This window comes from Drosophila nasuta, chromosome 3 (assembly GCF_023558535.2).
Source record: "Drosophila nasuta strain 15112-1781.00 chromosome 3, ASM2355853v1, whole genome shotgun sequence".
Classification (NCBI taxonomy): Eukaryota; Metazoa; Arthropoda; class Insecta; order Diptera; family Drosophilidae; genus Drosophila; species Drosophila nasuta.
The window spans coordinates 8,863,377-9,006,188 of NC_083457.1; the positions used below are offsets into that span (position 1 = coordinate 8,863,377).

The 142,812-nt window shown below is 36.6% G+C and overlaps 11 protein-coding genes and 1 long non-coding RNA gene across 48 annotated transcripts in view; 4 read left to right on the forward strand and 8 right to left on the reverse strand.

Moving 5' to 3' along the window:
* Nucleotides 1–19,815: 19,815 nt before the first annotated feature.
* Nucleotides 19,816–22,059, reverse strand: LOC132789812 (mpv17-like protein). Of its 3 annotated transcripts, XM_060798088.1 has the most exons (5): nt 22,012–22,059; nt 21,770–21,946; nt 21,581–21,672; nt 20,802–20,914; nt 19,818–20,260 (listed from the first exon to the last, which is right to left on the reverse strand). In XM_060798088.1, exons 2-5 carry the CDS (start codon nt 21,899–21,901, stop codon nt 19,959–19,961), a joined length of 639 nt encoding a protein of 212 aa, XP_060654071.1. In that variant the 5' UTR covers nt 21,902–21,946; nt 22,012–22,059; the 3' UTR covers nt 19,818–19,958. The 3 variants fall into 3 exon arrangements, with proteins under 3 accessions (XP_060654073.1, XP_060654072.1, XP_060654071.1); XM_060798090.1 differs by lacking the exons at nt 21,770–21,946; nt 22,012–22,059 and adding an exon at nt 21,185–21,279 and having other exon boundaries at nt 19,816–20,260; XM_060798089.1 differs by lacking the exons at nt 21,770–21,946; nt 22,012–22,059 and adding an exon at nt 21,185–21,282 and having other exon boundaries at nt 19,816–20,260.
* A 1,577-nt stretch (nt 22,060–23,636) lies between these two features.
* On the forward strand, nt 23,637–25,485 carry LOC132793077 (uncharacterized). Its single transcript, XM_060802735.1, has 2 exons — nt 23,637–24,267; nt 24,808–25,485. Exons 1-2 carry the CDS (start codon nt 23,759–23,761, stop codon nt 25,334–25,336), a joined length of 1,038 nt encoding a protein of 345 aa, XP_060658718.1. The 5' UTR covers nt 23,637–23,758; the 3' UTR covers nt 25,337–25,485.
* Nucleotides 25,486–26,649: 1,164 nt separating this feature from the next.
* LOC132790744 (putative ATP-dependent RNA helicase BoYb) lies at nt 26,650–32,374 on the reverse strand. Its single transcript, XM_060799426.1, has 4 exons — nt 32,100–32,374; nt 28,729–29,541; nt 28,200–28,670; nt 26,650–27,505 (listed from the first exon to the last, which is right to left on the reverse strand). Exons 2-4 carry the CDS (start codon nt 29,539–29,541, stop codon nt 26,882–26,884), a joined length of 1,908 nt encoding a protein of 635 aa, XP_060655409.1. The 5' UTR covers nt 32,100–32,374; the 3' UTR covers nt 26,650–26,881.
* LOC132790743 (chromatin assembly factor 1 subunit B) lies at nt 29,551–32,160 on the reverse strand. Its single transcript, XM_060799425.1, has 2 exons — nt 31,467–32,160; nt 29,551–31,400 (listed from the first exon to the last, which is right to left on the reverse strand). The coding sequence occupies exons 1-2, from the start codon at nt 32,072–32,074 to the stop codon at nt 29,663–29,665; spliced, it is 2,346 nt and encodes a 781-aa protein (XP_060655408.1). The 5' UTR covers nt 32,075–32,160; the 3' UTR covers nt 29,551–29,662.
* On the forward strand, nt 32,231–33,276 carry LOC132790748 (peptidyl-prolyl cis-trans isomerase-like 3). The gene is made up of 3 exons (XM_060799432.1): nt 32,231–32,311; nt 32,374–32,610; nt 32,667–33,276. Exons 1-3 carry the CDS (start codon nt 32,309–32,311, stop codon nt 32,910–32,912), a joined length of 486 nt encoding a protein of 161 aa, XP_060655415.1. The 5' UTR covers nt 32,231–32,308; the 3' UTR covers nt 32,913–33,276.
* LOC132790742 (carnitine O-palmitoyltransferase 1, liver isoform) lies at nt 32,931–41,848 on the reverse strand. Of its 5 annotated transcripts, none has more exons than XM_060799423.1 (8): nt 41,612–41,847; nt 36,668–36,832; nt 35,662–36,599; nt 34,976–35,314; nt 34,581–34,640; nt 33,907–34,288; nt 33,490–33,849; nt 32,931–33,434 (listed from the first exon to the last, which is right to left on the reverse strand). In XM_060799423.1, exons 2-8 carry the CDS (start codon nt 36,806–36,808, stop codon nt 33,312–33,314), a joined length of 2,343 nt encoding a protein of 780 aa, XP_060655406.1. In that variant the 5' UTR covers nt 36,809–36,832; nt 41,612–41,847; the 3' UTR covers nt 32,931–33,311. The 5 variants fall into 5 exon arrangements, with proteins under 5 accessions (XP_060655406.1, XP_060655403.1, XP_060655404.1 ...); XM_060799420.1 differs by lacking the exon at nt 34,581–34,640 and adding an exon at nt 34,802–34,867; XM_060799421.1 differs by lacking the exon at nt 34,581–34,640 and adding an exon at nt 34,802–34,867 and having other exon boundaries at nt 41,608–41,847.
* A 152-nt stretch (nt 41,849–42,000) lies between these two features.
* LOC132790746 (translin) lies at nt 42,001–43,171 on the reverse strand. The gene is made up of 5 exons (XM_060799430.1): nt 43,036–43,171; nt 42,886–42,973; nt 42,733–42,829; nt 42,551–42,666; nt 42,001–42,476 (listed from the first exon to the last, which is right to left on the reverse strand). Exons 1-5 carry the CDS (start codon nt 43,108–43,110, stop codon nt 42,142–42,144), a joined length of 711 nt encoding a protein of 236 aa, XP_060655413.1. The 5' UTR covers nt 43,111–43,171; the 3' UTR covers nt 42,001–42,141.
* Nucleotides 43,172–43,251: 80 nt separating this feature from the next.
* On the forward strand, nt 43,252–44,568 carry LOC132790747 (peflin). Its single transcript, XM_060799431.1, has 4 exons — nt 43,252–43,364; nt 43,435–43,654; nt 43,852–43,995; nt 44,063–44,568. Exons 1-4 carry the CDS (start codon nt 43,356–43,358, stop codon nt 44,287–44,289), a joined length of 600 nt encoding a protein of 199 aa, XP_060655414.1. The 5' UTR covers nt 43,252–43,355; the 3' UTR covers nt 44,290–44,568.
* A 328-nt stretch (nt 44,569–44,896) lies between these two features.
* LOC132790740 (longitudinals lacking protein, isoforms F/I/K/T-like) lies at nt 44,897–120,750 on the reverse strand. Of its 29 annotated transcripts, none has more exons than XM_060799414.1 (8): nt 118,128–118,505; nt 108,166–108,640; nt 107,675–108,095; nt 106,917–107,597; nt 106,763–106,846; nt 58,522–58,592; nt 54,794–54,886; nt 54,646–54,744 (listed from the first exon to the last, which is right to left on the reverse strand). In XM_060799414.1, the coding sequence occupies exons 2-8, from the start codon at nt 108,337–108,339 to the stop codon at nt 54,661–54,663; spliced, it is 1,608 nt and encodes a 535-aa protein (XP_060655397.1). In that variant the 5' UTR covers nt 108,340–108,640; nt 118,128–118,505; the 3' UTR covers nt 54,646–54,660. The 29 variants fall into 29 exon arrangements, with proteins under 29 accessions (XP_060655374.1, XP_060655386.1, XP_060655392.1 ...); XM_060799416.1 differs by having other exon boundaries at nt 54,646–54,702; nt 118,128–118,504; XM_060799417.1 differs by lacking the exon at nt 54,794–54,886 and having other exon boundaries at nt 54,646–54,702; nt 118,128–118,503.
* LOC132790749 (uncharacterized) lies at nt 59,187–62,767 on the reverse strand. Its single transcript, XR_009632823.1, has 2 exons — nt 62,677–62,767; nt 59,187–62,572 (listed from the first exon to the last, which is right to left on the reverse strand). It is a non-coding gene; the product is annotated as an uncharacterized LOC132790749 (long non-coding RNA).
* Nucleotides 67,742–70,094, reverse strand: LOC132790745 (longitudinals lacking protein, isoforms J/P/Q/S/Z-like). The gene has a single exon (XM_060799427.1). The coding sequence runs from the start codon at nt 69,900–69,902 to the stop codon at nt 68,565–68,567; it is 1,338 nt and encodes a 445-aa protein (XP_060655410.1). The 5' UTR covers nt 69,903–70,094; the 3' UTR covers nt 67,742–68,564.
* Nucleotides 120,751–132,724: 11,974 nt separating the features above from the next.
* LOC132791884 (alpha-protein kinase 1) overlaps nt 132,725–142,812 on the forward strand; it is a 61,952-nt gene continuing 51,864 nt past the window's right edge. For 2 of the 3 annotated variants that reach the window (XM_060800993.1, XM_060800995.1), the window contains exons 1-3: nt 132,726–133,599; nt 137,543–137,903; nt 137,964–138,128. In XM_060800993.1, the coding sequence (XP_060656976.1) occupies nt 137,754–137,903; nt 137,964–138,128 (315 nt within the window). In that variant the 5' untranslated portion in view covers nt 132,726–133,599; nt 137,543–137,753. Of the gene's footprint in view, nt 133,600–137,542; nt 137,904–137,963; nt 138,129–142,812 lie in introns of all 3 variants that reach the window. The other variant, XM_060800994.1, reaches the window with a different exon arrangement.

The window sequence follows — 142,812 nt, forward strand, 5'->3', positions numbered from 1 at the left end:
TATGGCATGGCCTTCATTAGAGCAACAACAACAACAGCAACAAGAACAATTACGAAACCAATTGACAGTCACATGCCACAAACAAAACCAGTAACATCACACACACACACACACACATACATTCGCACACACAAATGGTATTACAAAACTGAGACGAAAACTTGGCTAACCACAGCAGAAAAGTTCATGAGAGAGCATTGTTTAAATATTGAAAATACGCGTTTAGCAGCAGTAAAAATGATTACATGCCATCTCACTTACACACACATACTCTATCTCCCCCTCTCTTTTGCTCTTCTATGCAAATGCATTTGCAGCCAAAAACAATGAACAAAAATGAACTTTGTCAATTAATTGCTCAGCTTTTCTATCGAATACCGAATATCGAAATGCGAATTTCGACCACCAAATGCAACGAGCCACACAAACACACACATACACACGTACTCTCTGCATATGTGTGTGCGTAAATTAGCAATGTAAATATACCAATTTAAAATGCCGTACAATAAATATGAATACAAAAGCAGCGCACAAAAAACAAACGACGATATCAGCAGCAAATAATTGAATTTACCCACACAGCACTTACAACGACACGGCCAAAGCGAAAGACAGAGACGGAAAGAGAGGGTGAGACAGAGATGGCAACTGCCCGCAGCTACACACATACACACTCACACACACAAACACAGACTGTCAGACAGACGGACAAATAGACAAACCGACATATTGTGTGCCTTTGTACGAATCTAATAAACCGAATCATGTATACATACGAGTGCGAGTATATGCAAAAATAACTTCAACTTCTCTACGTACGTGTGTGTATGTGTGTGTGTTTGTTGCTGCCTTTGTGTGTGCGTATTTGCATATGTATGCGTGCCTTTCACTCACATAAAAAACACTATGCTACCAGCTTGCAGCCACATCAGCCCTGAAGCTCTTTTTTAATAAATAATAAATACGCATAGCAAATACATATTTATTCAATGCATTCAAACATAGTTTTTGCATTTTTCAAAAATAAAACATTATTTTTGTAATATTTTACATTTTTTATGTTATTTTTAGAATTCACACAGTAAAATTTTATGTAGTTTACAATTAACACTATGTTGCATTTATAGTAGCACAATATTTCGATAAGAAATTGATATATAAATGAATAATATTTTATTATATATTTAAACCATTATTAAAAGTAAAGAATTCTTAAAAAATAATAATATTTTAGTTATCATTCATTATTTTTAACTATGTTAATGTATTATAATAATATTATTAACTTTGATATTCTCTAGATATTGAGAATAATGTGAATGTACATCTATAATTATTGTTATTATTGTTTCTATAATTTATTACAATCATAAAATTAGTCAGATTGAAATTAATAGCTAAAATTGCAATAACCTTTAAATTGCTAGTATTGTTTTTTAAGAGCTAACAGATTACTTCTTAATAATTATTATTATAATAATATTTTCAGAAATTTTTATTTACAATTCTAAACATCAAAAAACATTAATGTGGAATGACTTTCTGTTGCAACTATTAAAGTCAGTCCTTCAAATATTATATTTGGCAGAATATTATAAACAATTAATATTTTAACATATTCACATTAATATTCTTTTCATATAAATATATAAAAGTTGTTTAACTGGAATCACTTCCAAACACTATCTGCTTTTTTTATAGGTTCAGAATACTAATAATACTAATTACTAATTCTTATTCAAAAAGTATACCTAAAATTTTGACTTTTATTACTATTGTTTAAATTTTATACTTATGTAGGATATGTTGCACTATTTTCTTGATAATTCTAAGCACTTGAGTATTTGAAAATGTGTCTCGTAGCGTAGTGTAATATTTGAGGGGTGTTTGATTATGCCAGCCAGAGAGCCAATACTCATGAAATATTGAAAAGCTGCGGGTCCGACGAGGAGGCGACGCGAGGTGATGCTTGTGGCAGGCGGGCAGGCAGGTATGGTGTCTGGGAGGGAGGAGGGAGTGCGGGGCGTGGCCCGTAAAAGGGGCGTAAGTGTAGGTGTGTGCGTGTCACGCGGCATACACGAATGATGAAATATGCATGAAATTGACTTTTGTGCCAAGCCAAAATCACGGCATCTGCATAGAGAGGTTGCCAACCCCTCGACCTATGCTTCCCCCCTCCCCTATCCACCGATTCACTGTTGTTATTACTGTTTTTGGGGTTATGTAACTTTAATTGAAATGTAAACTGAAAGCCGCACGCGACTTAAATGAGAAAAGCGACATTTTAATGTGTCAAACAATGGAACCTCCAATACCTATTATACTAAATATGTATGGATGGATATTCATACCCTAAAAACCTGCCTTGATATATGTTTTGTAGTCGCTTTAGCCAAATGTGGAAAATATTTTCGCTTTGCATGTTGGCGCATTTTAATTGCGTCAAAAAGCTAAATGAGTACGAGAGTTCAACAAGGGCCGTGCGCCGATTGGCGATTGGGGCGAGGCCTTTACATATATGAATGTGTTTATGGCCGTGTTTAGGCCCATGAATAATGCATATCAAATCAGGCTGTGAAAATGTCATGTGACGATTGTCGGGGGCCAGTTATTCGTGAAACAATTTTATCAAATCGTTTTGAGCAGCAAAACAGTAATTGTTTTTGGCAACTCCAAGAATAATAGCAATTATTATGAGTTCCCCTAGAATTAGCAATTAAGCTGCACACTATGGCAAAACGTGAGACTTGGAAAATAAAGAAAACGATTGCAATTTTAATTAATATAAATTGTTGTGTGATATTTAAAACCTTTTAACAAGCACACTTTTTAATTAATTCTTTTTATTATAGGTAACTTTTCATAAGTGTAAATTGAATAAGCTTTCTATTCAATATTTATAAGTTTTTGATAATAGATAAATCAGGCATCGTAAATTAAAATATATAAAATAAAGAATATTTTGTGAACAACAACATTTTTTACTAAACTTTTAAAGATGTTCATTTCAGCAAAAAATATTTTGCTTCATTTTTAAAAATGTTTCCCACCTAAAGTTTATCTTGATTCAGAATAAATATTGGAATTTAATTTTAGCCAAGTATATTTTATTTTATATCGTCAGTTTTTTTCAAATTTAGTATAAATTATTTGCTTTAACTGTAAATACCAAACATTTTTAACCAAAAGTTAAATTAATATTGCAATCCGCTTCTCAAACTTTGAACCATTTTTGAAAACCTCATTAAAGTCTTTGAAAAAGAGTGCAACAAAAAAGTGTAGCATACATTTGTGGGCAAACACATTTGCATGCATTAGCTGAACGAAACAATAATAGTAAAAACAGCCAAAGCAACAAACGACTTTAAGCCAACAAACAAAACAAAACAAAACAACAACAACAACAACGACAACGATTAAACTTGTTATTTAGGCATAGAAAGAAAAATACGAGTAAGGATACTGTGAAGTAAATGTGGCAAAGTTTGCATATGAAAATGAGCAAAACCTTTGGAGTGAACAAAGTATATCTGCATGTATAGTATATGAATGCATATACTTAAGCACATATTGCAACAACGGACTGCTAAAACATACATATATACAGTTACATAAGGCGGAATGGAAAGTTGCAAGCCGCTTTTTCGCACTGCCAGAACAATGTCGGTTGTGTCGTTGTCCTTGTCGTTGTCGTCGCCGCTAGATAATAAATGACCGGCCATTAAATTGCAATTAAAAGCTCATATGTGCGCATAAACTTTGCGCCAGACAGACAGACAGACAGACAGACAGACGGATGGACATGCACATACTCCTCCCCTCCCCTCCCCCTCGGGGTCACGCCCATACTTACACACAAAAATTGTTGCCTATAGGCAACGGGGGGGGAGGCGTTGCATAATAATGGAAGGCAGAAGTAGTAGTGTGTAGTAGCATTTCGCTGGCAGGATAATAGCCCGTATAATAGTAAATTTAACAGTTGGCTTGGCTTGGCCATTTTCCACTGCAAGAGCTCAATAGTCACCAACCTACCAGCCAGTCAGTCCGGTGGTAAACAAATTACGCGCCAGCTCAGGCGCTCGAAAAGTGCAATGCCAAATGGCCAGGCGCTGCCACTCGGCCACTTTTCTTACATAATTGACAAAACGTATACGTAATATGCAGCTCACATAACTTGGGAGTGAGCGCTTTATATGCGTGCATGCATGAGTGCGTGAATGTGTGGGTGTGTGCGTGCTCATGTGTCTGTGTGTGTGTGTGTGTGTGTGTGTGTGTATAGTCAATTAGAAAATGTGCATTGTACATAATTAAGATTTATACACACATTGGACAACAGTCAATACGAACACTTTTCGTACAACGAATCGGCAAAGTGGCCAAGGCAGCACTTGGAAATCGGCTTCAACGAACAGAGAATGCCCTTTAAAAACTCAAATTACTAACATCAAGATCTCAAAAGTTCTCAGTATAACAAAAAATCGTATAATAAATTAAACTAAAATCTTAAACTAATAATAGTAATAATAAGAACAATTTATGGGAATAAAATTCCAAGTGAACTTGTTTTAAACAAAACAAATCAAAAAGTAAAGTAAGTAAGTACTAGCTTAGATTTGTAGAAATAAAAGGGACAGAATAATAGATTTGTAAGAATAAAAAGTATTTCCAAGAATATCATAAAATTTATATTGAAAGCACATAAAAATATATATTGAACCAGTTTTACATTTTAAGCAAATGCCAAAAAATAATGTATGGATCATAGTACAATATTTGTTAAAAGGTTTCACTTTACACTTCAAAAAATATATATGGATGATTCTCTGATGGAATTTTACGATAAAATATATAGTAAATTCGTTCATTTTTTGTTTGTGTACGAATTCATTCATTTTTGCAGTTCTCTTAAAACAAAAGTTATTTTTAGCTCTAATTAAAGTGCTAAGTAAAAGCATAATTAAGATATAAGATTCATTTTTACTCAAAATAAAAAAATGTTTATTATAGGTTGTTATTACCTTTATTACTTCAAATATTTTCAAATATTGTGCAGATGTCAGAAAATAATGTAAGAAACAATATGGGACTTTGTAGTAAAAAAGTGTTACGAAAAACTTTATTAAAATTGTGTTCAAAACTCACCGAAATATTACTCAAAATATTATTTAATAATGAGCACAAGAAAGCCTTAATATTTATAAGTCTGATTGCAAATTGTATATAAATAAAAAAAAAATAATTTTAAAACTCAACATTTTTAAAATGATTGTACATTCTTAATAAACAAAATAGAGAGTTATTGTAAAATAATACAATTTTTACAATTAAGTAAAGAGCTGAAATACCATATTAAACACCAATTTCTTATAATGATAAACAAGCAACTAGAAAATGAATTCTAATAATCTAGTCCTTGCAATCGGTTATCGGTTCATTCTCTATTAATTATGATGCTCTCAACTAATAAATAACTTAATTTCCAAGGCAACTTGGTGCATTGCAGCTCATACAGCGTGCACTGCAACTGGCTCGAAAAAGTTTTCGAGAGCAGCGGCAAGGAGAGAGTAAAAAAGTGGAGAACGCTTAGCGCATTTTGTGGACGCCGCCAACTGGATGCAAATTTCCATTAGCCATGCAAACGCAAAACTAGCCGCCATTTATCTGTCTAACTGTGGCGATATGCATAGAGAGCAGCGGACAAGAAGAGGAGCAGAGGTATAGTCATCGGCCTGGCAATAGTTAAAATTTACTGCCCAGTTACCAACCAACCAGCGACGAGTAGCTGTGGTAGCTACAGCAGCAGAAGCAGCAACACCAGCAACAGCAAGTTGCAAGTTGGCAATATGCATACGCATTTTATGCGATGCAGCAAACGGGGCACCCAGAGCAGCGAGGCGAGAAAGAGGAGAACAAGAGGGGTGCGGAGAATGGGGCCATTTTAATGGAAATTTTTATTGAAAGCCAACAAAGCGCTCAATGGCCCAGCTAATGGCGTTAGTTGGCGAAATGGAGGAACGACACTAAAGTAGCTTAAAACTTAAATGAAAACAGCAGCCACATCCTCTCCAGCATCACTTTGTATCTCTCCGCCCCTCTCCCTCTATCGCTCTATCTCTCTTTCACTCTTTCATCTCGTGTCTATCTCTCTTTTGTTCGCTTCATTTTTAGCCTTTGATAGCTTGCTTGCCGCAAGCATCGTAACGGAACTGCAATAATTTTCATTCAATATGTAAAAAAAAATTATGCCTTGTGACAAAACTTCGAGCAGCAGCAGCTTTTTAATATTATTATCGATTGCACGACGAAAAAAATAAAGAAAGATATGAGCGGGAAAATATAAAAAATGCAATTAAAATTAAAACGTTAAACAAGCAAGTGAAATAGAAAAAATATAAAAAAAATCATTAGTAAATTAACAACTATATTCATAATAAGTGAACCATTCGCAACCAAAGTCTTTTACTCAAAAACTGAATTCATTCCAATTACAATTAAAAAGTAAAATAAGTTAATGAAATACACAATAATTTAAATTTAATGTATCAGATTGATATGTAGATAAATCAAGAACACTTTCTCAAATGACAAAATTATGGACCACACACTAAAATTTAAACTTTATAATATATGTATATAATAAGTGAACTGAAGAGTTATAACTCAAAAACCATATTTAAACCATATTTAAACCTTGCTAATAATTTTTAATTTCATTATTGAATGCTAAACAAAAAAATAAATTGAAAATTTTTAAAAAAGAATTGAGCTATGAAAATATTAAATTAACATATAAACAATTAGAAAAACTTGAAATGATAAGAAATAAATATTGAATATTACTATATATTAATAAGAAGTAAAAAAACATATATTAAATTTTAAATTTAAGCAATAAAAATATCAATATATAAAATTTAAACATAATATATATATAATATTATAATATAATAATGTGTTAAATATTATTATTTATAATGAGTAAACCCTTCACAATTCAAGTTTATAACTCCCTTGAAATCCGCTTGTTGCAAGCATCTTGCAAGCTGGAAATTGTTACTTAAAGATTGTTATTGAAACTATTATTCGATGAACTGCAAAGCGGTGGCTGCAAAATAACTTCAAAGTTAAAAGAATTCCCCAGCCTCGGTCTTATTTTTCTCTCGCAAGAGTTTCTTGGCGAATTTCTCCAATGTATTTATTAATAACGCCTTTGACTTTGTGCCTTTTCCGCCTGCCTGCGAGCAACGACGAGGCAAAAGGACAGCAGGGACAAAGGACAAAAAAGGAATGCAGCCAATAACTTGGCGTTTAATTTTTGCACAATTCACCGCCAAAGGCCAAACAAATAACTTGAGCATCGGCAGCGGCATCGACATCGGCATCGACATGGGCGTAGGGCCAAAAGTATTTGCTGCACATAATTACATGAAATGCGCACGCATTAAAAATTAATAACTAACTGCCGCTGGCCCCTTTTACTTACAAGCAGAAAGGGGAGGGTGAGGATGGGAGGGAAAGAACAAATAAAAGCCAGATTTAATAAAGTGCAATATCATGGCAGAACAATCAAAAGGGCATTTGGTATAGTTGAGAGAAATGCCAACAAAGAATTATTAAGTATACGCAGTGCTTACTGCCCGGGAAGAATGCGTCAGATAAAATAATGAAAAATTAAGCAAACATTACACAATTACAGAACAACAAAAGGCAAAATATTCTCCTGCTACTGCAAGTCCATTAAATAAATTTCTTGGAATGAAAGTTAAGTGTAAAATATTTGACTTTTAACATTTATTTATTTACAATTCAAATAAAACAATTTTTATTGAATATGTATTTCATTAAATACATAAACATATTTAGAAAGTATACAATTAAAATTTTCAATTGTGGCTTGAATACTAAATTACTAAATTTTAAGTGTATATTTGAAAAGATGCCTTTTCATCTTTATTTTTATACAATTAAAATGGAACAATTTTGTAAATTAATATGTATTTTTTTAGTGTATTAATTTTTAACACTTAGTGCATAAATTAATACGAAGGTATTAAAATATTTTTCAATTATAACTGTACAACTTTTAAGAAGTAAATAAGTAAAGGAAAAATGTTGCTGATGCAAGTGTCTTGAAGACTTTTTTTAGCTACCTGTTTATTGTTAAGCATTTTTAACACAATGATGCCTTTTAATATTTACATATATACAATTAAAATAAAAAAAAGTTGTAATTTAATATCCATTTATTTAAGTATACAAATATATTTATTAAAATATACAACTTTAACTTTTTCTTGTGTTACTTTATAACTATAGAAAATGAATAAATTTATTGAACTTGTTATAATATTAAAGTATTACAATATTTTTTATATGTTTTCAATTATAACTCTACAACTTTTAAGGTCATTTTAATATGTTTGTTTTAATCTGTTAACTGGAATTAAAGATAAAAAAGAATAAATTGCACAGCCTATACTCTGAGGGCAGCAACAAACCGAGAGCCAACAATTCAACGGCAAACAAAACTAACAAAAAAAAAAAAAAAAAAAAAAAAAAGAATAAGCGCCTCCTATTGAAAATATTGCACAATTTCCATAAATCGAAGAGAGAGAGGCGGCTGACGCAAAAACTCTCTACATCGATGAGCAAAGGCAGCAGAAAATGCAAAAGCAAAAGCAAAAGCCTCACCAATAACAAAAGGCAGGCAAACTGCTGTTAAACTGTTGTTTAAACGTATTGGCAGCGAGATTGTGTGGAGGAGAACAGAACGGGGTATGGAGGAGGAGAAAATACTCGAATTGGAGGAGTTTTGTGGCCCATTGTGAGATGGCGCCCCTGGAACCGCAAGCCGCACACCCACAACGCAACAGCAACAGCAGCAGCAGCAGAACTCAGGCCACAGCAACCACACTCACACACATACACAGTCACTTACTCACACACACACACACATACGAGAAAGTATTGGGTATTGTAAAATCCCTTTGATTTTTTGCCGCACCGTTGCAAACAGCAATTTGGCAAATCCTTTCACAATCAAAATCAACCGCAGATGAAATTTTACCCAAAAATTGCTAGGCAAAAGGGCGTGTGAGTTCCACACTCGCCCATAACTATGCCTTCTATGCTGACTCGCAAAAAAAAATAAAGAAAAAAGTGCACAAATAAATAGAAGAACTTGGTTTCCTTTTTTTTTAGCTACGTGCAAAAATCATTCGACAGTAAAACGGCAAATTAGCGTTAAGTGTAGAGCAAGCACCCTGTCGTTCATTTCACCTGTAGTAACAGCAGGTGCTTAAGTATTTTACGAGCAACTGTATTCAATTGGGCTGCAGTTCGTTGGCTGCCTTCGCTCTGCCTCTCAGCCGTCGACATTACGCATACGCCGCGTGTGTTAACTGCGCTCAAAAGTCAAGCCAATAAGTTGCAGCTTGTAAATTGCCTCGTTTCGTTGACTTGTTTTTGTTGCAATTGCTATTCGCTACTCTTCATGTTGTTGCTGTTGTTATTGTTGCTTCCCTTACTTACTGTTGCTGTTTGTGTAATGAAAACTTTTACAACGCCATATGCAGGCTATTAAATAACACACACACACACACACACACACATGCGCGCCTTGGAATATGCAATCAAGCTCATTTATACTCATTAAGCGCTTATGTGCAAAGCGCAGAAGAGAAGAACAGAATTAACATGGCAGGATGAGCATGGAAGGACGAGCATAGGATGAGCATGAGCATGAGAATGACGATGACGATGACGATGAGAATGAGAATGCGAATCGCCAAAGGGACAGTGAACACTCTGAAGCGGAAATTTCCCTTTGCAACTGCTACCAAATGGGGCACAATTATCAATAAAATAATTGAAAGAAAAAGTTCCCTTTTCATATTTAAATTGCGTGAAATACAAATGTGAAAAAAGTTTAAAGCAAGAAAATAAAACAAAGCTTAAAATTTTAGATCAGAGAATTTATTACGCTCTCTAAAATTTATTCATCATTTTTTAACTAAGGAAGAATATAAAAAACTGACAGTTTTAGAAAGAATATTAATATTATTTCAAGATTTTATTGTAATAAATAACTATGTTGACTGATTATTTATAAAAAATAGAATAAATATAACTGACTGGTTACAATTTTTGTTATAGTTAGATAATTCTTAAAAAAAAATCAATTAATGTTTTAGATCATAACCAAATTATGAAATATATACAGAAATGAATATAACTTAATTTTTGCATAAAGGAAAAATTTAAAATAAAACTTAGGGATTTTGAGAAACGATGTACTTCACTTGAAAATTTATGTAAAAAAATTCTGTTTTATTTTAACAAAATTTATATTCTTGTAAAAATGTTAGTAAATGAAAAATACAAAATATAAAATAATATTTTAGCGTGATAATGCAAAAGAAGCAAATCATTATTATTAAAATAAAAAATAATATGTTATCTATATATAAGCTAAATTTTGAAAATAGAATATTCATTCAAGAATATATTTCGGTATAAAAAATTACTGCTGTTCGATAACTTAAGACGCATTTACGTGAAGTGAAGCGCGCCTGTTCTTTGTCGATGCGTATGTGGCATCCAAGTTTGTTGCTGGCTGCTTAACTTGCCTGCTAATATGTTTCTGATGTCTTTCGGGAGGCAGAAGGCAACAGAGCAGGGAGGGAATCGGCTCGTCTGAACGTAGGCAACACTTTTTTTACTTAATGGCAAGCGTCTCCAGCTCCAGCTCCAGCTCCAGCATCGTCTCGAATCTCGTTCGTTCTCCTTTTCTCTACTTCTCTCTGTCTCAGTCTTTGCTGAGACTCTCTGCCACAGTCTTGGGTAGCTTGGTCGCTCTATATGCTGATTACTTTGCTCTGCTGTAGCTATTTGGTTTATGAATTTACTGCCGCTTGCTGCAACGGCAGCTTAAGTAATTAACAAATTAAAATATGTATAGAGCGCAAAATAGAGAGAAAATGTTCAGCTTCGCTCCGTTCCGTTTCGTTCTGTTCTATTCTGTTCTTTGCGTTGTGCAGCGCGCTGGTTGACAGGAAAAAAGCGAGGAAGCGACTTTTGCAACGCAAAAAGAAAAAAACGAAGAATTAAAAGCATGCTTCTTGGCGTTGCCATGAAAATGTTATGTATACGCACTGTGCTCCTAATGGAAAACTAGCTAAAGGATATCGCTGTAGTTCACGATTGCAGTGGAAACATTTAAGCTAAGCATCGCTTATTCAAAACTGTAATGTTCATGCTCACAATGTCTGTGTAAAATTAAGTTAAGTACTCGGTAAAAGCAAAATAACGCGGCGTCGCTTTGAGACTCATTTGTCTATGGAAAAAAGGAATATTTAATGGGTTGCCTGTTATTATAAATAGAAATAAATTTAACCTTTTTTTATAGTACTCATATTAAGCAACAACTATTGAGTTTAATCGAAAGCGACAAGTTATTTATCTGCAAGCATTGTCCAACCAAATTCAGTTTAAATGCATTCGCCAAGCATTTATCGACAGCTGTTGTTCACACCACAAACCTTCCTTTCTTCTCTCTTTGCCTTGATCCCCAAAATGCTAAAACCCTTTTTGCGTAACCAGACGTTGGCCAAAAAGCTGTCGCATCAAATGAGCACCATAAATAATTTCATTTTCATTTCTATTTCCATCGCCATCGCCATCGCCATTTCCATCCAAATAGCAATGCCACATTTGACAAGCGGACAACATCGAGGCGAGGCGAGGTGAATGGCGAACGCTTTTCCAATTTACGAGTGCCAACTGTTGCAAAATGCAGACAACCCTCTTGTTGAGGAGGGGTCACTTCTCTCTCTCTCTCTTTCTCTGGGAGAAATAATAGTATGTAGTTACAGTGCGGCAACAAATCGCATAAATCATACGCCTAGTTGTACACGAAGCACTTTTCGGCGTTAATTGTAAATAAATAACATATTAAAATTTCCAGTCAATAAGTTTAAGCCGTAATTAAAAGTAATAATGTGCACAGCTAACGAAAATTGTTGTTGGTCCTCGCTGACTTGAATCCTTCCCTGCCCTTTCCTTTCCCTTCCCCGTCCTCGTCCTTGTCGTGTACTTCAGTACCTGCTGGCAGGATGCCGAACAACAGTCAGCGCGCAGGATGTAAGGATGTAAGGCTGCCTGCTGCTATGGCTGCCAACGGCAGGCGTCGCAAACTTTTGCGAAAAGGTCAATTAAACTGCATTAAGTTTAATAACTTTTGTGCAAACGAACGAAACGAAACAAAACGAAACGAACAGTTACCAAAAATGTCTGCAGACCCTAAAGCCGCAAGCATACTATTAAAGCAGCGCAAAAGGCTTTTGGCTAGCGGATTATGTACAAAACAGACATGCATGGGGGCCAAACACGTTATAATGCAACATATTGTGCTGCTGGCCACATGCAGCGACAGCAACACTTTCATATGACTGCGATCCAGCTGAGAATGTTCAGCTATAAGACACCCTGGATATAAATTAATTAATCTAGAAAGCTAAAAGTTATAAAGAATCTTGTGTAAACTTATTTAACAGAGAAATGAAGTCAAGAAAACATAAATTTAAAAACTTACAACTAAGCTAAATTTTCATTCTCATGTTGTAAAAATACCTTGACAAAAAAGATAATTTAAAAACCTAAAACTAAACTAACTCATGTTGTCAAGACATTTTTCTCTATTATAAAAGAAATTAATAGTTGTTATATTTATAATATAACTGCTATATGAAAACATTACTTTTTAGTATATTTATGTTTTTTTTTTATTAAGTGAAAAAGCTTTGCAAACAACGAAAAAAACAAAATGTACTCATCATGAAAATGTAACATCACAGTTAAAGATGATAAAAGTCAAGTTAAAGCTAACTTCAAATTGTATTTTGAAGTAGCACATTCAAGATAATAAACATTAATGAAGAATTGTATTTTAAAAATTACTTTAAATTAAATTCTATAATAAGTGTAAAAAAAAAGTCTCCAACATTTTTTGTAATCATAAAATTTTTTAGTGAGATGCTTACAAAAGTATGATAAAACAAATGTACCATATATTCAATAATCCAGTATTATGAATTAGTAATAAACTTAATAATAAATGCAATAGGAAAAGAAAGAGTATCTAAAAGAAAGAGTGCCTAAAATAACTGTACAATTAATCAATTCCAGATCATTATGTAATTGGTGTTGCAATATGTTCAAATCAGCAAAACACATTTGAAAGTATCAATTTCATATGGTAATCGGAGCACAGATAAATTTCCGACATAAAAAATAATAAATTAAAAAAAGCATATTATAGGATCAAGGATGCCTTGTTGCGACACACACACACACACACATACACAAACACACAAGCACACACATCCATTTGGCTCAACTTTATTATACCCCTTTGAACCCGAAAGTTGTTGGCTGGGTATAACAACAACACAGGTAGCAACACCTGTTTATGGTTTTTCGGCACAACATTTTACAACTGCCAGAAGGTTACACACACACACACCGCACGCACACACAGATAGTAAGAGAGAGAGAGAGGAAGAAAGAGCGAGAGAATGGTCGTCTGTTGTGTCGTTTGGTCGAGGCCAAAAGTTTTCGTAGCCAACTAATTTTTCCTGTCAAATGCACAGACGACAACAAAAAAAGTAACGACAACAGCGACGTCGTCGGCGTCTTGGCGGGAAACTCGCCAACAACAGCAACAGCAAGAGCAACAAAAAAGCTGAAGGTGAAATTAAATGTAAGCAGCGCCAGGATATGCGAAGGATGTGCGTGCGTATGTGCGTCTGTGTGTGTTTGGTGCCTTTTGCTTACGCCTGATTATGCGTTTGCATGCACATAAAGGCAAAAGTCAAACAGGAGACAAACTTCCTTGCCAGACCAACAGAGCCGCAGCAAACAGCAGCAACAACAACAACAACAATGAGGAAACGCTTCGCTTTGGCTACCTTTTTTTATTATTATTATTTTTATTTTTTATTTATTTACGTGCGCTTTTTGATAGGGTTGACAGCAGGTGTTTACTTTTGTGTGTGTGCGTGCAAAAATTTGATGGCATTTTATGCTGCTGCAGATCAGCCCAAAAGTGCCGACCCCGCAACTCTAACCCACACACACACAACACAAAGGACGTGTGACACTGTGTGTGCGTATGTGTGTGTGTGTGTTTGAGTCAATAGGTGTGCGTCCTGTGCGTGCCATAAAAATAATATCATCTTGTTGTGACCTTCTCAGAGTATTTTCTATTCACAGCAAAACCGACTTCCGAAATATTGTTTTGTTTTGCGATTTTGAAAAACAATTTATAAGATAATTTAGTAATAAAATTAAGCACATTAAATGAATCAATTATTTGATAAAGATATTTACTTACACCGTTATTTCATCTTTTAGTTAATATTAGACACAAAAACGTTATTTAATCTGAGTTATTTCAATGCATACACAAATTGCATTTCTTTTATTTGCATGTTTGATAAACGTTGCGAAAAAAATTCATTACGTTTACTTAATATTATTCACAAGAACATTATTTAGTCTTACTTATTCTATTTTTTGTATATACAGAAATTTTATGTATTTCACTTGCAATTATGAAGAGAATGTATAAGGCAATGTGTTAATAAAACTAATGCATTAAACGTATACTTAATATTCACAGATAAAGTATTTGATCTAAGTTTATTTATTAATATTTCACATTGAAATGTAATTTAATTTGCCATTGATAACCTTTCAAAAATTTCATAATTTCGTACTTTGATATTGTAGATTTTAGAATACTATCTTTATTTGTTTAATTTAATGTTGCAAAATGATCGAAATGAAAGCATAACTTCGTATATCCTAGGTATTTTATATAATGCATAGAAGTTATTACATGAATTTATGTATTTTCTAAACTTGTAGTGATGAAGAAGTCACTACTTAATTTGATATATTTTCTAAAATTGGCAAGACAATCCTATTAAGTCGGACAATGTTTAATTATAAAAAGATGTAGGCAAACTAATAAGAACCAAGACGGTTTTCCACGAACATATTTATGGCAATGTCTGAGCTGTTTTTAGTGAATTGTATTTTCTTAATGCCTTTCGCTTGAAAAATTCATTTTAATCGCGCAGCTTGGCGGGACGCTTAAAATTGTTTTATTGGCAGCCGAGCATAAAATATGTGTAGGTTAATATGCCAAAGCAAAGAACGCTTTTAAAAACAGAATATTGGAGTCGTTGTCATTGCCACTTGTGCACGACCCTGAAGCACTAAATGTCATGCCATTATTCGCTATCTGTAGTGGAGAGCGAGTCTTATGCATTTATAGGTGCCATGCCAACTGTTATCCGCTCTTATTTGGTTGTTATTCCTTTGTTTTCGCCTCGTCTTTCTTTAATTATAAAACTCCTCAATCTCTCGTTTGCGTTTTCGCTTCGTTCTCGTTCTCGTTCTATATCCAAGCGTATTCCCCAATGGCATCAAATTGTCTGTATGGCAAGGTAACAGAGTATTAAAAATTTCAGCACCAGCAGCAAAGTTTTTTTTTCTGCTGTTTTTTGACCGTGCCACGCCCACTGGATGGAGCCTCCATGGTAACGCAAGCCGCTTAACGCAGCCAACTGCCAAATGTAAATATACTCCAAGCCCCTCCACAGTGGTAACAACAACAAAAAAATATATAAAACTTTCTTAATAATATAAAAAAAAAAGCGACAGAGAATAAGTTCATTCAAGGCGCAGCAGAGCCGCCAGCGGAATGCGCATTGTTTTCAGCTTTTCAGCGCCGAAACAACAACAACAACAGCAATAGCAACACCAGAAGAAAAGATGGTGAGCAAGGGGGACAAGAACGGAACTGAAAGAGCGCGGGAAAAGGCGACGCGGCGTGAGGAACTTAAAAACTTTGGCCATATCCCGCAGCTATGAACAACAGCAATCAATTTTCACATGCCGGCGAACAAATGTGCCGCACCGGGGTGTCCGCGTTGCGGATGGTTATACGATGACTAAAGAAGAGGTGGGGAAGAGGGGAGCGGGGTGCGAGGACTGGAGTCAGCAATGTCCTGTACGATTCCCAGTGGGTAGTTTAAAATTATAATGCGGCAACGCGCGTGTGAAAGTACCGTCATGACCATCAAACTGCGCAAACATTGGACAACAGTCGCCATCGTCGTCGCCATCGACGTTGGCACTCCGGGCATATTTACCAAGCGCTTCACATTACGTCCGGTTCCATCAAATCCGTGATATCGCCACGCCCACACCATCAGCACGCCCCGCCGCCTTGGTGTCGCTCCGCTGATTAATTTCTCGTTTTTGCGCCATTTTCTATTTGTCTTAGTCTCGGTAATTACAACAAGTTCTTCGCTCTGCTCGTGCTTCGTGCCGCATGAAGCATGCCGCGTGGCACAAGATAAACAAAGTCTCTTGCTATCGCTGATGCTTGATTCCAAAAAGTGAGGTTCTCAGCTGGCTGAATGCTTCCGGTAATTGAATCAAATGAAGCAGCATTAGTAAGTATTAGCTTCTTATGGTCGACGGTTTTCTTCAGCTCTTCAGTTTCCTTTTTGCCTGCCCTTTCCAGCATAACTCTGTTTATTTTTGTAAATTAATTTTTAATTTAATATACGTGCGGGCGAACGGAGCGGGAGTCGAAGGGGGCTGCAAGGGCATGACTTGGGGTCAGAGGTCAGTAGTTTCGCGCCCCAGACACAATAGCATTGTGTCTCGTCTCGTTTGCGGCACAGTGGCAAACAGCGCAAAAATAATATGAAAATAGCAGGCGAAAAGAAAAAAAAATAAATAAAAGTAATTTAAGCATTTAAATACCAAAGTTTGGAAAGTTGACTTTGCAATGCCCTTGCGGGCAACTGCTGACAATTAATTGGCTATGAATGTGAGAAATAAATATATATTATATTTAACTTTAATAAAGTGTTGTAATAAGCGCACAAAACTTACACAATTTTCCGCAAAAGCGTAATAAAAAAAACATTGCATACTTGTAGGGGCAAAATTGGCTTCCATATAAGTTTAAATGCTTATTCTTTTTTCAAGTGCAATGAATATTAATGTACAATTTATTGAGAAATGAGTAATATATATTTGATTTTAAAAATGTGTAGTAATAAGCTTATAATATAATATCCATAAAATCGTCATATAAAACATTGCATACTTTTAGGGGCACGCTTTGCTTCTAAATAAATTTTAATGTGCATTTACTTTTCAACTGCATTGAGTGTTATTCACAAAACAAAACTGATTTATAACGGTTACCGAATGCAAAATACTAATAATAATCAATAATATTCACTTAAATTGGTTTAACAAAACTACTTTATTTCAAAAATTGTTTAGTATTCATCTTGAACAATTTAAATTCAATAATTATTGAGCAATAAATAATATAAAAATACAATTCAGTTGGGAAAAGTTGTATTACTTCATTATTTTATTTTATTATTTATTTTTCTATTATTTAATTGTGTTTGTGTATTATGTTTGTCAATAAGTTATATTCAGTTGAGATAAGTTGTGTTATTTTATTACTTTATTTTATTATATATTTTTGTATTAGTATGTGCATTTATTATATTTCTCAGATAAAAAAAAATAGATCAAAGCAAAATACTACTTAAATCATTTTAATTTGTAATTCGTTTACAAATTTTACATTCTTAACAACATTTCATACTTTTGGACATTTCTATAAGCAAACAAAGCTCAATAATTTCTAAAACATGTTCATCAATTAGTCTGCGGCGTATTATTAAATTCTTTTTTAAATCACATAAAATTTGAATAATATATTCTCGTAAAATTAAGAATAATTATCGGCCTATGCAAACACAGGAAGTCTAATACCTCTTAAGCCATGTGATAAAGTTGACAAAAATATTATAATACCCCAATTCTATGCTAGACGCCCAACTGAAAAGTGGCCAAAACGAGCCCGCAAGACTATGGAAGTACATAAATAGCGGCCACAAAAAAAAGAAGACGAAAAAACCAAAAAAATAAAAATGAAGAAAAATAGAAAAGCAAAAAAAAGGCAATTTCAGCTGGTCAGCAGGTTTTGTAGTTCTCGCAGTTCAGAGCGAAAGCCTGTCGAAAATAAAAGTAAAGCAGGCAACACAAAGCGAAACAGTGGCTGGGAGGAGGGAAGGGAAAGAAAGCGAGCGACGACGACGACGAAATACTTTTTCAAGATAAACGGAAACAAGCCAAGATGGAATTAATTTTCCGCTTTGAACAAACAAGCGGATGTAAATAAAAAGTACCAGCGAACGTTTTCTACGTCAAAGTCGCACAGGGAGCGGGCTTGAGCATAGAGAAGACAGTCCGGGGAATGGGGCAAGGGGGGAGCTTGCAAAAAGGAGCCGGGCAGCCGCAACTGCTTAGACTTTATCCCCCAACCTCCGCCTGCTGTTGTTTTTGTGTTTGTGTCCGGGAAGAGAGAGAGAGAGACCAAAGCCTAGAAAAAGGGGAGGCAGCAAAATGGAAGTGGGCGCTACGTCTGCCAAGTTTAGGTCTAAGAACAGACTGGTCCAAGTTATGTGCTGTTAATGACTGTACAAGAAGTTTAATTGTATGCCTTCCCTCGACAAAGACAGCGCAACGGGCTGAGAAAGAGACAGCGATAAGGGGAGACGCAATGTGGTTTGGTGGGCGTGCGGTAAAACAGCGGCACACAAACACATACGCATATTGACAAATTGCAATTTAAATAGACAGCAATAAGTTAAACAGACGCACATGGACACATAACTAAAAGCAGAGAAAGAGAGAGGTAGAACAAGAGCGGGAAGGAGAGTAAGGCAGGCATAAACACGCAATGTCTAATTAGTTTAACACAGCAAGGGGAGCTGAAATTCCTCTACTTATAGAGATGAACATAACTTCGACTATCGAAAGCGAAAAGTCAAGAAGCTGAAGAAGTTTTACAACCAAAAGCTAGAGATGAACAGCTGAGAAATCGAAAGAAAATAAAAACAACATTTATGTAAATGAAAAGCATATTAAACAAAATATAAAACACGAATCTTAGAAGAAAATTCTAATGGGAGAAGTTTTGATGAAAGCAAAAAAGTTGATTAATTGTGTTTAATTTTAATAATAATAATTTGAATATTCTTAGATCAAAATTAATTTACTTTTTTGTGAATAATCTGTTTAATGAAATTTTGTATACCAGATTCGAACTTTAAGTTATTATAAAATTTAATTTTAATGTGAAATTATATAAAACTTACACGATATAAAAAATCTGTTCATAAAAATGATTTTTTATTTTTGAAAGATATTTCTTGATAGAAGTCATCTAAAGTAATTCTGTATACCAAATATAAATTTGAACTGGAAATTGTTAAATTATAGCTACTTCAATTTTTTTAATCATAACACCAAGTTGAACTAATCTTCTCGATAGTTGTGTTTGCCTCATCTCTAAAAGCTAAACACATTAGGCCATTTTTCTGGCTAACTTACCATATATTATAGTACAATAGTTGCCATCTCTCAGAGTTGATGTTGTTGTTTGTGGACCAAATATTGATGAAACATTTACGCACACACGCACACAATTAAACACGTTTACTCACGCAGCACACAAAGTGACTCACACACACACACGCATAGACCCACACACAATCGCAATCGCAATCGCACTCACACACAGACACACATTCAGACACAGACACAGACAGCATATATAAGTAGTAATTGATGGGTTTCCTTTTATAACAACATCAATCATACGCACTGTGTTGCCCCGTATTTTGTGCCCAGGTTAAATTATACACACATTCGTATGTTTGGCTGTGTATGCTAGCTTGCTTGCTTATATCCAGTATCTGAAATGTATTTATTTGGCGAAAAGCTTCTTTGCACTATATCAAATATACATATGCATGTATGTGTTAAGCTACTACCTAATTTAATCACGCCTTGACATTACTGATTGCCGTTGTTGTTGTTGTTGTTGTGTTGGTTGTTTGAGTTGTCATTGTTGCAGTTTCAGTGGTTGTCTCTGTGCTCAGACTCTGTCGCTTTATCCAGCACAATATGTTGACCCAGATCATGCCACAGAATCCCATATAGATAATACGAAAACGTGGCGCTATAAACAAAAAGTTCAAGGCTTGTGCCGGCAGCCAGAAGACACAAGAACGCTGGAAAGTGGGCATAAATTTTTCACGCAGTTCTTGAAAAATGTCATCAGAGCCTTCCATGAGCGACATGCCTGCCATGCAGAGAAAGAGAGTTTTCATTATTGGAGAATGTTATGCAAATTTTAAAATAAGGATCAATAAATTAGACTAAGGTTTACTGCAAAATTTTTACTTTTTTTAAATGGACTTAAATAAAAATATATGTTTATACTTCCATGATACTTACATATATAATATATCAGTAAGTTTCTTTTTTATTTGTATTTTTTAAGTTTTAGGAAAACTTAACTGATATATACTATCAAGCGTAAGAATTAATTATTGCTTTTAATCTTAATTAATTAAAATTAATTCAAATAAAAATGTACCTAACCATATATTTTTTATTAACTTTTTGAATTAATTCTATTATTTAATTTGTAATACATTATTGTATCTTTGTATTATATTTTTCTTTTCATAGACAACAACATTTTTAAAATATTAAAAACATCGTGGAGAATAAAATAAATCCATTTATTGTGTTTAATTTTTGTTTAAAATAAATATTAAATAAATACCTATTTTGAATATCTTTTTAAAATATCCTAATAAGTATTTTTGCATTCTTACCCGTGTAGAATAAAGTAAGGCAGTAAGGTGTCAATATAAACTGATCCAACAGCAGCTTTTTGACAATAGTCTTCTTGAGTGTACCCGGAAAAGTTCCATCTAGCCACTTATACCTGAGATTGAAGAAATAACAAAGATTAATTAAAAGAAGAACTCATAGAAAGTGCAACAATTAGAATGGGATGAGAAGCAGACACATGAAGCTTTTGTGAGTTGTGCAAAGAGTGCATAGAGTAAAGATTAGTGTAACTTTGTATTCTACATATTCGCCGTTATCATTCTCGATTACTGTGTAGCATTATAGCATTTGTTATCGACTGTTGTGTGCTGTGTTTAGAGTGCTTTTGCTTTTGCTTTTTCTGTTGCGTTTATCCGACACTTACATATCTGATAAGTTAACGTGCACATATGCCTCATTTCATGGTGCGTAGCGTGCTTGGTTCGAGCTTAAAAGCTCTCTTATGCTTAAATGCCGGTGCTGCTAAAGAGAGAAAGAGAGAGAGAGAGCGTAATGTGTGTGATTTGTGTGCTAAGAGAGCGAGCATAAGCGTGCTCTTAAGTGACGGACACGTGCTGAGCAGCTTTTGGCAAATGGTAAACAAATTGATAAAGAAACCCAAACGAAAAGAGGCAACAAAACAAAAACGAAAACATGCGACATTTACAAATTGAATGAAAAATTGAGTTTTTGAGTGTGTGTGTGTGTGTGCAAGAGGTAAGTACGTGTGTAAGTGTGTGTAGATATGTATCAATTAAGTATATATGTTTTATGTGTGTACCAAGCGTAGAGTGTTGGGGCATAGATGGCGGTGCCCATTACCGCATATCGTCCAACTGTTGTATAATCGATATCCTCACGCTGCTCTGGCGTCTGCAAGACACATAAATCTAATTACAATGTTCTCTCACATCTCCGCCCCCAAGTGAAAGCCATGAGATAAACTGACACAAACTGCTTCACTACTCACCGCCAGCCAGCGCTTGGAGACATATTGCTGTGAGAACTCCGCACCCACATAGAGGCTGCCATAGATGGCGCTGTTGGTCACAAAGGGATGGCGCTTGAACAGGCCTCGGGCGCCGGCAATTAGGCGTGACATCGTCTCACAATCACACACAGCACAACAGAAAGCAACAACGCAACGCTGCACAGCAACAATAACAACTTTGATTTATATTTATTAACTGCAAGTGTAGCAATTGAGCTTACGATTTTACACAGAGCGAGACAAACTGTCAGCCCAACGCCGTCAAAGCTTCGCAGCCGAATGAAACTTGCTCGTTCTCAGCTGTTCCAAAAGCTGCTGCAGCTGGTTTGGTGTAGATTATCAATTGGTCACCGTGGGAGAGAGAGAGAGAGAGCGAGAGAGAGCGCACTTTAGATATGTCTTTTATTTCCTGGTTGAGCTTGTTAAACTTTATGAATACGCTACAGCGTACAATCAAATTGATTAGGGTTTTTTGGGGGCTATAAATCATAGATTCCCCTATTGCACTTGGCAAAACACTATCTTTATTTTATACCAGGCACTTTAGCTCTTAATACAGATAAGAGTTGTTAATTGAAAGTGCAATTCACTTATTGATACATTGCTACATACCTATTGAGGTAGACGCCAACTATGGCAACAAAAGCTCGAACGGAACTCGCTAATATTGATAAGCAGATAAGCACTTGGTGGGGCATTGTTTTAATATTTATATCTTTAATGAATTTGATAACAAACACAAATTAATTAGAAGCCGTAACATAATATTATTTGTAGTGAATGTAGATAGTGCAATATCTAATAAATTCTTTATTAATTGTAAAATAAATATTTTAATAAATTTTAAACGAAGCTGAAAAGTTTGCACATAATACGTTTATTTTGTAGCAAATTTAGATACTATAATATCTAACCAAAAAAATTATTTTCTATGTTGTTTTCTGCTTAAGTTCATTCAAAAAGATTCACAAGGCTAATGAATAATAGAGTCAAAGGTAAAAATTCACTTCTCCAATTCCGTTTCGGTATTAAAAATATCAACTAAAAGGTATATAAACTTAACTCACTTCTATTAAAATATGTTTAAAAGTATTATTTTATATTTATATTTTATAATTTATAGTAGCTTATTTAGTAAGTTACCTTTGTAACAGCTACACGAATAAATACTCTATTAAATTTTTGAACAACAATTATATAGCTTTTCTCTTATTTATAAATAAAATAAAATAAAGATGAAGACATGATTGTTTACGTAATAAAATACCTTTACCCTTTTAATGCAGAAATTTTAATTAATAGTTTCACATTCTTTGCGATATATTTTTGAAGGCTTTGTAAGAAATACCTCTAATCGATACACTTGTCTGTAAATTCCTCCTACTAACATATCTCATGAATTCCGTTGATAACACCCTTGGAACGATATATCTTATCTGATTATTTCGACACTCTATCTTTGACTCAATCAGTGCTGCACTCATGCCTTTGCCACACCAATCAGGGATACACTCTAAGGCGCACGAAAAAGTTGAAGACATAAAAATGCAATAAGTGTAGAGACCCTTTGCTAATGGCACTTTACGCACGACTAACAAGCGCAGCAGAAGAGAAGACGATGCGACGATGAGTTGCGAGGAGGCCGAAAACATGCGAAAGTCGCATTGGGGAAAACTTTGATTGAGTGGCAAAGAAACTGTTGGGCAAAGGTGTGAAAAACTGAAACCAATTTAAAAAGTTGGCTAACCATATGGAGAGTGCTGCTGAGGAATGCAAACAGAAGACTGAGAGACACACAGAAAACAGAGAAAACTGCAAACACAAAACAGATGTGGCAGGAGGCGACGCAGTCAAAGCTGACAGCACACAACACGACAAACAAACAAGGAAACAAACAAACAAACAAAGCGAAGAAACTTTTCACACACAACAAACACGACCATCGTTGAACACTTGACAGGACCAAGGATGAACTTGGGCGCGCTTGCCAGATCCCTGAGCAACAGTCTGAGATTTGGTGTGGGCTCCAAAAAGCAACTGGAGACACCATCCCAAGCAAACGAAGCCGCATCGACGTCATCGAGTCGAAAGACTGAGCTCTCCAAAAGTTGTGACAATAATTTAAGACTTATTGCACCATCATCCGATGAATGCAGTCATCGACAACAGCCATTTAATCAGACGGTATCGCAAATCCTGCAAAAAGTCTGTGAACTCGAGCACACGCTCTACGAGGATCAGCAACTAGAATTCAAGCTGCGCATGGCTTTGGAGCGTCAAACGGAGAGAGTGCATGAGCTCAACTTCTCACTGGATACGGAAAAAGATCGAAATGAACGTTTGGTGCAATTGCTACACCACGCAGACACCGATTCCTGCAGCGATAGTGAGCCGGAAGCGGAGGGATTGAATGCCTTGGTACTGCATTCCAAGGGAAATCTCTTTGAATCGATCAGTCCATTGCTTATGCAGCAACGGTGGGTAGAGTGCACATTAAACTGCGTTAGACCCTTTAGATAATAGTTATTAGATCTTAGTTATATTAAGCTTAGTGTTCATTAATAATAAGATAATCTACTATCTTAAATATTTTTCAAGCAGCAACGGTTTAGATACATGATACATGACTTTACATGACAATTTCAGACTCAGAATTAATTTTAAATAGGTTAGAGCTCATAAATTATGCATCCGAAATTAGACTCAACTAATTTTAATAGGACTCATGCTGCAACTGTAAGTGAAGTGCACAGTAGACTTCGTTAGACCCTTTCAATTATAGCTTTTAAATATTAGTTTTCCTAAATTATAAGACAATACTCTATTTTCAATGTTGTTCAAGCACCAAAGGACATTTACACATTAATTATAAAGCTGAAATTGCTCTTTACTAATTTTAAGTACACAGTGAAGTCTACTGTTAGTTAGACTCTTTTAATTCAAATTCTATACCAAAATTATGGTGTTTTCAGATAGGATTTATCTTAATTTATTTAATTTCACTTGATATCTTGCAGCTACGATGAACTCTCTGCTTCCCACCGACAAATCCATCGTCTGCTGGCCAAGAAGGACAAAGCTATGACGTTACTGAAATGCGATTTAGAAGAGCTGCGTTGCAAATATGATGCTGTAGTGAATGATCAACGAAATGAGGAAAGGAGACTGGAAGCACTATGGACACGATTTCAACATATGCAACAGAAGAAGAAGCAACAGATCTGCATACTCAAAGAGACTCTGGGCTCTGCCAGTGAATGCATTTTACATGCTCAGCTGGCCATCGAAAGCTGCAAGCCACGCAGCGCCATAGATGAGAAAAATTTGAGAAAATTCAATTTGAGTTTACAGTTCTTCATGAGTGAACTGCGCAATTGTTGCTGTCAACGCAAATTACAAGAGCTGCAGCAACAACAAGGTCGGGGTATCGATGTAGATGAGGAGCTGCTGCAGCAAAAACAGAAAAGTTGCCCCGTGGCGCCATCTCGCAGCGACAGCTCGAAGCATAACTCAAAGCGAAGCCAGCGCACGCGTCACAAGCATTGAAAATTTAAATTGAACTATTCAAATTAACTGATTTATGTCTTGACGTTAGGTTTATTCAATAGTTGAGCAATTTATAAACAAAAAATTAAATTGAAAAGCAAAAAATAGTTGCGCTAGCGCGAAAATAAATAAATTTATTGTTAAAGTGATTTATTCAATCAATTAATTATCGTGGAATTATTGCAGGAAACTTATACAGATTCGATATTTTGAAAAATACCACAATATTTTGGTAGCGGGTAACTCACAGTCGAGCACACTCGACTGTAGCTTTCTTACTTGTTATACGTACTATTTCTTATATTGATCGAAACAGAGCTTTTTGGCATTCTATCTGTTAAGTGCAAAATTTATGGTCCGAAATTTGAGAAACCTTACGTTTCTTGGGGCGGACACATGCTCCGGTGGTCCATTCACAAAGTACGGGTATTATATATAATTAAATAGTTGTTCAAATTATATAAAAACTATGAGCATATTATTTCTTCATATAAAACAAGTAAGAAAGTTGCAGTCGAGTGTGCTTGACTGTGAGATACCCGCTACCTATTTTTAATAAAGGCAAAATATTGCGGTATTATTTTCAAAATATACCGAAAATACTACAAATATACCAAATGGTATGTTTGATATATCGATATAGTACACCATTCAAAGTATACCATAGACGGCACTTGTACCCGATTGTCGGCCAAAGCAACTAAGAGCCCTAGTAAGTAGGCGTTTTTGCCCATACCATAACCAAATTTTCAAGAATCATAACCACTATAGTAATTATTGTATATATTACCAAAATTCGAAACTCTAGCTTTAAAATTGGCGAAAATAAATCAGCAGCAAGCGATTGCTTTGAAAACCAGTTTAGTAGTAGTTGTTGTAATTATTCAGTCGCATACTTTGAGGGTGCTTCATTACTGACGATAGATGGCGCTACTAATTACACTTGCTATATTTCTGCCTACTGATGATTTATGTTCGCCTGGTATTTCCTCTGGTGGGCTGGAACTTTTAATTCTGTCCGCTCTGTCCGCTATGTCCGCTATGTCCGCTCTGTCCGCTATGTCCGCTCTGTCCGCTATGTCAGCTATGTCCGCTCTGTCCGCTATGTCCGCTATGTCCGCTCTGTCTGAATGTTTAATGTTTCTTGCAGTTACATCACGACCAGATATAGCATATGAGGTCAATTCAACTCATCAAACCAAATCTCCTCGCCATTGTAGGGCACAACACCAGAAAGACGTGTTTGTCTGTCGAATGATTCGAAGTTGTGCTTAAAACAGAATTTTATAAAATGAATTATTGTTCTAGCTGGATTTCGCGAATTGCGTTTATGTTATTTATTTATGTATATTCTAATTCAAATCTTAATAATTCAAACAAAGCATTTCTAACATATTTTTGGTTTCATTCGGGATCTGATCTTTCTGACGCTGAAGTGGTCACTAAAAATTATTTTCACTTATTCCAATTATGTCAATCAGGCGATGTAAAGTCAATTGAAGATTTTCACTTCCTTTATCGGACTACTTTTGCCCACAATAGTAATTAGCCTTCCTTATCATGGATTAGTTCGCTCAAACGCTTTTTTACAGATTCATCTAGCAATCCAAGCTGTCTGATCTGTAGCTGCTCTGCATAGTCCTGCGCATTCAGTTGCAGACAACTCACAAATATGGTCTGCGATAAAGCGTAGTCGACATGAACTTCGTAGATGCCACCCGGGTGCAGTAAATCCGAGATGAGAACATTGTCTGAACTCTGCCAAATCTCCTCGCCATTGTAGGGCACAACACCAGAAAGACGCACATCCAATGCCAATGGTTGCACTTGCTGTAATTCCAAGGGACAGATAAATAGCTCTGAGAGTTTTGCATGGTGGATGACAGTGCTCAGATCTAAATGTTTGACGCGTACAGTTGTGTCCGGGGCACTTGAGTTGGGCACAAAGGTAATGCAGACACGCTCAAAGCTGTCTGTCATTCGACGAACACAAATCTGTTGCAGTTGCACATCACTAACTGCCACACGATGCTCGGTAGTGGCAAAGTGACTACGCAATTGCTGCTGCAGTTCCGCATAGCGTTGTTGCATAGATAACGATTGCCAGTGGCACTTAGTGGTTGCTCGCTGTGACACTAAACGTGCTGCAAAGTGCGAAGGCGTGCAGATCTATAAGGAGAAAGAGAGAAATAAATAAATAAAATAGTAAGAAAGCAAAGTCGAGGGTGCTCGACTGTGAGATACTCGCTACCCATTTTGAATACGAGAGAAAGAGTGGTATTATTGTTAAAATATACCAAAAAAAAAAAAGCAAAAATTCTAAAACTATACCAACGGCTATATCTGGTATATTAGTATAGTACTCCATTCAAAATATACCATATAGTGCACAAAATAACAGATTGTTAGCAGAAGCAACTAAGACCCGTAACAAATAGGCCCATGCCCATGCATAAGTATTACTTCAACAACTTCTACAATTTTTGTGTGATTTGATTTGATTGCAAATTTTCAGGAATCATAAAAAATTATAGTTATTATATTAGCTTCAAATTTACGATTATCGATTTGAGAAGGCAGAAGTCGACGAGGCAAACAAATTACATGACTATCTCTTATAGTTCAAACTGACGGACAGACAGATGGGCATGTCTAACATATATTGCCTCTATATTGTTGACGGTGATCATGAATATATGTATATACTTTATAGAGTCGGAGATGCCTCCTTCTGCATAGATATATTTCCTAGAGGCACAAATTTATAATTTCCTTTTACCCTATGGGTAGCGGGTATAAAACAATTCCTTAGAATAGTAAAAATATATGGCAATATTTTATGAGGGTAAAAAGCAGTTCTCACTTTGAGCAATTGAAACCGTATAAGGCCTCCACTAGGTACAGTTGCGCAGTTTCTATCGATATCCGACAGCAAATGGCGATATTGACAGGTAGACAAAATGCGGCAGCTACCATAAAGCAACATCACAGGACACAGCACAGCCTGGCGTGCCATCAAGGACTCCTCGCGGCTTGTCAGCAGCTGTGAGTGTGCCTTGGCAAGCTGTTCGTCTATCGGTTGACTATGATGTTGCATAAACTCAAGCAGTTGTGGCAACGATTGTTGGTGCTGTCTATCGAGCAACACAAGCGATCTCAGCTGCTGATCGGACTCAGTTTGCAGCAAGGCATTGCGTATTTCTCCCTTGTAGACTGCAAAACGCTTACGAAACTGACTCCAAGTGGGTGGCATGTTAAAGTGCACAACACTCTGGGCGTTCTCCACTTGCAACTCGGGTGCATGCGCCTGCAGCAATAATATTTTACCAGCGTGCTGTAAAAAGCCAGGATAATATTAGGTTTCATTTAGTTGAAGAGTTTTGCTTGCTGACCTTCCGCTGCCACTGCTCAATGCGTTGTTTACCCTGGCGACCGCGATGCAGCAAAACGTCGTAACTGGACAATTGCTTCTTTAATTTCAAGAAGTCTTCATGTCGGGCACAATAAATCAAAGTGCGCTGTTGCTGAGGTGAATGTGTTTGCAAGTATGCCAACAATTGCTGCAGCAGCTCCTCGAAGCTGGTGCCCATTTGCACTTGCCACGAGCAACCACCATAAGCTGCAGCTTCCAAAAGATCCTTGAACAGCAACAATGGCTGCTTGGCGTGCCGCAAAAGCTGCTCCATTTCCTCCGCTAACCAAAGTCGAGTGGTAACCACGATTTGCGTCGATGGACACAGTTTATAAAGCGTCAATTTGAGTGCTTGAAAGAAGCTGCCGCCATAGGCAAGCAGCCTCTCCAGTTCATCGAAGACCAAGCATCCAATGGGAGCTGATCTGAATAGCTGCTCTGACTGCATTGCGCTCAGCTGCTTTGTGGTAGTCAAAAGCAATCCATGTCCTCTGGCTAGCATCTCAGTTGCCTGTTGATTTGTTGTGCAGCAAGTTGCAAATTCTCGACTGTCCAGCTCAACTGAAACTTGATGTTGCAGCTCTAGCAATCGCTTGCGAGTCGCCACGAGTAGAATTGTAATGAATTGATTTCCCTTTTCTCTTACGTGCTGACAAAGCGGCTGCACATAATCATCCAAATTACGCTTGGCGGAGTCAATTAAGAGTACTGAATCTCCTCCGATTATTTGTGAGCTTAGCACATCGTGCTCTGACTCCTTGGCTGGCTGTTGGCGATGCACAAGGCAATCCATCTGGAAGGCAACAAGTTAATCCTTCTGTGTAAATGTGCGTTTTATTCGTATATAAAAATTTAATGTTGATTTTGTTAAGACTAAGGCTACATCTCCCGCTTCAGTTTCTATAAGCTAATTTCTAGTCTAACAGTTTCTTTTTCGACTTGGGAGTCGAAATAGTTCGCAACGAGACGCGACGCGGCGTCTTTGCGTTTGGCGTTGTCGGTTTTGGCGAAGCACCAACTGAAGTTGCAGTTGCAGCTGCTGTTGCAGTTGCTGTGATTGTGGGTGCTGCTTTAACTGGCGTGCCCTCTTGTGTGTCCTCATAAACCAAGCGAATGTCCTCAGTGCGTTCGCAAGTCGCCTCGTTAATAGTCAACTGCGGCTCCTCTGAGGATTTTGTTTCCTTTTTGCTTGGCGCTGCCTCATTCTCATCAGGCAAAGGTGTCACATCCTCCTCCAATGGCCAGGCATCCATGGCTTCTTCAACGACGACGGGCGCATTTACTGCAGGTCCATCGACGAGCACACGTGGCGTCCGGCGCACAGCAATGGGTGTGGCATGTCGGGCGGGCAGTGATTTGGGCGTTAACGTATTGCTATTGCTGCTCCCGGGCGTGCGCGGCTGGCGACGCACCTGAATGGGCGTCACTGGCCTGGACTGTTTCTCCGGCAGCTCGAATTTCTCATCGGAGCTGATGATCTGTCTGTCGAGCACCGCCTCAATGGGTTTGGGCAGGAGGCCATACTGCAGCTTGGGCTTGCTTTGCACTGGCTCCACTGAGTCGCTGATTTCGCTGGCCTTGCGCTTGATCGCAATGGGCTTTGCCTCGCTCACAGAGGGCGTGGAATCGGCAACTTTACGCGGCGAACGGCGTGTTTGAATCGGCGTTGGTTCGGCGACTTTACGCGGCGATCGGCGTGTTGCAATCGGCTGCGGCTCCGCGACTTTACGCGGCGACCGTCTAAAGGCAATGGGCGTGGGTTTCACCTTCTTTTCAGTTGATTCAGCTGGCTTGGGGCTGTTCGCGGAGGTGGCAGAGCTGCTGCTTTGCAAGGACGAATCATTGTCGGCATCCAGATCAGTTTCAGCGCTCTCCTTGTCCTTAAGCGGGCTGCTCTCCAGTTTGCTATCAATGATATTGGGCTTGCCCTTCTCCTGCAACGGTCGACGTACAGTTGACTCATCTGTGGACGGCTTTCGCCTTTGCTTCTTGATCTTGCGACTGCGTTGTGGTGCATTATCTATCGACATGGTGACAGCGCACAGCACTGCATCCATATCCTCATAGCGTTCGCCCAGCTCAGTCTCGTCAAAGCTGATCAGCGAACAGAAGCCATCAGTGCTGGACACAATCAAGGTGTTGCCATCATTTGACCATGTCAAATCCGTCAGTCGTGTATAATGAATGTTGGACACAATGGCAAACGGCACCGGTTGCTGTGTGTCGAAGAAGAACACCGAATTCTTGGTGGCCACCGCATAAATCATGCGATACGGCAGCGTTATAATTGGCAAATTCTTCTCGGCATTGAAGGGACGCAAGCGATACAGCACAGGCGAACAACGCACGGCGACAGTGTACTCATTGGGGAAAGGCAGCACAAAGGCAGGCTTGCTCAGATCGTAGCGGCTGTAGCCATAGGTGGTATGCGAGGGCTTCAGCACGCCATCGTAGTCGGTGACACCGGCAGGCGTCAGCAGCAGTTTGGCATCGGGTGTGAAGCAAATGCGCCGAAAGAACGTCTGCAGTGTGCCATCGTGATAGAGACGCACATTGCGGCCATGTAATTCATGTCCCTCCTTCACAGGGAGCGTAGTCTTACTCACACGATGCAGACAGCGTCTTGTTGTTACATCGAAGATGCGGAGATTTCTGCAAATGCATATGAAATTGTCAAAAAAAACAAATAACAATTGTAAGCATAAAAATCAACTTTACCTATCTGTGCTCATGGTGGCCAAGTACTGATTTGCCGGATCCCAAGCCACACCCTGCACATATCCCTTGTGATCGTCCAGTATGGCTAGCGACTTGCCCTTGTGGACATCCCACAACATGGCCGTGTTGTCCACCGATCCTGTCAGCAAAAATTGCGAGTTTGGCGCCCAGCACAAGTCGTAAACATCCTCGCGATGACCCCGCAATACCTTTTGTGGCCTCCACATCTCGCGGTTCAGTTCGCTATTACCTTCGGAGTCGATAAAATTTGGCACATCGTTTTCCGCCTTCTGCACCCATAAGAAGATCACACTGTCGTCATCACCAGAAGCTAAGAGTTCGCCATTGGGTGACCATCGCACAGTGTTCACAGCTCGCTGATGCTTCGTCAAATCCGCCGCCAATTCCAATACCATGTCCTCACCTCCGCTTCCACCCTCGCCCTCCACAGTACGGTTCAAATACCAAATGAGAACATGGGTGTCGGTGCCACCGGACGCAAGACGACACATTGCGTTAGGTGGCAAGGAGCCGGATTTGGGTTGTATATCCACACTTAACACTGGGTCGCGGTTATGCCACGAAATTTCGGGTATTTTGCACTTCATTCTGGGACTATTACAATTAACTTACTATATTTTATTTCGCCGAGAGAATGCCGACTTCGCGCCCAAAACTCAGACAGCGATGTGAGCTATTTAATAGCTATCGGCGATATTTCGCAAACGTAGCTATCGATTATTTATGTTGCTGCTTGCAACACTGGTTTTTATACATCGCGTAATAGTTAACGCAGCCAACTTACTGTTTTCGAACTCGAAATTCACTGTTCGGCTGTCAAAATGGTAAACAAACACACTGCGCTCTGCTATTCTTGTGCATTTTAATTAAATTTGTTTTATTTTAGTCAGTAACACTGCATACCGACGTGGGCGACATTAAAATCGAATTGTTTGTCGAGTCGTGCCCCAAGGCATGCGAAAACTTTCTGGCCTTGTGCGCAAGTGACTATTACAGTGGTTGTTGTTTTATCAGGAACATCAAGGGATTCATAGTGCAAACCGGCGATCCCACAAACACAGGCAAAAATGGACAATCTATTTGGGGTACAAAGTTCGATGACGAGTTTAAGGAGACAATAAAGGTAAGTAACAAAAGTTAAACATTTAAATCAATTCAAATAAACGTTTCCCATTATAGCACACAGATCGCGGAATGGTCTCTATGGCGAACAATGGACCCAATGCAAATGCCAGCCAGTTCTTCATCACCTACGCGGCGCAGCCAAATCTGGACTTGAAATACACACTCTTTGGTCGTGTAATCGATGGCTTTGATGCACTAGATGAACTTGAAAAGTTGCCCGTTAATCCCAAAAACTATCGTCCGCATGTAGACAAGAAGATCAATGGAGTTACGATTCATGCGAATCCTTTGGCTGCGTGATAAATAACAAATATTCAATTTGATGCTGTATACATACTATATATTTCTTTTTCTACTACTTAAGTTTACATAAACATTGTTGTTTTTTGTATCATTTACATACTAATTAATTGAGAAACAGCAAATTGTGCAAAAGTTGCTAAAACTAGGTCTTACAATCAGCAAAGTTGTCAATCATTTAGTTTAGTTTAGTTATGTATATAAAATTGCATTGCTTGGTTTCGCATGAATTTTGATTTAGCATTTACAACTTCTTCTTCGAACACTTTTGCACTTAAATGGAGAACCTTAAGAGTAGAGAATATGCATGATGATTTTTGTAAAAACGAATAACTAGAAAAGTAAAAACAAATGCTAACACGAATCTCGCAAGAGTTTCACTACAAATAGGACTATGGATTATGTGGATTTGCCATTTGTGATTGTCTTGGCGGGCTTCGGATGATCCTTCATGTGCTGCTCAAATATCGAACGAATATCGGCCAAAGCCTTGCAAATGTGTTCCGAAAATCGATGGACATCCTGTAATGAATACAAAATTAGCTCACGTCGCTTTATAGACCAATGATGGACTTACGGTTTGCGGACACGTGGTCTTCGCAGAGATATGGAAGAAAATTAGATTTTCACCAGCAATGATGTAGGAAACACCATAACCATCATCAGCAACAGGGCCAAAACCGCCGCCAGCACTGATGCAATTCGGATGCTTCTTCAAATCCATTTTAGGCGTTTGGCCGTGAGGTGTTTGACTAGTGGACAGACGCCAGGGCTCACTGAGCACCTCGTTGAGGAAGGGCGAGTCGACTTCCAGGTACTTGGACACCACATACAAACAGAACAGATGGCGATCGATGCCGTTACCACACATGGCATCCTGATAGCCCAACTGATGGCGGTCGCAGGCATCCTGCAGCAACTTCACACGATGATCATTCTGCAATGTCAAAGGGAATTAATAAACATATTTACCGCCATATTTGATTGTACTCACCGTTGTGTTGGGGTCTTGCATAGCCTTAACCCATGCAGATGACTCAATGGTGCAGGGACGGACTGTTTCAGTGCGTCCTTCGCGGAACAGACGTGTCATGGAGGCTTCATACGTTAGCGAGAAGCGGCCAGCATCGCGATAGTAGGCCAACTGCAGAGCCATCTGAATGTAAGCATCTGGCGATAGACGGCACTTCTTCATGAATCCCTTGCCGTACTCTTGATGCACCAAGATGCGCAGATCGACCTCGTTGCACAGCTTCGTGGCACAGATGGTTGCCTCCTCGATCTGTGGCAGACATGGTTTCAGATCCCAGTTAAGACGCGTAGGCGTTGGGGGCTGGAACTCTGGTGTACCTTTTGTATTGCCCGTCTCGTCATATCTAACAGAAGAAGAGTGGCAGATAAAAGCGCGATTAATAGAGCGTTATGTGCAAATGTTTGGAACACAGAGAAGCAATGTTAGTTGGTTGGTTAGTTTAAACTTTAAAGTAAGTTGTGTTAGTCATGAAATGAATTTAGAAATTTAGTTAATAACAAACACAGCAGTGCACAGTTCTATAATTTGTAGTTGTCATGGCAATTTACGAAATCAATTATACCATGACACTGTGAAGTAAGGGTTTATAGAACTGCTTCATAAGTTTAGTGCTTTTAGTTGGAATTTAGTTTTACCCATCAATATCATCACCAAATATATATTCCCATAGATGTCCCATAACCGGAGCGTCCGCCCTAAAATAAAATGTACAAATTATTGCATAAATTATTGCCACAACCAAGCTTAAATTTAAATTATAAATACAAATTATAAGTTAAATATAAATGCCGTTTATAGAACAAATGCCTGGAGCCTCACACCATCAAAAAATGCTAGATATATGTTTGCAATTTACCCTTCGGATACAAGATCGTCAACGATCAGATTCTCCCACATGTGTGAGGCGATGGCAGCATCAGACCTTAACAATACACATTATATTTTATAGAGTTTGAATAGCGAAACTTTTTGCTAACTGCTGGCAGCTGGAAAAACGTTGTGCGTAATTAAACATAAGCTAAACACTTACCACGTGTGCTCGGCATTGAAACCGACACGTCCATTGGTGCCCACGCAGACGGTGAAGCACTTGTCGAACCAACGATTGTAGCCATTGCCATGGAGCAGCTTCTTGCCAAACGAATCCAGCAGCTCGGGACGCTTCAGATCAAACTCGAAGGGTTCATCATCGAGAGAGAGCACAAAGGCAGCAGATTCAATGGTGCGCAATGAGACGTGATTTACGCCACGCGAGAAGAACGTGTTGCGTGTCTCGGCCCACTTGGAGCGATTCCAGGCAGTCAAAGCAGCCAAATGCTCCTCACCTTCCACTGGCGTGGCCTTGGCCTTCAGTATGTCCTCAATTTGACTGTACAAAAATGTAGATATAGATGTAGATTTAATAATAAGTAGTTATATAATAATAAGATTAAACTAGCAAAACTTTTCAGCTATTAACAAATGACAATAAAGCCGATTTTAAGCATGAACTCGAACTGTTTTCTCTAGGTTAATGAACCGCAGATTACTACAGTTTAATAAGTAATGTGTTTGCATGACAAAACAATCATTAACGAGGGAAAACCTTTTTAAAACCAATAGTAGCTCTTAACTTACTACTTAGAAAGATTTATGTATGCTCAGATCTGAACTTCTCTTTTTTTAGGCTATTCATTCATAAATCCCTCACACAGAAGACGTTTCTTTACAACTTACACTTGCAGCTCACAGGGGCGCAGAATGCGGCCCTTGTAGTAGATGAGCATCTTGTAATAGCAGCCCTTGTGTAGCACCACAATGTAGTTGGAATCCCTGTAGTGCACAATGCGATCCGTTTCGAGTCCTGGAATGCGTGCCGTGTTGAAAGTACGCTCATATTGCCACGAACACAAGGGAATCATGCCCTGCACCATGATGGGCTGCAACTCCTGATGCTCAATCAGACGTCTGAAGTTGAGCAGCAACGAGATGACATTGGCGGCACGTGCCGACTGGACGCTGGTGAGATTCATGAAGATGGCATCGGTGCCATAGAAATTGCTGTTGACACAAAGAGGACTGCGACCGCGCAGATAGACGTACTCCTCCCACCAATCAGAGACGTAATTTGTGGACCACCAGCTCTTGAGGATAAGATACCATTGCAGTTTCTTGCCAATCGTTTGCTCAAACTCCTTGGCCAATCCCTCCATGCGCTTGTAATTGTCATCGTCGAGCAGCGGACGCACCGAGCGCAGATAACGCGTCATCGTATTGTGCACGGAGGGCAATGGCAGGCGTGGCAACGAGCCCTGAAAACTGTACAGTCCTGGCTTATTCCAGCTGGAGAGCACACGCACCACCGCCACCCAGAGCATGGTGGGCAAGGATACACGACTGCCAGGCGCTCGCGACTCATACATCCAGCCCTTGTAGATAAGCAGCAGCTTCAGCGTGTAACGCATCGTAAAGCAGATGGACAGCCAGATGACGAGCGCGGCCAAAAAGCAGGCGGTGATCTGCCAATTCATTGTGTTGCTGGGCAGATGAACGAGCAGTCTGTTGGTCAGATTAAACGGCGCCTGATAGCCGGCAAAGTGCAGACCCAACGCAATTGCTGTGATCAGCCAAAGACTTTGAATGTGCGCCGGATACACGCCATTCCGGATGCCATTCTAAAAAGGAAGAAGTTCGATTAACATTCATTTCAATGTGTTGTGAAATGGGTGAACTTAGAACTTACCCTGGCGCGTGCCATGCGCTTCTTCCAGGAACGCACACCGGAGTTCCACACGAGATTGAGCACCTCATGGTCATAGTTGATGTCGAAGCCCTCGTGCGTGATCGCAAACGAGAAGGCGACGGCGGAATGGGCTTCAGCCATACCGAGATTAAGTAGTTAATCACGCTGCAAATATAAATCATCGAAAAAAGATATTGTTGGGGGATTAGATTAGATACGTGTTATAATCACAAAAATTACTTGTATCTACATCCAGCAGATCCATTATGCAGTCATTAACTTTGCTTAGGGCTTTACGCGGGGGTCTTAATTAATAAAACTGATAAGCAAAAATTGCGGTTTGATTATTCGATACATGCTGACAGTTAAATGCGGCTCAGGTAACAACGATATGGTCGGGAATGTTTGAGGGTGAGATACACAAAACATATAGATAATATTTCAACTGTAATTAAATTTTCATAAATTATTTAAAGTGTGATTAATATTGGGACGAATCATTAAACCTGACTGGGCCCATTGATTGATAGGTTGAATAACATATTTAAGTTACGTCGAACTTAAATATTGTTATCACTAGCTATTAAATTCCTTAATCCCTTTTAACTTTACATTACACTAAGTTATAATACTTTTCACCTCTGCAGGTACCGAGTATAATTAGCACATTAATATCGCTTGTAATCCGAAGCTTCTACTCTTTCTACATGCGTCGTAATAATGTGCTTTTTGAACTTTGATATTGATCGCAGCTTGCACATCTCGCTCATTGTGTTTTATTGTTTAATTGTATGCGAGCGTGTGCTTACACTCGCGATGTCATAACACAGAATTCTCGGGCTATTGACGTCACCAAATACTTCGCGCATTGTCTGCGAGATAACCCCTCATAAGGATCATTATATATTACCAGATTGCTGCAAGCTCAGATGACTGACTGACTGGCTGGCTGGCAACCATTAGCCAATGATTATGTCTCATTCTCTCTGTCTGGGAGTAGCTCTTTGTTTGGCTTGTTTGTTCGCAATTCCATTAACATTTGATTGGAGCAATCACAACAACAAGTTCGAGTACTCTCGATACGTAGTTAAGATTGATTTATCTAGTGTTTTTTATTGACAGCGAGAGAGAGAGAGATACAGAGCGTCAAGAATCGTGAATTGATGGCAATTTGCATTGTTTAGTATGCATACTAATTGTTAATAACAAATATGAGTGGGCTATCTTATTTGTTGTATTTGCTTGTTTTGCTACGCGTAAACTTGAAATGTTGTTTTCTGTCTAACCATAAACCTTGGTTCACTTGAACTCCAGGCAAAGAGCTCGACTTCAGCTGAAGGCCAAGCAACAACCGCAACACAAACAACAGACAATCGACAATAAACAAAAAACAAAACCAAGCTCAAGCAAACGAATGCAAGACAACAGTTTTATTTTCGTTTGACCTACTTTTCAGGTAGTGGCCACGCTGCGTATGCGTAATGTGCGTTTTCTAGACGATCGCTACCGGCTTTTGAATACACATTCATCTATGTATTTGCGTGTCTACATATTTATTTATTCGTTTGTATTGGAGACAGAGCAAAGCAAGAGCAACAACATTCAAGCGAACTGCTGCTGTTGATGTTGTTATTTTATTTTATTAATGTGATTTATTTTGCGCTTAGCACGAAGGTTCAAAGTCCAATCATATATTATTTCTTTGCCATATTCCTCATCTTGTATTTTTGTTGTTGTCGGCAAACGGCTTCATAAATTTGAAATGCTTGTTGTTGTTTACTTAAGAGCTTTGTCGAAAACCGAAGCATCTAGAGGCAGTGCAGCCTTCTTTCTTTTTATATAATAACCAAAAACAAAAACTAGACAAATCTCTTTAAAAAAAATAGTCACTGATAAGAGACGTAAGCGTTCTTATCTGCTTATCAGCACGGTCCCAATTCAAATTGAAGTAAATACTCAAAAATCGAGTATTGTGCGGCATTAGTATAAGTAGGACAATGAGGGAAAGTCAAATAAACAAGAGCAAAGCAAATTAAACGTGAGCCATGAGAAATTGCAATGCAATGCAGAAAATTTTTTTACTGTTTCTGTTTTTGTGACCTTCAATTATTCGAGGTGAAAAAGAATAACAAAGTGTGCAAAACAAACCTTTCAATATAGTCGTCTTTTTTATTTGTATGCAAATCACTCAATTACTTATTGATTAAATTGATATTAATACGAGAGTGTAATTAGTTAAATGTCACAAATGCAATATCGAAATTTCCGTAAATAGTCTTGATTATTTGTGAGCACAGAAAACGTTATGAAATTAGGCAAGCAAAACAACTTGATCGCTTGAACGACGAGCGTTAACTGATTCAACTGTGCTGCGGTGTTGAGGCGCATGGGGTCTCGTCGCCGGCTACAGATACACATACAGTTGTACAGCTACAGCAACAATTACATACATAACTGAGCATGTGTGAGTGCCCGAGTGTGTGCAGATAAGATACGTTTGGGTGTCTGCCTTTTGGCTGCGTCACACGCAAAGAGAACCAGAGTGAGAGAGAGAGTGAGGCAATGCAAGAAGGGGGGCTCGCTTTGCATTGCAGAGAGCACGGGTAAGAGGGAGACAAAGAAGCTGATGGACCATTGCCGGTCGTTGTCATCGTGTCGTTCTTCATAGTTCGCCATAGAGAACACACTGACACACGTGCAGACACTCACACACACACTTTTATCGTATTGTTTGTGTAAGTTTTGCCATGTGCATTTTTGCTCGATCCACGCCCCCTTCTGGGGGCCAGGACTGTGTCATTTATCTCTCCCGAGGCGCAACTATAAAAATAGCAATATATATGGGGATCACCAGATAAATGGAACTCAATTGTCGACCAGCAAACTTATAATCGGACAGACATATAGAAATATGAAAATTTATTATGCTCGTGTCAAGCATATTTATACACAAACTGATAAAAAAAAAAACTAGACAAATAAAAGCACATTTCATTATTGCACTTTGAACCGTGGCGTAGACATATCTGGAACAAGTTCCACTCACAGAACACTTAAAACAAAAAAAGGTAATAAGCTAATATTTATGCAATTGAAGTGCTTAAAGTGTTTTTCCAGTGAAACGACCGCAAACACCCTTGCAGGGGGGTCCACAGAAGCTCTTCAACTGATAATGTTTTATCAATAGTTCGCAATTCGTTGTTTCTTTTTTTTCTTTTTTCAATTTTTGCATTTGCTTAAGTTCATTTATGATACGATCTGCGAACATCAAAAATAGTTATTTAAGAGCAGTGATAAGATATTATTTATAATATAATTCCTTCGCTTTCTTTTTCTGTGTTTTATCGCGAATTATCTCAAATTCAAAGTTCAATTGTACTGTGGGGTCGTCTAATAAAGTAGAACGCAATTTAACGGGGGGACGGACCCTTATCAATCAGGTCGATAAGAAAAATTGGCACGCGGCTTGTACGCGTAATTCTCAAGTATTGCCAAATTTTTACTACGAAGTAACAGTATAACAATTAATGACGCATTGAAGCCGTCTGGTTGGCATTTTCATTTTTTGTATATATTTTTGGTACAGACAACAAAAAGTCGGTTATCAGACAAATTAACCGAAAGCTTCTTATCATAAAATTCTGAAGAGTCTAGGGGATGTTGATAAAACCAAAAAAATTCCCAAGTATTTCATGCCAAAAAAAAGGGGGCAATATTTGTTGAACCCCTCGTTAACAACCTTGACAGATCATAAGCTTCCATATCGGCTTTTATAACTGAGCCACATCCACATACTATATATGTGCACACTAAAGTATAAATAACAATCATGCGCGTGGACTTTGAACTGTAAGCAAACTTGAAATACAAAATGTGAGCGAAATCCTCAGATCGCGTCGCAGTCGTGACTCTAACGACGACTCTGAAGAGAGAGGGAGCGGGAGTTAATTTTCGTATTCGGATGTGATCTGCGCTGTTAAATCATTCACAGCGGGTTGAATGAACAAACTTATGAAATCAGTTTAAGATATTTCAATGTAAAAGTAGAATAATTTCGACAACTGTTTTAGAGTAACTAAAGTTTCGTAAAGTATTTAAGTTGGTTATTCGTGCATGATATTTTCTTAAGGTTTCGTCATTTGTTGTTGTCTTTTTCAATTAGTTCGTGCCTCTCACACGCACACTCTTGCTTTGACTTGCTCCCACACAATTGCACCTGTCTGCGTTCGCTTGTGTATTTGTGTGTGTGTGTGCTGCGTCTCTTTCTCAGATGTGTTTACAATGCAAAACAGTAATGCTTGTTGTTATTGCTGCTGCTGTAGCTGCTGCTGTCTGTCTGAGAGCTTTCGCTCACCCACTCAACTGAGAGAGAGAGAGAGAGAGAGACAGAGAAAAAGAGCGCACAACGAACTTGTTGTGGACTTTGAACCTCGCTGTTCGAGTGTGTGAAGAAGAGAAAAAAATTTAAAAACAAACCAACAGCAGCAAGCAATAAAAACAATCTCAACGACAGCAGCAGCAGCAGCATAAGCAACGAACAGCGCAGCGGCAGCAAACTGTGTGGTAATAGTTGTTTTTTTTTTATATATGTACATACATATGTATATACATAGATATGTACATAGGTATGTATTCATGGCTGTTTCCCGCAACGAGTTTCCAAGCCGTTGGCTACTGCATGCGAGTGGAAAATGGAAAAAGAGGGGCTTGCTTGTGACCCAAATATCCGAAACAGGTTAAAGTTGTTTTTGTTAGTTAGCAGTATTAAGCAATGCAACGCTGAGTGGGTTGCTGGGCCAACTAATTCGACAGGTAAGCGTAACTAAGCATTAGTTAGGACCTTAGGTTAATGCACAGCGCCTGCGTGAGATAAGGCGCCTTTTTTTTACCCCATCTATACATAAACAAAAGTGAACAGCAACAAACCCTCCTTCACTTACGTACACAAATTCTCGTACACACTTTCGTTGCGGCCAGAACTCGTTTTAATTGCAAGCAAATTAATGGCGTTTGTTAGCTTAATCCAAATGCGCTTAACGCTTACAATGTCTGTAAAAGCAAAACGAAGAAAACACTCAGAAGACGAAAATCAACACAAAAGCAACAACAAACAGCGACAGCGACTACGTTGACGCGCGCGCAATGTTGTAAACGGTGCAACGGAACGAAAGAGACTGAACTTAAAAATGAGCAGCACCATCGACTTGAGCCTGCAAACTGTAAAAACATTGGCGAGAGTGGAGCAACAACAACACAGCCATGCGCAACTCGAATGTTCGAACATATGATCGAAGCTAGCGCAACGCATGGGTTGGCCACAAAACAGGGTGATTCAAATTAGAAATGCAATTTCATGTTTTATTTTCATTTCGTTTCATTTCCACATTTCATATGCGTATATAAACTTGGAGTTTTGTCTTTCAATTTTTGAGCTTAACCTATGCACAACTTATTTGTAGTATGTACCGCAAAACTTATTCAACAGGCTCGGCCTTTGGCTGTTCCTTGCTCTCGGCGGGTGGTGGATTGGATAATCCGCGGATGCTCACATCGTATACAACTTCTTCGATCTTTTTCACATCGTATTTCAAAGCATCAAATCGTTTGCGCAATCCATCATTTTTCATATTTAGCAAACGGAATCCTGTGTTCAAGTCGCCAATGAAATGAGAAATATTGAGGGGACGCTCGTAGTCGCCCATTGTGACGGAATTTGTAGCGAAACGTGACAATTCGGAGGCAAGCAACAGTATGCCCAACAAATAGTCTTCAATATCCAAGTGGAAGCCATCCGAATGTTTAGTTTTTACTGTTAATATCAATTATTATTAAACATGTATGCAATGCATATACAATATAGATTTGCTTATTGTCTCTACTTACATCCAAGCATTTCAGCTGCCGTTTCGCGGGTTACCAAAAATCCCGCCTCCAGATAAATAACCAAAGCAATCAGAAATATCAAACGTTGAGTAATGTATGTCCAATGATCGGAGTAGCTGTATGTACAGTAAAAAGTAAAACATTAAACGCCTACAACTATATTTTCTTAAGCTCTCTCTTACCGGTAATATTGTCCACCCGGCACCAAAGCGGCCAACTTTTGATATTTTTCAGCGCAGGCTTCGATTTGCTGACGTGCCAAACCGCAAGCACTGCTGACTATTGAAATAAATGTAGTCGTTAATAGATGTGATTAATAATAATAATTGACTTACCTTTGCTTAAATCTGAGTGTATGATCTGCAATTGAATGGTTGCATCCTTGGCCAAGTGCTCAATCTCCCGCACTACAATACGAATGTTCTGCGCAAAGTTTGAATAATACAGTTTGTCATTCTGCAATAATGTCACCGATTCTCGCTTACCTCGCGTATTTCCTGTTCATTATCTATGTACTTTTGATAGTTTGAAAAAACCTCCATATTCACAAAGTGCGACATTTTGTTTTTGCCAAAAAACTTGCTTGTTTACGCCGGTCTCTGCCTCTTATTACAAACACAAAGCGAAACGAAACGATAGACGCACGAATAAATCGAATATGACAGAGTTGATATGCCTGCGATATATCGATAAAAGCTTACGCACAGAAAAGTAATCAATTAATTCACAGCTGAGCTATCACTTGTGTGTGTCGTGTGTATTCCGTCTTAATTGAAGTAAATTAAATTATATTGCATTAAACAAAATGTCCTACGTAAGTTAATATCTCATATAATTAAGAAGTTAAATATTCTTCAATGTTTTTTCTTGCATGTGCATTGTAGGGCGGAGGCTACAATCCCTACGCTCAGCCTGGCGGTGGCTATGCTGCTCCCCCTGGAGCATTTCCCCCACAAAATGCACAGGTGTCGCCACAAGCTCAGCAATGGTTTGCTATGGTGGACAGAGATCGATCGGGCAAGATCAATTCCAAAGAGCTCCAGGCAGCCCTGATTAATGGGCGTGGACAGCAGTTTTCGGACAACGCATGCAAACTCATGATAAGTAAGTCGAATCATGCAAATCCGTAGAGGGTTTCCTATGAGTCAGTCTGAGGTAGCTTTCTCAAGTAATGTGTACATAAACAAAGGAATTGGCCATGTGCTTCTATGGAATTCTCTGGTGTTGCCTAAGCATTTGATGATTGTTTACTTAAAGTTTTTATGTGTGTTTATTTGACTTTAAAATGTTTTATTTTGTAGGCATGTTCGACAACGACGCCAGTGGCACCATCGATATCTATGAGTTTGAGAAGCTCTACAACTATATTAATCAATGGCTGCAGGTCTTTAAGACCTACGATCAAGATGGATCCGGTCATATCGAGGAGGGCGAACTGACGCAAGGTAAACGTGAAAGATATCTTTACGATAGCAGCTTTAGATAACTTTTGTTTTATGTATTTTCATGTAGCCTTCACTCAAATGGGTTTTCGCTTTACGCCGGAATTTATCAATTTCCTGGTGAAAAAGAGTGATCCTAATAACCATAAAGAGGTCTCGGTGGATCAGTTCATTGTGCTGTGCGTGCAGGTTCAGCGCTTCACGGAGGCATTTAGACAACGGGACACACAACAGAATGGCACCATTACCATTGGCTTCGAGGACTTCTTGACCGTTGCCATTGGCTGTTCATACTGAAAACAGTTCCAGGACTCGTTGACGATCAACTTGTAAATCTGAAATACGCCGCACACACTCAACCAAGAGCCTTTACAGATGCAAATCTTATTCCGTGTTTTGTTTTTTAAATGTGCAATTTTGTATTTTTTAGTGGTGTATGTTTCGACTTGTTATCTCCTCCTCAACTCGCCAATCACTTTTGTAATCTCCTCTGAAACACATCTAGTATTGTTGTTATTGCAGTTTAAAACACAATAAGTACAAAAGAATCACAATAAAAGTAATGCATACATAATATTTATATTTGTAAACGTAAAATAAATGTGTGTTTTATTTAAAATGTGAACAAGTTGAGTACATACATAGATTTAAAAGATATCGTAATACATGTCTTAATGTTGTTTGTTTCGTAATTTGAATGTTTCTCAGACAGTTCCACTGCCAATAAATCATTCCAGAAAATGTCTTCGCCTTTTTTGTGGCGTGTAATTGGAAATAAATCGTTCGATTTCAGTTCGAAAATGGCGTTTGCAAAATCTTAATGCTAATTTAAGAGATAAAAGTACATTTGGATATGAATATAGTTTTGATTTTTGGTTTGGGAATTATGTTTTGTCTTGTATTCTTCTTTTTTTTTTTTTTTTTTTTGGTTTTAAGTATACAATTGTAAAATAAAAATTCTAAATATACATATTTGCTTTCAGTCTTAAAAGTCAATATTACGTTGCTAAAATTAATAAATTTGTTGGATCCACAATCGATTCGCAAATACTATCAGCTAGCTAGCTCAAAAATCAGTCAAAATGTTCAATAAAAATAAATACCTAATATGGCATAAATCGCGGAGATCGCTTTGGACAGTAGTCAAAGGGCAAGGCAAAAGTTGTTAAGGTTAAATAAATACGTTGAGAGATCTTTGGATATGATCGTTATTTGTGGAAGATCGGGCTTGGGATGTGCCCATTGGTATGTGTATTAAAGGGTTAAGTAAAACTCTAATAATTTTGATATTTTTATTATTATGGATATGTGTTGTTCAAAATGTTCAGGGACGCGTGCAATAAAGATCGCCCAAAGAAATACTTAGCTTAATAAAAATCCATATATAAAAATAGCGAATAAAATATCGTTTCGCAAAATATCATAATCAATTGCCTCATATCATCGACAAAATTCGACAAATCTGTTAAAATTGTGGTAAATAATACGATAATAATACGTTGCCTTTTCAATTAAACAATGATGATGATGATGAGGCCTTAATACTAATTGGTTTCGCTTGATTTTTTTTTGATTGTTTTGTTTTGATTATATGCTTGATTAGAATGGTTTGCACTGCTTAAAATAAAAGTAAATTGATAAATTATAATATTACAAATTAAACATAAAAAAATTGTTTTTGTTTTTTTGGATGACACATAAAATGACAAGAAATAATTCAATCGATTTGTAGACACACAAAATCAAAAGATACAAAAGACACACAATTCATGTAGTACGTATAATTAATGATGTGTTAAAAATGATGAAATGGAAGTTTTCATTAGTTTTCCCCGCCCTTGAATCCCAAACCTTTATCTCTTCTCTTCTCTCTCTCTCGGTTGTGATTATTGTATTTGGTATAGTATGCAAAATAAGTTCCAAGTCAAGTTCACTTATTGCAGTCAATGATCAGTTTACCCTGCGAATCATCGGACATCGAACCACTCAGACTTATTCCCCCGCCATCCATTTTCATGGAGTACTTGGAGCGACGCTTGCTGGGCAACTGAGGGAGATCCGTGTGATGCTTGCGCACATGGACACCGAGATTGCCGCGCTGCTTGGATTTGTATGGACAGTAGGGACACTGATGCGATGGCTCCTTGCCACCGCACTCGACATTCTCGTGGCGACGCAAGGTCGACTTCCAGCGATACTTCTTGCCACAGTGGCGACACTCGTAGACGGGTTCGCCATCCAATCCAAGGCCATTGGGACTGGTGATGCTCCCGTTGCTGCTGCTGCCGCCATAGTCGCTCAGCGTGAACTCCAGCTGGCGAAAGGCCTGAGCCTGGGCATCCTTGATCGATCCCGCCGAGCTGTTTGCCGTGGCCGTGGTGGCGAACATGCTCATCGAATAGTTGCCAAACTTGCCACCAGCCATGCCACCCGACTGTTCCATCAGCTGTATGTCGTCGAAGGCATGATAGCGTGCATCGTCTTCATCGTCTTCGGTGGAGGAGCCGGGTTCATTCTCGCACTCCGAGTGGCGCATGCTGCGCTGCTGTTGCTTGCGCAACAGATTCTCCAATATCTTGGTGGGCGTCACCTCATCGCCGTTCATCTCATGATCCCCGTTGTGCTCCTCGTGCAGACGACGATGTGGCGTCTGCTGGCGCAAGATCTCCTGGGCACGCAACTGCTGCTGGAAGCTGTGCAATCCGTTGCGCATCAATGCCTCAGCGATGGCAGCAGCCGGTGGCTTGGGTGCCGCATTGTTGGCCACCAACACCGAGGTGGGAATGGCGGTAACGCTGCCCACAGCTGTATCCATTGGCTCCACTGCCGCTGTCTTGGTTATTTGTGTATGCTTGGGGCGTGGATGAAATGGGCCAGCTGGAGCGGCAGCTCCCAGTTGCTCCGTTTCTTGTTGTTGTTGTTGCATTTCATCAGCCATCGAGTTTTTTGAAGCCGTCTCAGAGGCAGCGCCGTACACGGCGATCGCGGCAATGCTCGAAGGTTCGAGAGTCTCTCCGGATGTGGGCGACACCTGGCCGGGTCCGTACTCACCCGAAGACGACTCCTGTTGCTTGGGTGCCTTAGCCGATTTGCTCTTGTAGAACTCGAAGAGCATGTCGGACACCTCGGAGACGGACAAACGCTTGCGACGCGAACCGGGTAATTGCAATTTCTGCTCATCGCGCTTCACATTGAGAATGCTGCGCTGGAGACCGCGTTGGATCTCGGCGGTGGCCAGCGAGGGGGGCGGAGCTGTGTTCTCCTTGCGACTCAAATCTGCGAATGGAAACATTTGACGATTAGTTTTGAACTTTCTTCAATGCGTGCAATGATCGAAATGTGCTGGAAGCTATGAAATATTTCACAAATGAAAAAGCAAAATGATTAACACCCTGGACTGCTGGGTTTTCTGTTGGTTGTGGCAAGTGTTAGAGATGGGAGTTAGTATTAGTGGCATGCAAAAATAAACAAATAAAGTATGGTTTATGCAACATTCTACGAATTCAATTATCACAAATATATAAATTAGACATAAAACTTGGTTTTAAATAAAGCAAAGTACACAGAAATGAATATTTTGTTTTTTTTTCCTTTTTTTATTAACACACTCAATGAAAATGATAATGAAAATGCTGAAAAATCACTGGCACTCATGTTTTTCTTTGTTTTTAGCAAATGAAAATGAAAATGTTGTTTGGTGTTATGCAATGTGCTGCTGTTGTTGTTGTTGTTGTAATGATGTTGATGTTGATGTTGATGGTGGTTGATGCAGTTACCGAAACCAAAATAATTAAATTCTTTACCTGCCGCACAATCTAAAAAAACAGAGAAAATAGGTTAGTAGTGATTCTGTCAATTTCAAGCAACAATTAATCCAAAGTGCGCGCAGTCAATCCTGAAAAATATAAATAAAATGTTGATTAATATTTAAATAATTTATAAACAATGAAAGTCTAGTGCAGTTGCGTTGTTGCTATGGAATGTATTAAGCTTTTTCTTGAACTTGGACAAAGTTTGTTTTAAATAAAAACATCACTTGTAGCTTAAATTTAAAGCTTGACTTTTGCAAAGTGTTCGAGAGTCGCCCACGCAGAAGCGCAAGCGCTCGCTGGAAAAGCGTCCACACCGCAACACAAACGAAACTGCACTAGACCTGGACAAAGGCAAGGGAGAGGGCAGCTTAACAATTTTCCAAGCAAAGCAGCGCAAAGCAAAGCAAACGCATCCTCAAATCCCTCTGCTGCTGCAGCTGCAACTAAACGATGGCGGCAGGCAACAACAACAACATTCGGAAAATATCTCATTTCGTTTCGTATTCGTATTCGGCCTGCTGATGTGTGTGTGTGTGTGTGTGTGTGTGAGTTGTAAATGTATCTGTATTTGTATCTGTATCTGTTGCTGCACGCACAGCAAGTGTACCCAAGGCTTAAGGCCTGCTTGAGCCGGGTCCTTGATTTATTTATACTACGCTTGCATTCTTTGCTCATTTTCCGTTTTTCTACCTAACTCGCATTCCTTCTCTTCGCTTCTGTTGCTTCCAATTTCTATTTCTGGCATATTCCAGGCACAAAACTTTCTCCTCGCTCTAGAGTGAGAGTGTGTGGGCTGCGCAGACAGAGCGAGAGCGTGCGAGAGAGAGTGAGAAAGCGAGAACGTTCCATGGAAAGCATTTGCGCAGGCGCGCATTCGCTTTGTATGCGTGTGTGTGTGTGTGTGTGCGTTCGTTAATTTTGTATCTGCGCGTGTTTACGAGCAGCTTCCGGTGGTGTTTCGGGTGTTTTTCACGCTACAGCTGTTGGCAAATGCTCAGATATAGATTTCAAGGTCAACATATGAAAACTTAAGGGAGGACGTGATAAGCAAAATGATTACTGGAATTTTGCAATAACCTTTAAATTATTGCATCAACTTAAAAGATAAATGAAATGCAATCAAAAGCAGAACATTCATGGAAAACAAAAAAGTTGAAACGAATTCCTTTCCTTTGCTTTTATCTTTGTTATTGCTATTGAAACTTTACAATATCTAAAAGAACTTCATTTTATTTTATTATATTCCTTCGTTCAGAAAAGTGCAAAAGCTGAAATAACTTTAATAAAATACTAGTTACAGTTATTCTGTATGAAAATAACAATTATTATTTTTATATACACCTGGCCCTCGCTTAACTCGGACTCTTTTAGCACGAACTCGGTCTTACACGGTTACAAATTTGCTCCCATCCCCCTTTTAACACGCTAAAAACCTCGTTCTTACACGATTTTTTGATAAGGGGCCACCAAAATGAAAAAAAAAAGTTGAAGCATACTGGCTTAAGTTATAAATGCCACCAAATGCATTTCAAACTTGATAAGAATAGAAACATATGATCTCCTTACTTTTTAGCATTTTTAAATTTCTATAAAGATTAACCTGTTAAATTATTATATAAAGCAACTTTTTTAACTAAATACCAGCTTTTAGTTTTGAAAATATGAACGTTATGCATTTATTAAAGGCATATGCATAATAACTTTTGGTTAATTTTGAACAAATGTATGAAACTTTAATAAAAACAGACAAAATTTGATGTTGACAATTATCAAATGCATCTTCATTTAAAAGGCACATCCATTATAATAACTGAGATATCTGACTTTTTGGATGGCAAAGTACTGTCAACATTAATGGAAATTATTAAAATTACTATCCGTAAAATTTGCTTTTTGGCTTTCAAAGTTTTTCTCAAGCGAGACTTTATCTCACATACCTTACCATTAAAATCAGCTAAAAACTTACTAAACTTCGATTATCTAGCATTATATATTTATTATTATTATTTTATTATATAGCTTCCAAAAAAAACTTGTCAATCATCTCATCAACTTTCCCGTTATTAAAACTAAACTATTTCTGAAATTATACTAAATTGTAAGTATTACTCAAACTTTTACATCTCAATTCCCAGGTCAAATGAAACAGTCTGGTAATTAGTTAAAGTGAAAAAGGGAAAAAATTATCCACGCTTATCGCAGAAACATGTCGAACGCTTCCAGGAATATCGATTTTGAAATAGAAATAGCTTGTGAAATAATTGAACAGGCAGATCCTTGGAACTTGCCTGTCTGCCTGCATGCAGTCCTCTTTGTTTAGTGGACTTTGCGAAGGCAAAGCCCAAAAGGGAGACGTGGAAAATGCCAAACAACAGGCACGTCTGCGCATTGCCAAATGGAAATATGGGAAAACTGCTGGAAATGTTGCGCCGTGGGAAGCACAAAAGCAAAAGCAAAAAGCCGTTCGACAGGCAAACGAAAATAAAACGCACACACACACAATGAGTGGGACAGAGCGACAGCGAGCGAGGGAGTGAGAGTGAGAGAAATAGTGAAAACTTATTTTTAGACAAAAACTCGGCTCTCGCTCGCTACGTGATTTATCTGTGCAACAAATGTTTTTATCCCAAATTCCTTTTGCTTTTGTGTGGGCGAAAAACACACTCAGAGAGAGAGAGAGAGTGAGCGAAAGAGATTTGAGATCTCTCGCTGCAGATAAGGACTCTCTCTCTCTCGCTCTCTCCCTGTCGAGTACAGTCCAGTTAGTTATGCTTTGTGGTTGGCCAATTTTTGTGCCGTTTTCAAATAGTTTTTCAAGGGCAAATCACAAATACCGAAACCCACCCTCAATCTGAAACCTGTTTGGGTTAAAGGATTATCATCTTTTGTATTGAAATGCGAAGCGAAATGGAATAACCTTGGCATACATACAAAAAGGATTATGAATATTTACCTGTATATCATATTTTCCACATAGCTGTCAAATAATGATACAAAACTGAAATTAAAGGAAAATAAAAAGAAAATTAGAAAAAAGTAAAACAAAAGTAAAAATCAAAAATGATAAATACAGACCAAATAACTATGTTGAATGTCGTGTCGAAAAAACATGAACTGATTTTTTGAAATAAAATAAAAATGATACACAACTGAAATAAAAAAAGAAAAATAAAAGAACATTAGAAAAATGTAAAAGAAAAGTAAATATAAAAAAATCAAAAATACAGACCAAATAATTAGATTGAATGTCGTGTCGTAAAAACATGAAAAAATATCTGAAATAAAATTAATTAATAAAAAAATAGTAATAGAAAAATGTTTTAAAATTCATTCTTTTTTCAGATAAACTAATAGTATTTTTTCTTAGCGCAAGTGCTTTGTAATTTCGTTTTATTAGCAACAAGTATAAAAAAGCTTAAGATTGGTCCTCATTTAAATGTAGTTTACTGATTATTTTAGTGGCTAACGAAACAAAAAGATGAAAATGCTTGGAAAACTTGCTTGTGAAACGCTTTTCCAAAATACATTCAGTTGTAATGCTAAGCGAGTTTTGGCCGTTGCTTAACTACTACAATATATTAGAATAAAGACTAACGATTAGTTATGAACTAATTACAATGTAGAATATACCTTCGATTATGTAATTTTTGGTCTCAATTTGGTAAATATTTTCAATTAGCTTGGAATCCAATGAACATTGTTATCATTATTGTTTGTTTTTTTGTTTTTCTGCTTTAAATCAGCCTTAGCTCCGTTGTTTAAAACATGCAAAACCTCAACTTAGTAAACTAACAAGATTAAAAATAAATATTTGCAAACACTAGCGTTCACTTGTCTGATTTACGATTATGTTTCATATATATAGATTCTATATCAATATGATTTATAAATTTGTGTTTCATATATAGATTCTATATCAAGACCGAGTGCTCCTTTCGCATATGCTCATTGAGGAAAGCCTGAGAGCGATAGACGCGAGCGCAGAGTGGACAACGATTCGATTCGTATGGCGGCGTTCTCTTGGAGCTCTGACGGGGCAACTTGCGACCCGGCACCAGGCTGCTCGTATCGATGTGCAGATTCTGTGGCAAGTGTGGCACGAGATGTTGCAACGAACGTGCTGTCGATATGGAGGCCAATTGCTGGAGTGCGATCAAGGCATCGGCATTATTCACCAACGGTTTTTTTCCATTATTATTATTACTATTGCCACTGCTGTTGTTGTTGTTGTTCTTTGTGGTTGGCTCCTCGTTCTCAGTGGAGTCTTTGCTGCCTTTAGGCAACTGCTTGGAGGTGCTGGCCAGCGACGTCTCCTGACCGCGTAGATTGTACTTTTTAACCGTGCTGACTGCAATGAGAAGAGCAAACAAAACATAGAAAACATAAATAACGAAATAAAAAAATGTTAAGTAACCAAAAATAACTTAATAACAGCATTTCTTGCTGCTGACTTGCTTGTTTTACCTAAACCAAAATTGAATTAATTATTTATGCATTAAATTAAACAGGCGTACAAGACATACAAGCGCTTATTTACACGCACAAATTAGGTTAAAAAATAGAGAGTAGAGAAAAAGAAATGCATTTTAATTCAGATGCGATTCTCTTTTACTTCATTTTATTTACACACATGTTTGCTTATAGAATACACTATATAAAAATTACGAAACTTGGCATTAACGAGAACTTGGCTAAATAATTATTAATACATTCAATTGCAACTTGCTGACAACTCTTAACTAACTTAATTCCCAAAATCAGCTTCATTCGCCACTCGCAGATTGGTTGGATTCAAATCCATGGGATCGAATGCACTCGACACACTCGAAGTGCGGCTCTTTTTGGCTTTTGTTTTTCTTGTGGTTGGAGTTGCATTGGTTTTATTGCTTTGCCATTGCTTCGAGTTCGTGTGCAGCTTCTTGTGGCGATTCACATGGGAGCGACGCTTGAACCATTTGAGGCAAATGTCGCATTGATAGCGCCTCAAGTCCTCGCATTCATCCTGCTGATGCAACCGCAAGCGACTCTCCGTATGATAATAGCGTCCACATTGGCAGAACAATTGATTCTTGCCGCCATGTCGTATAAACTCTGATTAAATGATAGAAGCAACAAAATGACAAATGACAAATTTGTGTGATATACTCTCTATATAGTATGTACTAAGTTATACAAAGATGTGAACGAGTGTGTATGTGTGTGAGTGTGTGTGGCATTATGATCCCCGTTGATGAACACAAATTCATTTTGGTTTCATTTTTACGTTTCATTTTTATTGGAATGTGAGAGCGCAAAATGTTTAGCTACTACAACTACAAGTATGTTTAGAGTCAAGACCTTATTTTCACCGTGTTTCCAAACATCCACATCAAGCGTCAAGCGGCAACAAATTGTGGCAAGTACAGCAAAGCAGCAGCGCCTAGAAAAAAGAGATTCATATTAATGATAATGGCAATTAAAAGAGCGAAGTAATTAAAAGTTGAATCAAGTAAATGCACATAAATAAATTGTAAACATTTATTTATTTAGTTCATATACAGAAAAGGGAAAGGTTAGTTTCACATTGATTTAAAATTACTAACGATTACATTACGAATGCGTATGTAGTTGTGTGTGTGTGTGTGTTTACTTACACTTGGACTGCAGTTGAGCAACAATTGAAAAACGCTCAACGTACATTTTACATTGGTGTTTTTCTTTTTGGCTTATGAAATTCGCTTTAAAATCTTACTTTAACTAACTTGCAAATTGAGATCTTTTCTTTGGCTAATTTACACGAATCAAAAGTCGCACTTATACATATATAAAGTGTTGTACGTATTATTAACTATTAATATGACTATAACAAATGCCAACACACATACTCTCTCTATCTCTCTCTCTTTTTAATTGCTCAAAAGCAACGCATCACCAGATTCCGAATGCTTTTGGTTCATGTGCTTGCGCAGATCGGATTTGTATTTGCATTTGTGGGGACAATGCGGACACTTAAGCGTTGGCTCCACGCCACATTCGTAGTTCTTGTGCCGCTTGAGAGAACCTTTTATTTTGTACGTTTTGCCACACACATTGCACGCATATTTGGCATCATCGATGGCCAAATCGTTGACCTGTTGCAACGACATTGTCGTATGCACTCCACTCAGTCCATTCACATATAGCTTCTCCTGTTGATGCTGCTGCTGTTGTTGTTGTTGTTGTTGCTCCTCCACACAGGGCAACTTATCCACCACATAATCCTCCTCATCATCATCATCGGCCAGCAAATCCTCATGCTGATCGTTCTTGATGACAGCCAACTCGAGTTCACGTTCCGCTTCATCTGCATCCGTCAGCAACAGTTCGGATTCGTGTGCAGTCACCACATGTGTGGTGGTGACCACATCGTTGGCATTGCTCGGAGCCATCGAGATGCTGGTGGCACCATATTGCATCACATCACGGAGCAGCATTTTATCCTCTAGCCGAGAAGTGTCTATTTTGATATATTCCTGCCTCGTTTGCTGTCGTACATCCAAGCATTGCTGCAACGAAATTTGCTGTCGCTGATGCTGATGTTGTTGGTGATGTTGCTGTTGTTGCTGATGATGTTGCTGCTGTTGTTGAGTATGTTGCTGCTTTACTATTTGTATGGTCGTGGCCTGTGGCTTGTGCAGCAGACTCGTCGTGTTTGTGTTCGTGGTGGCATTCTTGGTCAGCGCAGGTATCGTATACTGAATGTTGCCCACCGGATTGCCCAGATCATCGGGCGGCAACTCAACCACAACTGTGGCACCCGACAGCAAACTCGTCGCATTCCCCGAGCTCAGCGATTGCGCTGTGCTCAGCGTTTGATTGTGACTCGTCGTCGCGTTGGCTATCGAATAGGGAACAGTCTCCAAAATGGTCCAGTAGCCATCTGCAAATAGAGATCAAAGCGAGTGCCAAGCAAAATATTATTCTAGGGTATCGCTAGTTTTGTTTTTGTGATTATTTATGCATATAATTACTTGTGGCATTAACATAACAAATTGTGGCAGCTGTTCATCCAATTGTTTTATTGTGCTTTGTTTGCTTTGTGTTTGTGTGTGTGTCTGTTTGGTCTAAAATAAAAAGAAGTCAACAATAAACAAGGAAAAACAATAATAATAATGAAGTGTGTGAAAATGGGCAAATCGATTGTCAGTATTAATAAGTTTGCTTTATTCTTAAACGCTTTACAAATATATTTCATATATAAAGTATAAAAATATACACAAATTGTTTGTTTATAACACCCAAAAACAAATACAAACAGCGCTTAAATGTATTTCATAACTGAGGAATATAAATATATATCCGTTGAAATATATATTTCATATGTATTGGCAAATAATGGCGTCTTAAGTCTTTGTTTGCTTTACATGCTTTCTTCATTGTTTTTTTTTATGTTTTCTTTTTTTGGGAACTGATGTTGGCAAGATAATTTAGATAGATATATTTATGTATATAGAGAGAGTTTCAGAACACCGAGCCCACAACACATGTGTTTTTTTCCTTTTTTTGGGCTAGAATTAGTTATGTTTGGTCTTGGACCGATTTGATTGCTTACAAAAAACTAAAGGATAGGCACACGCGTACAACAAAACTTAAATGTATCCAAGTACAAAAAAAACAAAAACAAAAAATGTACATTTAAGAAATAAGATTAAACAAAATCATATAAAAAAAACGGAATGCGGTCGGAGATAATCAAGCTGCGATTACACGTGTCTCATGAAAATGTAGAGAAGTTATTCAATTTATGAAGTAAATTTTGTAGTTACTTTTTCGATAATATATGGAAGTGAATTTTTGAAAATGAAATCATTAGATATTAAAAGAAAATTCAAAGATTACTCTCATATATTAAAAATATTTGAAAATAGTTTTCAATATTTCAAACTAAATTAAATAAGGGGTACTTTTATATTAAAGATATATGATTGAATGGTTTTTAAAAATATCGAAGTTTTGTATACTTTGCTGTATAGTTGAAGTGCCTAGCTACAAAGACGGACAATAAAATTGTCCGTTGAGCTTAGTTTTACTTACTACAAAGGAATAAATCTTTAAAAAACTTGTTCTTCAAATAAAATGAAAAATATCAAGGATGAATTTATTGGATTGAAACTATCAATTTAGCTGAGCAACTTTTCTGGTCTTTTCTGGTCTAATTATAGGAAATTAAAAAAGGTAATTAAAAACTTTCTGTCAAAATATTAAAAAATATTAAGCAATTAAAAAGACCTTTTAAACTTTTTCTTGAAAAAATATGAAAATATCTAGGATACATTTAAAGGATATTAATTGTCGATTGAGCTGATTTTTAATTATAAGAAATTAAAAGGACTTTTTCTAAAAAAAATATTAAAAAATCTAATAAAAGTAAAAATAACCTCTCACTTTAAACTATACAAATAAAAACAAATTTTGAAATTTTCTGCAAAAATATGAAAGTTTCTAACAATAGGAAATTGTTCCTGACAAAGTGGGGAAATTAAAAAAAATTCGAAATTTTTCTGACAAAATATTAAGATATTAAAAAGGACATTTAAACTTTTTCTTCGAAAAATATGAATATCTAGTATATCGAGATGAGTTTTAAATTTAAGAAATTACAAAAGAGATTTAAGACTTTAAAAAAAAAATATATATATGAATACCTAGTGAAATATCTAGTGTAAATTTAAAGGATTTAAAGTGTCGTTTTTATTTTAAAAAATTTAAAAGGATTTTTTGTGCAAAATAAATTGAAAAATTAAAAAAAAAAAATTTTAAGCTTTTTCTTCGAAAAATAGAAAAATATCTGGGAACAATTTAATGGACACGTGTAAACAAAGCATTTCTAGACTTTAAGTGCTAATAAAATTCTACAGATTTTGAAAATTTGATTTTGTTTCATTTGTTTTAAGTAATTTGTGCGTTGTGCGCAGGAATGTGACATGTTTGAGTTTGCCACAAGAACTGGCTAAGATTATAATTGATAATAGTATTGTAGTATATATGTATATGTAGGTATGGGTAATATATGGAGGTATAGTTCTAGCTATGGGTAGTAAATAAATGGATATATATACGAAAAAAGCTATGTATTCGCTGCAGTTGTGCACACTCAGACACACACGTACACACACACACAGACACGCACACACACACTTTTGGAGGTAGTTGTAACTAGACGCTGAGCAGTTTGTCAGAACTAATGTGTATTCATTTGGTAAACATTTCAAAAAAGATTACGCCTCTCGGACACGCACACACACACACACACACAGTCAGAGATACACACACACACACACACACACACAGAGAGAGAGATGTTTAGGCATCCTCATCGAAGTCATCATCATCCTCGTCGCTCTCCTGCAGCATGGGCACAGCCGTAATAGTTAAATCGCGACCAGCGAAATCGAAATTGATTTCACACAACGCAGCAGCCACATCGCTATCGATGCCGCCACCCTCATGATCCTCCTGATCGTGATCGTTATCACCATCCACTTCATTCTCATGCTCATTCTCATTCTCATGCTCGTTATCATCGTTGCTCAAATCATCCTCGTTGCGTATGAGATACAAGCTGTCCTCATCGTTGCGCAATCGCTCATAGAGCATGCAATGCTTGCGCTTGGCATGACGCAACACGTGATCCTTGCGACGCGATCGATACTCGCAGGACACGCATTTGTATTTCTTCTGCTTGAGACAGTATTTGCGCACATGTTCCTGCAATTTCTGCGGTGATTTGTAGTAGCGATTGCAGTGTTTGCACTGCATAAACGAATCACGTGAAAGACTGCTGCTCGCGTGTCCCGCTTGCAATTGATGGCTGCTGTTGTTGGTTGCAACCACATTGCTGTTGTTGTTGTTGTTATTACTGTTGCTACTAGAGTTGTTGTTGTTGTTGTTGTTGAGATAGCCGTAGTAGTCGCTGATGGCGGTGTCGTGGCTGCTGCTTTGCTGAGGCGTCGAGGTGTCCACGCCCAGCAGACTGCCCAAGATGGGATAGATGTCTGCTTTGTAGTGGGTTGTGTTGTTGTTGGTTGTTGTGGTTGGTACGATGGAAAAAAAAACAAGAACAAAAAACATAACAATCAACAAATTAATAAGGCAAAAACAAACACTAAAAAGAAATACAAATGTGTAACTAAAGATTATCTAAAAAAACAAATTATACAAATAAAAATAAATAGTATAAAATATATTCAAAGAGTACTTAGTGTTATGTCAATTGTTGTTGTTGTGGTTGTTGTATGGATATTTGTTTATAACAATGACTAGCTCCCAAGGCGTTGATGAGCACTGATCTTGATGATGATGAAGCTGAAGATGATGATGATGATGAAGTTGTAGATGTTTGATGATTATTACAAGCACAAATGTACTCCGGCATATGCATTAAAAATCACTTTGCCCAAGAAGCGCGATACAAATTTAAAAAAAAAGAACCACTAAAAACTAAAAATAAACATTGGCATTAAATATATGTACAATAACAATTTCAAATAGTTACTCAATTATGAGTGTTTGTGTGTGTGTGTGTTGTTCTTGTTGTGTTGCGGTGCTTTCAATAACTACAACAATACAGCAATAAATACATAGGTTTATCAATATATATTTAGGTACTATCGATATTTCATTTCATATTTTTCATTTCTCAACAAAAGTACAATAGAAACACAATTTATGTTTTTGATTTTGCTGGCAAGCTTCTCACATTATAGTTATATATATGTATGTATATAGTATCCGCCGATCTTCTCCAGCTTTCTTCGTCTTCTGCAGCATCTAGAAAAAGAGAAAAACTCATGTTAGTTTTGGTTTCAGATAAAAGTTCGTGAAAGCTGTAAGTAAATAATAATAATATAATTTTAAATAAAAGCAAAGTCTTGAATTTTTGTTTTTTTTGTTGTTGTTTTTTTTTGTTTTTCATTTAATATAATATATTTTTAAATGTAGTTTTTTTTCCTGTTTTACTTATAACAATTAAATCGTTTACTCGTTTTACATTTTTTCACATTTTTTTTATACCTTTTATTTATTATACATAATAATAAAATTGTTTCACAAAAATTGTTTAAGGCGTTTTTCGGCTCTATACACATACATATACATATATGTAGATTTATATATTTAATTATTTGTTGCTAATCGTTCGGTTTTCTTTTTATTGGTTTTTTTTTTATTTCCTTTTTCTTTTTCTTTTTGCAATTTTACATTTATTGTTTAATTAATTTTTTAAGCACACTTTACGAAAATATTCCGACAACTGAACATTTTGAATGTCCACGTTTGTCGTCAGATATTATTTTCAGTTTCCTATAATTTTAGAGTTTTGCTTTAGAAATTCTGTTAAACTTCTTACCAAACTATGAAGCCAAATTTGGTTTGTTTTTTTTTTTTAGAGGTTTTTCATTGTTTTGTAAATTTTGTTATAAGCGCAAACTAAGCTATATATAATATGATTTTTTATTTTTTTGTTTATTTAGAATTTGCTATTTTCTTTGTTTTTTATAGGCAAATGACTCTTGAGTTCTCTGTGGGTGTGTATTGGTGTGTATCTGTGTATCTGTGTGTGTTTATCGTGCGTGAACAGCAATTAACATTTAGAATATACAATTACATATGTTTGTTTGTTGATTGGTTGAAGTGTATCTTATGGCTAATTACTAGATTTTTGTTGTTGTTTAGTGTGAATAAAAACCCATGTTGTAAATATGCTATTATAGTATGATCTGTATTAGTTCATATAGAGAAAAGATAAACAAGGAAGAAAGTAAACTTAAAGTTGTGTATATATGTATTATGTATCTGTATCTGTATCTGTGTGGGTGTGTGTGTGTGTGTAAAGAAAAGCCCTTTTCAATGTATCTCCAAAACCTATTGCCCCACTTGCCTATGCCGTTCATATATCGATTCACATTAACAACAGTTTCGTTTATCATTTTGTTTCCTTAACAATCACAATTGATCACATTGATTTCGCTTCTTTTTTTTGTGTTTTTCGTTTTTGTATCTTTATGTACATATATAAGATATATATATATTTTTTTTTAATATATAATTTTATACATTCACAGCTCCTTGTTTACAACGTTGTGTATGTGTATGTGTGTGTTGTTGATGTGTGTGTGTAAAGTAGTTATAGTTGTTAAAGTAGTTGTAGTAGTAGTTGGTAATCTTTAATAGTTATAGTTAAAACTCTTTCGTTCCATAATATGTATGTGTATGTGTTTCTGTTTCTGTTTGTTGTGTGAGTTTGTTTCATAGATACATTCATTCATTTCATTTACGCTTATACCAAAAAGAAAAAGATACAGATATTTGCTGTTTTTGTTGTTAGTACAATTTCTCAAAAAATATGTTTTGTTGTTGCTTATTATGTTGTTTGTTTGTTTCGCATCTACAAAATGATTTGTTGTATCTAGCAAATTTGTTAATTATACATATACATATACACATATATATATATGTAGATATAGATGCACTACTTAAATTAATTACAGTGTACGCGTGTGTGTATTGTATTGTGTTATGTTGTTTGTTAGTAAGTTGCTTGTTAATCAAAATTATATTGAATTTATCACATGCTCTTCATTTATTTCCATTTCCATTTCATTTTCATTTAGATTTCTTTTAGTTTTTAACTATACGACTCGAAAGTGTGTCTCAAAATTCATTTGCTGGGCATGTCTTGAATTTGAATTTCACCCAAATACATCGAAAAATTCACGACAAACTTGCGAGTCTCATCACATGCGCTGTTGATAAATTAAAATGTTGCTTGGTTTTTTTTTTTTGTTTTCTCTTCTCTTCTTTTGTTTTGTATTGTTTTCGTTTCGTTTTGTTTTGTTTTGTTTTTGCTTAGAAAAGTAGTAAAAAAATGATTTAGTTGTATAAATAAGAACCACAACCTTAATAGACAAAGTTAAATAATTGCATTAGATTATAATTGTTTACAAAAAGGATACAAAGTTGCATCATGTAGATTGTGAAACTATTCTTTCTCCTCTGCTGCTCTTCTTCCTCCTACATCCTTCTCTCTCTCTATTGCATTCTCTTCCATATAAATGTTTAAACAATTAAGTATAACGAAAAAAAATGTAAGGCAAAGCTAATTCACGTAACTGACTAGCGCTAAAGCAATGCCAAGTTTCATTTGTATTTGTTTGAAACAAATTTTGTAATTTATATTAAAGTAATTAATAAATGGTGATTAAAATTAAAGTCAATTTGAATTTGAATGCCAATTTGAAAGTGAACCGAAAGCACTAAAATAATAACAATCTAAATACAAATTTTGTTTGTTTGTTTGTTGTTTTTCCTCACGTAATTCGAATACTGACCGACAAGAATTTTGTTTTTCTTTCATTTTTCACAATTTACATAATTTTTTTTTTTAACTTTTTTTGTTTAATATTCGCATGTTTTTTCTTGTGTGTGTGTGTGTGTGTGTGTGTGTTTTATAATTATTTGTAATATTATTAATTTTTGTTTTTTTGTTTCAATTTGTTTGCTAGAATTTGTGCCAATTTTGTTTTGTTTTGTCTGTTGTACAAATGAATTTGTTATCACATATTTTGTGGCACAAACTGCTAACGAACATTTACATTGCGCCCCTATGTGTTAATGTGTGTGTTGGGTGTGTATGTGTGTGGGTTATCTTTATGATTATTATGTATAATTATATAATTTTTAAAGTACCTAAGCAACGAGTTTTTTTTTTGTGTTAAGCTCATCATTTTTATAACCCTTTTGTTTAGTTACATTTTCATACATTTCTAGATAGTTTTAACAATTAATAAATTTCCGTTTTCTCATATAATTTGTTTTTAGCGTTTTACGATCTAACTGTTATTCAGCTTATAACATAATTAAAATAACGGGTTTCTCCCTTATTCTTCCTCTTCGTTTTATAACAAGTTTTGCTGCAACATTATGTGATTTTTCTCTCGCGTTGACAAAATTTGGAAAATATGCATTAAATAAATAAAATTATCTTTTAGTGTATGTTTGTGTAGTTGCGTGTGGGTGTGTGTGTGTTTGTGTTTATAACAACAAGAAAAATTAATAATATTATATTAATTAGAATGAGGACTATATTCTTTATATCACATACCAATTATTTCTCATTTACTTGACTCTGACTCCCAACTCTCGACTCTCGACCTTGATCTCATCTTCTCATCTCTTTTGACTTCGTCTCTCTGACTGTGACTCGATGCGAGTTTTGTCCCTAACTCTTTTTTTCTTTTCTTTACAATGCCAATTCGTTTACTCCAACTTGTACATGTTGCTTGTTTTCACTTTTATCATCATCTTCATTATCGTAATCGTAATTATAATCGTAATAACTGATTCAATTGCTTGCACGCGCCTTTAACCAGAGCCACAAGCCAAATGTTTATGAATCATATATATTAATATTTGAATAATTCATCTTTATATCTATTCTTTTTTTACATCGTTTTTTTTTTTTTTTTTGTTTTTTGGTTCAACTAAAATTGCCGCCTATCACATTTCGTGTTCGTTCATAAAATAAATAAAATAATAAACAAATTAAACGAATAATTTTCTTCTTTCTTTCTTTTTCTTTTCTTTTCTTTCATGGAATGAGCACAAGATAAATTAATAAAATTTATAAATTTGTTGTTGTTTGTATTTGTGTTTTTGAAAAGTTCTTTAGAGATCGTTGCGTTGCACTAACAATAAATTTTTTTTGTGTATTTTTCGTTTTTTTTTTTAAATGTGGCTTTGGTGGCGCGCAGCTAACAAGAAATAAAAAGAATAATTAATAATGAAAAACAAAATTTTTGAAAACTTGATTGTGCGCTAAAAAAAAAATACGTTTAAAACAGAAAATGAAACTTACGAGTTTGTTTTGTTTTTCTCCTGGTTTTCTTTCGGTTTTTCCTATTTTTTTTTTTTTTTTTGGGATCTTCGACTATTACACAAGTTTTTTTTTGTTTGTTTGTTGCCTGTTTTTTTTTGTTTGTTGCCGTCTGTGTGTTCAGCTTATTGCACATGTCCATCGTTTAAATTTAGTTAAATTTGTTTAAGTTTTACTTGTTAGGTTTAGTTTTTGCTTTCAAGCTTAAACTCTAACTTAGACTCTAACTGTTTTTTTGTTTTTTGTTTTGTTTGACTGACTAAGCGATTGACTCTTGCTATTCTCCACATACATACATATATACACAAAAGTATAAATTGTATATGCTGTGTGTGTGTGTGTGTGTGTGTGTGATTAAGCTTATTAAGTTTAACTATTGCCCCAGAAACGATTATTTATGTTTATTACAGAAATTAAAAAAAAAAGATATCATTATTATCATTATCATTATCATTATCAAGTTGCAAGCGCGTGAGAGTGCAAATTTAATTCTGCATCGGAGACTGTTTTGTTTTTTGTTTTGTTTTTGTTGTTCTTTGTTCTCGTTTCGTTTATAACAATAAATAAAATTAGACGCTTAAAAATTTCAACACTAAAATTAATGTGAATGTTTTGCGTTTTGCTGCATTCTTCTTTAACTACATCATCATCATCATTATCATTATCTTCTTTTCTGCTTTTCTTTATATAAAAAAAACAAATGCATTTGATTTTTCTTCTTGTTTTCTCTCGACTGTTTTTTTTTTTTTTTTTGACACCGCAATAAAGAAAAATTCATTGAGATCATTGAGTTTTCTAAGGATGTTTAACACACATACATATTTTGTTATCAACAACTACATCTTCATCATCATCTAACAATAACGACAACAACATCGACGACAACAACAACAATGTCAATAACAACAACAACAACAAAGTTGCAACCAACGCGATTCGCACTCTCACGCCTTTAGACTTTACACTTTACAACAAAAAAAAAAAAAGAAAGGGTGATTGGAAAATATATAAAATAAAGAAAGAAAATATGATGCATATATGTGTGTATATAGTATTAGAACTAAAGATTAGAATTTGTTAATATTTTCACATTGACGGCATGATCTAGATGTGTGTGTGTGAGTGTGTGTAATTGTTGTTGTGGGTTTTCCTTTTCTTTCTTTCCTTTTCATTTCATTTGTATAGTTAATTTTAGTGTGTATATGCATATATATATATATAGATATATAAAAAAAACGACTATATGGTTTCAAGATCATTTGAAAAAAAACAAAAACTTGCTCAAACCGCGCTCTGGACTTGGACTTGGACTCGGATTTGGATCCTGAAAGTGCTGCCTAGAAACAAGGCTCTCTAACTAGCTAGTGGCAGCAGCAGCAGCAGCAGCAGCAACCGCGGCAGCAGCAACCAGTTGCTGGCGTCATTGCAATTGTTGTTGATTGTGGCATCATCGATGTTGGTGCGTGCGCATGTGCAGCACGAGATTGTGTTTGTGCTTCGACTTCTTGTGACAGATGGGACACTCGAATTGCGGCTCCACGCCGCACTCGAAGCGCACATGACGATTCAAGCTATGCGGCCGAGCATACGTGTTGCCACAACGATCACAGGCATAGGCTCCTCCTCCTCCTCCTCCACCACCTCCTCCCCCTCCTGAGCCACCACCTCCCCCTCCAGCTGCACCAATGACACCGCCACTCCAGCCACTAGCAGCAACCGCAGCAGCCGCCGCCGCTGCCGCCGATGTTGAGGCGCCCGTTATTGCAGCGTTCGTGTTGTTAGCTGCCACGGCAGCAACAGCTGCTGCCATCGCTGCAACCGTGTTGCTCTTGCTGTCCACATTGCCGCTGTTGCCGCTGGGCAAAGTAACAGGCGGAATGCCAATGCTGCTGCTGCTGCTGTAACGACGCAGCGGCCCATCGGGGCTGGACTGTTGTTGCATCAGCTGGGCCAGCGGACGTTGCTGTTGCTGTTGTGGCTGCTGTTGCTGCTGGTGTTGCTGCTGCTGCTGGTGGTGGTGGTGATGATGGTGGCCAAGTGGCAGTGCACCGTGTGTCTGGGCGACAGCGATGAGTTTGGCAAAACCCATGCGTAGATCAAAGGGTTTGTCGCCAGTGAAATCATCATCGTTGTCATCATCGTCATCATCGTCGTTGTTGTTGTTGTTGTTATTGCTGTCATCGTTGTCGCCATTGTTGCCATGTCGCTCGTGCGTGCTGCTGCTGTGTGTGGGCGTGGCCCTGCGACTATCGATACGCAACTGATGATCGTGATCATTGTCATCCACAATGCTGCCATGTTCGAACTTTATCACGCCAGTGGGCGTGGCAATGGGACTGGTGTACGGACTCGTCTTCAGATTCAACAGCGGATAATAACGATGCGGTGGTGGGGACGTCCTCGATGTTCGGGGTGTTCGCTGGCCGCCATGCAAATACTCTGCTATCAAAGGGAAGAGACAAGAGTTCAAAAGTAGAATGCATATTAGTTAAGAAAACATTTATAGATTCGCTTTTTTCTTTCAATCAATCACTGTAGACAGTTGCTTAAATATTTGTTCATTTACGTTTCAAAGAAAATCATAAATCCTAATATCTAATAGAACGTAGGAAATTAAATATATATGAAATAGAAATTCAATTTATTACCGTGAAGTCGTTAAAAAAATGTTGCGTTTCATTTTTTTTTTTGCTTTTAGAGTGTGAATTTTGGTGCGTTGTGGTAAATGATTTGTTTGTGTGTGTATGTGTGTGTGGGTGTGTGTGTATGGTGTGATGATTGTTGTTGTGTGCGTGAGTAGAGGCTCGGCTTGAATCTAAAGTAAAATGTTGAAAACTGTTTTTGCTGCTTAAAGGTTATACATAAAAATAATAATAAAAATCATTAAAATTGAATAAACACAATGAAACAACAATTATTCGAGTGTAAGTTACATGTATACAGATTGGAGAGTTTGGAGAGTTTTGTAGAGTTTAAAGCATAAAAAGTTGTTCAAGTTACAAGTGATTTTTTAAAATGAGTTTCAAAACTTGGTTTTCAATTGTTCGATATGTTAGTCACAAATATAAATAGTATATAAATTAAATAATATTAAACATAATTTGTTACTAATTATTTGTATGTGTTTTGGGTTTTTTTTTTTTGTTTGAGGAGGGACGCAACGTTCAAGTTGATGTTGGAGAATTCCTAGAAAATACGAACTCTCTCTTGAGCTACGCACTTTGGAATTACAACATTAAGTGTATTAATTTCTTTTTATAATCATTTAATACGCATGCATAAATTTTTATGTTGTTTTTGCGAAAATAGAAACTACAAACATAGAAAGTATAAATCTAAAAGTAAAAAGTAAACGTTGATAGAAAATGCAATATTCATAAAAACATTAAAGTTTTTACAAATTAAGTTGCTTTGGTCATTTCTCGTTTATGTTTTTAATAATAATAAATATATAGATATATATGTAGATATATATGCATGTAGATATATAATTGTAATAGTTTAAGTTTATATTAAGAGAAATATACATTTATATATAGAGTAGTATTATACGACACTATGAGCGCAAAGTGAAACTTAAGAATAACCTGCAGCAATACAAACGAAAGAGAACAAACTACAAATCTAATAAAGGTTTCATACAAAGTTAATATATATATATATATAGTATAGTATAGATATAATATATATAGAATATGTTCATGTACTAAATTCAGCAGCCACACATTATCGTTGTATCTATTGTAATACATGTACATATATCTAATAGTTCATAGATTGGATATCAAAATTTCGAGTTTAGGTTGTTCATAAAATATGTAGGATCGATTTGGTTCAGTTTGGTTTGGTTTGAATCTAAGCAGTAGATAGTACACTGGTTTCTAGTTATGTTGAATGTTGGTATAGTAGAGGTTAAGAGCATGCAAACAACAATAAGATAGGGCTACACCATAAACAGCTTCTTGTTGTTGGAAATTGGATAATAGATATTGTTGTACCAGCCAGAGCATTATCATTATCATCGATCTCAACATCAAATAGCGACAACATCCACCTGAAATAGAGAGCTGATTAGTATTGATCTTTGGCAACAAACACAACAAATCGAACAAAAATTCTTGAACTTCTTTTGGGGATCATTGTGGATAGAACGTGGGGAGAGAGAGCGAGGAAAGTATTTTTTTTAGGAAAGCGCTTGAGTGTTGATGATGTATGGATGATCTCTTGAGGGATTGAAATATATAGTTTGGGGGGATTTCAATGATATGCGTGTGTGATTCTTTGTTTTACAATTAAAATAAATACAACGTTTGGTTTTGGTTATTTTTTTCTTTTGACATTTGCTTTTAATTGTATTTCGAATTTTTATTTAATACATATAGCCGGCAATAATTACGATATATTCATTTATATGGAATACATAATAATTGTAGAATTTTCTTTTTTGTTTCTTTCGCATGTTTGCATGTGTTTAATTGTGTGTGTGTGTGTTTGTAGGTGTGTGTGTGTGTGTATTCTTAGAGGTATTCTTTTTTCAGTTTTGAGTAGCCAATTTGGTTTTCCTTTTTTTGGTATTTTGGTTGTCTTTTTACATATGGAAATTGTTTTAAATCGTTTTTTAATGGCCGGGTTCTTTGTTCTTGTTCATCTTGTTATCAATTTAAATCTAACAATTCGTGTATGTGTTGCTGATATTTTGAATTAGAAATTAAAACATATTATTTTAGAATTAATAATAATAATTTTTGCCTAATTTTCAAAATAGTATTTATAGTTATAAGTAATATTAGCATTATGATTATTACATATCATTTTAATGTAGATAATCGTTTGTTTTTTTTGTTTTCGTTTTGACTAGAACTTGTTATCATTATCATATCGTATATAAAGCAACTTCTAACACAAATGCTGCTCCAAAAATCAATCGTAGCAGTTAAACACAAAAAAATATATAAATTGAAATCAAAAATTAACTCATTCGATTGCAACTAGAATTAGAATCAAATCTGTTTTAAATTTAATGTGTTATATGTATGTTTATATTAGGTGAATGTGTTGTGTGTATTGTATTTTTTTTATTTTTTTGTTTTTGTATTTTTAAATATAATTATTATAGTTTGTTCTTTTTTGTTGAGGGCGGGGCGTGTTTTCATGCCATGCATATGGTATTTTTTTTTTATTTTTTTCTGTTTTAAAATTAAGAATTAATTAATACAAAAATCGATTTTTGTTTTTTTTTTGGTTTTGTTGTATATAGCACACTTAAACAATTTTTGCTGTGACTAGCGCATAATTTCTTTGTGTGAGATTTTTCTCGGAAAAAAATTTACACATTATTTTTATATTCTTTTTTTTTTTGTGGTTTTTGTAAAGTTTTCCTTTTGTTTGAGAATTCGCTAAAACAATACGCGTTTTGTATTGCCAACTAAGTCTAAGTATTTTTTTTTCTTTTTGCTGTCTTTTTAGGTTTTTTTTTTGTATTGTATTTTTCTTTGGTACTTGCAACACTTGCCGCTGGCACATGCAACATAAAACAATATTAAAACTACTTTCAGATTCAGTGCTGCGCTTTGCCTGCTGCGATTATTTTTGGTTTTTTTGGTTTTTTTTTCGGGACAGCGCTGAATATTGCACGCGCTTGTAATACTTTTTAAATATATAATGGAAAACAGGAAAAACAAACAGAAAAATGTGTGTAATGAAAACGAAAAAAGAGAAACTTAATTTGTACTAGAGACAAGCTTGCAATCAATCAATATTTTTGTTTGCAGTTTTGCAGTTTTGCATTTCCAAAGTGCCAGCTCCAGGTCCAGTTCCAGCTTATTTTGTACAACTTGTTTCAAGGGGGAATTTTACTCATTGCTCCTAGCCTATTTGTTTGGAAAGACTAGTGTGTAGGTGCTGGTGTTGCCATTGCTGCTGCTTCCGCTGCTGCTGGTGTTCACATTGACGCTTGTTGTGGTTGTTGCGGGCACAGCAGTAACATTGTATTTCTTCTCCTTCTCTTTCTCCTTTTCCTTTTCCTTCTCCTCCTCCTCCTTCTCGCGATCCCGACACTTGGTGTTGAGATGCCGCTTCAGATTGCTGTGCACATTCGTCGCATAGCCGCACATCTTGCTGCAGAAGTAGCGAGGCGGCAGACCGCATTCGTTCTTCAGATGACACTTGAGACTGTTCTTCCATTTGTAGGTGCGATTGCAGTTGCGGCACACCCACGGCTTCTCGATGTCCGCGTTGTAGATCATATCGGCCGAATGCTCCAGCGACTCCTTGCGCATCCGTTTGTTCTGCACCAGAATGCGATAGCGATTGTCATCGGTGTGCGACCAGTGCAAGTTCAGATTCTGTGCGTCCACATTGAGAGCCATTTTGTTGCTCGAGAGCACCGTTGAGTTGCCACCGCTGCTGCTGTTGGCATTAGCTCCGCCACTGGTGCTAGCAATTGGTTGTTGCTTCGCGGTTGGTGCCGCGATGGTCGTTATGGTTGCTGGTATGGTGGGCAGCTTGATTTGCAACGACGATTGACTGGTGGGCTGCAGTTGCAGATGCTGCAGATGTTGCTGCTGGTCGAGCAACTGTTGCTGCTGCTGGGAGCTGAGCACGATTTTTGAGCCACTGTTGTTGTTGTTGGCATTGCCATTGTTATTGCTCTTGGACTGCTTGGCATGCTTTTGCGATGCAGCCGCCGTGGTCAATAGATCATCGTCATCATCATCGTTGTCCATCAGATAGCTATCCTCGAACTCTTCGTTCTCGATCTTCACGGCATCGTACGTCCACGACAATGGACTGGCCAGCTTGAGGTCATAGTCAAAGGTGTTCTCATCATCGATCGCCTCATTGCACACAGCCTCATCGCCGTTGAGCGACACATTCTCAGGATTCTCGATCTTCACTATCACCTCGGTCATCGCATCATCAATGCTGTCCAGCTCAACGCCAGCGGCCGCGAGCGCCGCCGCCGATGCGGCATCCACATTGCAATTGCTCGAGCTATTCTTCAGGCTCGCCGGCGTGATGCACGCAATCGTTGTGCGTCCAATGCTTCCAATCCGGGTCACGGTTTGCGTTACGGGCAGACAACTCTTCTCGCTGTTCACATTGTTGTTATTCGAGCTGGTGTTGTTGTTGCTGTTGCTGCTGTTGTTGTGGTTGCTGCTGCTGTTGAGTGCTCTTGTCACAGAGGCGGGCGTTGTGCTGATCGTCATCGTTGTGGGCGTGGCACCCGCGGGCGTCTTCACATTGTTAGTGGTGTTCTTAGCGGCATTTGTGTTTGTCTTTTTTGCTCGGAGTTAGTTTGTCTTTTTTGTTTTAGTTAGTTAGTTGTGTGTTAGCAAGTTTGTTTTTTTTAATGATTCAATTTGGCGCATGAAAATAGAAATTGTTATAGGAAATGTTAAGTTAGTTAATTATTTGGATTTGTATGGATTCATTATGATTGGTACTCAATAAGAAAATGTGTAACACAAGTGAAATAATGAGTTAAAAAAAAAAAATGTGACTGCCGCAGTGTGCAAAATTGTAAATAAACGACTGTAAAAAGAAAACGAAATATTATTCAATACAACAGAAGATAATATAATAAATGATTAAGCACAACCTAGCAGACATTTAACGGAAAATAAACCTTAAAATGCAACTGAAACAATAATAAAAATATATTTTTAAAAATAAATAGAAATACATATAGTATTTATAGTATATTAGAATCCTATAAATTGTAATAAATGGTGATTTCTTAACACAAATGAAACAAGAATTAAATAAGATGTTTTTCAATCTCTTATAAATTCATATAGTATTTACAGTATATTAAAATACTATAAATAGTAATTTTATAATACTTAAATATAAATAAAAATACAGACAGTATTTACAGTATATTAAAATACCATAAATGAAAGTTTCATAATACAACTGATACAATAATATATAATATATAAAAATATATTTAAAAAAAATAATAATAAATACATATAGTATTTATAGTATATTAAAATACCATAAATGGTAATTTCAAATAAAAATACATATAGTATTTATAGTATATTAAAATACCATAATTGGTAATTTCAAATAAAAATACATATAGTATTTATAGTATATTAAAATACTATAAATGGTAGTTTCATAATATCACAAAAAAGTCTGCTAGGAGTACACAATAAATCAATAAGCAAATAACAAAGGTAAAAAAAAATCATAAATTAATACTCATAAGTACTAAGAGAAGTGCTCTAAATACCTGTCGAATCGTCGCTCGTCTTGTCTATAATCGACTGATCTGCCAGCATTAACCAATTGCGTACACGTATTCGAGATTCGCCTGCATCGAGTTGTCCATTATCATCTGAAATTGGGTAGAAATAGAGAATAGACACATATTAGTCAAAGCCACAAATTATTAGAATATTTCTTTAAGACCTAAAATGCATTTGATTTTATTTTAGTATGTGTGCCTAAACGATGTGACCTGCATTTATTATTCTTAATTTTTAATACATTTTTCTCATTGATGATTTTCGATAATATGTTTTGTTGTTAGAGATGTACTTATAAAAATAAATGGTGTAAATGTTATAAACTGAAGAATGAAACTGAAATAATAATAATACTTACAAGCAGTACGCTACATAATAAAAATTAAACACATATATAAATATCGTCAGTAATAATAATAATAATAATAATGATATAAGAGTCGTAATCAAAAAGATTTCAGTTGTAAACGCAACATAACAAACAACATTTTGTTTTTTTGCGTTTTATTACATGAATTTGTATATTTTTCACATTGAATGTATTTTCTTTTTTTTTAATTTACAAAAATGTTTTACAATCGACGCATAGAAAAGAATTAAATATAAGGTATATATATATATATTTAGTAAATATATAAAGGGCATATAGAATCAACTATATGAAACTGCTTTATGTTTAATGAGTATTTGTGTTCTTATTAAGTGGTTTTTTGCTTTCATTAACATACAAAGTATTTAATTTACTTATTAATTTTTTAAATGTCTTTCGACATTTTTTAGTTGTGTTTATTTTTGTTTGCCAGTTTTAAACCAAAGATTGTTCAACAATATTGTTTAAATGTAAATTTTTAAAGAAAATTTTGAATTTTCACTTTGCTTAACGGTTGCTGTTCTTTTTTTGTGTTTTATTGCTTAATAAGTTTCGTTTTTTTGTTTTTTGTTTGTTTGTTTTTAATTCTTCATTATATAAAGAAGCGCTAAACTTAGCCCGACACCGCGTGAATATAACCAATCGTATTTTTTTGTTTTTCGTTTTGCATTATCATTATTAATTTCTTAGCAAATATATTTATAATTCGAGATTTGTTTTTGTAATTGTAGTTATCATTATTTTTATTTTGTTGTGTTTTTTTTTATTATATTTGCACAGTTTGACTGGCAGAGTTTGTGTGTGTGTGTGTGTGTGTGTGCTTTAGTCATTGATGTTGCTGTGAATGTTTGCAGTTTATAGGTTCTGTTTTTTGTTGTCTTTTAAAGCTTAACTCTTGTATAAAATCATCTATGGAATGTAAGAAAGAAATATATAAATTGAAAACTAAAAATAAATTACGGTTTACTAGCAAAAAAGAAGAACATAAAATAATAAAAAATAATATTATTTCTCTTGTATATCATATACCATAATATTATATAATTACAATATGTTTATAAATATTACAAAATAAATAAGTGCATGTGACGTATTGTGGCGGTGTTTTTTGTTTTTCTTGATTATTTTTTTTTATTTACTTCACTTTTTCATTTTCTTGTCTTTTATATTTATTTAATCTTAACACTTTTTTGCTTTGTTTTCCAACGTAGCTCAGCTACGTGCGCCTGTTTCCTGCTTTCCTGCCTAATTGTGAAACACACAAAACTAAGTACCTGAGTTTAGAGTTTAAATATGAATTCTTTCTTTCCCAAAAAAAAAAAATCAAAATCATAATAAAAATAAAAATATATAAAACGACAAATTGCTGACTTGACTTAAAATACTCGCGACCTAAAGCTACTTGATATGGCTTTTAAGTTATACAAAAATTTATTATAATAATCATGTGTGCAATGTCATTTTGTGTTGAATTATTTTTTGAAACTTTTCACGTTTTTGTTGTTTTTTACATTTTGTTTTCAAAAGGCACTTTTTTTTTAAACTTGTCTTAAAGTTCTTTATACTTTCGCATGCTTGACTAAACCGTATGTATATCTAAAAAAAAACATCCTAAACAATTTTTGAGCATAGTTTAAAGCCATTAGACTAATATATTGTTGTCAGTTTTGAGGTAACTTGTTGTTGCTTTTTTTTGTATTTTGTATTTTGTATATTTGTGTGTTTTGCAAATTATAACTGTAGCTGTGACTGTGTGTGTGTGTGTTTGTAATTGCTTCTTTGTGGTTTGGCACTGAAATCCTTTTGAATATCTATAATGCGATTGTTTATCTAATATCTTAATATGCTCTGAGTTCGAAAAGCTTTACATAAAGAAAACTATCCACTGAGTGTTGACTGCTCGCACCGCGCTTTAACTACGCTTCCAACTACGAGTAAATCCTATATATAATATCTGTATAACTAACCCTAAGCTATAAACTGACTAAGTAGCTATATATACTCGCTATATATATATATTAATGTTTCATTGTACAATTTGTGTTGTTGTTATATATTTTTGTTGTTAATTTGTTGTTGTCATTATTTTGTAACTTGTGGAATGCTGCAACTTGTAATTGTTTATGTTTTTTTGTTTGTTTGTTTGTTTGTAAAATCATTTTACTGATCACTTTGCTGTTTTCTTGCAAATTTTCTTTTCAAAAAAAAAAATGTTTGCTTGTGCACTTTGTGTTTCGTTTTTGTTTTGTTTTTTACTTGTTAAAAAATTAATAACAATAACAAAAAAAAGTATTATGAAAAAATGGCTAAATTTGTTTTGTTTTGTTTGTGCTTTGCAACAAATTGTTTTTGTTTGTTTTTGTTTTTCGTTTTTGTCCATGATTGCTTAGAATTAACTTTTCTCTTTTTTTCGCTTTTTTTAATATTAATTTGGCACACTGATTCCGTATTCCTTATAAGAAACCCCGAGAGCTTGGTGTGTGTTGTGTTGTGTGTGTGTGTTGCATTTGTTGTTGTTGTTGTTGTTTGACCGGCCACACACACATTTTCATTTTTGTGTGTGTTTTTTTTGTTGTGTATTTCCATTTTGCTTGATTTTTATATCCCTGATATTTGTAGTTTTCAAACTTTAGGTTTTTCCATCCTTATGAGAAATGCGTCTCCAACTTAGGAACACCGGGAAAAGCCACAGCCGCAGCTGCAGCTGCCACAGCGGCTGCTGCATTGCCGCTTTCCGTATCCATGCCACCGCCAACAGCACCGCCACCGCCACCGCCGCTGTTGCTGTTGCTGCCACCGCCAACTGCGCTGCTGCCAATGATGCTGGCGATGAAACTCTTGTCATCCTCCAGTTGGAATTTCTCCTTGTGCATGCGTTCCATGTGGCGGCCAATGTGCATCTTTTGCTTGGCCCGATACACACAGAAGGGGCACTGGAATTGTGGCTCCTTGCCGCATTCCCATTTCTGATGATTGCGCAACGATGATTTCAGCTTATAGACACGCCCACACACCGGACACGGATGTCCAGCACCGTTGTCAAGGCTATTGTTGTTGCTGCCACCGGCGCTCGAGTTCAACGAGACATTCAGGCTGCCACCAGCTCCTCCTCCTGCACTGTTGCTGTTGCCACCGCCAGCAGCTGCTGCTGATGTGTTGCCGCTGATGAGATTGTTCATGGCGCTGATGCTGTTCAGTATATTAATATGGCATAGACCCGCCGCTGGTCCGCCGACATCGGCAAAAGTTACGGCTCCGCTCAGCGTGGCTGGATAATCATTGCTGTTGCCTCCAGCAGCAGCAGCAGCAGCAACAGTTGCTGAACTGGGATTCTCATCGCCATAGCCACGATCGGAGCTATTACTGGAGAAGGCAGCAGCGGCGCGTTTCTCGGCAACAGCTTTGAGCATCAGTGCTGTGGCCTCCTCCTCGGACAGATGCTTCAACTTGCCACCACCGCCGGGATAATTCTTGTGCTGGTTTTCGCTGCTGCTCGAACGCAGTGGCGTTGTCCCCGCGGCTCCAAGTTCAATCTTTAAGCGTATGGAATTCTCGGGCGGTTTGTGCTCACTGGCAATGCTGTCAGCTGATGTGGCTGCTGATGTTGTTCCCTTATTGCCAGCTATGCTGAGTTGCTTGTCCACCGACAGATCCGTGGGAAAGATCAAAGGTTGGACTCCCTCGCGAAGTGTCACCAACGGCATCGCCAAACGTGCATTCCACTCATTCCAGGTGAGTCCCGCAATACGCGTAATACTCAAATCTGCTTACGTTTCGATTTTATTTTTAGTTTTTCATTTTTGTTATAGTTTTTGTGTAGTTGTGCATGTTGTTTGATTGGTTTTTTTTAACGTTTTTTGTGTGTAGAGAGGAAGATTGGTTGGTTGTGGTTGGCCATACAACATATGAAAATAAAACAAGAAAAGAAAAAAACAAAAGAAAAGAAGAACGAAAATCAATAGCATTACTTTTGAGACTGGACACAATGCAACGCAAAAAATAAAGGTAAAGGAAAAAACAATTAAATAACTCGCAACAGAACTTAACATTAACAATTGAAAAAGTGTTGTTTTTTTTTTTTGGGAAACGCAACGAAAATTTCTAAATGGGTGGGAAATAACGAATAACACACGCGATTTCATGGTTTAACCAATGCCAGGAAAACAAAAGAAAAACTAATTAAAAATAAACAGAAAAATGTTTATGCATGAAAGAAGAAATGAATAAATGCGATCTTAAACTGTCACAACAAACAATAATGTTAAATAAATATAAATTAGTGAAGCGATGCCTAAGCATATATAAATAAAAAAAGCATTAGAAAATTATGGCATGAATCAAATACATAAACAAAATTAATTATATACACAATGCGATACTTAATGCTTTCTCTTGTTGGTTTTTTGAAAGCCAAAATTAACGCCAATTAGTGCGGGGGTTTGTATAAACATATTTATTAAATAAATTTGAAAATAAAAAAAAATAAAATAGAATCAAGGAGCAGCTAACTACGGCAAGCCGTAGCTTAAATGCACTTGCAGAATTTTTGTATTTCAAATAAATTTGGAAATAAAAATAATGTCGTATGGCATGCTGAACAGTTTAAATAGTTAAATTTAGTTTCTTATTTATTAATTTTGATTGAAGACTGCAAGTGCTTTGCATAATTAAATGAAACGTTCGGCATTCTGGTCTTAGTTATGGGTTTTTTTTTTAGGTTTAGGTTTCTTTTTTATCTATGGTGTTGTACGTAGCAGCTGGAAACAACACACACACGGGCGGGGGGGAAAGAGGCAATTGCTGGTTGTTATTATTATTATATTGATTGCATTTTTTGTTTTGTTTTTTTTTTTTTTTTTTTAGTGGCATATACAGAAAACAATTACTTAAAATTTAGGTACTTATATAGAGCTGTTTGTAGTTCCTTTTGTTCCCAAGTTATTTTCCCATCTGTTGGTCACCTACAAAAAAGAGAAATATATTAAAAGTCGTGTCAACTTTGGTGATTCGTGTAAAAAAGTAAATTTCTTCAGCAGTTGAGGGATTCATGTCGAACGTCTTCCTGCAAGAAAGAGAAATATATTAGTAGTGTTTCTTTTATAAAGTTTTTCCATATAATACATCTAAAAGAAAACAAGTTTTTTGTTTGGGATTTATTTTTTTACGTTTATTTTACAACTATTTCAAAATATATACTTTCTATAGATCTAATATGTATACATAATAAATGTTTAGCAATGAATTAAAAGTTGTACACACCATCAATTTTTTTTTTTTTTTTTGGGGTTTTTGTTTTATAATATTTTCCATGTAAATTATGTAAAATTCAATAATTGAATTGCCATTTTTTCCTCTTGTTCGTTTTTTTATTTTTCCGAAAAAAATATATGTATATATTTTTGTAAAAAGTTGTGAATATATTTAGTCATATACATGTAATTTTGCTAAATTGTTTTATTTATTTATATGTATATATTTTTCATTCAGTTTCGATTCAATTTTACACGCAATATTTTTCCTGAATTTTTTCTTCGTGTTTTTCCCAATTCTTTCGTCAATTTTTTTTCTTTTTTTTTTGTAAAATATTTTCACTACAATTTTGTTATTAACTTTTGTTTGTGTTATGTAAAAAACAACATTTGACAACGTATTTATTAGTAAGCCTCCGATTCAGACTATTTTCTTTTTTGTTTATGTATATTTGAATTAATTTTAAATTTTTATTCTTGTTGTCACGAAATAAAAATCGAAATTATTTGTGATACGTGTTTAATATAATTAAAAACAAAAACACACTGTGCACTTTAACATTGGTTTGCATCTTTTTTATGTTTTGCATTTATCTTAAATACTTGAATATTCCCATTTGAAATATAGTAATTTTAAATATTAATTTGTTTAAATCTTTACACGTATTTATATAGAAGATTTGCTAGGTACTGTACTTTCTGCGAAGACATTTAGATGTTGTGTTAAATTTATGCTTGAAGTTTATTTAAAATTTAACTTATCGAAATCTAAACTAATATGTATATTTTTTTTTGTTGTATATTTTTCTTTTTTCATTTTGTTTAAACATAATTCTTTGTGTTATTTCCATGAAAATACTTGCACATGATTCTGGTATTTTTAATATTTTTGTAATTTTCATAAATTTTACTCTTGTTTTTTGCTGTTTCGGCTGCAACAAACGCTATAAGAAACGTAATTTTAAAAATTACGCAAAAAATGATGAAGACATAAATTAAAGCCCAAGTGAAAAAAGTTCTTTGCAAAGATTTGTGAAATGGATAATTCATAATTAAAACAAAACATATTTGAACTTAAGCAAATAATCAACAACTAAGCAAATTGCATTAATTTATAATGCTCGAGAAGAATCAAAAATAATATATAATATATATATGAATATATTGTATAGAAAGTCAATAATGAAAACTGGTTTAAGCTTAATGAAGAAATTATGAATATAATTCTAATATTTTTTTTAGTTTTTTGTTTCGCTTTGTTGCTGCTGTTCTTTGTGTTTGCATTTTGTTTTTATCGTTTTTTGTTTGTGGTACTCACTGTCCTCAGTTCAACGGCTTAGATCTTACGTCCCCGCTTGCTCTCTAGTTGGGGCTTCTCTGGATGATGCTTGCGCACATGGACACCGAGATTGCCACGCTGCTTGGCCTTGTAGGTGCAGTAGGGACACGGATGACACGGCTCCTTGCCACCGCACTCGACATTCTCGTGGCGTCGCAACGTCGACTTCCAGCGATACTTTTTGCCACAATGACGGCACACATAACGCGACTCTGGGTCATCGCAGGGACCCAGTGAGGAGTCGCTCAACGAGAGTTCATAGGTCATGCCACTGGGATCGTTGCCGGCATCGGATTCCTCTTTCATGGGTCGCGTTGTCAAGATGGTGTAACTCTTGCTCGAATCGTGGACGCCCAGCTCTTCGGGTATGATCGTCTCGACGCCATCATCGTCGTCGGCCTGCAGCTGGATGTGATGATGCTGATGCTCCTGTTGATCCTGCGACTCCTGTTGCTCATGTTGCACCTGAACGGTGCCCTGATGGATATGATGCGTCTGCAGCTGTGTGGCATGAATGTGATGCGTATGCGTCTGCTGATCGTGCTGATGCACCTGCAACTCTTGCGGCTCATGCTCAATCGTTGTGATGTGCGTCTCACCGCCCGTCGTCTGCATGTGCTCGGTAATCTCGGATGGAGCGAACCCGATGCCAATCTTAGTGCCATCGGGCAGCTCAATGTCATCGATTTCCGCATACTTCACCAGATCACTGATGATCGCCGCCGATGCATTTGGATTGTTCAAATCGATTTCGCTAATCTCATACTTGGTGCCATCGGCGAGCTCATGATGCTGATGCGGTATCGCCTCGTGGGTCTCCACAATCTGCAGATTGCTCACAGCCGGCGCAATGATCTTGCCACGCGAATATCGAATACGCGACGCAATGTTTGGCTTCTGCTCACCGATCTGCACATTGCGCAGTCCCACCAAATTGATCGTCTGTCCCGGATGTGCTGTGATTATGCTTTGTACTTGCTGCGCAGTCGTATGCAACTGCTGATGATGTTGCTGCTGTTGCTGCTGTTGTTGTTGTTGCTGCTGTTGCTGATGGTGTTGCTGCTGCTGCTGCTGATGGTGATGATGATGCGATGTCTGCGGCACCTCTTCAATGTGCAACGTCTGATGCTGCTGCTGCTGCTGTTGGTGTTGCTGATGATGTTGCTGCTGCTGTTGATGATGATGTTGCTGCTGCTGCTGCTGTTGCTGTTGCGACTCTTGTGGCACGTGCTGTATGATGTGGTGCGGATGTATGATGGTAGTTGTGCCACTGCTGCCGCTGCCACCGTGCGTCGCAATGGTTGTGGAGGTCGGGATGATTTTCTTAATGTTGATGAGCTCTGAAAGTATGACAAATATAAACAATTAGTAAGGAGTAAACATTTTAAAAAGAAAATGTTTAAATAACAAAAAGTTTAAATAAGAAAGTCTAAATAAAAAGAAATATAAATATGAAAACATAAAATTAAGATAACAAATAAATAAAATAAAATAATACAAATAAAACAAATAAATAAGGAAACGTGTTATATAAAAAGAAACAATTTTTTCTACAACTTTATTTTAATTTAAAGCTAATTTTCTTAGGAGTTTTGTTCGTAATAAACATAAAATGAAATAACCCGATTATTCTATTCCTATATGCATAAAACTGAATACCTTAAGTTTTGTTTTAGTTTTTACAAAAAAGATCCATATATTCTAATTCTTTAGTTATAAAACTGAGTCCTTTAAGTTTTGTTTAAGACTTTTAATTTCAGAAAAAGAAAACGAATATTCTATTCCACTTATCAATCTTTTGTATTTCCATTTCGAATAAAACATAATTAAAGTATCTTTGATATGTAGCGAATATTTCTTAAATCATTAAAAATTCAGAGATAAGCAGATGGAAGTTATTGACATCAAAGTTATTATAGCATTAAATTGGAAAATGGAAACGTGTTTTATAATTGTTTCTCCATAGTTTAAAATTTAGATTATTATTGGAACTAATTTGATTTTAAAGACTAACAATTTAGGCATAATTTAGGGAGGATCTTTTGGAAAGCTTTCAATGTGTATTTACAAGTTTTGTAAATATTTAATTTTGTGAAATATTTTCAAGTCAAATCATTTAAAACTCATAAAAACTCATTAAGGAAAGAACTCTACTCTAGAATAGAAGCTAGATTTTATGATATGGATAATATAGCACATTTCCTTTTAAAATCAAAGATATAAATATGGTTGGGTTTCAATTTCAGATTTACATTGGCATAAAATGATACAATTCCTGAATTCTCAAGAATATTGCAACTTATTCGAATATATTAATGAATCCCTGCACTAATCAAGACAACAGTTTATACAACTCGAAAAAGATTAAATAGAAATAAGTTCTCTAATAATCTAGACAACAGTTTATACATCTTGGAAAAGATTAAATAAAAATCATTACTCTAATAATATAATTAAAGAAGTAAACTTACCACACTCGGATGAGGGCAATTTGATGGGCGTATTGGTTAATGTGGTCAACGTGGGCTTCACATCTCCGCTGTGCGCTGCGGCATTGAGCAATTCGGTGATGGTTTGGGTGGGTTGTCCAGCTGGTCCAGTGACTGTAACCGCTGCGGTTGGTTCCTCCTCCCCGGCCAACTTGGCTGCTGTGATGTTGCCCAACTTCTTGACGTGCAACACGAATCCATCCTTGTTCTGTGTGATGACAATATCGTTGCTCTCCAGCAGGCAATCGTCGAGTTCGAATTCATCGGGTGGGCTCTCGGTTTGCTCGGATTTGTCCTGTTTGTTGGCTGTGGAATGGAACACAAGCAAAAGACGGGGGCGGGCGGGAGAATGGAAACAGGGGCGTGGCGACAAAAAAAAAGAGAATGCAATTATTAGTGATTGTTCGGGCTTGGCACAAGTTTACCGCTTCTTAAACGTAGAAGAACACTTTAATTATATTTCATTTAATTTTATAACTTTTATAACTTTAATTTTATTTCATTTATCTGCACTGCGCTCAGCTCAAAAACGTGTTGCAAAAAACAAGCAAACAATTTCTGTTCGTAGCTTAAATTTAATTTGTTTCATTTTTTTTTTTTTTGTATTGTGTGTGGTGCTGTTTGTTCTTAATAAACTTAAACACCAAAGCCAGAAGGAATAAAAAAAAATAAGTACAAGACAAAAAAACAAGAATTATAAATATAGTAGAATATAGAATAAACCGTGGCCCTTAAGTGATTAAGGTAAGGTAACGCATTGCTTAAGTTCTAAAGAATTCAATAATGACACATTTCAATTTTGTTGCAAAAGGCAGTTTTTATTAACAATTTGAATAGAATGGCAAGTTGCAAATTTGCATAACTAATTTCGACACGTTTTTTTTCCGGTGCTTCAAACTTACCTGTGGCACACACACACACACACTTTTAACACACACTTAACTGAGATATTGAGATCTGTTTATGCTTAATAATCAATCATTCATTCCACATCAGAGCAACTTTCCACCAGGTGGCGCCTCAAAAAGGCCACGTGCTGCACCTGCTGTCACCTGATCGGGATGCTGTGTCTTCATGTGCATGTTGAGGCTGTGCTTATAACGTGCCACGTAGTGACAATGCTGACACTTCTCCGTTGGCAATCTGCCGCACTCGAAGCGCAAGTGGCGCCACAGATTCTTCTTATAGGTGTAAGCCTTGTCGCAACGCGGACACGTGTGCACACTCGACTGCTGTGGCGGCACCGTCTCTGCGGTGGTGGCATGCAACATGGCAATCTTGTTCAGCGATGTCACCGATTTCACCGACAACGTCCAAGTGGTCTCTAAAACGTGACAGCAGAGAAAAGTAATAGGTTAACAAAAAACATATTCAGCGAGAATTTCATTAAATGCAAAACTAAGAAAACAAAAAAAAATATAATTACGAGTTACAGATTAAGGATAATAATGATGCAAGATGGTGATGATATGATATGAGAAGATAGAGTAGGAGCTATAGAGAGAGAGAGAATGAGAGAGGCAAATGGAAGGAACTCAATAAGTTTTGTCGCGTATATTAAAACTACCAAGCAACCAGTTTGGCAGAGAGAGAGGCGATAGAGTAGAGCAAATTTGGTTGGTCTCTTTTTTTACTGAAAAGCTTACAAAGAGAGAGAGAGAGACAAATACACAAAGGTAACTAAAATACAATCAAAAAGTTTAAACTAAACTAAAACTCAAATTCAACTCAACTTGGAAAATTCTTTTCGAAATCTTACCAGCGCTTAAAATTAAACACAGCGTCGTAGTTTAAAGAGAAAACCAAAAAAAAAAGATAATTTACACACACAATTCATTCAGCATTTTTAAAAGTGACGCTGTGAGTAACTGTAATTCCTTGAAAAAAAATTCCATTCTTAAACATAGTTGCAGGTAGTACCGTCTACTATGTAAATAACGGTAGCAATTCGTATTCAAATTGACCTGACTATTCAAAACTTAAACATTAACATATAGTAAACAAAATAAATATTATTCCTAATAAGTATCTTCAGTTTTTCAGCGCATCTGTAAAAATAGAAAAAGAAACATTTTGTGATTAGTTAACAAGAGTTCTGATAAAAGTTCTGATTGATTCCAACCCAAGGACCCGAGAATAAAAAGATTTGTATATTTTTGTTTTTGTTTCTTTTTTTTTTGGGGTTTCAACATTTCAATATCAATCTTTATTACGTTTTTTTTTTGTTTTTGTTTTTGGGTTTGTTTTGTTACCACTTTGCATCAAATTCAAACATGTTGTGTATATAAACAATGCATATATATAATGCCTTTTCTTAGTTCATCATTTCATATTTTGCAAAAATAACAATTTTCTGCTTGTTGTTCTTGTTCTTCTTGTTATTATTGTTGTTCTTGGTTGCATTGTCTAAAAAACAGAATCTCAAATTTGTTCTTTACATATAATATATATTTGTTTTTGGTTTTTGTTTTTCTTTCGACAACATTTTTTTCGTTTAATGCTACGTTGTTATTATTATCGTTATTATTATTACAATTATTAATAATATTAATTGTTTTGTTGTTGTTCTTCTTGTTTCTGTTGTTGTTGTTGTTTTAAGGTACTAACAATATCAGCTTCGTCAATGTAAGTTGCGTTTGCTTTTCTTTTTTTTTTTTTGCTTCATATAAATTTGTTTCATAATGTTTTTCGCCTTTTCCTTGGTTTTATTTGTTTTTTTTTTTAACAATAAATATATGTATATGTATTGTATATATATATATATATATATTATATATAAACACTTTTTAATTTTCTTGTTTTTTTTTATTTTTAATATTATGCTACAAAAAATAAACAACATTCGTTTGTTACAATTACATTTTGTTTTGTTTTTGTTCTGTTTAATTATTGTTTTATATGTCTGCTCATTTGGTTTTGACTATATATATATATATAATAATATATATATACGTATGTATGTATGTATAATATTCATTATATGGCAATTTTGTTCCAAATACACTTTTACTAAAACTTGTTCTGGGGTTTGTTCATTTTTCATATTCTTTTTCTTGTTTTTACTTTTACTTTTATTCTTTCTTTCTTTTTTATGTATGTATATATGTCCTTGTATATATGTATGTGTATATATATGTATGTGTTTTTTGTTGTATATATATTTTTTGGTTGGTTTCTTTGGAGTATATTTTGTAACTTATGCTTTAGGCTAACATTTTTCATTTTCATTTTCATTTTTTTTTGTTTAGTTTTTAAACTAACTTTTATAAATATTAATTAACAATAACAAGTTAAAACTTAATTATTAAATTAATGAACAAAAATCAAAGAGAATTTATATCAGTATAAATGTGGTTGTGTGTGTAGGTGTGTGTGTGTGTGTGTATTAAAAACAAAGCAACAAAAATTAAAATAAAAAACATTTAATGTTTCCTTCCTCTTCATTCTTTCATAATTTTTTAACTCTGGCTTTCGAAAAAAATTAGTCTAAGCTTTAACAGCGCAACAAACAATGAAAAATTAATAATAATAATTTAGCTACTTCAATGAACGCGCAAACATAAACCTTAGTTAATTAGTTTAACAAATTATTTAGTATAAGCTAAATAAATATATATATTTATTTATTTCCTTCATATACATTTTTAACTAATCTTATTAGCCAACGAATTATTGACAATTTGTCTTGCGGTCCACGATTAATTTTTTTCTCATTTTTTTTTTTCTTTTAACATTAATTACGTTTTATATTTCTTTTTTTTTTGTATTTTTTTGGTACTTTTTCAATTGACACAAATTGAACACGCAAGACAAATTGTTAATGCAATTTCTGTGAGCTAATTTGAATGTGGCAAATTAACAAACAAATTGACAGAAATCAATTGTTAATGTCATGAAAATTTGCAATGGCTTTTTTTTGCACTTTTATTCTTTACTTTATTTTATATTAATATATTTTAGTACTTCATTTTCTAAGTATAACTTGTCTAATTTCAATTCGAGTTTCAACTGTACTTCATGCTATTGTTTTTTCTTGTTTAAATGTTTAAACTAATGCTGCAGCTCGCCTCAAAGCTACGCTTTTTGCATTGCTTGCCGCATTGCCTGCCGCATTGCTTGCCACATCAGTGCTCTTAAATATCATTTTCATATATTATTTGTTAATTTTCATTTATTGTACTTTTCAACTATGTATTTGACTACAACAATATAACATAATTTATTAACATGCAACAAGCAAACGAAAAAAAAAATAATAATTAATGATGTATATTAATAGAAAACAAAAAACAATCAAAAGAAAACAATTAATTAATCTGTGTGTTTCTTCTTTTTTTTTTTTTTTTGTTAATAATGTTTGGACCTAACTAATGCGCATATATATATATACTAAAAATATATATATATATGCATAACTTGTATATATAAGTGTTTTTAGTTGCACTTTAACTGCCTGCCTTAGTTGTTATATATATATTTCTATATTGGTTTTGTTTTGTTTTTTCCTTCATCATTATTATTATATATCCAATTGTTTATATATATTTTATATATATATTTTTCATATATGTATATATTAATATGTATAATTTCAATAATTTATTACATTTAAATTGGTTTAATGGCACTCTTAGCATTTTTAACTATGTTTCGGTTTCTGTTTCTCGGTTTCTCGGTTTGTGTTGCTGTTGCTCTGTTCCTATTGTTGTACAATTAAGTTAAGCAACTCTCAAGTTTAAACCAATCGAAAATTAAAACTCTGTCTGAACAAAAAACAGTGAGTATATCATTTCTCTCAGTGTGTGTAGAACTTATTTCTCTTTGAAAGATGATTTTTTTTTTGGGCAGCATTGAATTTTGTTATTTCATTTGGTTAATGCTGAGTTGAATTTCTACAATATTATTAATATTAATTTCTTTTTCTTTTTTGTTTTGTTTTGTTGTTTGGCGGAGTTGTTTCCAGTTACGTAATGGCACACATGTTCTGCACACATATTCAATGCTGCCCCTCCCTCCCTCCTTGGAGATACACACACACACAATCAAGTTACAAAAAACATTTTTTTGTAATAACAATGACGCTTGATTTCTTTTTTTTTGCAACAACAGACAACAAATTTTGCTAACATAGCATATTATAATATTATAATAGATGAGTGTAGTTTTCTGTGTATGTGTGTGTGTGTGTGTGTGTGTGTTGATGTGTATAAACTTTTGTTCTTTGAACCAACAAATCGTTTGGCCTCTTTGCGTTTTTATTCTAACTAAAAAATCTCTCACTTTCACTTTCACTTTTTCTAGCTGCATTATTTCTCTGTGTAATAATATTATATAACAACAATTGAATACCCTTTGCATGCTCTTTTTAATTGAGTATTTGTTTTGAAAATGCTTTGCAAAGAGTATTAAATATTCGGCTAGCCGAAGTTCTATCAATCTTTCAACGTTTTTGTTTTACTTTGTTTTATAACAAACATTCACATTCGACATATGTATGTGTAGGTGTGTGTGTGTGTGTGTATGCAACATATATGTATATGTATAACTGTATATAACGATAATATATAGTATTTATATGCATTTAACATAACATACATATATGATGTTTTGTTTTTGTTTTTGTTATTCTGTTTAATTGGTTTAGTTCTATTTAGTTTAGTTTTTTGTTGGCTTTTAGCTTCTTCTTGTTCGGTAATAATTGATAATTGATGTTCATTGTTATTGTTGTTGTTGTTCTGTTTTTGCAATAATATATTAGAAATATATATAGATATATATTTGGCAACAAATAAACACAGTACGTTGTTTTTGTTTTTCTTTTTTTGCATTATATGTTTCTCTCTGTTCTCTGCGCTTCACACACATCTTCTCCTCAATATATTATTATTATATTTATTATTATTATTAGTTCTGGTTTTTTTTTTTATAATTACATATTATTTACTTTGTTTATCGTATTTCTTTGTTAATTTCACTAAGTTGCTCTTGCTTTGTTTTTGCACTTTGACTAAAATTACGTAGTTTTGGTTAGTTTGACTAAAATGTTGTTGCTCTTAGCTTCCTTGCCTCTCCTTCCCCCCCGACCTCATCCGTCGTTGCATGTGCCTCATCTCGTTAGTAATTTTTACTAGCTCACTTTTCTAACTTTCACATTTCATTTTTTTTTTTTTTTTTACATTTTTTTCATTGGTTTTTTTGTATGTTGTTTTTGTTCTTGTTGTTGTTGTAATTTTACTAAAATTCTATAAAACGTGTTGCACTGACTGCAGCTATACATATGTATATATGTATAATATAGATGTATATGTATGTATATATATATATAGATCTATATATATCTGGTTTTGTTTGTCTAGCTTGTTAAATATTTTATAATAGCTACGCTTTCATGTTTCTCGCATTTTGTTTCATTAACTAATTCTGCTTGTAATGCTCAGTTGTCAACAATAATTCTCAACTTGTTCTGGTTCATACAATATTATATATCATAATATGTATATACTAGTTATATATCTATATATATATATGTGTATATATATGGGTTTTGTTTTTTGTTATTTTTTGTTTTTGTTTTTGTTTTTTTTTTTTTGTTATAAATGATGTGGCATCCAATAAATTCGTTTTGTTGTTGTTATTTGTAATTGTTCTTGGTTTAGCTACTTTGTCTCTCATCTATATGGTAGTATATATATTTCTATAGCTGTATATATGTATATGTTTTGTTTTTGTTTTTTTTTTAATCATTTACTATAATTTCCATTGCTGTTTTTTGTTCTGTTGTTGTTGTTTGTTGTTATTGTTACAATTTGTTAAATATGTTTTGAATATTTGTTGTTATTATTTTTTTTTGGGGTTTGTTGTTCTGTTCTGCTGTTGTTGCTGTTTTTTGTTTTGTTTTGTTTTTTTGGTTTTGCTCAACAAAATGTTGCACTTTGCCTATGCGGATAACGCTTATTCTATTTGATTTTAAAGAAAACATTATCTCATAAGTAATATTTGACACAGACACCGGACTCAAGGTGCCGCTTTAGGTGGGAGCTTTGTGAAAATGCTTTGCCGCACATCAGACAGCGAAATTTTTTTCTGTCCACCACATTCATATCTACAGAGAGAGAGAGAGAGACGGAAAGATTCACAAAATAGTTTTAGATCAGAGATCAGAGAATTCACAATTCACAGAGATCCACACTCAGACAGACAAATAATATGGACTATAAAATATATATATAGAGATCGAAAGAACTCACCTGATATGTCGTTGCAATGAGCTGGCATCCTTGTAGCTCTTCAGGCAATTGAATCTAGGGCATTGGTAGCGTCCATCTGGATTTATGAATTTGAATAAATCCGAAAATTTCAGCTCATACCAATAATCACGGATCAATGAGTGCGCCGCCGTACTCGATGGTGGAGGCGTTTGGCTGGAGTTCGAGGCGTAGCTGCTGGGCGCTATAATAATAATTCAAATCGAAAATCAAAAGAGAAAAAAAAAACGGAAAAAAAAAACCAAAACGAAATCAAAGAAAAAAGAAGAAGAAGAATAAGAGAACATGTATCAGACATTAGAGTTACATTTGCATTATCCTAAAAGAACTACATAAAGAGAGTTTTCGGGCCAAAAAGATCGATTATCGATATTTAAGAAAAAAAAAAAAACAATTCCAGAGATGATACTCTGAGATCTCCACTTAGATTTCATTATTTCAAATACAAACAAAAAGAAGAAAAAGTAACAAGATCTTTTTGGTAGATTATTAGTTATTAATTTCGGTTGAAAGTAAGTTGTTGAAATTAAAAAATATGTAAAAATAAAATTTATAATTATAATCGTAATAAAAGTTGTGATATTTACAGTTAGTGTGTGGTATGCAACAGTTTATTGTGTACATAATTGCTTGTTGTTGTTCTTGGTTGGTTGGTTGATTGATTGATTGATTGTTGGTGTTTATTTTTTTTGATTTTTTTTTTTTTTTGATGAAGCATATGTGAGGCGGAGGCTGTGATGCTGATGCAGTTGCGGTGGTTGATGATAAGAGGCAGCAGCTGCTTTATAGACTTAGAGGAGGCTTGCGATATACTTTTAATGAGGCGATGATGATGCATTGATTGATTGATCTGGTTTTTCTTTTGTTTTTTTCTTTTCTTGTTTTTTTTAATGGCTGGAATGAAACATGTTTAGTAATAGCGTAAAGTAGTCAAAGGCAAATGCAAACCCGCAGAACTAGTTAACTTAAATGAACATTTTTGGAATATCTATATAATCAAAAAAAAATAAATATAGTAAATAACAATTTGATTTTGTTACAATTTTATTCAGTTACATACAAAAATAGCGGTATATATAATATATATTTATAAAAATACGTCTTAATTATGCTCTTTGACAATGTGTATAAAAATAGTATTTGTTTTTTTTGGTTTTTGTTTTGTTTTTCAATTTATAAGAAAATATAGTTGTATATAAGTATGTGTGTAAGTGTGTGTATGTGTATGATTGATGACTTAAACGTAAATGTAGTTGGACAATTTATTCGTGGAATGAATTTTGTTGCTGTCACAGTTCAATTGTGATATGAGCATTAAATGAAGCGAGCGAATGAAAAGAATCGTGCATCTTTATCTTCTGCCTGCCTAACAGTAATCTCTATATAAGTATATGATTATCAACTGAAACTTGAGCTAATATAATTGTTAAAAAACCAAGTGCTCAACGGGTTTCGTTAAAGGCTAAACTTCACCTGAGCTGAGCTCTTGTTTCGACTGTTTTGTTTTTATTTAAAAAATGTATATATATTTGAACTATTTTTTGCTGTATGTAATTGTTGTTGTTGTTGTTGTTTAAAAGTTGTACTGTTGGTTGCATTCATTTGTATTTGCTGAGATCGCTTTTTGCTTGTTGTATGGCTATCATATCATAGTTTAAGTTTAAGTGTATATAAATATATATATATGTAAATGTATCTCTATGCTAGCAAGGAACTTATAATTTTACAGCTCTCAAACTAAGCTAAATATATAATTTTGTTTTTCTCGCTTTTTTTCTTTCTTTTTAGTATAATACTTTCTTTCCATTGACTTGCTTGGCTTTGGCCTTGTTCTTAACTAGACTACGTATATCAAAACAATTTTGTTTAATTCTTTTTGGTTTTTTTTTTCTTTTAGGAATGTGATGTTACGAAACTGCCTCTTTTAGTGCAACCTTCTCTCCTCCTAAAAAAAAACAGTTACTACTCTCAGTAGTTTAGTAAAATATTTATAACTTTTTTTGGTTTTTTTTGCTTTAAAATGCTTTTGACTTAGCTTCGGTTTCATTTTCTTTGGACTTGCGTTTTTTCTTTCTTTCTTCTCTTTTTGTTTTGGCTTAAAGTGTTAAAAAATATATGTTTTAAAATTAATCTTATGAAATTTTGCTTAGAAACTAACAAATGTTTAAATGTAAGTTTGTTTTTTGGCTGGTTTTTTTTGTTGGGTATTGCAACGCACAAATGTTAAAGTACAATAACTTTTTCTTGCACCATACAAATTAATTCAAATGCGGGCCAAGAAGTCACAACACTTTTTTTTTTTTTTGAAACTTTGGCGTCGCATACAATTTGCATACTTTACATAAATTTATGCAAATCACATACACAAAAAATGTGAAGTGAAAGTTTAAATATGCAAAAAAATCAAATAAATAAAGCGAACCAAAAGCAAAAAAATAAACTGCAAACAAATTGACAAGCAACAATATGTGCTTTGCTTATAAATATTTTCTTTCATTCAATTTTTAGTAGACACATTTTGTGCGTTGCGGTTCCCAGTACTTATCAAATTATAGTTAATGGACTTTTGTAAATCGAACCGAATATTTAGATACCCTTGCAGTGGGTAGAATATATGATGAAATCTGTGAGTTGTTTGATAATGGGTGATTCAAGTGTCTTAGGAGAGCATTGAGAGTGGCAAAGGGAAAGGAAATTTGGGATCTTGAAGTTCTGGAACTTTTAAGATTTGATAATGAACAATATATTAAAATGGTAGATCACCTTTTTAATCAACTTGTTGAAGGTTTAAAGTGTTATGATTAGAAAAAAATAATAGAATTTCATTTCCAACTGTTAGTTTTTATGTTATGCTTAGACAAAGTGATCAAATTTCATTTCTTAAAGTTAGTTTTTTTCTTTAAAGGTTTCAAGTTTTGATTATGATTAGAAAAAGCAACAGAATTTCATTTCGCATATCAGTTCTTTCTTTAAAGGTTTAAAGTTTTGATTATGATTAGAAAAAGTAATCAAATATCATTTCGGATAATCAGTTCTTGAAGTTTTAGATCAAATAGTATAAACTTTGAACAGACAAATTGAAGGCATTATTATACGTTCTTTATAATGTCCCCCATCTGCAAGGATATTGAAAGTGCGGCTAGCCACACGCTGTTTTTTTTCTGGGTTCTTTGTAAGCTATCTCTTATGCGGTTTCCCATTTGGTTTGTATGCTGGCTGCCTGCATTTGAAATGCCAGCGGCAGAAAGTCCTTTTTCATTTTGGCAAAATGCGTTTTAATGTGCTTGGTTAGATTATCGCTGCGCTTGGCCGCATAATTGCAGCTGGGGCACTGAAATATTGGACGCTCTGTGGTAAAGCGGCACTCGAATCTTCGATGGCGACTCAAACTTTTGCGTGTCTTGTAGGATTTGCCGCATTGATCGCAAGCGTGTTGATACCAGGTGAGCACAAAATCTGTAAGGAAATTTTGTTGTTTGGTTTTTTTTTGGCCCACACAGCGCGCGCGCGACAGACAGAGAGGGAGAGACAGAGAAAGATGGAAGAGAAGAGAACAGCACACAACAAACACAAAAGTGTGAACGAAGCAGATGTGCGAGCGTGTGTGTGTGTGTGTGTGTAGGTGTGTGTGTGTGAGTGTATGATATTGATGAAATTTTGATGTTATACATAATGGATATGAGAGTAGTTTATTTTTATCGAATTAATTGTAATTTATATCTTATGATCTGATGACTGAATTTTGACTGAGTTTTCATTTTCTTCGTTTTCTTTTCTCTTTTTTTTTTGTTTTTTTGAGCAAGTCAAACTACATGGAAATCAAAACAGAAAACTTAAAACGTAAAAATATATATAAATACATAAGAATTATTATATATACATAAATGCATTCCACATAAAGCTTAAATATATTTGACGGGTAAAATCAAAACGTGAACACAAATCGAAAATCAAAAATTATTGTAATAAGAAACGAACAATCGAATAAGTTTGCTTAACAGTTATATCGTAAATAAAAGTGTCAGGCACGCCCACATAAAGATATAGAAAATAAAAATAGAAAATAACCCACATAGAGCATATAAACGCAGCTTGAATTCCGTAGCTCAAAATCACCCAAAAGGGAAATTGAATTACGGAACACGAAGCTGTAGTGTAAGAAAAACATCGAGTGTTAAATAATTTATTTGCTTGTTTTTGTTTTTTTTTGATTGAAAGACACACAAATACAATATATATATATAATATAAATATATTTTTAAAGTAAATTCGTAAATTGGTTTTTGTTTTGTTTTTATTGTGAGTAGCGCAAGGACAAGACACAAAAGCACAAGACGTTCCACACAAACGCACACACAGTTACACCCACACACACACACACACACACTCTGACAGCCGCTGAGGATCGAGGCATACAAATAGGCGCATGCTGGGTGTGTGTGTGTGTGTGTGCGTGGTGTGTGTATGGTTGTGTGTGTAAGCGTATTGTATGTGCGACTAGAACAAGTATAGAACCCATGTACTAGATATATATATATATAGTAGATAGAGAGTGAGTGAGATAGATATAAGTTTCAAGAAATGAGACGCAGACAGCATAGATATATAGTATAGTATAGTATAGTAGATAAATATATGTATATATACGCATAGTTGTAGTTGTATGTGTGAGTGACAGACTTTTTGATTTGTGGTGTTTTTTTTTGTTTTGTTTTTTGGTTGGTTGTACTGGTTACAGGTTACTGTGGTACAAGACTGACTGTAATATGGATAGCTGGGTCCTAGAACTGCAGCCAGTACCGAGTAGTAGGTAGTAGTAGGTAGAGTAGAAGAGTTTATCTAAAAGAAATTTAGTAATAAAAATAGGTTAGTGAAATTCTTTGTACAACAACAACAGTTTCTTTTTTTTTTTTTTTGAGTAAAAAACCAAAACGATAACAAAAAAGTGGAAAATTTTGAATGAGTGTGAAAAGCCAGCTATAAAAAAATACAATTGAAAATAGTTAATAAATTCTTTTTTCGTTTTCTTTGTTTTTTTTTTCTTTTTGTTTTATTCAATTAATAATATAAATTGTGGGTTTTTTTTTTGTTAAGTTTTTTTTTTTTTTTTTATGTTGTATTTTATGGTAAAAATATAAATATCATTATATTATTTTAAATAATTCACATACACTTAGCATTTAGGTATACATTTTGGTGGCATATCATTTGGAATAAGTGCTTAAGTAAAAAACATCTTAAAATTCTGATTATGTTCGTTTTTGGAGTTTTCGCTTTTTGGAATTGTTGAGTATTTTGCTCACGCTTGAGTATGTTTTTCTTTTTTCGATTTTGTTTTTTGTTTCTGTCCCTCTTTGGGTTCGCATAGCACATCAAAAATCATACAGATTTGATTTCATGGCATCACTTACAGTTAGAGTATCAAAAAATGCTTAAATTCTAACAAATAGTTTAATGGAAATAGTTTTAGTTTTTTTTTTTTTGGAATGACTTAAGCAATACAAATTCGTGACGGTTTTGAGTTTACATATTTTGTGTTTTCTAGGATAAATAGTACCGTAAGGTTTCATCTCAACTGTGCAACATTGTAATACAGTTTTTTTTCGTTTTTTTTTTTGGGTTTAAGTTTTTTTTTTTTTTTTTTTGTAAGACACGTTTCGCTGACTAAGGAGAGCACGCAAGAGAAAAAAAAATAGAAAACATGATAAAATAAGTTACATAAAATAAAAAAAATTAGCGCTGGAATGTCTAAGATATTCTGAGATTCAATTCGTACGTAATATAAGATATTCTTCTTTCATTTGAAGGTGATTTAAGCAAAGCAGACACAAATTAAAATTATGAAATTAAATATATATGAGAATATTCAATTGATATTTGTTTTGTTAATAAATACAATTAGCATTTCTAGGTTTCTAGAGTCAAATATATACTTTGGTTCGAGAAAAAGATGAATGAAACACAACTTTAGTTATTGTTGTACGCAAATGGCATAGTGTTCATCAAACGCTCCTTGAGCAATGAATTCGATATGATCTGCAGACCCAGCTTCATGTTCCACTCCTCATCGAGCAAAGGATGCGGTGGCTGCGTCTTCCCCGGCGTCAATGGCTCCGGCTTGATGCCCAGCTCAGCGGCTGCTGCCAACTCTGCACTGACACTCGCTTCGCTGCCATTGTTATTGGCCGCTTCAGCGGCTGCAGCTGCTGCTGCTGCGGCGGCGGCAGCTTGCTCCTCGACAACGGCGGCTGCTGCTGAGATGGCTGTAATGGCACCCGTGAGTCCATACGTGGGTATGGGCATCATGTGCGGCGGCAACGGAGACGTGCAGCGTGAACCGTCTTGATTCTCGTCCCGCTCGTAGTGCTCCTTGCGCAACGACAGATTCTCCGGTATGGGACTCTCACAACCATTGTGCGATCCGGCGCTGCCAACGCTCGCGCTATCGCTATGCCCGACTCCAGCATGTAGTTGACCACCACCACCACCAACTCCTCCTCCTCCTCCTACTGCTCCTACACCAGCTAAATCCAGTTTCATATCCAGTAGTCCGTTGCTACGTGGACTGCTCGTCCTTGAACCGCTGCCCGTTGTCTGCTGGGCAATGGACGGCGGTATGCCGTGCTTGGAGACCAGATGCCTCACCATATGGTATTTGCGGCGGAAACGTGAGCTGCAGAATTCGCAATTGAAGCGCGGTGGAATGCCGATGCACTCATCGCGCATGTGTCGCTGCAGATGCCGTTTGCGCAGATAACTCTTGTTGCAAACGGCGCAGGGGAAACGCTCATGAGGATCACCGCCATCGCGATCGTGCTTCGAATCGCCGCCAAACACGCTGTGCCCAAACTCATATTTCATATCTACGTGTGGTTATTTTTTTTTTTTTTTTTTCGATTGTTTTGTTGGTGCATTGTTTTTTGATTTGTTTTTTTTTTTAGTTTAGTTTGTTGTTGGTTATTAATTTGTGGCATGTAGGTTATGATTGGTGATAGATTTTGGTGATTTCGTTTGTATTTTCAATATGAATTTGTGTGTGTTTGTGTGTGTTTTTTGGGGGGGTTTTATGAAATGAAAATGAAAAGAAAAATAAAAAATATTGTGTGAAAAATCATAAACGCAAATCCCTTCAAAAAAAAACTGTAGTTGTACAGTTTTTTTTTCGCTGTTTTCATCATCTTGTTGTTGGTTGTTATTTTGGCTTAACTTAAAACTAAACTTAAATTTCTTCTTTTATGGTATTTTTTTTTTGTTGAAAGTTGAATAGAACTGAATACTATATAACTAAAATTACAATTACAATTTCAATTTGACAAATACAAAATAATAATAAACAATACGACAAATTATTTTAGCTACTCTACACAAATTCAAAGAAAACAAAAACTGTTTTTCTCGTTTACTTGACCAAGTTACAAAATATACTGAATCAAATGAATACTTAAAAAAAATATCTATCTATCAATGTTTAACAAATTTTACTAGTTAGTTGTTTTTAGGGAATAAATATAAATTGTAAAATTAAATTTATGATATAGTTAAAAAAAAAAAAAAGTGGATTTGTGTGTTTATTATTGTTTGAACCACAAACGCGCGCTGTAAATTCGTATTTCGATCATTTTTTGTTTAGTGTTAGAAAAAACCAAGTTTGATTTCAATAAATAGTTGTACACATATATTTAACTTTTTCTTCAATATTTTTTTTCGATTTTTTGTTTTTCTCTTTTTTAGCTTAGCTAAACAACATTGGAATGGAATTGCGTATATACAAAAAAGTTTTGGAGAAGAGATTAGAAGAAGATTTCTACGTTTTCTTCAGCTGATGTATTCCATGCTTTTGTCGCAGATGCAACTTCAAATCGTAGCGCCAACTGCAACTAAAATTACAGAATTCACAGTGAAATTGTACGCTCGGCTTTTTGGCTGCTGCTGCCGCAGTCGCTGCAGCTGCAACTGTTGCTGCTGACGCGACTCTGTTGTTGTTGCTACTGCTGTTGATACTGCTGCTGCTGGTGTTATTGCAATTGTTATTGTTGCGCTTAACTGTTGCTGCCGCTGTTGGCAACAACATGCTCGAGTTTAGCAAGTTAGCCAATTGAAATGAGGCTGCTGCTGCAGACATTTGACAGCCGCTGCAATTGCTCGCATTGCAATGCAACTTGTTGTTGTTATTGTTATTATTGTTGTTGTTGTGGGGTATGGTTGCATGTGTGCCATGAGCTTCACCACTGCTGTTGTTGTTGTTGCCACATTTGTACATTCTACGTATCGTTACCTCCGGCTCATAAACCTCACGCATTTCAGTCACATTTGCTGTTGTTGTTGCCACCTGACAATTGTGGTTGCTGCCGCTGTTGTTGTCGGTGTTTATTGTTGTGGCTGCCGATGCTGCTGCCGTTGTTGTTGTTGGCGTCTTTGTGGTTGTTGCTTGCTTGCTGGCAGCTGCTGCCACAACAGCGGTGGCAAAATTACAGTACAACGTCCGTAAATCTGTAAAAATTGTGGATTGGGTTGTTTTTTTGGGCTCAAAAATTTGTCGTCTTTTTTGTTTTTTTTTTTTTTGCGAAGAGAGGGGAGGAAACTTAGAGCGTACGTTGATTGTGTTGTTGTTTTGTTTTGTTTGTTGTGGTTGTTGATGCGTTTTTGTGTGTGTATGTGTGTGAATCGATGTGAAGTGGAGTGTGTTTGTATGTGTGTGTGTTTATAATTTACAGCTACTTAATTGGATAAATGATTAATTAGGCGCAACTCTCACACACATTAAAATTAGAGTTAATCATTGATTACGAACTAAAGAGCAGAAAAATTATAATTAAAGAATATTACTTAAGAAATTATGCACACCGCGCCGACCGCCATTAATTATTATATAAATTACACAAATTATTTCGATTCCTTTTTGTTTTTTGCTTGCATACTTCTTGCTGTTTCTGTTTTTTGTTTTGTTTTTCTTTTCTCACATGAAAATCATAATTTGTAATAAACTTAATTTAATTACACAAACTTCTGCACCAAAATTTTACATAAACTTTTCGTGTGTAAATTAAATTTGTTATTTACCAGTTTCATTTCTCAATTCAAAAAAATATATATATGTATGTATATTCATAATTGAATTAAACTTAACGAATTTGTTGTGGTTTGTTTTACTGTAGATTTGTTGTAAATTGATTTTTTGGAGAGGGAAGGGGCGAGTGTGTGTGTGTTTTGTGGTGTGGTGTGTGTGTAAATGAAACATGCAATTTGTTCGATTGAGAATTGAAAAACACATTTTGTATCTTCTGTAAAAAATTGCATTTATTATTGTAATTTGTAATTTGATTTTTTTTTTTTTTCTTTTCGTTTTCATTAGTTTTTTAGTTACTTATTTTTTTCGTACATTAATTTGTAAATACAAAAAAAAATAATTTCAACTTGAATTTTGATTATCGCTGCTGGAAATATAAGTTGATTGAATTATAAGAAAGAATTGCACACAAAATACTTTTCGGATTTCCAAAGAAAATGCAAAAGTAAAAAATGCTGCCACACGCTGCGCTCTTTGGTTAATAATGATTAGTAGAAATAAATGATCGTATAGCTTTTTTGTTTTCTTTTGTTGTTGCTATGCATCCGTGGCGTCTTTTCGTTGCACTTTTCCCCCTTCTTCCCAGCCATCCCCCCGAAAACCCTTGTCACCAAAAGAGAGAGAAAGGATTTCAACAATTAAGCGTTGCTGCATCGCTGCTGCTGCTGTTGTTGCTGCCATTTTTCGTGGCTTTGGCAACAGCTGCTGCGGCAGCCAGAACTTGCAACTGTTGCTGCTGTTGCAATTGCTTTTGCAACTGCTGCAGCGCCTGCTGATGCAACTGTTGCTGATAGTAACTGCTATCGAGGGACTGTTGTTGTTGCTGGCCATCATCATCATCGTTATTATCGACCTCATCATCATCATCGTCGACCACAAATGTTTGCGGTTGTCGCGACTGCAACTGTTGCTGCTGTTGTTGCTGCTGCTGTTGCTGCGAGTCATCGATAAACTCGTCCAGTCCATCGTCCAACATATCCAGATCAACAATATCGCCGGCTGTTGACGTCGCTGTCGCTGCTGCTGCTGTTGGCTGCAGGGCTTTGGCCGCAGCGCGTTGCTGACGCTTGAACAGCGAACGCATCGCAATTTCCGGATGCTTTTTACGCACATGCTGACGCAAGTGATCGGCTCGCTTGGTGCGATGCCCACACACCGAACACACCATCGACTTGCCCTTGCCGCACTCCTGTCGCAAATGGCGACGCAGTGTGCCATGGCGTCGATAGGTTCGATAACACTGCGGACAAGTGAAGCTCTCTTCGAGCTGCAAGAGGGCGCCACTTGAGCTGCCGAGCATCGATTGAAAGTTATCGAATTGCGGTGCTTGAAAATGTGTTGTTGTGCTTGCTGTTGTTGTTGTTAAGCTGCTGCCTGTTGCAGTTGCATTTGCTGTTGTTGTTGAGGTGCTGCTGCCCTGATAATGTTGTAAATGCATATCGCTGAAAGTCTCGCAACTATCGTCCTGCTTGCAACTGCTGTTGCTACTGTCATGTTGTTGTTGCTGCTGCTGATGCTGATGCGTTTGTTGTTGATAGCCTGAAATTTGTTTTTGTTTTGTTTTCTTTGGTACATATTTTTCGCATAATTTCAGTTTCAATAATTGCATATGGATTTTCTGACTCAAGTTAATAATTGTTTTTTTTTAATTTGGCATGCTTTGGGTTTTTAATTGGTTTGTTTTTTTTTTTAGTGTAAATTTCTGCTCAGTTTTCAAGGCAAAAACAAGCAATGATTAGTTCGTTATCAAAATGCCATTAGAATTAATTTTTTTTTGGATAAGCACTATTTTTTTTAGATTTAATTTTGTTAATTTCTTTTTACGTTGAATTAATATTTTTTTTAGATTTGTTTTACGCGTTTTTTTGTCAAACAAAAACAAATTTCAAACAGGCAAAAATTAAATGCAATCAGCAGCGCAGACAGGTTAATAAAGTAACAACGAAATAAAATAAATAGGAGAAGAGAACAGAGAGTTGAAGAGAGGCAGGAGCAAAGTCACGTTAAGGAAACAAAAGAGAGGCTTTACCAACATGTCGCCAAGCCTCTCCTGATGTATTTTTGTGTATGTGTGTGATGAGTTGGGGGGCTTAAGTATGATAGAAAGAGACAGAGAGAGAGCTGACTTTTAGTGGCGTTTTAAATGAGAGTATGATTTTGCTTATGAGTATGTGTGTAAGTGTGAGTGCAAGACGTATTCTTTGGGCAGGCATAGGAGCAGCAAAATAAGTAGGAGAGAGACGAACACACACAGGCACGTGGCACTAGCATTCAATACGAGAAAAAAAAACAAACATTTGACTTTCTTTTTCATTGGTTGATTGGGACTTTTCGGATCTGTAGCTGTCCTTTGTTGTCTCGTCCGTGTTTACATGTATGATATATGGATGTGTAAATGGGTGTGTTATTTTCAGCCTGACAAACAAAAACACTCTTCAATTCGGAATTCGACTGTCTGCTGGCAGCAATAAATTACGCTCTTTAATCATAAAAAATACTCTAAAATATATATATATATGTATGTTTATGTATAAATAGACGTATATGCAAAGTAATTTTTGGGTTCGTATGAGCGAGAGCGAAAAAAAAGAAAGAAGAACCTAACACGAATATTTGGTATGATGCTTCTTGACCTTGCAGTGGCGATTCAATGAATCTTTACGCTTGAACCCAGCATCACAAACGGCACAACGAAAATTCTCTAACATGCCGCACTCGAACTCTAGATGGCGCTTGAGCGCCGAGATACGCGAATACGAATTGGGACATTGTGGACACTGCAATTTGCCATCGTCTCGTTGGTCTGCATTGCGCGCTAGCGTCGCTGCCGAGCTGCTGCTGCTGCGCTGCATTAATGGCGGCGACAATAATTTTTGACCAGCAGCCACCCCCGTTACAGTTTTCCGTTTACGTGATCGCAATTTGCTGCGTCGCATTGCTGTGACTGGCACTAAGAGCGGCGACGATGGCGACGGTAGTAGTTGTGGTTGTGTTGTTGCTGGTGGGGGAGGCGATGGCGATGGTAGCTTCATCATGGTGTCTAAGTAAAACGATGCTTGAGTTATGCTCAATTCAAGCAAACCTGCAATGAAATTGTGTTTGTGCACGTGAAGAGCGCAAAAGAGTGAAAGAGAAAATGATAGAGAGCAAGAGCTAGGTAAAAGCTTGTTGGATAGCACGACGACAACTTTAGCAGCATTTAAATTTCAAAGGCAAACAGCAGCTCTAATTTCCTGTGATACAAATTACACGCATACATTTTGCTCAAAGTTGGCATAATTTATTACGCTTAGAGAACAACAAAAATGTTTTGCAATTCTATACAACACTACAACACCACTCTTAGGACTACACTAAAGAGAGCGCGCACTCTTTTCATTTCTATTCCCTTAACTTATTCTTTCTTTAGCATGCCCTTGTGCACATAGTAATAATGATCTTGCAGCTTGAAATTATAGTGAAAACCTCGACCGCACATGCGACAAACATATTTCTTGGGCTGATTGCACTCTTTGCGCATGTGACGCGTCAATGTACCCAGCACCTGATACCTGCGACCACAAGTCTCGCACACATAAGGCGCCGCCACAGCTGATGTTGTTGTTGCTGCTGATGCTGACGGCACTGCATCCAAGGCTGCATTTCTAAAGAGAAACAGAGACAACAACAAAATGGCACTAATATAGAGTAAGCAAAGCAAAAACTTCAGCAAAGAGAGTCAATCATCAAAGAGAGAGAGTGAGTATAACATTGAAAGAGAGTATGCAAAATGAAAACAAAAGAAGAGCTTTTACCTGCGAGACGATATCAGTTTAGTGCTGCCCAATTTGCGTTTGCGCCGGGACTTGTTGCGTGTGGAGGCTGAGGCTGAAGCGGATTGGGACTGGATGTTGGTGGTCGAGGAAGAGCTGCTGCTGTTGGCATTTGCCTTTCTTCGAGTAATGCGCTTTGAGCTGCTGCTGCTGCTGCCACCTATGGCTGCTGCAAGGCAACAACAAATATATGCCAGAAGAAACGACAGATGGCGGCCACACATTGTAAAAAGAGAGAAGAGATAGAAGAGAGAGAACATGGCTCAGAGGCTTATGGCAACACATCAACATCAACATCAACAACATCAAACTAGAACAATCTCTAATATTCTAACTTCTAACTAGACTATCCCTATAAAAAGCTCTCGCTGGCTTGCCTAACACTTCTATAGAAAAAAGCTCTTAAAACGCTTTCGCTCACTCATCTGCAAAGTTTAAACCGAATTAAATTAACTTTGGATTTGAGTTTAAAATTCCGTTTTATTTGTTGTAATATTTTTTCTGTATTTTGTTTTTGTAACAAAAATATATATGTAAATTGTATGTGTGAGATACATATAAAAAAAATAATAAGAATATATTGTTGCATTAAGATCAGGCACTGAGCCGATGTGTGTGATGGTAATGATCTTGCAGCTTGAAATTATAGTGAAAACCCCTGCCACACAAGTGGCACACATATTGCTTGGGCTGATTGCACTCTTTGCGCATGTGGCGCGTCAACGTCGAAAGCGTTTGATATCTGCGACCGCAGGTCGGACACACGTGCAACGACGGTGACGTCGACGACGACATCGCCGCCATCGCCAACGTCATCGACATCGACGTCGACATCGATGACTGTTGATGATGATGATTATGATGACTACGACGCTTTTGCTGCTGCTGTTGCATCACCATCGATCGGCTGGACTTTCTTCGGGCATTGAACTTTAAATTGCTTGGATGCATCAACATCTCTTCTGAGCACACAGCAGAGCAGAGTAAGAGTGAGAAAGGGAGAGAGAGAGAAAGAGACACACAAATAGAGAGTGGCTTTTAAAAAGCAAAAAGCAAACAAAAAAATTAACACAAGAATCTGCTTTTAAAATACTCCTAACTAGCATTCGTACTATAAAATATTCTTTTCTAATGAAAAAAGCTCTTTCTTAAACGCTTGGAAAAAGTTTCGACATAATTGTTTGTAATTAAAGTGTTGCAAGTACAAGTTGAAAGCAAAGTAAAGCCCAGTTTAAGTACAATAACCAAACTACAAAGTAAATATAGATGGGAGTGTGTGCTACATACATTATACATATTGACAAGAGAGAGAGAAAGAGAGGGGGAGAGAGATAGAGCTTAATTCAATTTTAAGATTAATAATAAACAATGTAAATTGTTTGTTTATTTTTTTTGTTGTTGTTTTGTATAATTGATAATCGTATAAACTAGTTTACTACGACGCAACGATGCGACGTCATGAGTTTTTGTACAGTTATCACCAAAAGCTTTAATAAACCGTTGCAGCCTTATAAAGCACTTGATAATTGTGCTTTTTATAGGCCAGGCCAAGCAGCAAAATCACACGCACGTAACACAAAGTGGGTCAAGGCCAAGCAAACAGCTTTCATTGAGACTAAAATCACACCAAAAGCGCGCCAGCAATATTAAAATCCCACCAAGTGAAATCCCTTTCTAACTGCCATCCTTTCCCGAAGCGAAACATTTTTCAGTGTATTTTTAGAAGACAGTTGAAAACTGGAACCATTAAAACTTATATAAGAGACATTTCGAATAGATGACATACTGCAATTCTTAGAAAATCCATTAACATGCGCGCAATGAATAATAAAAGTAGATTTTGTGTGTGTGTGTGGTGTAGAGAATTATGTATTCTCTTAAAAAGTGAGAGATCACAACAAAAAATAAAAATTAAATGCTTACTTTTTTAGACAATAATGCTAATGAATCTGGAAATTCCAACAATAACGCAAAACTGGTTTCGGACTTTTTTGCTATTGCAACTAATAAAACACAAAAGAGAATCTCGCACTCATCAACTACTTCATCATTGACAGCATCAAACTGCATAGCGGCGAAATAAGGGAGAGAGGAGACAGCATTATCTTCAGAGAAACAATGGCGCAAAAACAACAAATCACCGCAAGCTGATTAAGAATCTCATACACACTCACACACACAGAAGGAGAGACACGAAAAAGTGTAGAAAAATCTTTGTCCGACCTTGAACTTGAACGAATCTTTCGAGCTCTTATTGTTGCTTGCTTGATGTTGTTGTTGTTGTTGATTAACAACAGTAAGCTGTGACTACGACTATGATGATATTTAAGCCGGGGGGAGAGATAGAAGAGCGAAGAGGCCATATAAATTATGGGAAATCAAGCTTTCGAGGGAGAGACACTCTAAATGTGGTTTGACAAGACAAATGACGCACATAAAATGTGATGCAGAAAATATAATATGTACAATATGTACAATATTTTAAAAAGAAACTAACTGAATATTCCGCCTCCTAAAACTTCTTTCTTTTTCTCGAGAACAGATAATAAGAAATATAAATTGAAAGGGAACGCAAAATGAATATATTTTGTATTTGTTTGTGTTATCTTGTCTAGGGATAAAATTGTTGGGAAATTCAATCAGATTTCATCAACACAAAAAGAGGCAACCAAATGGGAAAGGGGGAAAAGGAGTGTGTTGTGACACTGGGACCAGAGCGTAATGCAAAATTCAAGAAGAAAATATGTAATAATAAGATTAAGTATCGAGATATATACACAATATATATCCATAAATAAATATATATACTTGTATAGTTTAATGTGTAAACACTTAAAGATAATGCAGCGTAACGTAGATAAAATGAAGGGATGATTATAGTTGGTAGATAGTTTGGAGTTTATATAGCTTACCCTGCTGCCGGCGATATAATATGTAAGCAACAACAACAATTGCTCAGCTTTAAACTCGCGCTAAAGCTTTGCGATCTCTTTTCGTACATTACCTGAAAACGCTGTAATTTTGATTTTGATTTTTTTTTTCTGTTTCTGTTTCAAATTTGGTTTCTTTTCGGTAAAATGTGTAGACGTGTTTTCTCCTTTTTATCATTTAGATGGAGGGAAGTGGAGTTTATGGACAGAGAGTTGATGGAGGATAGCAGGGGATAAGAGGGGATTTGGATTGGACTTTTCTTTTTTTTTTTTTGTTGGTACAAACAAAAATGAACTTAAAATATCAAAATTAATTTCATTTTTTTGCGTACTTCGCCCAACCGATACCGTCGAGCGAAGCATACTTACCTGAGATAGTGAGAAAAATAAAGATACTCAACCCGGAAAGACCAACAATACACTCTGTAGGTGGCGCCACCTATCGAGTACCAGCTAAAGCAACAACTGTACCTCGCCATCCGCTGGATGGCTACATGCTTTCTTAGCGGCATTAACTCGACTTTGGATGACGTTTGATGGACAGCGGCTCCTCCAGATGATCCTCCATTGCTTTAGATTCTTTCTTCTTCTTTTGGGATTGTTTTTCACTTGTTCACTTAACATGATAAGAGTGTTCAAAAAAGTGTTAAACCCGACACGACGCGAAGCAATTACGCTCTCTTTAAACAAAGAGAACGCCGTATGCTTTTACTTTACGATAAGCGATAACGATAAAAAGATCAAGCGCGCGCGTTTTGTCTGGCAACCATAAGGTTCGAGCCAAAGACGAAAGAAAAATGCTTACAGACTAATATAAACATAATAATGTAGATAACACAAATCAAAGTCAATAAATGAAACAAAAAAGTCCCGTCAACCAAAATTAAGCAAAATTATATAGATATATATACATAGATCTGCATATATATATATGTATGTATGTATAATGTAATATACACAGTACTAAAATTACAATTTAAAAACTGCATGCGTATTTCTCATTTTTAATTATAGTTGTAAGAAAAATAATAATCGTAAAATAAATCAACTAAAAGTGTGTAATAAACATTAGCTCGCGCTGGAGAGAGAGATAGAGACACAGAAAGAGAATAAAGAGGAGGACGGAAGTGGGGAAGTGGTGGAGCACTAAACGAAAACATAACAGATAATGTTGGCAATTATGTAAAATGAATACGAATGTGGCGCATGAAAGCAAATGCAACAAAATGATAACGTATAAAGTGTGCCCATATATATGTGTGTTGTGAGTGGTGTCTGTGTGTGTGTGTGGATGTGTGAACAAAACAAATTGTTAAGAAAACTTGGAAAATCTTGTATAAAAAATATCCAAGTTATTTATTTAGTAGTTCAAATTGCTAGAACAATAATAAAACTTTGGACACAACACTAGAGGGGAGCTTTTATTTAACTGAGAGAGAGACAGAGAGAGCGAGAGAGAAAGCACACCCTTCTGCAAAAACACGCACACACGGATATCAAGTGATGGGGGAGTGAGTGAGATATAGTATAGTGAGCAACGCTGGGTCGGTTTCGCACACACACAGAGAGCAGCTTGTATTATCACTCACTCTCTCTTACACACACACACACGCGCAAAGTAACATAATTTAAGACTAACTTAAAATGAGACCAAGTCGCAGCTGCATTGTGTATGTGTGTGTATGTATGTGGTGTGTGGGTGAGAATGTATGTGTGCAAAATGTGTTTAGAGAGAGCGTAATTGAAGTGTCTTCGTTTTCAGATTGTGTGAAATTGAGAGAAAATTAGAAGAGAGATAGAGAGCTAAGAGAGCTTGCGGCTTATGTTAAAGAATAATATAAACCTTTGTGTAAATACGTGTTTGTGTTAAATAAATAATTCAATATACATAAAATGTTAAAAACCAAATGCGGCACAAAAAAAACACCAAATACATAAGAAATAATGATATAGCCAAAATAGATTACGAAATATGATAATTGTATATAAATAATAAATGTATAGAAAAAAGTAACAACAAATCATACATAAAACACATTTCATAAAGCGTAAATGAATTGATGGAATGAAAAAGGGAGCAGGTGAGTTATTACAGTTAGTTAAAATAGTGGGGAGAATTTTCGGGGGTAGCGTTTCTCAGGGCAAATGTTTGTTTGTTTGTTTGGTTGATTGTGTGTGTTTGTGTAAATGTGTATTTCAATTAATTTGTTGCGATAGATAATGTGTGTGTGTATGTGTGTTTGGTGGTTTGTGTTAAAAATTAAATATAAGTAGTTTTAATTTATCATAAAATACAATTATATATACAGGAAAAAACTTGTTATACGAATTATGTGTGATCAAATTTAAAAAAAAAATAATTAAGGTGTTAAGTTAGTTGTTTAATTCAAAAACAATATTTAAAAAAATAGTAATTAAAATAAATTAAAGTGTAGTACTTTCAACTTGCACAAATTATTAATTTTCTTTGGTTTGTTTGTTAATCATTCTTTGAGGCGGGGTGAGAGCAAAAAGCGCAACAAAAACCAGAATCAAATTTCTATGCGTTTCTTTTTATAAATAAATTCAAAAGTATTATTGTTTTTTGCAATCTTGTTTTTGTTTGCTCTTTTCACTCTTTCCTGTATTTTGTATTCTTTCTTTACTTGTTTTTTTTTTTAGTAATTTTGCAAAAATATTCGTATTTAATTTTTGTATCTTTCTTTCTTGTTGCTTGTTTTTTTCTTTCTTTCTATGCTGCGCTTTCTGCTGCCTAATAAATGTTATATTCTATCTCAACGTTTAAGAGCTTTTTTCTCGGAGCACGACTTTCGTATGATAATAAAAATGGTATTTGTTGTATGACATTTTAAGAACTGCTGTTTTTTTTTTTAATCAAAAAGATCAAGTAGAAGTAGAAGAAGAATATGAAGACAACAACAACAAATATATTATATGCATATTTAACGAAAAACAAAAGTGAGTAATATGAAGAATTTGAGAGAGTTGTGATGATCTTGAAATACTTGTTGTCTTTAATTATAGATCTTTATATTTATCTGTTGTTTTTTTTTATGTGATATGATATTACGTATTTTCAATTCATTTGAAATTTCTTCTTCTACAACAACTAATTTGCATTTGAAATTTGTAGCTGGTCGTCGTGCTCAGATAATAATAATGGTCTAACCATAAACTAAACTGTTTTATATTTTGCTTTTTTATTCGTATTTCATAGTATAGTATATATAGTCGAGATATAACTCGCTATTATTTTTCGGGTATAGAGTATGCAACAAAAACTCACCTTGTGGATCCCGTTGCTGTGCATCCTGTGCGGCCATTAGTCCAAGTTCATCCTGAGATCTGTCGTGTTGCCATGTTGCATATGCTGCACGAATACAAAAAATTTCAAATTAGTTGTCAATCCGATTTATGAGTTATATGTATTTATAATTTACCTTGACTAGATCCATCGCCACCCTGACTGGTGCCAGCCGCTTGATCCAGCTCTTCCATTGTCATATCTTCCTCATCCAAAGTCAAATCCTCAACGTTCTCATCGTGCGCATCCTCATCGTATTCGGCCTTGGGCTCAATTACCATTTCAGTTGTTGCGGTTGTTGTTATGCTATTATCTTTGATCTTTTGTTTATGATTCGACTTGTCTAGAGTGGCCAATTGCTTAACGACACCTGGATGAACGGCAACGGCGCCACTTGCAACACCAGCACCACCACTTGCCACATCCATTTCATCGGCTTCGCCTTGGGTGCTTTCATTCTGTTGTTGCTGTTGTTGTTGTTGTACATTGTCGGTGTTAATGGCATCGCTTGTGGTTGTTTGTTGTTGCTGCTGCTGTTGTTGGGCGCCCTGGGCAGCTGTCGATGTTAGTTTAGCGCTTTCAGTCTTTTTGGTAACGTTACTGCTGCTGCTGGTCAATGGCTGGGTCGATACTTGGATGCTGCTGCTGCCACTGGCATTTGTTGCTGCGGCGGCGGCACCAACGCTGCTACCGCTGGCCAATTGAGTGCTGACCAAAGCGGAGGCGGCGAGGCTAGCGCTTGTTTGTTGGAGGATTGACTGATTGGAGGCGGCGGCGACTGATTGCAGCACTGACGAATTCGAGTTGTCGTGCACATCTGCAATACACAAACAAGTTGTTGCAAGTTGTAATTATAATGCTCAAGTTCTAGAATTATGTTTGCTTTTTGCCTACCATTTTCCATGCTGCGGCGTCGCACTTTTCGACGACGACGCGATGGACTCGAGGAGCCTTCGCGTGATCCAGACACATCACCGGACACATCCATGGCACCACGCGATCGCTTCGTCTGCTCCAGCGTATAGGTGCCGCTCAGCTTGACGCGATGATGTGCATCCGATTTGGTGGCCTGTTGCGCTGCAGCCTGGGCGGCTGCCGCAGTGTTGCCACTGGCGCCACTGTTGCCACCGCTGCGATTGTCGGACAATCCCTTGATCTGCAACGATTCAGCGGCCTTGAGGAGCGCAGCGAGTTGATCCTGCGAAATATTGACCTCGCCGCGATACATGTAATCCATCATGGCGCGCAGTTCCTGATATTTGACATCCTTGAGTATGAATATCGGATGCTTGTCGTACTGTTCTTGCAGCAATGTCTAAATCGCACAAAAAAAAACAATTAATATCGAAACTATATTCAGAAGATAATCATTGTGTGTTACTTACAGCAAAATAGGGACTGCATGCTGATAACACCACCTTGTGGGCCTTGAGAAATTTACCCTCAGCGGCGAGCGTGCAATCGACTAGTGTCTCATTTTCCAGCAACGTGTCAAATACACTGATCAATGTGCTCTGATGGTTGTTCCATCGCAAACAAAACTGTTGATCGTCATCCATCTTTATTCTTGTTTCTCTTTATGTGGGGATCAAGAATTGGGAGGAGGAATAGATGAAAAGGGGGTTTTCAGCCTTCCGTCGTCGTTCGACGTGGCTTTGCCCGTTGCGGTTGTGCTCTCTGCTTGGCACGCTTTTCTTTTATCGCAGCTTTCAGGAAAATACTTTTATATGCTTGCAGAAGTAGAATAGTTCAGATAGTAGTTGTTTTGTTGTAAAGTTGATGTTTAAATGTCTGCTTCTTCTTCTTCTTTGTTGTTTTGTCAAATGCTTGTAGTTGTTATATAGATATATCAGTTAAAAACTGCAATGAAAAACGATTGGAAATATTGCAAAGTTAGTCAAAAGTAATCACAAAAAACAGTTCACACACACAAAAAGTATTTCCACACACATGTCGCCTAACAATCACAATAACAGCAATTAATTGCTCGCTTTTATGCTTTGCCTCTTCAACCAACGCTTCAAGGTCAAGTTCATGTTTTTTTTTTTGCTGTCTCTTTTACGCGAACTTATTATCTTTTAATTTTTTACATTCGATTATTTGCACAACAGCGCCCTCTATATATGACGGACGCCCCACAAACACAACTGCAAAGCAAATGCAATTTTTCGTTTTATTTCTTGTTCTTTTCGTTTCATAGCTTGTGCTTTCAAATTACTTCTATCTTGAGTTTTTCTTTTTGTTCACACATTTCTCAACTTCGCTCATTCCACGCATACAAACACACACTCACTCTCACACAGTTTGCAAGCGACAGCAACGAGAGCGCAAGTACAAATGCTGCTCGGCTAACGGATTTTGTGGCGATGTGTGTGTTGGAGATCGATGGAAACGATAAATGACGACGACGCGACAACAACGAGAGACGTAGACGTTGCGACGACGTCGACGCATCGTCAGCGCTAAACGAGACAGAGCATGAAACAACATAAAGAGGGGAAGTTTCGCAGTCGCCGTCTCTGTCGCAGTCGGCGTCACCAATACATGTGAACGCAAGATGTTTGCATGTGTATGCGTATGTGTGCGTTCGCTCAACGAGGTTTTTTTCTAGTGGGGTTTTCGTTGTGGAAAATTTCACAAGTAGACATTCATACACACACGCACACACATACGTGGGGAAACGTTTATGATTTTCTGATAATTTTAAAGTTGAAGTATGAAGCAATCTTTTCTGCTGCTGCGTCAGTCACAGTTTTTTCTCTTTATTTTGTTGAATTTGTGTGTGACGTTTTGTTTTATGGTGCATTTAAAAATAGAATATTTTCATTAGAAGCAGCAGCAGCAGCACACACAGTCACACATATAAGTAGAACTGCACATAAAGTGATTTCACGATTTTGTTAAATATTTTCTTTTTCACAAACACTTCACAAAACTTACTTTTGAAATTTTCGCAAACAGGAAAAATGATTTTCTTTATCGACATGAATTTAGTGTTGTATTGGTTTTGGTTGCTGCTTGGTAGTCTAGTTGTGTATAAGTGTGTGTAAGAGTTGTATGTAATTTTTTTGTTGGCCAGCAAACCGCACGCGTCGCGATCTGCCGTGCACACAAAAACCAAACAAAAGCTCCAAGCGCACGAAAGCAACTGAAACGACGCAAATGTGCCAGCGACTGAGAGACCCTTTTTCATATTCGCCGCGCGACACCACTTCGTCGACGCTCGCTCACATCACTCTCTCACTGCTCTCTCTCGCTCGCTTGCCCTCTCGCTCGCAACGCGTTCATTTTGGCATGCTCGGTCGCATTCACTCGCACACACCAACATGGCCGACCAGTGCGAAGTTGCTGAGAACAGCGAACAGCATGCGATTCAAGAGAGCATAATGTATTTGCCTATACATGTGTGAGAGAGTGAGCCTCACATATTTGGGGGCACGTTATGAAATTGCCAAGTAGGCAGGCAGGCAGACAGGCAGGTAGGAAAAAAAAAGGAGTCTTGTGTTAAATGGTTTGCAGTGAGCGTGCCAAAGAGAAGAGAGCATACAATATAACGGGAATATATCACAAATAAACACACATACAATTTCGTATATAAGGAACAGGCAAACATAATACGAGCACTTGAATTCGCCGTGAGCGGCTGTCGCTGCGAGCAGGAATGAGAGAGAAAACGTGGCAGTGTTTTTTTTGGAGTCTGATGATGCTACTGCTCTGCTCGTTTGCTGCTGCTGCTTCTGCTGTAGCTACTTTAGCCACATTTTCATTTTTCAAAATGGAAGCGAAAATGAAACAAATGGCGTTGCGGCGAATTTGCATGGAAATTGTAATGTATAAAGAGCAAAAGGGGAGCCCAAATGCATCTGGCTTGCATTCTAGTTTTTGTTGTTGGTTTTGCTTTTTTTCAGTATCCGCTTCCTGCCGTAATTTAATCATCAGCATAAAAGAGGTGGAAAGCAGCAGCAGCGACCGACAGCTGCAGCACGCTCGCTTGTTCGTTTTTATAGCCCCCGCTGACGAGCAACGCCAGGCATAGAGAAGTTCTAACACCACATCGAGTGCAACAGAGACAACATCATGTGTGCTACGTGACGCACAACAGAACGACGCCGTCGTTCGGTTTTTCGCTCGGTTCATCGGGCTCCCTTTTCTCACAAGTAGCTGTTGTTGTTTTTTCGCTAAGTGAAAAGGAAGCAGCCGATCAATATAAAATATAATGGCGAAAATACACAGGCTCTGCTCTGCTCGGCTGCAGCCTGCAGCGCTGTTGCTGCTTGCTGCTGAGCAGAGCGAAATGAGCAAAACGAGGTGGAGCGAAAAAGAGCAGGCGTAGGGCACCGTTAGGCAATGCTTCGTGCGAGGGGATCAGTTTTTTCTATTTACATACAAACTTCTATGTACATACATTTCATAAGCTACATATGTATATGTGGCCTTTTTATGTGTACATAAGGTGCAAGGCATGCGCAGTGGCGCCATCTGTTTATAGTTAGAGTAACTCTTACCCCAAGAGTGAATGGCATTGATAGCGACGGCGACGGCGACGTTGATGATGCATTGGCTAGACACAATGCCAACGCTTTGCCGCCCGCCTCGAACCGAGGGTTTTTCCTACGCACACACACAAAGCAAAAGGGGATTTAGTAGTTGTTATTGTAGTTAAACAACAGCAGCCGGCCGCACAAACACACGCACACAGCAAACGAGGAGGAAAGCAATAGGTAAAAACAGGAGGGAGGCTGCAGCAGTCGCAGCAGCAGCAGCATGAAAAAGGATCTCTCTCGTTCGCCCTCTTTCGCTTTGCTTTGTCTCTCGCACACACACAGGCACACGCACGTACACAAACTCACAACTTTTAGTGACGCACGCTCTTTGCACATGCAAGGTTTTATTTTTGCGCAGATGGTGGAGGATTATAACGAAAAATGGGATCCTTTTTTCCAGCGCAGGCAGCGCAACAGCAGCGACAGCAGAAATGTTCGTTGTGTTGTTGCTTTTTCATTATATTACTCTGGCTGGGCCGAGTGAAGTTTTATGCATGTGTGTGTGTGTGTGCTGGGAAAAAGTACAGTTGGACCCCACAGCAAAATGTTTTGTAGATGACGACGCCGCGCGCTTTTTACGCTTGGGGTTCGCTTCAGTTCTCTTCAACCTGACGGATGTGGCGCTTAACCAAATAATATAAAGTCAAACACTCAGCATATCACAACAATAATATGAGTATAAATATGAGTAATAACAAAACTGTGAATGTGTTGAGGTCTACTATCAAACGACGTCCAAAAATAATGTTTGCGGAACGTTGTTAGCGAAAAACTCAACGTTGTTTATTCTAGCAATTCTAGCAGTTAAAGTGCTACGGAATTGCATTTACTTCCGTTGCACTGCATCACATGCAATTGCCTGATAAGATATGATATATGAGCAGATTACGTTGATAATGGAAATCATTTTATTGCTGATATTATATTCCCTTCATTTCGTATTTCCCGTTAAATGTATGATCATATTACTTTATTAATGTTGTAATTTGAGTCGAGAAATAATTTAAGAATCATCGAACAAACTTCTTATATAACTTTCCATACATGATTGCATTACGCTAATAAAAATAATGATTTTTAATATTATCTAACTACAAGGAACTTGTATTGGGATCTACTATCAAACGACGTCCAAAATATTAATTTGCGGAACGCTGTTAGCGAAAAACCCAACTTTGATTTTAATTTAGCAATTCGGGATCGAAGAATGTTGAGATCGTCGAAGTTTTTAGGCTTCCACAACATTTGACTTTATAAAGAATTGCTATAATACTATGTATTCTAATTTTGTGCTGGGATCTACTATCAAACGACGTCCAAAATTACTATATGCGGTACGTTGTTAGCGAAAAACCCACCTTAATGATATTATCTAGCAACTGCCGTTTGTTAAACGTTAAGATCTAGCTCAACATTAACTTTATAAGCTGTTGCAAAAACATATTAACTTATCTAAATGTTATAGAACTAAGTTTGTTTTATAGTATGTATATCCTCTAAAATGCGAAAATGATGTGTGCTGGGATCTACTATCAAACGACGTCCAAAATTATCATATTGCGGTACGTTGTTAGCGAAAAACCCACCTTATTTAATAAATATTCTAGCAACCGCCGTTTGAAAAATGTCATCATATTTCTCAACATTTCTAAAATAGGCAATTGCAACCAATAAATAAAGCGACATTTAATGCTATTGTGGAGAGATCTACTATCAAACGTAGCGTTATATCAATTTTCACGCAATGTTAGCGAAAAACTCTCCTGGAAATTTAATCTTGGCACTTGAATCAAATCGTAGCTGAACGGCATAGAACTCATTAAATCAGGGATTCAAATGCCAACAACTGGAGTGCCACGCATGTAAATTGAGTATTATAATAAAAGTCCAAAAAAAAAGGAACCTTTTTCCTCTATCCTAAGCACGCGCCAGACGGTCCCAGGGTCCCAGGATCCCAGACCAGACCGCTTGCAGAGCAACCCCGAAAACTGGTTTGGCCGGTCAGCGCAGCAACAGAAATTAGTAAGGGTCCAACAACTGAGCAGAGAGGGTAAACTTTTTGGGGGTTGCTGCTGATGGCGAGAGACACAACCCCTAAAAGTGCCGCCGCCTTGTGATTGTGATCCCCCCACCCTCTTGCCCAGTGGGCTCAACAACGACGGGGATCATCAACATCAACGTTAACCAACCAACTGTCGTGTGCGTTCCCTTTTTATTTCCACAGGAAGTGCGCGCGACAGCACAGGGAAGGGGGATGTAGTTTACAGAGAGGACCAAAAAGAATGGGGAGAATAAAACTCCAAGAAACGCAAAGCGAATGGAAAATTCTGTCGTTCGAATATATTTCTTCTTTTTTTTATTTTGTTGCTTTCTGGAAGATGCTTGGGGCTATATACAACTAAAATTTCAATTCACTTCTGTGCTGCTGCTGTTTCGTTTTTTCTTTTCATTTGTGCGCTCTCTCGGTACGCTGTTCTAAAAAGTCAAAAGAAAAACCGGTTTCGCAAAATACAAGAACTGTGCCATTTCGAAAAACGGGCGAGTGTCGAGACTCGACTCGAGTTGAGTTGGCAGAAAAACCAGTTTAAAGAAAAATAAAGCGCACAGAACGGCGGCCGCAGAACAGAAAAATCGACCGAGGACTGAAAAACAAATTTAAAATGGAAATAACTTCAGAAAAAAAGAATTAAAATCAAAAGAAAAAGAAAAAAGATTCTTTTTTAAAGAGGAGCTGTGTTGAGTTCTTGCTAAAGAAGCAAGAACAAATATACAAAAATAAAAACAACAAAAAGTTCCCCCCACAAGATTTGCATAAAGTGGAATTTATCTTGTCGCTTGCAAAGCTGAGCAAGACACACACACAAACACACACACATGCATACAGATACAGACATAAAATTTGTATATTTACGACGTAAAAATAAACGCCGCAGCAGCAATTCGCCCCCCGTTCGCCTGACAGTGACTTTCAATAATTTAATTTCTGGCAACAGCAACAACAACAACAACAACAACAACAGGAGGTGATGGAGGGATAGGGGGAGAGAAGGAGCAGCAACAACTTGAAGCATTCACGGCACAGTCTAAAAAAGCCAAAGAAATCGCTTTAACGTAGGCGTCGTCGTCACTGTCTGCGGCTCATTTTATGATATGTACGGATTTTATTTGTTTATACCCTACATATGCAAAAAGGGCCAAAAGGGGTTACCAAGGCCCAGAGGCGGATTAGTTTTTAGTCATTTATATATTTCATTTCAAATTGAGTTAATTTATGCTATTTATTTACTTCGTGTTCGATTACAAAATAGATAATTTATTTAAATCCATGAATTAATGTATTCTACAGTTTTTCAGCTAGTTATCTTCAACTTTTCGGCATTATGATAATGCGAATTTAATTACCAAATACCTGTATGCAGCAAAACATCGATACACAATATTATATCAAATTATTTGTAAGTTTATCGTACGTATAAACAGCATACCATCTTTCAAAATATCGGTGTTATTTGCGGAAAACATCATATCGATATTAGACTAGCTGATTTTCGCTTGCTCTATTTGAACAGCTGATCTTCTTTTGAGGTCTATCGTAAACTTTCAAATGCGTCATCTTGTAATTATTTTCCTAAAATTAGCAACTGCCACCTCGAAGCATATTTTTCATATCTTTCTGCGACTTTTTTTACAGGTGCATAAAATAGTCGTTCAATTCTAAAAAGTTTTTCGATTTTTCAACGCGATCCGCAAGTAGAAAATGTCGTTATTGCCATTAAAAGCCGGCAGAGAAAAACGAAAAACTCGTTTTTTCTTTACGGTTTTGTTGTATTTATTTGTATTTGTAGTTGTTTTTCCAAAAAGCTATTTAAAGTGAATGTTAAGGGCTTGTGTTTTGTGTGGTTTTGAGCACAAGTTCGAGAGTAAAGGGCGTCTCCGTCTCTCGTCTGAATGAGTTGGCTGAAAAATGCCAACCACAAATGGCAAATGAATGTGTGTGTGTGTGTTTTTTTTTGTCTATCACACAGAGTGGAAGCAAGACTTTGTCTCGTTGATCTTGGGATTATTGTCCGTCTTCTCAGTCTTTTCTATCGCAAAGTGGCAGTTTTTTTTTTCTTGGCATCTTGTAATTTGAAAATGTGGTCACGGCAGGTTTTTGGAATGGGTGTGTCTTGAAGTATCTACATGACAGGTGATGTCTGGGGCGTTAACGTATTTACAGATCATATTTGCATATGCTTAAGAAAAATTATGAATATACCGCAAAAATATATAAAGTGTGAAGTGATCTCGAGAGAGAGAGAGAGAGAGAGAAAACTAAGCACGTGAAATTAACTCGAGAATATTTCGAAATCGAAAATCTATCGATAAGCAATCACACCGTTATTCGTTATCGATTATGGGCAAGGCAAGGTAAGCAAGCATTTAATGAACTTGACAATGCCGCCAACAAATTCCACAGCTATTATTATTATATGAAATGTCACTAGGCCGTCGTGAAAGTGAAATTGCGAATAAGAGACTAAATTAAGCCCCAAAAAAAATAATCAACAACAACATCGTATAAAATAAAAACAGTTCAACGAACTTTTTGGCCATTGACACACACACACACACAACAACAGAGACAAGAAAACTAGCTGAAGGCAAAAGCCAAAGCAAAGCAAAAGAGCAGCCAACGATAACGGCAGACACGAAAAAAATAAAAACGTTTGCCCCTCGTTTCGGCATTTTTTGCACATTTCAATTTTTGTTTACTATAAAAAAAGAAACAAAATAAACAACAAGAAGAGCAACTATAATCGTAATAACAATAATAATAATAATACACTGACGTGTGTCTTGTAGGGCATAGAATTTATGGCTCAAAATGCCAAAGCATGCGACCATAAATGTGTAGGTCAGTGTAGAAATTGAAGAACACAAATAAAACGCAAAATAAAAAAAAAAATGCAAGGTCGTCATAACGTTTCAAAAAGAGACGTGGGTGGTTCTTCAATCTGATGACAGAAGCTCAAAAAACTGAGCGAAGAATGTGATGAACACATTACACATAACACAATAAACAAAACGCTGAAGCTATTTGGCCTAAAAAATAAAATACAAATAAAAGCGAAGAAAACAAATCTAAAAGTACTAAGCGCAAAAAAAACTCGGGTAGCATTTTTGCGCGTTGTTTTTCGGCCTGTGTATTCGTATTCATATTCGCATTTGTCTTATTCTTCTTTCGTTTTTTGCACTTGTTGCGCAAAAAAGCTTTTATTTTTGTTGCTGTTGCTTTTTGTGCGTGCTGTCTCATTATTATTGTACTTTTGTTATTCTGCACATGTGCGTAGAATGTAAACAAATGAAACTTTTAAGCTGCATGACAAAAACCAAAAAGTTCAGCGCGCTGCTTTTGCTTTGCTTTACTTGCAATGCAATGTGTGCTGTGAGAGGAGAGCCTGGCGCGTGTGAAATTTGGCAACATTGCTCGCGCAGCGAACATATTAAACATGGCGTGTGCGCAACAACAACAACAGCAGCCGCGCACACATAAAGTGAAAGATTATAAAAACGACAAAGCAAAATATGCGATTGTATGTGTGAGTTGTTTGTGTGCGAGGCAAAAACAGGCCGAAAATATGAAAAATGAAAATGTAAACGTGTCTGTAGAGCACGTACATACAACAATAACAGCAACAACTACGACAAGCTGTCGCAACGAAGTAGAAGTGGCGGTCGGGCGAAAAGCTACAGAAAAATAAAAAAAAGAGAGCATACGAAGCGCCAAAGTCTGCGAGCGCTTTATATACAACAAATATGCGAGTATGTGTGTGTGAAAAGTGCAGAGAGAAAATTTCACGCTTTTTGTTATTGTTGTTGCTGCTGCTGTTTGTCTTGAACAAACATAAAACGAAAAATAAACGAAGTCAGCCGAAGCCAAAGTGAGAGGGAGTAAAGTAAAAAAAAGAGAGCGTTGCCAGTCTGCCACAGCATTGAAAAATATTTTATGGTATTGCTGTTGTTGTTGTTGTCGTTGCTGACTGGGTTGCCCATAGGGGGGAAAAACCAAGATGGCGGACACACATAGAGCTCAAAACAGTGCGACACATTTACTTTTTTTTTAAATTTCTGACAACGTGCTTTTGAACACATTGTTCTTTGTTATTGGGCCAAAAGAATTGCATTTAGAAAAGCTCGCTTTAAAAGTTTATGCTACATAAACACACGCACACACACATGCCAATATACGCCAATTAGAAAAAAGCTTATGTAACGACAAGCGGGTCGTTGTCGCCCCCACTCTTTCGCACCAATAAACACAAGAGAGACTGACTGGTTGCATACAAGTGGGAGAGGAGAGAAAAAGAAACGTACATACAATTTTTCACAGCGACACTTGACCTCATTTGCATGTGTTTTTGTGTGTGCGTCTGTTACGTTAAATTAATGAAAATTGCTCGTCATTACTTCAAATTACCAACACACTCAATGTATGTGCATGCTTGCTCCGTTGCACTTAAAAAGCTCCAAATGCAGTGCAGAAAAAGCTTTCACAATAACGCATGAAAAATCGATATGAAAGTGAGGCGCAGCTCTCTTCTCATCATTCACACTCACTCACTCACTCACACTCACAGAGCCATGCAAACTCGTTGGAAATATTGATTTTATATGCAAAAACGCACAGTGCGAGAAAGAGACGTCAAACAATCAACTATTGCACAAATTAGAAAGTACAGTTCTAAGTCTATTTAAAAAATACATATAGTAGATATATAATGCATTCAAGTTTGCTTCATTTTTATAAATGGTATACACACCGAAATAGAATCACAGGCAGCACATAATCGTCGTCGTGTCGTTTTGATTAGATTTTTTCCTCTTTTTCTTTTTTTATATTTGGTTGTTGTAGTATTTAAAGAGCTTTGCACATCAAAATTATGTTGATACACACGCACACATACACAGCGAGTAGGTTATATAGAGACGCACGATTTGTATATATTTGTATGTGGTAAAAGCGCGCGGGAGAAAAGCAATAAAATTGAATTTATTTTTATTGAAAAAGCCAAGTTTTTCCAGTTGAGAGTGTGTGAGTGTGTGTATGTATGTATGTGTAGTTTTTCCTGCTGCTGCGGAGTAGCAGCCCGCACAACAAAATGCGAAACGCGCGGAGCCACTGAAGAAAAACTGACGACTGACGAGCGCGCACGAAAAGTTTTCTGGTCTAGCCAACAGAGCTCTAACGACGAACGAAGTTCCGAACGAGAGAGAGCGAATGAGCGAGCGAGTGAGTTCAACACATTGCACCCAGTTGGAAATGACAGCATGACAAAAGTGCTGCCCGCCACATCACTTTTTCATAGAGCCAACATATGAAGGCTTTCAGCCAATAATATAAGCGAGTTTTTCAGAATTATTCATTATGTCAAATATTAGCAACACAGTTACGTTTTATTTGAAATTCTTGAAAAAATGAAATATTTTTATTTTACCAGCTTTGCTGGACCATCATTTCCAATCGCCGTTTGTCCAATTGGGAATTTTGTTATACGTGTATAAGTATTCTCCGTATGACTGTATGCTGCGTGCATGTGTGTGTGCTTTTTGTATGCTTGGCGCGCGCGCAGAGTTGCCAACGCTAATACGAAAAACTCGGTAGCGCATGCAAATTCACAAATTATTTGTTGTGCTTGATAAAAAGGCTGGCTTTGGTGGGCAGCATTAATTAGCAGCCTCAGCTTAATTGAAGCAACTTTGCCAGCTAGCGCCACGACTATTGATAAAAATAGACCAATATACATACATATGTATATGATTTGTGTGAGAGTATGTTTATATTTGATAGTGAGCTGACAACTCTGTCTATGTAGTGGAGTTCAAAAATATCATTCGTTGTGGTCGTTCGCTATTATTGTTGTAGTTGTTGTTGTTGGTGGTGTGTTGCTCGCTCATGTAGGGGGCGAGATTTTGTGTATGAGTTTTTGCCAAGGCGAAGCCATAATGTTCACAAGAACAAAAACTGCCGTTGCCAAGCTATCTCTCTCTCTCTCTTTCTCGCTCTCACTTTTGCTCTCTCTCGCGGTATCTCCTTTTCTATGCATACACGTAGTATGTAAATATGCATGTGTGCGTTTGCTTGTGTGTTGGGGGAGACAGCATGTAAAATGGTTTTGTATGCATTGCATTTTGTACTTAAAAAGTGCAAATTATTTTGTGAGTATATGTAGTACATATGTATGTATGTGTTTGAGTATGTATTTATTTAATGATCGTTCATGCACACAAACAAAAAAATACATACACACTCACACGTACATACATATGCCGATTTATTTTAGGTTCCAGCATGACTTCATCGGAAACATTTTCTTTCGCTCTGCTCCCCCTCATTCTATTTAAGGTAATGCGTGTGTCTGTGTGTGTGTGTAATTATGTACTTCAATTCTTAACGGTGTTGTGTTTATGCCTTATGTATTTGTAATTAACGCTTTTATGTGAAATTCTACACGCTTGATTAAAAAGCTCTAAGCGATACTAATTGACGAAATGGAGACAGTTTTGGCTTGCAAATATTCACGACAGCACTTTTTCAATTTAAATGATGATCAGTTTGTTATCCAAGGAATCAGGACAATAAAGCTTTTCAAAAATATTCCCTTAATGGTTTTAATAAGTATGGAAGCTAACATGTGTGTATGGTATATCTATGTAAAAATGCTGTATGAGTAAGTACTTTACATAGCAACACGTATCGCATAATAAGTAGCTCACCTGCATTCAATGAAAAGCTCTTTCTCTCTTCCTCTGCCTTTTTCTCTCCACCCCTTGGCGCAGTTAATAGGCACAAAAACTTCAAGTCGGTCACGTAGAAGCTTTTTCCTTACGTTTTGCATTCGCCTTTATTATTGTGTGTTGCATTAGTCAAAACGACTGCGACTGCGATGTCGACTGCGTTGGCGGCTGCACTGTCACCTAGGCCTGCCGCCTGCCTGCTGCACTGGCAGCTGCGTCACACACACACACGCGCACGCACACATACACGCGCGTATGATTACACGTAAAGCAAGCACACAAAACAAGTGAAAATCAAACACTGACAATTATCTATGCACATGCACACATACACCCACGCGTATGTATGTAATTGTGTATTATGATATTTGCTCGTTTGCTGCTTTTTAATTATAATAAATTATATTTCAACTGCGGCCGAGGGCCATAAACCAAATCGAACGACTTTTGTGTTTGTTGCCTTTGCATTATTCTTCCAGCGCACTTTATAGCTGTGCTTTGTTTTTATTTTTGTGTTTTAGCTTTATGTAAGCGGGCGAGTAACAAAATGTTTTACTGATGTTACTCGTTGTTTTTTTTTTTTTTGTTTTTTTGAAGCAGGTGCTAAAGGAAATCTGCTTACGTTATGAAGCAGCGCACTAACGACACACGCTATACAATATTCCTGAGAGTTCCATTTGTTACTGCACTAAACACAAAAACTGTGCGAAGCCAATGCCAAAGCCAAAAGCAAGCAAATAATAAGAATAAGAGTCAAAAAAGCTACAGAAACAAAAACAAAATGCAAACACACAAAAGCACAAACGCACACACATACGCACTATATATGCATAGGCGACACGAAGCTCGAAATTGTTGTTAGTGTTGTTGGTATTTTCGCATTGCATGCGAAATAACCGAAGATCACTCGTGAGTGGCGGTGACTTTGCCTTAGGTGTGTAGTACACACTGTGTACCTTTTGCATGCCTGTGTTTGTGTGCGAGAAGTGGCGACTTTTGCGTGAGTGTGCTTTTGTGTGTTTGGAAAAGGGGAAGGCCAAGTGGAAGTGGAAGTAATGCGCTAAATGGAAAAGTAAAGAAAAATTTGGTTCTTATGTGTGAAAGTACAATGCCTTTGTAGATGTACATATGTATGTATGTACATACATATACTATGGAAGTATGCAAATACATTCATATTTATGTATGAATGCTGTATGTAAACAAACGCACCAAGCAAATGGAAATGCGAATACTTATGCATGTTTTGTATATGATAATTACGACGTCATCGAACAGAAACTTTGTGTTAATCTTAATAAATTCATATTGTGTGTTTGTTTCTATGATAGTATTGCTTAAATATGTACATAAACAGTGTGTGTTGTCATCTACACACATTTATTTTATGGTCATAAATCAAATAATAAACATTTAGCGGAATCATCAAAATTCCATAGTAGAGAGGGTATCAAGAAACGCAGAGTTCAATGCAAACCTTTCTGAACATACCCGTTAACTTAAGGTTAAAAGGGTATATATTAAGTGTATATCATTTAATTTATTAATTATCATAATTATATTATTACATAAACTATTTACTATCATAAGAAAGCACAAAAATTATGATTAAAAATGCAAATCTGATAAATACATAACTAGCAAATGAATTCTTTGCAAATTCAAAAGCAGACGAACAGGTTGAGAACATACATAAGTAACGGGAATTAAAGTTTAGTTTACTTTGTCACTGATTTCTATAGTTTATAGTCAGAAATTTAAGAGTTTAACTATAATAATAATTAATAAAGAAATATTATATAATATTATTGAACAGGCTTTAAATATAACATTTAAATGAATACTTTATTTAGTAATAGTCTCCATTTTTTTAATTAAGAATAATTTATTCACTGAGAAAGTACTGAGTATATCTCAATCAAGCATAGCCAACCGAGACTTTATTACAATTTCAATGTACTTTTTGTAAGTAGCAATGGAAAGTGGGAGATAAAATTAAGGGCTTGAAAAAATAAATATATAAAAATAATTTTGAAATGGATCGTGATCTCATTTAATTTATATTTATTTTACAAATATATATTTTTTAACTGTCTTATAAGAACCTAGCTCCCTATAGGGTCTTAGCCACACAAGGCATGTGAGGTCGTTAGCCATTAACTATCATAACTTTTATTAAAAATGAAATTCTTATAGAGCAAACAAAACGAAAATCATATCAATTCATAAATATGTACATATTTTGTAAATTTTTAATACATTTTTCTTTTGGTTCAACATTAACATTCTAATACATTTTGCTTGAAATTTATAATATTATTGGGTTCTTTTTTTTATTTTGTATCCTTTTAGAACACAAAGTTATCTTTACTCTAGATTTTTCTATATTTTTTCCAATTTTTCCTTGTTCTTTGTAATGTATCTTCAGTCTAAGAAAATGTATCTTTTAGTCATTATTAAAGTATTTTGTTGTCATTATTAAATATATTTTTATGTATGCAAATATTTATCTAAAATGTTTTCTACGAAAGCTGTCATTATCAATGAATACTACCCATTTGGGCTCCCTCCCTCTTCCAAGTGGAGCCGCCCCTGTAAGTGCTGACATCAAGCATTTGTCGGTATGTATATATGTATGTGTGTATGTGTGTAAGTAACTACTTATCATATGAATCTGTTTGTTTCTAAACTTGCGACTTTCTAATGGATTCGTCTAATGCTCAAACATACGCGTACATTATAAATCTCCGCTTTTTCTGGCATTTATAATTTTTTGCAGCTTTTTTTTGCATTAACAATTGCTTAAACTTGATTTGGATGCTTCTTAAAATTACTTGTTTAAAAAAAGCAAGAAAAGAAAAATATCAAAAAGCAACAACAGTAAACCATAATTGCGCTGAGAGCTTCTAAAAGTTGTGCACATTATTAGCAACTGCGCTTGATGCTGACGTCGCTGCCAGCGTCGACGCTGTTATCGTAGCAGCTTCGGCCTGCGCGACGCCCGCGCAAAAAAAAACAGCAACGCTCGCTTTTGAGATTTGGCGCGGCTTTAAAAGCTGCGCTGCAAGAAATTAACAACAATAAAAGTTGAAAATTGTTTGCCATGACAAAGAAAATAATCGTTAAGCTTGGATTTTTTTTTGTTTTGTGCTTCGTCTGGAGGAGGCGAAGACAGTTGAAAAACTCGTTTTGGGTACGCTTTGATTTGTTGTTATTGTTTTTTTTCTTTTTTTTTTGGCAACACTTTTTTTTTGTCGGTTGTCCGTGTTCAGCAGGCAAAGTGAAAATTATTCGCCGCGCCCCGTCAGCAAATGTTGAATACTTTGATTGTTGTGCGCTACAGAAATACCAAAAAAAGAAAAAACCAAAAATAAAAGCAGCAAAAAATAGTTAAATTTTAATGGCACGATCAAAAATTTTCAATGATTTTCGATACGAAACTTCGAAATGATTCACCTGCTGGCCTAATGATACATGCGTGGGAGTGGGATGGCTATGCAAACATGTGCATACAATCACACATATGAATGTATGTACATACATACATGCATATGTAAATATGTATGTGCATACATACATATGTAGTGTGCCTGTTGCTTTATTCTTGAAACTTCGTTGGGTTTTTTACGCCGTTGCTGTTGTTGGTTGATGTCGCTGCTGTTGTTGCTGCTGCTTCTTCTTTTGGCGCACACAGCTGTTCCATAAAAATTCCTTAACGTTTAATTTTAGCAACAGAAATTGCACAAGAGGGAAAATGCAAGAAAAAACGTTTATTTTTATTATTGTGCAAACTCATTTACATGCACACAAACACACACACATACGCCGACGCATACATAAACAAGAGCAGCAAAGGAAGCGGACAAACTTTAAGAGCGCAAGAGAGTATGAGCGACCGCGAGAGAGCGAGTGTGGGAGAGCGAGTGCACATTGTGACGACGGCAATGCGTGGGAGGGGAACGTCAACTCTACTACTCTCGGCTATGCTTAACCTTGAAGTCATCTCTTTTCTCTGTTTGTTCTGTATTCGCTGCACATGCATACAAATGTAAATTTGTGTTCAAAATGCAAAAAACAGCCCAACGACGACGTCGACGCAACATGGCAGCGTTTCGCTATTCTATGTACTTTGTTTGTTTGTGTGCATGTTAGTGTTTGTATGTAGGCAGTGTGGAAGAGCAGATGTACAGCGTTGGGCTCCCCTCTCATCATTTTCCTTTTAATGCGTCCCTCTCGAATTGTTGTTGGCTCTGTTCTCCATTAATCTGCTTTTCGTTTGTGCTCATGGGTATGTGTGTGTGTGTGTGTGAGTTGGGTTTTTATTCTCTTTTTTTGCATTTCATGTTCATTTCCTTTTGTCAATTGAATTTAATGGAGTTGGCTGCGACTGGAAATGGGCGTCTGCGCCAAGGGTGGAATTGATCGTCGATCAACTTGATCACAGAACCATGCATAAGCGGGGCCGCCCTTAGCCCTTAGGGGTTGCTTCGCTTTGGCCACACAACCGAAACGGAGGGAGCATCTGTTCTGTTTTGTGGCAGCTCTGCAGCTGTTGTGTTTTGTGCTGTGTTGCATGTTTTGTTGCCCTCTCCTGCTCTGGGGGTAGGAAAAACCCTAATGCACCTCGGGTTCAAGTCCCCGGTTGCCACAAGTCGGGGCCTGCTGTCGTAATTCACCCATACACAAGCACGCGACACAGAATTTAACAACCCGGTATCCAATTAAAAGAGTTGTTATTTATCGATATCGATAAATGCAATTGTGCATATTTTAAATAGAGCATAAGGGAATTTTTTTTAAATTTTCAATTATTATTGATTATTATAAATAGACGATAAGCTCGATACATTTTATCAAAATCATTTTGTTTGGTTTTTATCTAAATATTTTTGAGCATAGCATCTTGTTATAAATTAAGCCAGCTTTAATCGTCTATCGATATCGATAAATATCACTATGTACTCTAAATTTTGTTTTAATATACATATACATATACAATATGTATATCGATATGTATAGAAAATCTATTTGAAATTGTTAGTTTTTAATTTTTTTGTACACTTGCAATTATTTTGTACTTCCAACATAGCATAGCAATTAAGCCAGTAATAATAATTTATCGATATCGACATATGAACAAATGCGTTGAGTTCATTGTTATACTTTTTCTTCTATTTCCAATTAATATGCTTTGCAACTAAGCCTGGTATTAAATAAGATCTAATAATGTTATCGCTTTTCGATATCAAGCAAATCAAATTCGCCTTAAATTCGCCGCGTTTTGTTCTTGTCGCAGTTCTCTTATCGTTTTCCCTTGCAATATCAAATTTGCAATTTTACGTTTCGTTGAACTTTCGCTCGGTATCCTACCGCTCATCGATTTTTAGGGGTTGAAATGCAACTTTTATGTTTCTGTATTTATTTATTTCTTTTTTTTTGCCAAGTGCAAGAGTCCCGGTGTCTGTGATCAACGGCAGCTGTCGGAGCATGTTTCATTCGATGTGTGTTTTTTTGTGGGGCCTTTCAAACAACCTCTTTTATGCCAAATGCGGATCTCCATGCGGCCAAAGCAGCTTTCCACCCCAAAAACAACTGAAATTGCCAACTGAAACGCAAAAGGGCCACCCTCGCACCCTAATGGACAGCCCGAACAAAAACAGAGCACAGCCCTATCAAGGACCACCCGCCAGCCAAGTGTGTCGACGTCGTCATCTGCTTGTGATCTGAGACTGCTGATGCTGCTGCTGCTATTGCTCCATGTTAGGGTTGCTTTACTTAATGCGTGTCCTTGTCAAACGCAAAAAGCTCTTTCTTTGCCAGCCCATTTCCGTTGCCGTTGCCCGTTGCCCGTAACAACCCCCCACACACGCACACGCAGCAAGCGAGGGTTGAAAATGCGGTTGCAGTCGCAGAGGGGATCATGCTTGGCTGCCGTTGCTGTTGCCAGACGCCCGACGACCGACAACCGACGCCCGACCACCCCCTCGATTGTTCTCCCTACCCTTGGACAATGCTAGTTGCCCTTGTTTGCTCCGTACGTAATAAAATTTCGCTTCGTTTTGTGCTCTCTTTCTCTCGCTCAATGCTCAGCTCTGCTCTTTGGGTTTGGGGAAATCAATAAATCGGGGCGGATCGGAAATAGAAAAGTACGCAGTTGCTAACGTAGTTATGCGTCTGATTGTATGTGTTTTTTTGTTTTGTTCTATGTTAGCTCAAAGCTGCCTTTATTTTGATATTTCAGTAATCTTTTCCTGCTTATTTTCAGCATAAGAAACACCACATGCCATACGGCTCATAATCCATCTGATTCCAACCCTCAGAAATTTCAAAAGCATTTCGAATCATAATACACCAATTACTAAATATAAACCTAATCAAAACTTTTGCTATTATTAAACATTTGGTAACGATAATTTGCTTCCCAAAATTACTTGTTCCCGCAGAATTTCTTTATATTCTCACAGCTCATGAAATCGAAAACGAAACAGCAAATCATTTGTATTAGCAAAAGATTAAAATGTTTACAATTGAATAATTTGTATAAATACTATTGAACGTATTCATTATAAGATTTTCAAATCTCACAAAAAAACTTAATAAATTGCAATGAATTTTAATAGATCGTAACTGATTCTAATGCACATCAGAATTTTTAATGGGTTTCAATTCAAAAATTGAATATAGAATTTTAACATATTAAAAATTGACAGATTTAATTTTGTGTCTTTAACATTTAAGTATGTATTTTATAAAAAGGTAAATAAATATACAAACATTTATTTTGAATTGTATTTTCTTAGATTTGAATTTTTCGAGATTTGCACTATCGTATCGTAGTCTTTAAACATACATACATATGTAGATTGCTTTAATTAAATAAATTATAAATAACGTAATAAAATTAACATATTAAAATGAACATTCGAATGGCAAAATAGTTGATTTTGTCATGAGTTTATTTCGGTTTTGCCCCTAATCCAGCTCCAATGAGCGTCTTCCTTTCACTTGATTAACAACAAAAACTCTTCGCACAGAATTTTTGTTAAACATTTTCTCATAGTGACCCCAAAAAGCGATACATAAACACATATGTATGTATGTTATGTATGTAAGGATGAACATACATATGTATGTACATAATTTGCAAGCTGAAAGCCAAAGAAAACCAGAAAGTTCCATTAACGAAAATATTTTTGGCAGCCTCATTTGGGCAGGCAGAGCGTCGTCTTCGCAGCGTAGAGTGGGAGCGAGCGAGCTAGCGATGCGGGAGAGAGAGAATCAGAGAGAGGGGACAGCCGATTGCGAGCATTCTTTGAAAAACCCGAGAGCCATCAATCACTCACACACACACACACACACAAGCGCGCACATACACACACACACTATAGCCATGCTAATGCTTCGAGTTCGAATGAAAACGAAGCTCAGAATTTGTGAAAAAGAAGCGCAATCATAATGGAAATCAAAGCGTACAGAAATAGCAACAAAAACGCAAACACACACACAAGCACACGCACGGCAACTGAAATGAAGTGTGTAGAAAGCAACAACAAGAAACTCGTCTGTGTGTGTGTGTGTGTGTGTGTGCGTATGTTTTCGGCGCTTGGGCTGCCAAATGCGAAAGCACACACACACAGACACAGATGAGAGCTTTCGAAGTTGACGACGGCCAACGAAAATCGTTGAAAAACGAAAACATCAAAATAAAATTCAATTACATATTGACTTTAAGCTGTTGTTGTTCATGTTGTTGTTGTCATTTTTGTTGTTGTTATTATTGTTATTGTTGGCGGCTTCAAAATGGAATGGAATTTGTGTAGAGCTGTTGTTGCTACGAAATCACGTACCACATTCGAGTCGCTCACTCGAGACACAACATTATTGTGGTTGTCGTTGTTGTTGTTGTATTTGTTACTGTTGCTGCTGTTTGTTGCTGTTGCCCGTCTCTCAAGTAAGCGGGTGCGGCATAAATTTTCACTTTGCCCGTCCAAAAACTGTTGCCAAAAAAACCTAAAACGCAAAACGAGTTTTTTCAAATTTTTTTTTTTTTGAACTGTCGTCATTCCTTGATTTTGTCCGGGAATGTACAATATTGTATTTTCTTTGTCATTGGCGCGAAATTTTCAACGACTTGTTGTTGTTGCTAATATTGTGCAGCGCCAGCGCAGCGCAGCGCAGCTTTCAAAAGTTAAGCGCGGGCGGCGACGCAAAAATAATGTGCACAAATTTTTAGAAGCTCAATTATGGTTACCTTTCCACTGTTTTTGTTGTTGTTGCTGCTGCTGAAACAGGCAATCGTAAGCGTTTATTTTTAAACAACAAAAATCAAGTTTTGCGCACACACGAAATAAAAAAAGTTAATTACATATAAAAAAGATTTATACCCACATAGAAAGTTGCATGCGAAAAACAAAAACAACTACAACAAATAAATTGTATTTAAAAATTATTTTCATGTTGGGCAAAGTGAGCGAGAGAGCTTTTTTTTTTCTTTTTTGACGATCCCATGGTAATGCGGTTGATGGGCGTGTAACTGTATGTGTGTGTGTGAGTGGGCGCGCCTGAGGGCGCATCCAATAATGTTTGACATGAAATACGCGAATAGACAATAAAGTGAATTTCACGTTGTCATGTCAGCGCACAGCAATAGCAACAACAACAACAACCGCACAACAACAACGATAACAATTGTGAAACCCTAAACGCAATGCTCGCTGGCTCATGTGATGATGATCCGACACAATTTCCACCCTAAATTGTGGGGTTGCTGAAGCGGGGCGTCGGGCATCGATTGAAGCAAATAAAGCTTCAGGGCCAAAGTACAAAAGCAACAATGCAGCCAACTAAACCAGAAAACTACCCTAAACACAACAACAACGACATCGCCAAGTCAACGTAGCCTCGGATCGAGCAGAGGACGACGGCGACGGTGACGCGGCTTAGTGTAACGATGGCAGCACAGCAGCAGCAATGTGTGCAAACGCATTACGCAGGCAATGCAAGAGAGAGAGTGAGAGCGGGAGGCAGGTACATTGGTAGGGTGGTGCGAAATGAGATCCACACATTTGCAAAGCCATGAGACAGACAAAGAACACGAGCTGTGAGCGCGCCATGAAGTATGTGTGCATTTTTTTGTGTTTTGTATTTGTCTTGTCTCTCATGGCTGTTGCTGAAAACTGCATGAATGTCAAGCATTAAATATTTGTGGATTTCGAGTTAAATTCAACAAAATGCCAGCAGAGGCAGTGTTAAATGGTTATGTCATGTCAATGGACCAAGCAACTGAAGCTAAATCCGTTTTCGTGATGCGGTTAACCTGATGTGTGACACATCAACTGCAACAGCAGCAAAATTTGATGGTTTTCACGTCTGATGTTGCTCTTGGTAGTGTGAGACAGAAGATGCTGACGCTTGTTTGGCCTAAGCTGATTCAGACTTGTTGCGGTGGGGATTGTACTAAGAAGCTTTCCACAAACATGGGAGCGTACATATATATTTGTGTGTGTTCGTGTGCGTGTAAAGAGCGACACTCAGATAAGTGCTCTTGTAATTTAAGACTGATAGCGAAAAGCTCGCCGGATAATCTTTACATAATGACTTCTCTACTCTAATCAATGATTAAGTATGTACATAGAGACGTATGAACAAAAATCAAATAAATTAGTTTAATGTTTACTGCAATGTCCATAAGCTGCAGATTTTCGTTTAGATCACATCACATGCTAACCAGCAAAAAAGCTTTTTGCTAGTAGGTGCTGTTGTTGACAGCGCAGTTAAAGGGCTGAGGGCGTACATACAAACATACACATATACAAGTTGCTTGTAAAGCGACACCTGTGCACCGCTTACAACTTTTACATATTAAGGTTTCTTGCTATGCAATTGCAACAAAAAAATAGTTCTAGGGCAGGTTCCACAAGAGGCAGAGAGAGAGAGTGAGAGTGAGCGAGAGCGAGAGCGGGACTGTGTAAATATGGCACACGCTATATACAGATAAATCCTATCATATCTGTATATAATGCATGCACATACTCGCTAGCATTTCATGGCTGCAATTTTATGCATTTATGACAAAACACACACACATAGACGCATGCGAGCTTCTAGCACACTCTCTTTAGCAAGTGTTACGATGAGGAGAGAGAGAGTGAGTGGGTTAGTGGATGGGGAGGGGAAGTGAGTGAGAGTGCGCATGGGAAGCCAAAACAAGAATAATGCAATGCACACATGTCGCACAACACGCGCACTAATACATAAACGCATGCTGCCCACACACACATGCATGTACTTCAAATTGCAAGAACATATTGTGCATGTGTGTAGAGAGAATTCCATAGAAAAGCGCTTCAATGACGTCAATTGCGGCCCAATAAAGTGTCTACATTTGTTAACTACATTTTTTTGTTGTTGTTGTTATTGTTGTTGTGTGAGTATTTGATACTTAGGCATGCTGCAGTAATACCAGTATCTAAATTAGCTTGCCAACACATACAATCAGCCAAATATGCTGGCAGTGCAAAGTGTGCGCTCGTTTTAAGCCTGCTGGCGCCAGCTAGCGGCTAAGTTTGGCAAAATAAAAAAGGGTGGCCACTGAGGTTGGCGTTGACTTCGCTGCCGCTGCTGACCTTAATATGCATTAATTGTTTCAAGCAGCTGTAAACTAGGGGAAGCTTTTTCGTGCATGTGAGTGTGTGAGTGTTCTATTGCTGACTCTCTTTGTGCGGTCACGCTCACGCGCATTAAATATGCACAGCTTTCGTTTTATGGAGCAGAGCACAGCCGGAGCCGTTGTTGGGTGCTTTTATTTTGATCCCAAGTACTCAAACCACAAACCACGGCACACATTGTGCTCTCGCTCTCACTCATGCGCTGCGCCCAATGCGGCGTGTGTTGTTAGTGTGGGGGATCTTTTGTTTTGTTTTGTTTGCGCTGCTCTAATTGTGGGTGTAGTTGGGGTGCGTTGTGGCTTTTGTCTACACACATACACATAGTTATAATTACTAAGTATGTGTACACATACGTATGTACATATATATACATACATTACATACATACATGTGCTTGTACATAAGTGCATGCGAGGTCAGCTCCACGTCTCTCTGTGGAGTTTGCGCAGTGGAGAGTTTGGAGATTTCGATCGATTTTTCCAACAACATGAAGGCGGCCGAACAAATGTTCTGTATAATGTCATTTTATGTTTAACTTGAAAATTGCTTGAAATTAATCGTCTGTTACGATCATTTGAATGTTTCAATTATGCAGGCCGAGAAGCAACAACAAAAAACAAAAACAATAGCGATTTACATACTTACTACATCATTTTGTTGGCTGGACTGTTTAAAGCTAGAAAACGAGTTACGAGAATATGCAATTATTTTAATGTATTTAGCCTTGATGCTCATGAATGTCAATTAGCTTAATGCATACAAATACACACACAGCGCATACACTCACACTCACACACTCCCAAATTGTCTCGTATGTGTGTGTAAGCTTCGCTTCGCTTTTACCCGCTCTCTCAGGTTCAGTCTGCAAAATGAGTCGCTTTGTATGCGCCAACAACAGTCAACATCATCACTGAAAGCTTTGTGCGAGCGCGATTTTATGGTGTTCGCCACCCACTTCCGCACCCACCCATGAGCACAATACACATACACACACACACACACACATATACATACATACACGCATACGCATGCAAGTCACTTTCGCATTCAGCAGCAGAAAATTGCAACTCATTTGAATTGTTTCGCCTTCATTATGCAAATGCCGACTTTTGGTTACGAATATTTATTTGCTAATTATAAATACATAAAGATAATTTAAGTCTAGCTGCGTTTGACACATCACACTTTCTATATCGTGTCGCAGCATTTAAATTTACGCTGGGCATGACTTCATTTAAAAAATGTTAAGACCCTGTGTTTAAAGTTCTATACTCCCCAAACATGCAAATCGTTTAACAAATCTCATTTGTCTCTTAAATTTACATTAACATTTATATGAAATTTTTTCGAATTCAAATGAACCGCCAACATTTCGATAAACAGTAGTTACCGATCAATAGTTTTACAGCATTGAACTTTTTGTTGAGTGCACATCTCATATGGCAACTCTAAATTCAGTGTGTACACACTAGTTAAATATGTACTATAGGAAATGAATCCACTTCCAATTCACTAAAAACAAACAACTTATAGTAAAAGTGATAGACTAATTTTTTTTTTAATATTTTAGCTATGAATAAAAATATTGAGCAACACTTATTAATTAATCCATTTAAATTTGGCGCTCACATTTCAATTCCAGCTGTTTCGTAAGCAGTGCAAAGAGAAGCAAACAATAGTCAGAATCATGCGCGCAAGTGAGATAGCTAGCCTTTCAAAATACCAAATGCTGCCAGCTAGTTTCAACCATCGTTCGTTTTGAAATCATTTTTAAATAAATGTTTTAGTCTTATTGTTAAAAGTATTTTGATGCGAGAAATAATTAATATTTCCTATTAGCAATCATTTTATCTAATGTCAGTTAAATTATCAGCTAATTTCTATGGCATGCTCGGACACTGTAAACAAAGCGCAACAGTCTGGCAAGGCCAAAAGCATACGAAAATGGCGAACACGAGCAAACCTACGATGAACGACGAGTGGAAAAAAATAATTATTATTTTAAATTCCGTTTTGCCAGCGAAATTCCAACGCGAGCCAGCTACCAAAAAAAAATAAAACAACACAACAAAAAGTGCGGAAAACACAAAACAAGTAATGATAATTTAAACTATGAAACGAGCAAAGTACAATGCGTTGCGTATTGATAGTGAGCAGCTAAATAGAATAAATTAAGTATTTGCAAAAATTACGAAAAAGCAGCTGAAAATCCAATTGAGTCGAGTCGATTCGCAAGTGTGTGCGTGCGTTCCCGTGAGTGTGTGGCGTATGTGTTTGTATGAGTGAGCGAGCAAGAACAGCATAGAGTACTAAAAGGTAGCGGGACGAACGAAAGGAAATAAAAATAAAACGAAAAGTTAACAGTGCAAAAAAGGAAGGAATACGAAATAAAATCGAAACTTGGCGGTAAACTCTGCACACGCCTGCACAAGTACATATGTGTATATATCCCGCTCTTCAATAATTGTATTAGTGCGCGAGTGTGTTTGTGCGCCTAAATGTGCATAAAAATAACCAATAAACTGCGCAACAATAACAACAAAAGCAACAACAACGCCGCCGCTTACTGTAATCGTAATCTATGCGTGCACTACGTAATACATCAACACGTAACGTAAGCGGCAACGAAGGAAGAAGGCGGCAAAAAAAATAAAAAGCCTACGAAAAGTTTCGTCAAATTTGCTGTTGTATTTGCCATGTGTGTGCAAGCAATTATGCAAAAGAGCAACAAATTGAACGACTGTGGCAACGTCAACGCTGATCTACACTACTTGCAACAACAACACATTTAAATATAAATAGCAACAACTAAAAAACCAAAAAATAAAAGGTAAATCATCCCGTACAACAACAGAACAACAATAATAGCAACAAGCGACGCAACAACTAAAAATAAGAGCAGCAACAGCACAAGCAAAAAAAAAAAAAAACAGGCATTTCAATTGATTTCAATTGCCCCAATGTTGAGTATTACATTTATTTACATGTCGTGCGGTGTAGTTAAGAGGGTGAAAAGGGCGGCAAGGGGTGCATCAAATCGTAGTGCAAATTTCCATGCCACCTGCACTTCGGCCTCTCGCCAAACACACACATACACAGTCAAACACAATCGCATTCACAATTTTTGCGCTCTCTCCTCTGTCTCTCTCTTTTCGATTTGACTTCAAAAGTTTCGCCGCCGTCGTCGTCGTTGCTGTGCGACAAGAACAATAATAATCAAAACAAAAATGTTTAAAATCCATTTTCTTTGCTTCTTCCTTCACCCACCGCCGCATCAGCGCTGTGTGTTTTAGTCTGTCATTTGTCTTGTGCTTCTTCTTTATCTACTTCATACTCACACACACAGCGCACATAACACAACACACAAATACTTATGCAAGAGCCAACGTGCAAAACAGCTGTCTCTCTTGCTCATGCATAATCAAAACGCGCCGAAGTGACTGCCCAGTTTACCAGGCACAGTGGGCCGTTAACAGTTTATCGAATAATGATTTTATAGGGTTCTGAAAAGCAAAAAGTTTTTATAGTCTATTTATTTATTAAATAATTGAAAAAACTGTATAATAGTTATTTAAAATAATATTTCAATTTAATGAGCTTCATGTATAGTTTTCGTGTGCTGAACCACTATGGGAGTGTTACAAAGAACGATTCCAATTGGAACCTTAGACAATAAGAAGAAAGCGGCTTATATGCTGGCAAGCAACATGTGTAGGGCATCAGGCAACCAATATTCAAGACCAAACGAAAAATGAAAAAGGCAGGCAGAAAAATAGACACAAAAAATTCATTTAGCAAACAAACAAGCAAAGGAAAACGACAAAGTAGTGGAAGCAAAGAAAGGCTCCAAAAGGCGGCAATTTGACTTCTCACGTGTGTGAGCGTGGTTGTGTGTGTAAGGCGAATATGGCAAGCAACAGGGGACTCGCAAACAATAGCAATAGTAGAAGAAAAAACAAGTGAAGCTAGCTAAAGTGTGAGATCAACTATGGGATACCCGATATTTATATTTCTACCAAATGTAAACACATTGTGATTTTAAAAATATACACCTAAGAATTTGAACTTTAAACTTGATTTAAAAAATATATAATTTGTTAAATAAAGAAAAAATATGTGAAAAATTACAAAATGAAATTTAAATATTAAAATTGAATATCGTAAATTAAAATTAAATAAAAAATACTACAAATTGCAATAAGTTGTGTACAAAAAATGAGTAAAAAGTAAAGCTTTTGTGTGGAAAAAATCGGGATCCTAGAAAGTTTTACTCTCTAGTCATTATAGTTCAGATTCTTAAGTTTACAATTTTTAAAATAATTTTAAAATTCACTTTGTATGCAATGAAATATATTTTATGGGATCGGTTATACCCCAAGACTCTTCAGTTACCGGGTAGAAAAACGTGGATTGGTCGCGTAGATGGAGAACAAGCCGAAGCAGTACCAAAACAACAAACAATCCGCAGCCAAATGCACGACTGATTATAATCTCTTGTGCGCTCTCCCGCTCTTGCTCTCTTTCGCTTGCGCTCTATTGGGTGAGGGGCGCTGGTGGGTGGCACACAGCACTTTCTGTGTGTGCATTTCTTTTTGGCGCGCGCTGTATTGTTTTGATTTCGACTTGGTGACTTTGTTGCTAGACTCAATTTCCGAGCAAGTGTGACCAAAGTTTGCAACAAAGTCATGTAATGAAATGTATTTTAAGCCGTTAAGAGACTTTGTTATCCATATCTATTGATTAATTACTCAAAGGGCAATTTTTTTAGCTGCATACAAAATGTGCAACAAGAACTTATTTCGCTTGAACAACGTACTGTGCTTAGGGCAAGAGAATAAGTCGTAAAAGCTGCAAGTCAATGTTGGTTTTTTGTGTGTTGTTGTCGTTGATTCTGTTGTTGATGATGCCCGTGTTTGTTTGTCTGCGCCTATGTACAGTGAAACCTTTATTAAACGGACATAGTCAACGAGGGTGTCAACTTTATAGTTTATAGTTTGTATAATAAATTTTAGTTAAACTCTTGTCACTCAGTTGTTAATGCAAATTTGTAGTTGAATTCTGAAGGAATTTTTGCTAAAGCGAGCTTTTACTGTATTAGCAACATGCCTAAAGCCTCCTTCCGTTCGTCGAGTTCTATTAAATGCATTGGGTGCACAACCTAGCTGCTGTCTACTGCAGCAGCATCCCTTTCAGCATTCCCATTCCGTATTTTTTTTTGTTTAATTTTTATTTATTTACTTTTTTGACAATAGCAGCAACAACAGCAACAAGAAGTTGAGGTTGTACGTGCCATTGAAATCCGTAAAAAGAACTAAATAAAAAATAAATGTAAAGAGTGTAAACTCGGCACTGAACTGAAACTGGTTTCGGTTTTCTTTCTTTTGGTCCAAGACCAACGTCAGGCCAGCAGCTAGCAGCCAACATTTTACATTTTCATGCACAAAACTAAAAACTTTTCTGAATTGAAGGCATCGGCAATGGGCAATGGGCAAAGACAATGGGTCGCATAGCAAACATTTTATTGCAAAAAATTTAAAAAAAAAGAACTGAAACCACTGAAATGGTTTACTTAAATGCGCAATGTTGTCATGGTTAAAGCATGAAATTAAAAAAACGTTGAGGTAGTCTCAGTGTGCTCTAAATAAAAGAGTGCAAAGTAACATTGGGAGTGCACCTCAAAAAAAAAGTAAAAATTAAATATCGGAATTCCATTTTGTGTTTTGAGTACGGCACCAATGTGGTCCATGGTTAGGCAAGAATTTTTTTTATAAAACTAGTAAACGAAAGGGTAATAATAGATATTTAGTAACTTTGTTATGTTTTCAACATGAATTACAATTGAGTGATTAAACAAGTAATAAAGATAAAAAGATGTGTAAAAGAGTTATAAAGGTAGTATTCATTTATACTTGCAATATGAATTTCAGTTAAATAATTTAAAAAAAAAACTACAAATATTGTATATATAAAACAGACAAAAATTAAAGAAATAATAAATTCAAATTCAGATAAATAATCGCAGTCTATTTGGTACTAAAGCAATCTTTTTTAAAGCATAGAAATTTAATATTGACTTGTTACATTAATTATTTATTTTAAAATACGAACATTGCATAATAATATCATATTTAATGTTTGGACATACGTTTTTTATAAAAAAATGTTAAGAAATAATAACTAACTAATAGACTTTATGTAAACATTATTATGATCGTTTAATATAAAATTCATTGTGGATTTCGAATATTTGTAAAAATGTTAAAGTTCTTGCATAGAGCATTCGCAAGTCGACCTGATGGGCAGGGTTAGACCCTACCTGTTTTTCGGTACGAGACAGGCATAGTTGTGTTCCTCTGTGCGGCGCTGTAATGCGCCTCACAATGGACTCCTTTTACATCGCTTGCCCCAGCAGGCGGTCGGGGCTTGGGGGATGGGGAGGGAGGACTGGGGGTCGGGGCCATTGAGTCCGTGACTACCTTTAAGTTGGCCTCAGTCGCAAGTTGCGTTGCATTTGGTGTGGAAGCTGCAAACGGTTGCACAGCATTGCAACAGTTGTCAGTTGTTGTTTTTGCCGCGTTTATCGATCAGAGAATATTTTGTGAATAATAAATAAAACACATATTCAATTTACTATGCACTCGCGAAGAGCAGCAACTATAATTGAAATGTGGTGGGTGTGCAGACGCAACTAACACACACGCAATTAAAATAAAGCTTTCGTTTAGTTACGTTTTGCTTTGCCTAATGTTTCGTTTTCCATTTTACATTTGCAGCGTCGCTGTCGTCAGCAGGACAACGACAACGCCAACGTTAGCGTCGTCGTCGACGCCGTTGCTGCTAACGTTGTCTTTGCACTGAGCTTTAGGCGAAAGTGAATGAGAGCGAGTGAGCAAAAAACAATAGCAACAACAAATCAGAGCAACAACTAAGAAGAAGCCCCGTGAGACAGAGAGGAAGCGAAGAGAGCACACTCTCACTTACAAAATGGCTGCCGTGCGGGGTCATCAGTACTTTAGTCTGCGCTGGAATAACTATCAGAACACGATGACGTCAGTGTTTCAGCAGCTGCGCGAGGATCTCTCCTTCGTTGATGTGACCTTGTCCTGTGAGCATGGCTCACTAAAGGCGCACAAGGTGCGTATCGATCTACGATCATTAATCGATATTAATTGGTAATTACATTTAATGTTTTAGGTTGTGCTCTCCGCGTGCTCGACATATTTTCAAAAACTTTTGCTCGAGAATCCGTGCAAACATCCAACGATCATTTTACCCGCCGACATCATATTCACAGATCTTAAAACAATTATCGATTTTGTTTATCGCGGCGAAATCGATGTCACCGAATCGGACTTACAGGTGAGTTTTATCCCTCCATTCTAAATAAGCCATTGGCACATTTGCAATTTTCCACGAGTGAAAAGCTCAACGTATCTATTTTTAATCAATTGCATTTGTTATGTCAGTTGAGTTGAGGGGCAGATTTTCTAATTGGAAATCAATAGAATGCAATTGAAACCAAATCAAATCAAATATGTTCAGTTCATACAAATGTGATTGAAAACCTGTGGTCGATATGAATTAGCGATAGGTTTTTTAGATGTAAGAATAATTACGATAATGTATTTTCGTTAGTTTATAATTATTTTGTACACGAAAAAGATTAATTTATTTCCTTTATATAATATCTATTTGTATTTGCAATTAAAACGTTTTAAAGATCTATTCAATACCTACATAAGTCAATATCTCTTGTTTGTCATGGCCTTTCTTATGATATTTATCAGTTGTTTTCTATTTGATTTGTTCATATCTTGGAACACGTCCATAAATAAACGAACCGTAACTATTTATATAAAGCGTTTACATAACCTTTCCACACCTTTTCCATCTGCTCACATCAATTACCTATAAACATACATAGATACGCACATAGTTATACTTTTTAAATTGATCGACAGCAATAAGCGAGAGCAATACACATACTCACATATTTCTATGTGTTCTGGTATCTGCGTCCAGGTTTGAAAGCTTTCCTGCTCTCGCCTAAGCTGCCCAGCTTAGTCTTTCTCTTTTCAACTCACTCCCTTTTAGAAGGGCACCCACTCGTTGCTTCCCGTTTTTGCACTTAACGAACGCACGACATTGTATTTATGTGTGTGAATATTCATATGTCACCATGTATGTAAACATTTGCATATGTGTGTGTATAATTGTCATTGGTGCGCTTCATTAGCTGTTGAATGCGCGGTTGTTGCTGGTGTTGTGTTTTTGATAAAGCAGCTTTTAATTAATATTGATTTCACTGCATTGCAAATGTTGTTACTGCTTTGTTTAATTAACTATAATGTTACAGTGGCTACGTTGCAAGATTTACAATAGAAATAATCATTAAAAACATAAGTAATATTTGCATAATACAATGTCTCTAAAATTTAATGTTCATTACAATATTTAATACTTCACCACATTTTGCTTAACGAATTACTGAACACATTAAATTATTTCGACAGCAACCTTTTTAAGCAAAGACACAAACCTTCGTATACAGTGGTGGCCGGCATTAATGTGCTGCTATGCTCAGCATATTAGCGCTCACTCAATGCACACACACACACACACACCGCACACCGAGGCTCTTGGCTTGAGTAGAAAAAAAGAAAACGCTCAAGCTGACACAACTCGAACGAACGGCAGGCAGCCCACCCTCACTCCTTACTCATACACACAGCGCCCAGGCTGAGCACGGTGGCTTCTTGTGGCGTCGTCGTTGACTGTCAGACTGGCGACTTCCCATTCATGCTGCAAGTTTTGCCTTTGCGTTTGCTTTATTTTTGTTTTGGTTTTTTTTTTCTCTGCTTTTGTCACAGACGTGCGCTCCATTTTTATTTTCGCTGCAAAAGTTTTGCCGGCCATCTGTGTGAGGGTGGGCAAGCCCCCCCTTTCTCCCAAAGGTGGAACAGAGCAGAGCTACGATTGTGTTTGTTTGTATCTCTTTCGTCGTCAGCGTCATCGTCGTCGTCGTCGTAGTCGTCGTCGCCGTTGTTTCTGCACATGTTCTTGGAGTTTCGCATGGTCTCCTGCTCTCGAGTCTCTTTGCCACCACTTTATGTATACAATTTTTTTCGCCCATTTTTATTTTCTGTCTCGTCGTTGTTGTTGGTGTTTCTCGTTGTTGTTGTTGTTGCCCTTGTACTCTTGAATGTTTTTGCCGTTTGTGCGTTGCGACGTCGACCGCAACTTCAATGGCGTCGCTTTGTGAGCGAAGCTTTTGCGGACCGCGTCAACGTTGACGTCGCGTTCGTCTTGTGCCAGCGACGTCGTCGTATTTTGGCGCTGCTTGGCTTTGCTGTTGTTGTTTTTGCTTTTGCATGGTGGCCCCCTTCTTTTTTTTTGTTTTTGGCGCGTCGTCTGCATCGCCTTGAAAAATTTTTTGTATGGCTGCCTGCGACTGGACCTCAGAACTGGACTTTGTGCCGTATTGCTGTCTCCGTTGCACACACACAGCGGTCGCAGGGTTGCCACTTCGTTTATTTTTTTTCAAGCTTAGATTCGATTTTTGCTAGCGTTAATTATGCTGGGCTGTGTGCTTGGGAATGCTTTTAGCAAACGTGGTCAGCTATTGCGCGCTCGTTCGCACTTATCCACAGCGAAGCATTGTAAGCATGTGTAGGTAGATGATTAACTGCGACACACACACACACACGCATGTAGCGTTAAAGCCGTTAAATACATGGATATGTGTGTTTTACATGTGCATGTATTTATTTGCGTGTGTATGGCACACATGCATGTGTCTGCGACAACGGCGACGACGACGCCATGTGCTTGGCTATATTTATTGTATGCTTGCTGGCTTGCTTTTTTTTTTTGCATGCCAACACTTGAGGGTCTTCCCAACGCGTCGCCATCGTCTGCGCTCTCTACACTCCTCCCCTGCTCTGGTTGGCCCCATTGCATGGCCCCCCTCATGCCATCAACGTCACCTTTATCTTCGGCCAACTATGTGAGCAGCTGAAACTGACACACACGAGCGCTGCAGCAGCAGCGACAGCGACGTCGACGTCAGCGACGTTGGACATCAGCAGCAGCAGCTGGCAACCCAGTTAATGGGGGGTGGTGTTGGAGACATAGCGGGCACACCCAACAAACAGTCGCCGACCCGTCCTCTTGCCGCCTCCTCCTTTGGCTTCACCCAGCAACCACTTGGCTTGCATTTTTTCCGATTTTTTCTTTCATTCTTTCTTGCAAACAATTTTTATTTTCTGTGCAGCAGAATTCGTTTTTTTTTCTGCTGGTTGCTCTCTGAGTATTTTTTTTCGCCTCGCGGCACGTCGCCAAAGTGTCTCAGTGTTTGTATGTGTGTGTGAGTGAGCGCCGCCGCTGCTGCTGCTGCTGTGAGTGAGAGCGAGTGGACTTTGGCTTGGCACTTTGAACTTTTTCGAAGGAAAGCACAGGACGCAAAACGCTGGTTGAGCGAAAAGGAGGCAAAATAAAAGAAGAAAAAATTCGAAATTGAGTGAAGCGCAAAGAAAAAAATGCGGCTTACATGTATGCGTGTGTGTGTGAGCGTCCACCAACAATGGCCCAGCTGCTTTTGTGTGTGTGTGAGCTTGGACTCATAGTACACTTTCATTCTCATTCCACGCTTGGTCTCCAAGTAGCTACTTCTCTCTTTCCTTCTCTCTCTCACACTCTCTTGCGATGCCCGACGTTGTGTCTGTCCAGTTCCCAGTTCCCAGTCATGCATTTGGCTTTTTTTCCGTTGTACTTGTTTCAACTTTTCGTCCTGTTTCTTGTCTTCGGATTCGCCTGCTGGCCAGGCTCCCTATTCCTTTCCCATTGTTGTTGTTGTTACTAGAGAGCACAATTTTTTCTTTTGCGGCGCATTGTTTTTGTTGCACAGTGGTGCAATGTCAGTTAGATGCGAAATATATTGAAGCTAAAATTTCTTTAAGCTATGCTATATAAGAATATTATATATTACATTTACAAATAAAATATAAAAAAAGTGGAGTTTTTAAATAATAATTACAAAGTAATTAGGAAACATTTTTAAATTAATTTGCAAAATGTAAGAAAGCTTTGTACAATTTTATTTTTTGTTATTGAAATACTATGAAATTAATTTAACCATTTAAAATGGAAACTTTGTTTATATTTTGTAAAAATTTTTAAATTTGTGGAAAAACTTTGTATTTATAATTTTAATCGATTTTAAGAAAATATGAATTTAAAACAATATTTCACACTAAATATAGAAAAACTATAAAATTGTAATTTATTTTTTAGCTGATGGTTTCATTAGGTAGTTCTTTAACTAGTTTTTGCAATGCCTAGGAATATGTCCACACCCATTTGAACATTCATGCTGCCTGTTCTCGCTTGTAGCAAAACATAACAACAACATTAACAAACGAAGGACCAGCAGAGTGCCCATCAATTGCTGCAATTCTTTTTTTTTTGTCTTTGGTCGCTCGAAATGTTCCATTGTTTTTACTGGTTCTGCCATGCAATGTCTAATACTACCGACCCCCAAACCATCTGAAACACAAGCGAATCTTTTAGCGACATCCAACAACAACACAAATCATGGCCATGCGAATTCATCTCCTCCAGTTAATGGGCGGCGAACATCGTCGTCGCATTTGGTGGCCTGGTCAGTGTTGGTCATTTTCTAAGGGTGTTATATACTTGGAGCACACACAGTCACCTACAGTGTGTGTTTGTGGGGGGAGGGAGATCTCTTATGTAGAATGCGCCACTCATTCGGCGCCACTGTCTCACTCACTCACATACACACTCACACACTTGTAAGTTTGCCGCAAGTTTGTTAAGAAATATGTATGTGTGAGTGAGTGGGAAGTGCGCTCTGCTCATCAATAATGCAAATTGTTGTTGTCTGCAAAGTTTCGTACACGTTTTGAGTTAACGCGAACCACGGTGCGCGTGTTGTGCCGCAATTTTTTTTTCTTCCTCCTCAGCTTTCTCAGCTCAGCTTGCCGTTGTTGTTGTTGCCGGTTGCCTTTGCTGCTGCTGCTCT

What these genes read in the sequence shown, in the direction of transcription:
- LOC132790747 (XM_060799431.1), top strand. An exon ending in CGCATGCAAACTCATGATAA is followed by an intron (nt 43,655 to 43,851) that starts GTAAGTCGAATC and finishes TTTATTTTGTAG; the next exon opens with GCATGTTCGACAACGACGCC. An exon ending in GGAGGGCGAACTGACGCAAG is followed by an intron (nt 43,996 to 44,062) that starts GTAAACGTGAAA and finishes ATTTTCATGTAG; the next exon opens with CCTTCACTCAAATGGGTTTT.
- LOC132790742 (XM_060799420.1), bottom strand. Translation starts at nt 36,808, where the DNA reads ATGGCTGAAGCCCATTCCGCCGTCGCCTTCTCGTTTGCGATCACGCAC. An exon ending in TTCAATGCCGAGCACACGTG is followed by an intron (nt 34,868 to 34,975) that starts GTAAGTGTTTAG and finishes TGTATTGTTAAG; the next exon opens with GTCTGATGCTGCCATCGCCT. An exon ending in GACGATCTTGTATCCGAAGG is followed by an intron (nt 34,289 to 34,801) that starts GTAAATTGCAAA and finishes TTCTTCTGTTAG; the next exon opens with ATATGACGAGACGGGCAATA.
- LOC132790748 (XM_060799432.1), top strand. An exon ending in AGTTTAAGGAGACAATAAAG is followed by an intron (nt 32,611 to 32,666) that starts GTAAGTAACAAA and finishes TTCCCATTATAG; the next exon opens with CACACAGATCGCGGAATGGT.
- LOC132790744 (XM_060799426.1), bottom strand. Translation starts at nt 29,541, where the DNA reads ATGGATTGCCTTGTGCATCGCCAACAGCCAGCCAAGGAGTCAGAGCAC. An exon ending in TTGAGCAGTGGCAGCGGAAG is followed by an intron (nt 28,671 to 28,728) that starts GTCAGCAAGCAA and finishes GGCTTTTTACAG; the next exon opens with CACGCTGGTAAAATATTATT. An exon ending in TACGGTTTCAATTGCTCAAA is followed by an intron (nt 27,506 to 28,199) that starts GTGAGAACTGCT and finishes TTCTCCTTATAG; the next exon opens with ATCTGCACGCCTTCGCACTT.
- LOC132789812 (XM_060798088.1), bottom strand. Translation starts at nt 21,901, where the DNA reads ATGTCACGCCTAATTGCCGGCGCCCGAGGCCTGTTCAAGCGCCATCCC. An exon ending in TCTCCAAGCGCTGGCTGGCG is followed by an intron (nt 21,673 to 21,769) that starts GTGAGTAGTGAA and finishes TGTGTCTTGCAG; the next exon opens with ACGCCAGAGCAGCGTGAGGA. An exon ending in CCTTACTTTATTCTACACGG is followed by an intron (nt 20,261 to 20,801) that starts GTAAGAATGCAA and finishes TCTGCATGGCAG; the next exon opens with GCATGTCGCTCATGGAAGGC.
- LOC132790743 (XM_060799425.1), bottom strand. Translation starts at nt 32,074, where the DNA reads ATGAAGTGCAAAATACCCGAAATTTCGTGGCATAACCGCGACCCAGTG. An exon ending in GCCACCATGAGCACAGATAG is followed by an intron (nt 31,401 to 31,466) that starts GTAAAGTTGATT and finishes ATGCATTTGCAG; the next exon opens with AAATCTCCGCATCTTCGATG.
- LOC132790745 (XM_060799427.1), bottom strand. Translation starts at nt 69,902, where the DNA reads ATGACGATCAGCACAACGCCCGCCTCTGTGACAAGAGCACTCAACAGC.
- LOC132790740 (XM_060799390.1), bottom strand. Translation starts at nt 108,339, where the DNA reads ATGGATGACGATCAACAGTTTTGTTTGCGATGGAACAACCATCAGAGC. An exon ending in CATGCAGTCCCTATTTTGCT is followed by an intron (nt 108,096 to 108,165) that starts GTAAGTAACACA and finishes TGTGCGATTTAG; the next exon opens with ACATTGCTGCAAGAACAGTA. An exon ending in ACGCCGCAGCATGGAAAATG is followed by an intron (nt 107,598 to 107,674) that starts GTAGGCAAAAAG and finishes TGTGTATTGCAG; the next exon opens with ATGTGCACGACAACTCGAAT.
- LOC132790746 (XM_060799430.1), bottom strand. Translation starts at nt 43,110, where the DNA reads ATGTCGCACTTTGTGAATATGGAGGTTTTTTCAAACTATCAAAAGTAC. An exon ending in ACACTCAGATTTAAGCAAAG is followed by an intron (nt 42,830 to 42,885) that starts GTAAGTCAATTA and finishes TTATTTCAATAG; the next exon opens with TCAGCAGTGCTTGCGGTTTG. An exon ending in GGCAGCTGAAATGCTTGGAT is followed by an intron (nt 42,477 to 42,550) that starts GTAAGTAGAGAC and finishes TGATATTAACAG; the next exon opens with TAAAAACTAAACATTCGGAT.
- LOC132793077 (XM_060802735.1), top strand. Translation starts at nt 23,759, where the DNA reads ATGAACTTGGGCGCGCTTGCCAGATCCCTGAGCAACAGTCTGAGATTT. An exon ending in CCATTGCTTATGCAGCAACG is followed by an intron (nt 24,268 to 24,807) that starts GTGGGTAGAGTG and finishes GATATCTTGCAG; the next exon opens with CTACGATGAACTCTCTGCTT.